Source organism: Saccoglossus kowalevskii, chromosome 17 (assembly GCF_978046115.1).
Source record: "Saccoglossus kowalevskii chromosome 17, keSacKowa6.1, whole genome shotgun sequence".
In the NCBI taxonomy this organism is placed as follows: Eukaryota; Metazoa; Hemichordata; class Enteropneusta; family Harrimaniidae; genus Saccoglossus; species Saccoglossus kowalevskii.
In genome coordinates, this window is record NC_140657.1 from 1,029,924 (window position 1) to 1,171,571 (window position 141,648).

General features: G+C 36.0%; 2 protein-coding genes and 1 pseudogene across 3 annotated transcripts; all 3 read right to left on the minus strand.

Moving 5' to 3' along the window:
- Positions 1-973: 973 nt before the first annotated feature.
- LOC102807411 (glomulin-like) lies at positions 974-38,632 on the minus strand. The gene is made up of 15 exons (XM_085492066.1): positions 38,525-38,632; positions 31,069-31,194; positions 30,723-30,833; positions 20,577-20,676; positions 18,918-19,159; positions 18,616-18,662; positions 17,961-18,078; positions 14,270-14,493; positions 13,423-13,507; positions 4,441-4,572; positions 3,558-3,716; positions 3,081-3,190; positions 2,734-2,921; positions 2,228-2,310; positions 974-1,129 (listed from the first exon to the last, which is right to left on the minus strand). Exons 1-15 carry the CDS (start codon positions 38,558-38,560, stop codon positions 1,025-1,027), a joined length of 1,866 nt encoding a protein of 621 aa, XP_085348192.1. The 5' UTR covers positions 38,561-38,632; the 3' UTR covers positions 974-1,024.
- Positions 38,633-41,378: 2,746 nt separating this feature from the next.
- On the minus strand, positions 41,379-112,601 carry LOC102807501 (syntaxin-binding protein 1-like). Of its 2 annotated transcripts, XM_085492210.1 has the most exons (17): positions 112,546-112,601; positions 97,741-97,790; positions 97,460-97,541; positions 91,950-92,026; positions 91,575-91,653; positions 88,628-88,731; positions 87,875-88,117; positions 84,726-84,856; positions 71,896-72,003; positions 69,723-69,852; positions 69,190-69,270; positions 61,620-61,758; positions 60,841-60,950; positions 58,570-58,671; positions 58,325-58,416; positions 45,760-45,920; positions 41,379-45,179 (listed from the first exon to the last, which is right to left on the minus strand). In XM_085492210.1, exons 1-17 carry the CDS (start codon positions 112,571-112,573, stop codon positions 45,115-45,117), a joined length of 1,782 nt encoding a protein of 593 aa, XP_085348336.1. In that variant the 5' UTR covers positions 112,574-112,601; the 3' UTR covers positions 41,379-45,114. The 2 variants fall into 2 exon arrangements, with proteins under 2 accessions (XP_085348336.1, XP_085348335.1); XM_085492209.1 differs by lacking the exon at positions 41,379-45,179 and having other exon boundaries at positions 45,679-45,920.
- On the minus strand, positions 109,486-110,528 carry LOC144360352 (uncharacterized; annotated as a pseudogene).
- Positions 112,602-141,648: the final 29,047 nt, after the last annotated feature.

Genomic DNA, 141,648 nt, shown 5'->3' on the forward strand with positions numbered 1-141,648 from the left:
TAGCTGAAACAAATTCCTGTGAATTTTCATTTGTCGAATGAAATGTTTGTCAAAGACAAAATACCTATTTTTGAGTACAATATTTTTTCAAAATGTGGATGCAATGTTTTGCTTTTTATGTATTTCTTATGTAATGTTTTTGATTTGATAACTAAACAGATTTTTTTTTTTTTATCAAAGTTTGGCACCCAGTTCTTAGGAGTGCTTATATTGATTTTCTGACATCTTGTTTTCTGTAAAGATTTTATTGGTTTGCAAATGTGTATCAGACTGTGCAAAAACTTGTCCATGAGTTGGTTTTGAAAGCCAGTCTGGTATTCCCATGGGATTTGGGTGATACATTACTAAATATATTATTACAAGATAAATGATTTGCTTCATTGAACACATACAACAATGCATATTTCCACTGAGATCAGTGACCTTTGATGTGTATCACCAGTGATCAGTCAAGTAGAAACAGTCAAAATATTTTATCAGATCTTCACAATTTTTGCATCATATTTTCATACAGGACATCTGTCGTTTATACTAAGAGAAGACTTTATATTGCTGAATTTGATGAAGTTTGGAATAGAATTAGTAAAGCTATTGTGTACACAATAACAATTATTAACAACGACAACAACGCCGGACAGAAATTTTTCCCTTAATATACCTTTCCCTTCCATCTTTGATAAATAAGCCTCTTGAGTATGAGTGTTTATTGTAAACAAATCTAGCCTAATCTAGGAGGATCACTTAAATTAATATTCTGCAGATAATTATTCATCACAATCTCAATCTTTGATGGTTTATGTCAGGGAATGGTGTCTCACAGATTTGATTTGCAAAGTGTGATTTCAAATTTAACTAAATTAAATACAGAGAGATCAAATAAAAGAATTGCATAATCCGATATTTCATGTTTACAAACCAGATATGGATTTCTCAATTTACTTAGAGTGTAATAACTGCACATAGAAACATATGGTCTGTTAGAAAAGTATGTTTTAACTGTCACAACATCATACATGTACAAAAATTAAATTGATGATCCAGTTTTCTTTCTTTCTAACGTCATGACTTCAAATACTCTTGTTAATACATCTGACATCATATCCAGTGTACATATAGCTGACCTCACAACCTGTAACACAACACAATGATTAAAGTTACCATGACAATCTAAAGAGGAATAAGATGTGCATTTTGTATAAAATTCAAAATACCTAGTCTTTAATTGAGTTGAAACATCCTCAAATTCAAACCAAGCAGCCTCTCTTGCATTATCAACAATCTGATCTGTGTTCCATCTAAGCCGAGATGACATGTCACTGATTCAATCATGTGGTGACACATTCAATCATGTGGTGACACATTCAATCATGTGGTGTCACATTCGATCATGTGGTGACACATTCAATCATGTGGTGACACATGAACACATGCTGCAATACACAAAACATTTAATGAGACACCCACACATGTAGTTACACATTCAAAAATTTGGTGATGCATTCACACATGACAAATTTAATGACACACACAAATGTTTAATGACACATTCACCCATCTAGTGACACATTCATTAAAAGTAGTGACATGTTTAAACATTTAAAGACACCATCACACATTCATTGGCTCATTGAATCAAATAAAGCTTAGAAAGAATTCCCACACGTTGACAGAATTTGAGGCATGTCGAGTTAAATGTGGAATATTTAAAAACCAGGAGACTAGTGTAAGGTTGTTATTTGAGATGTTACCCAAAGCATTGAAGTTTATAATGACAATTGTTATTACAAAATAAATACATTTGATTGTACAGTCAGTTTGCAGTTTATACAGTTTGCGGATTTATAATAGAATACTTGTGCAGCATGTGTAGGTACAAACTATGTTTCATTGATATGTGATGATAAGTCCTTGAGATAAGTAAAAAATTTATAATTCTCATGCAAATTAGATAATTAATATGCATGTATTTTAACTCGAAACTCATCAGGCCAGCACACATTATTGCAATGATTGGTTCTTGACATAATGGTGGAACAGACATAGATAAATGTACATACATACATACATACTTACGGACAGGGTAACCACAAAGACTCCCACTGTGTGCTTTACTCACACAGAAATCAAAAATACAGCAAACACTAAGTCAAGACAATTTCTAGTCATAAACAGTAATTGTTTGGATTTTGTATATTTTCTTATATCATGGAAACATGCATTACATTACCTGTAACTGCTGTTCTGGCAGTAAGCCTGGAAGCTGTTCACCAGAAACTGTCACTGAAATTTTGCTGTCTTGGGATTTTTTACCTTAAACAAAGAAAGACAGAAAGATGAACTCAATTGATTCATCACAACAGTGTTTAAACACATTGGTAATGAGGTAAACATTACATGTATCTTGAGATCTGACATGTCATACATAATACTTTCACCAGTCACATGATGTACCGGTAATAGTTTTTTGTAACAATGTAACTTTTTTTTATTGAGCTATACCTTAAAGCTATGACCACAATAACACTGACAACTGACAGCATTGCAATGCAAAGGTCACTCACCTCTGCTGACAATAGGTACCTGACTTTTCAGTATCAAAATACACAAATGTTAGTTAATTAAAAAAAAGATGGATTCTAATTTTCGTGCAAAACAACCTTCTGTGAAAATAAAATTCATGTAAAAATAATGAATTTGACAGTAACATTGTACAGTATATACAAGTTAACTTACTCCTTATCTGTTTATTAACATCTTGTAATTCCTGTGCAAAGTGATTTCTGGATAGTCCTATACCCTTCAATAACACGTTTAAAAAGTCTTCTTCAATGTTTTCATATTCACTCCATATTCCAGTTCTGTTATCTCTCACAGAATCTCTCAAAAATAAGTACCTCAAAAGATTTAAAGCTGCCATTATTCTGAAACATGAATATAATTATAGTATATTCCATATCAATATTTAATGTGCTTTCCCCAATACTATAGAACAGTCCATCAATCTTATACTTCTGTTCTGTAAACCTATACTCATCAATTCTTACAAAACAATGAAACAACAAAAAATGCAATTACCATACCTGTCAGACTCATGTAAGAAATCACTAAACGGACCTTTTTCTAATTTCATTGGTATTTTTAATAAATCCATTAACTGTTTTCCAGCGAACCACTCCAAACCTTCATTTATCTGTGAATACAAAACACAATAAAAAGCAATAAGTGACATTCATACCAAGTTTGAATAACAGCAGCATGTACATTCACAATCTATAAAACCACCCAGCAACAGACATGGGTCAGTCTGAAAACCCATCCAGCCAGACACAGTTAAAACTATAGACACACTTTGCTACAGACACTGAAAAACCCATCCAGTAACATACATCAGAATTGATTTATAAGCCCTCACATAGACTGGACAAGTAAAAATGATGGATGATGGGTAAAAATGATGGATGATGGGTAAAAATGATGGATGATGGGTAACAATTTGTGTTTGAAGAGACTCACTCATGCTAGCTAAGAGAATGCTTTCAACATAGAATGGTATATACCTGTAATGCATTGTTAATTTCATCTTTCACAATACCAGTCAATAATCCAGATACGCCGGCATGTTTAGTGTTAGAAATAAGATGCCGTATTAACTTGTATCTTCCTTGACAATCAAACTTTGTGATGTAAACTTTTATGAACTCTACTGCTCTTTGTCTCTGCAAATATTGATAGATACACAAACAAATTCATTGAATTGATAATAATATCACATAATCATATAATATAGCATTCCCAATGACACATCAACATTATATGTCAAATTATTGTATAACATTGACCATCAATTTGCATAATGTCAAAACAATCAGACTTGCAGTTTTCAACAAGAAGTCTAAAATACCACTTTTTACCAAAAATGACAAAAATATTCATCTAAATTAGAGAATTGAAGATATAATCACGAAATGAACAAAGAGAGGCCCACCAGAGGGACCTACAGGTATATATATATATAATATCAAAGGAATCAGACTTTCCAATGAAATGAACAAATCTAAGAGAGGTCTACCCAAGGTACATATACACCAAGTATCAACTTAGCAATTAGACTTTTAAGGTTTTTAAGAAGAAGTCGAAAAAGTAAAATGTTGACACACAATCAGTAAAATGACATGCTATGCTAAATATTAAAGTTAATATTAAATCTAATTATGTAATTAGAGAAATATGAACAATGGACATTTATGGCAGTCAACTATATAAATTCATTATGTAGCATGTATGCTAATCCAGACACGTCAATAATATTGGCCCAGGAACAGAATTTTTTAAAAACAAATCTGCCACCAGACATCCATTTTGAAACTTATTCAAAACATAATACTGTTTCCATTATTTCCATTACATTAATAGTAAGAATATCACATGTCAGAAACTCACCAATATCTTTGATGGGTGCATGACCATAATTCTTTCCATACAGGCTGCAATTTCTATATATCCAGACTGATCCAATGTAGCATGAGGGACATTGCCTTTATCCAAACTATTCACCAGTGTAAACATCAACTCCTGTTAACAGTAAATACATAGTTACTGCTGGTTATTCAATAACAACTATTCACAGTGTAATGATTGAACCAGGCAATTTCCTCAGCTAATCACAGAGCGTCTAACAAAGCAGTTAAACTCATGTTTTGTGCAAGCGTAGAACTCCAGATGAAAAAATGGCTGACCACACATGTACTGCTGCAGAGGTGAAGTTCGAGGTAGGTTTATGCGTGTTTCGATGAATTTCGTAATTGTTACTGACAAACAATCGTTGTTTCTTTGCATACTTCGCATATTGTCTTGTTTGTAGCTGTTGTCCTGTTGCGTAACTTTGCGTTCGATGGCCGACTGGTTATTTAGCTTCTCGGACTTGAAACTTGAAGATTACGCCCCTAGGATGCGTGCCTTGGCATAACTTGCTGTGAGTTTGTTGACACACGTTAACCCGAAGATTTCAGAATGCACTCGCATTTATCTGTTTCATGTGTTTTCGTAGTATCATTCAAGTCGGCCAATTTTCGCCTGAGTTACAGCATTTTTAGTATCTCCTACTTTGGTCTATGATATCTATGTCTATGAATACATAGTGAGCAAATTTATAGCAGTATTTGTCATTATTTTGATTTTTCGCATATAAAAATCAAATGGCGTCGACAGTGTTGTGTGGACATTTCGTAGTTTTTGTGGACATAGCGTTTGAAAACTTGATATACTGAACTCACGCAATTAACGATTGAAGTCATTTAATATTCAGCAGGAAGCTCCAATAACTTGCATATGTTTTGTCTCAATTGTGGAGATTATTTAAAGATAGACCACAGGGAGTTGGACAAACTTATGTATTTTAATAAATTATTAAATAATAAAATGTTATATAACTTTTCTTTTACCCCCCCCCCCCTTCCTGGTATCGATATCAAGTAATCACTGATCTTTGTTTATACCACTCTTTCCTTCATCACAACTTTGTTACCGTGCGATGTAGACACACCCTATTATAGTAAAATATCCCAAGGGTTGAAACGCGCCAGGACTATGGCATAAAATCATGCATTCGAACCTTTCAAAGTTCGTTTTCTTTACATACATAGCATCTGTAATGAAATGGATGGAATTAGAAAGTGACACAACTGCATTTGCACTTGAATATTTGTCAAATTAAAACTCATTGTGATCGAGCGACATGGCAGGAGCACAACTGTAAAGCCGGAAACATTAGCATACCTATAACCAAAATGGTATTTTCATAGATATTTAAAAGGGAAAAATTAGGTAAATTTGATTATCTACCCTGAATAACAAGACAAAAACTAAAATTTTGCAAAGCTTGATGGGTAAAATCCAGGTTCGACTAAACCCTGGTTTGTTTGATTACAAGCTACATTAGATCAAACATAAACAAACTCAGGGTCTTACACCTCTCCACCCAGTTTTTGATGTTTTTCTTCTTTTTTATTCACACAAGTCACAAATTACTAGTATTTTGTATTGCATGGCTAGTGTTTACCAGTACTGTCAATCTTTAACCTAGAAAAAAAGAAAATAAATTAGGATCTAACTAATACTACTCCCTGTCACAATCCCTCTATCCTCATTTCCAGATCAGAGATAGAGGGACTATGTGTACATCTCGCACTACCCAGTATCTTGCATTATTTGATAAAATAATAAACATCCCCTTATGCTATATGCTACGTTCACATGACAGCATTTTATCGGAGCCCTACGGCTCGAGCCAGCAAAAATGGTCGTGTGAACGCGTTCAACTCGAGCTATGTTCGGCTCCACTAAACTCTTGGGGTTGAACTCCGATCGTTTAAACGCATCAGGGCCAACTATCGGAGCCAAAATCACGCCCTCAATCGTCTTCTTCAAGTAACCTATCATTTCAATTATGGCAGAGACAACATATTTTGTAATTTCACGCAATTTCCGGCTTGAAGAAGAGGTACGCGCCCTAATATACACTTGTCAGAGCAAAGAATTACTGCCACTGCTATAGATTGATAGCTCAATGGAAAACGGGAAAAATGGCGTACGACATTATGCAACAAAACTTGAAAGAACGACTGAACAGGAACTTTTTAAAGACATGAAAGAAAAAATCGTAGAAGCAATCTAGTAGGTTTAGATTCTTCCGCAGTCCGTCTATGATATATAGAGAGGATAAAGGGGCTGTGATTCTTCATAGTACTACATTGTAGTAGATATCACTAACGGTTGAATCATTACAAAATGGTAATTTTGCATGACAATAAATAATAGGCTGTAACACATTTTAGCTGCCGTGTTTCCTGTTTATTCAAGGTACTAGTACATGTACCTAAATAATAACACTAGTGCATTGTCTTTTCTACCTCCATGCTCAGACTTACGACTTTTTTTTCTCCTAGCCCATCAGCATCGTACCATGTAAAGAAACAACACAAACACGACACCAAAATCGATTTCACTCCAGTTTTTTCATACTTATTATTTTAGGGCACTGTTCCGTTTGGCTCTGATTGAACTGAATCGAACTGTGTCAGATCAGATCTCGGCTCTCATTCGGCTCCTGACCGTATGAACGCATTGGAGATAAGCTCCTGTTAATCAGTGGGAGGAGCAGTAGTTCGGCTCCGATAGAATGCTGCCGTGTGAACATAGCAAGAGTCACATCAGTTTATTTGATTAAAAAGTTAAGTCCCCCCCCCCCCCAAACAAACGCATCTGACCAATGCTCATCTGTTCTATAGTAGTCAGAGTTATCTTTCGATTCGTGTTATTGTCTTATTAAAAACCTGGTAATACACCACTCAAGTGGTACTACTTAAACATGACTGTGACCTATGTTATTTTTTTACTATTTAATTTTAAGGTCTGTGAGAAGTTTGGTGTCGATCCCACACAGTTGAAAGAAGAACAAAAATTGGCTATTAAGTATCTTTTTAGGTAAAAATGATGTACTTGCAATTCCGCCAACTGGATATGGGAAATGTTTTCAATGATATAATCACAACTGATGGAGCAATCATAATTGTATCACATTTAAGGTGATACAATTATGATTGCTCCATCAGTTGGTTTTTTGGTGTCCCTGATAAAAGACCAGGTATGTACCTAATAAAATGATTTTAGTAGAATTCTACTTTACTTCCCCCTAAAAAAAAATAATTCAATTGATTAATAATGTTTGTATTGTAATTAATCAAGTTTTAATCAAATGATGAAAACAAATTAATGTTAATGTGCTCCTTTTTTTCTTTAGATATTTTTTCATCAGAAATTGTGGTTTGTCAGCAGCAACAATAACAGAATTAAATCATGATGCTGACCTGCCAAAATATATTTTTGGTCGCCAAAGGCTTACTTAAAGAATATACAAAATATTGAAATATTAAAGGGAAAACATGGTAACATGATCATTTTATTAGTGGTTGATGAAGTTCATACAGTTCCAAAGTGGTAAGTATATCGCTCATTACCAACACATTGTACCACAGCGTTTTAGAATTTGTTGTTTAAAGCCATAAGCATCGAATATGAGATCAAATATGCTACAAATTAAAGCGGGAGCATTGTCACCTGTGCACATGCAGGAATTGAGGCTCAAGTGATGATAAACAACACGTTAAAAATTGTGAAGGCTCATGGGTAGATGCTTATTTGTAAACAATGACACGCTATGGCAACCTGCCATGCGCAGGTGAAGACTCTCCACTTTAAACAACATGTATAACAATTTGATTTGCCAAAACTGCCCAATTTGTGACAGTGATGGTAAAAATTAGTTAAATAATGCTTTACAAAAATTTGTTCACACTCCTTCCAAGTTTCAAGTCCTCAAGCCCCTAAGACAGAGGAAAAATGAATTATCTATACTAAAATAATTTACACATGTTGAGTATCTTCATTTTTGCTCTTTACAGGAGAAAGCCGACTATTGCTCAAAGTAACAAAGGCAGACGCAAAGAGCAGGAATGAGCACTTAGAGAGTATTTTTTCTATTTAGGAGAACTACGATCATATTTTCCTGATGTGCAAGTACTGGCATTGACCTCAACAGCATCCACATTGTTACAACCCGCATTGTCACAGATCAAGGACAGTCGCTCCATTTCAGACTGTAAAAATATAAATGTGTGTACGAATAAGGCTAATGTTAGATATGGTGTTTTGAAAATTGTATGTGATATCCCCTCAACTTTTTACTGGATGGTTGATAAGTTGGGAGAGGAAACTGACCAGTTTCCACGTACACTTGTCTACTGTTCATCACTTGATTATACATCTAGATTATATGATTACTTTGAAGGGGAATATCCTGCCTCAATTTCTTACATTGGGATGTACCACAGCGAAACTGATTCCGTGGTATAAGAGTCTCACATAAAAGAAATGACGAAAGTGTTCACATTCACATTCAGAGTTGCATATTATTTTTTGTTCAACAGCTCTTAGAATGGGTATTAATTGATATGAACAATTTTCATCATGTTATTCACTATGGTCCTTCATTTGATATAGAGTCTTATGTACAGGAATCTGGGAGAGATGACAAACCATCTCATTCAGTTATTTTGTATCATACTTAAGAAACACAAATGTTTGCAGACGGGTGAAACTTTATGAAGATTTTGCTTCAAGTCTGGAAATAAATCAATTGAAAGACAAAATATTATACTGTGGAATACTTTATTTTCGCTGGAATTAATTTTCTCTGAAAAAGGCTTTTTGGGCGTTTTGTATGGAATTTATTTTCACTGTTTTTTGATGACTTTAATGTGAAATATAGGAAAAAAAGTATATTTGCTGGATTTTATTTTCATGGAATCATCCCGTCAGCGAAAATAACGAAAAAGTATTCCACAGTAGCACAGTTGTGATATTTGTGCATCTAAGTGTTCATGTGAACATGGCAAAGATGAGAGTAGTTATATTGAAATACATCTTATTCATTACTGTGCAGATACAAATAGTGTTAGCAGTGACAGTATAGAGTCTGATGCAATAATTGAGAATAGCTCATCAAGCACTGGTACAGAGGACTGAATGTGCCATTGATAATAGCAGTGTGAAGTTGGTATAATCAGACTGGCATTGTATTTGTATTTTATTGTCATCGGATTAAAAACATTTGAAGAATAAGCATTTTCATAATGTTATTCAATGGTAAACGAGAATTTATCATATTGTCATAATTTACAAGTGTGACATGAGATTATTTGTTATCCAACAGATTCAAACAAATATCTCTGAATATATGAAAATTCTTATTTTGGGGATATTTTAATCCAATGTTGATACGATGCCAAGTAGATTAACAAACTTCAATAATAAATAACTAATTAAATTTGTAAAACCTTTTTTTTACCCATTTTATCCTCAGTATGACTACCAGTGTCATATTTTTGTTAAAGTTGTACAGAAATTGTAGTTAAAAGCTCTATCTTGCATATGAATTATTACCTGTAGTACCAAATTTCCTTTATTGGATCTGTCCCCATGCTGGGAAAACATGTACAGAGACATCAGTAATATTTTTTTAATAAATTATTAACAATTGCCAATGTGTCTTAATTGCTGTGAAAACAGTTTTATACTTTTATGACTATAAAACCATGTACCTAGGGTGATCCTTGTAGACAATACAACTGCATTTTATTTTTTGACCAAAAAATTGATTCTAACAGGTTAAAAACAATCATATCAGCTATGCTGGGCACAGCATACCATTTTTCAATCCAATAATTTCATAACAATATTTTCATCTGTATTCCGGACAATCTTCTTTCTGGTGTATCCACTGGCAAGGTTTCCAGCCTCATTCAAAAACCCCTTTTTAAAATCAAAACTACATACGACATACATGTAGTAGCTAACAAACAGAAACAATCTGAAACTAAAAGAAACAAAATTAATAATTAGTTCACTTGTATTTACAGCTCCTATTCATGTCACGATAACTTATTCAAGATGGTGGCAAACACAGGGATTTCACTGTAGTTTCTCTATTTTCCGCGGTTTTCGTCGTGAAATCGACCAATTTTGGACCATCGTCCTCAAAATAATTGATGAAAAAGTTTCGGAACCCATCCACAGCAGAAACTTGAGGCGAAAATAATGAAAAAAACGGCTGTTACGACCTGACCGGATTTCAGGTTGGTAAAATAGGGCAATTAGCTCCATGAATAGGGTAACTCGCATAGGATAGAACTGTAGCTCTCTGGTTTCATGTTAATACCACGGCGAACGAAATACCCGACAGCGAAACCAAGCGAGCTACAGAACTAACAGCTAACCTTCGACGCAAAATAACAATCAAAGAAAGCTTAGAAAGAACTCCCGTGTGCTGAGAGCATTGAAGACACATTAAAAATTAATTCAAAATTACTTGTACATGAGATATTGATGGAAAAGCTGAAAACTAATTATGTAAATCAGGTAACTAATATGAACAGAACAGAAAAAAAAATTAATTATTATGAATTATTATGCTAGTTAGAGAATTAATATTAATCAAAATTAATCAGGCATGTCTATTGTCTTAGAGCATTTATGTACTAAATTTTATTCAAATGTGATGATCAGTAATTGAGATATCAGTGTTAATTAATTATGTTAATTAGGTGATTAATAAGCATAAATATTTACCAAAAACTAATTGGGTTTCTGCATAGTTCTCTTTAAAAGTTTCATTAAAATCCAATTTGTGGTTCTTTATATATCAGTGGAACATTATGCGAATTAGGTAATTAATATCCAATTAAAACTAATCAGGTGTCTGCATAATCCTAGAAGATCTATGTAGCAAGTCTCATTGAAATATGATGTTTACTACTTGATATATCAAAAGCTGAAAATGAATTAATTATGCAAATTAGATAATTAATATGTACTCATATTACCCTAAAAACTATCAGGTCTGTGCAGTGTCCTATGACATCTATGTACCAAGTGTCATTGAAATGTGATGATAACTACTTGAAATATCAAAAACTGAAAATTAATTAATTATGCTAATTAGGTAATTAATATGTACTCGTATTACCCTAAAAACTATCAGGTCTGTGCAGTGTCCTATGACATGTATGTACCAAGTGTCATTGAAATGTGATGATTACTACTTGAAATATCAAAAGCTGAAAATTAACTAATTATGCAAATTAGGTAATTAATATGTACTCATATTACCCTAAAAACTATCAGGTCTGTGCAGTGTCCTATGACATCGATGTACCAAGTGTCATTGAAATGTGTTGATTACTACTTGAAATATCAAAAGCTGAAAATTAATTAATTATGCAAATTAGCTAATTAATATATGCTGATATTACCCTAAAAACTATCAGGTTTGTGCAGTGTCCTATGACATCTATGTACCAAGTTTTATTGAAATGTGATGATTAGTACTTGAGATATCAGTGGAAAAGCCGAAAATTGATTAATCATTATGCAAATTAGGTAATTAATATTGCATATATTTTTACCCAAAACTAATCAAATCTGCGCATTAGTTTGGTGCATCTGTGTGCCAAGTTTCATCAAAATCCAATGAGTGGTTCTTTAGATATCAGTGGAACAGTCATGAAACAGCTAAAAATCAGCTAATTATCATGCAAATTAGGTAATTAATATGCATGGATTTTTATCAAAACCTAATCAAATCTGCGTATTGGCCCAGAGCATCTATGCACCAAGTTTCATCAAAAACTGATGTATGGTTCTTGAGATATCAGTGGAACAGACGGACAACATACACACACACACACACACACACACACACACACACACACACACACACACACACATACTTGTATTGCAATATGTTCCGAGGACTCCATTGGATTAACTTTTAATATAGTTGAATTAACTTTTAATATAGTTGCGATATGAACTCGATTAAAACGCGTTCCTATATAGGGTTGCGTTTTAATTGGAGTTTAATTAAACTCAATTACAATGCAATACAATGGAGAATTGCATTTTAATTAAGTTTAATTAAACAAGAGTTGAATATCCCGTGACTGAACATAGAAATGTTTGCGAAGCTTAGGTTTAGTATCGGGGTAAGGTATGGTATAATTATATTAATATTAATATAACGTGAACCATACCTTCCCCCGATACTAAACCTAAGCTACGCAAAACGTATTAATAATCGAATTAACTATTAATATAAATTATGTTTTCCGAGGACTATGAAAAAGGTCCTCGGAAGGTGTGTATGTCCTCGGAAGTAGCTATATATCTGTATTTTTGTCCTCGCAACATATAGCAATCCAAGTACACACACACACACACACACACACACATACAGACACACTAACTGCAAAGACTCCCTTTCTGTGCTTCGCACACGGGAGTCAACAACTGATTGATTGATCCGATCCATCATTGTGAATGAATACAAACAAAATTGCTTCAACTTTCACAATATCATATCATACATACACTGTCAGTTGACTAAAGTTGTCTGTCGTTTTTTTTTTACCAAGAAACGAATCTATAAATACATAATATACTTACCAATAACAACTCAGAAATCTTCACGCTGACGAAAAACAAAATGGCGACCATAACAAAAACAATTGCACTCGCGTAATCTTGCACATGTTACAACGAATTTGATTGGCTGCTGTTTTTCTCGTAAATTGTGACACTGGAACGAGAGTTCCTATGTTCAGATCCCGGTGGCTTTCACGAACAAAACCATTCTTGCAGCAAAATAATTGTAACGTCAAAAAATAATTAAAATAAATAATAATTATAATAGTAATTATATAAAAAAAAAAAAAATAAAAATAAAAAAATAAGCCAACCAAGATCTTATTTTAATGAGATTGGTGCTGGTTACTCCATAACAACTATTCACTAATGTAAGATACTTACAATGCCTTTTCTTATAACATTTTCTTCTTGTCTTCTCAGCATGCAGATAATATACAATAAATTAACATCTAGAAGATACAGTGAGCTGCAAATAAAAGCATTATATGTCAGTATGGCAATATATGTTGTCACTAGTGAGTTGGTAATACAACACTAGAAATAATTTGTTGATAAAACTAGCCAATGTCACAGTTCTCTATATTATTTCAATATTATACTAGAAATGGATCATATCAAACTATTGTACATTAAACTAAAAACTGAAAATGTTTCAATATCTATATGTATTTATGAAAGATGTCATTTTCAATATATGTCTGATGGAGTACCCACAGAATACAGGTGACATGACAGATGTCATTTTCAATATATGTCTGATGGAGTACCCACAGAATACAGGTGACATGACAGATGTCATTTTCAATATATGTCTGATGGAGTACCCACAGAATACAGGTGACATGACAGATGTCATTTTCAATATATGTCTGATGGAGTACCCACAGAATACAGGTGACATGACAGATGTCATTTTCAATATATGTTTGATGGAGTACCCACAGAATACAGGTGACATGACAGATGTCATTTTCAATATATGTCTGATGGAGTACTCACAGAATACAGGTGACATGACAGATGTCATTTTCAATATATGTTTGATGGAGTACCCACAGAATACAGGTGACATGACAGATGTCATTTTCAATATATGTCTGATGGAGTACCCACAGAATACAGGTGACATGACAGATGTCATTTTCAATATATGTCTGATGGAGTACCCACAGAATACAGGTGACATGCCAGATGTCATTTTCAATATATGTCTGTTTGGAGTAAATACCTGTAAACACTTGGCATGTACTCCTCTTCAACACCTTCTACTATTACAAGATATGCAAAACAGCTAAGTCCAAATATGGGCAATAATTCTTGACATTGTTCTTTGATATTGTCGTCGTCTTCATTCTCTTCTTGCTTGTGAAATTCTTTCTCATAACCGAATGCATTTAGTTGGCCATACGTTATAAGATTATTATAACTGCAGTGCATACACCTAAGATAATGCTGAAATTAAGCAATATTTAGTAGTGGGTATTGAGTAGTGCTGTACCTGACTAGACCAGACATTATTAGGTACCAGGTCTAAGTGGATGTGTTCTAAAACAGAATATGACTAGACCAGACATTATTAAATACCAGGTCTAAGTGGATGTGTTCTAAACCAGAATATGACTAGACCAGACATTATTAGGTACCAGGTCTAAGTGGATGTGTTCGAAACCAGAATATGACTAGACCAGACATTATTAGGTACCAGGCCTAAGTAGATGTGTTCTAAACCAGAATATGACTAGACCAGACATTATTAAGTACCAGGTCAAAGTGGATGTGTTCGAAACCAGAATATGACTAGACCAGACATTATTAGGTACCAGGTCTAAGTGGATGTGTTCTAAACCAGAATATGACTAGACCAGACATTATTAGGTACCAGGTCAAAGTGGATGTGTTCTAAACCAGATTATGACTAGACCAGACATTATTAGGTACCAGGTCTAAGTGGATGTGTTCTAAACCAGAATAGGAGTAGACCAGACATTATTAGGTACCAGGTCAAAGTGGATGTGTTCGAAACCAGAATATGACTAGACCAGAGCAGACATTATTAGGTACCAGGTCTAAGTGGATGTGTTCTAAACCAGAATATGACTAGACCAGACATTATTAAGTACCAGGTCAAAGTGGATGTGTTCGAAACCAGAATATGACTAGACCAGACATTATTAGGTACCAGGTCTAAGTGGATGTGTTCTAAACCAGAATATGACTAGACCAGACATTATTAGGTACCAGGTCAAAGTGGATGTGTTCTAAACCAGAATATGACTGGACCAGACATTATTAGGTACCAAGTCTAAGTGGATGTGTTCTAAACCAGAATATGACTAGACCATACATTATTAGGTACCAGGTCTAAGTGGATGTGTTCTAAACCAGAATATGACTAGACCAGACATTATTAGGTACCAGGTCTAAGTGGATGTGTTCTAAACCAGAATATGACTAGACCAGACATTATTAGGTACCAGGTCTAAGTGGATGTGTTCTAAACCAGAATATGACTAGACCAGAGCAGACATTATTAGGTACCAGGTCAAAGTGGATGTGTTCTAAACCAGAATATGACTAGACCAGACATTATTGGGTACCAGGTCTAAGTGGATGTGTTCTAAACCAGAATATGACTAGACCATACATTATTGGGTACCAGGTCTAAGTGGATGTGTTCTAAACCAGAATATGACTAGATCAGACATTATTAGGTACCAGGTCTAAGTGGATGTGTTCTAAACCAGAATATGACTAGACCATACATTATTGGGTACCAGGTCTAAGTGGATGTGTTCTAAACCAGAATATGACAAGACCTTACATTATTGGGTACCAGGTTTAAGTGGATGTGTTCTAAACCAGAATATGACTAGACCTTACATTATTGGGTACCAGGTCTAAGTGGATGTGTTCTAAACCAGAATATGACTAGACCTTACATTATTGGGTACCTGGTCTAAGTGGATGTGTTCTAAACCAGAATATGACTGGACCAGACATTATTAGGTACCAGGTCTAAGTGGATGTGTTCTAAACCAGAATATGACTAGACAATACATTATTAGGTACCAGGTCTAAGTGGATGTGTTCTAAACCAGAATATGACTAGACCATACATTATTGGGTACCAGGTCTAAGTGGATGTGTTCTAAACCAGAATATGACTAGACCAGACATTATTAGGTACCAGGTCAAAGTGGATGTGTTCGAAACCAGAATATGACTAGACCATACATTATTGGGTACCAGGTCTAAGTGGATGTGTTCTAAACCAGAATATGACTAGATCAGACATTATTAGGTACCAGGTCTAAGTGGATGTGTTCTAAACCAGAATATGACTAGACCAGACATTATTAGGTACCAGGTCAAAGTGGATGTGTTCTAAACCAGAATATGACTAGATCAGACATTATTAGGTACCAGGTCTAAGTGGATGTGTTGTAAACCAGAATATGACTAGACCATACATTATTGGGTACCAGGTCTAAGTGGATGTGTTCTAAACCAGAATATGACTAGACCTTACATTATTGGGTACCAGGTCTAAGTGGATGTGTTCTAAACCAGAATATGACTAGACCTTACATTATTGGGTACCAGGTCTAAGTGGATGTGTTCTAAACCAGAATATGACTAGACCTTACATTATTGGGTACCTGGTCTAAGTGGATGTGTTCTAAACCAGAATATGACTGGACCAGACATTATTAGGTACCAGGTCTAAGTGGATGTGTTCGAAACCAGAATATGACTAGACGATACATTATTAGGTACCAGGTCTAAGTGGATGTGTTCTAAACCAGAATATGACTAGACCATACATTATTGGGTACCAGGTCTAAGTGGATGTGTTCAAAACCAGAATATGACTAGACCAGACATTATTAGGTACCAGGTCAAAGTGGATGTGTTCTAAACCAGAATATGACTAGATCAGACATTAGGTACCAGGTCTAAGTGGATGTGTTCTAAACCAGAATATGACTAGACCATACATTATTGGGTACCAGGTGTAAGTGGATGTGTTCTAAACCAGAATATGACTAGATCAGACATTATTAGGTACCAGGTCTAAGTGGATGTGTTCTAAACCAGAATATGACTAGACCATACATTATTGGGTACCAGGTCTAAGTGGATGTGTTCTAAACCAGAATATGACTAGACCTTACATTATTGGGTACCAGGTCTAAGTGGATGTGTTCTAAACCAGAATATGACTAGACCTTACATTATTGGGTACCAGGTTTAAGTGGATGTGTTCTAAACCAGAATATGACTAGACCTTACATTATTGGGTACCTGGTCTAAGTGGATGTGTTCTAAACCAGAATATGACTGGACCAGACATTATTAGGTACCAGGTCTAAGTGGATGTGTTCGAAACCAGAATATGACTAGACGATACATTATTAGGTACCAGGTCTAAGTGGATGTGTTCTAAACCAGAATATGACTAGACCATACATTATTGGGTACCAGGTCTAAGTGGATGTGTTCTAAACCAGAATATGACTAGACCAGACATTATTAGGTACCAGGTCTAAGTGGATGTGTTCTAAACCAGAATATGACTAGACCAGACATTATTAGGTACCAGGTCAAAGTGGATGTGTTCTAAACCAGAATATGAGTAGACCAGACATTATTAGGTACCAGGTCTAAGTGGATGTGTTCTAAACCAGAATATGACTAGACCAGACATTATTAGGTACCAGGTCAAAGTGGATGTGTTCTAAACCAGAATATGACTAGATCAGACATTATTAGGTACCAGGTCTAAGTGGATGTGTTCTAAACCAGAATATGACTAGACCTTACATTATTGGGTACCAGGTCTAAGTGGATGTGTTCTAAACCAGAATATGACTAGACCAGACATTATTAGGTACCAGGTCCAGTACATTCATACTTACCATAATTTGTTCTGCACAGCATCTGAACATACTCTTCTCACTGTCCCTGTCACTAGGGCCCTCTTTGTTCCAAGTCAAATCCATATGTGACAATGGATAAAACAGTAATTTCAATAAGCTATCAACAAAATCATTATAGTATGAAAGATGTAGATTATTATTTATAGGAATTAATAAAACATTTCCATCAATACCATATTTTTATACCAATAGTATCAATATTACAATACAGTACAAAAAATTCAACCTCAAAGCACCTTTATTGACAGCCAGCAGATGGAAAATACCATCATGTTAGTTCAACCTCACTCAAAATTTGTGCAATTCTTTATTAAAAGAATAACAGTAAATGCACAAAACCAGAATTATAATCTGTATTTTCAGATGTGACATATCAGTATTAAGGCAATACCAAGTTTGAATAAAATCTGCACAGGCATGTCAGAGAAATGATTGATAGCATTGTAAGAAAGACAAAAAATTGCTACTAGTTAGTCGAAAATAAGTTAAATAAAAGACAGTGTATATATAGGTGTATATGATGACATCTCATCCCGGTCAAAGAATGTGTGAGAAATGATCTTGAATAGACAGATAGAAAAAAAGGAGACATAAGTCTCAATTTAAGAAAATATATACTCAAAATAATACTTACAATCTTTCAATTTCAACTTTCATTTTCAGATTCTCTATTTGGTTTTCCTTAAATAAAGCACATACATGGTTTATCCGTTGAAAGATTTCATAGATGTCTGATGAGTTTAGGTGAGGGTAAAAGTCTATAGTAAAAGCTGCAGTCTCTATTAAAATGGTACAATGCAACAGAGGTGATGGGGCTTCTTTTAGAGCATCTACACATATGAGAAATTGTGAATTTTTGGTTCTCAATTGTTCAAAAAGAACGGTGCAGCTTGTATAAGAGATGTGGCTTTTTAAATTTGACGATACTGACCATACCTTAGTTAGTGTCTTCTGCATAGCTTTACCAATTTCGAATACAAAGGGTGTTATGAAGTCTAATAATGCTGTTAATGTTTTCTCAGCTCTGTCAAAACTGTCGTCTTCTAGCATCAGTAGTTTTTTTTCTCTCTCATTCATATTCGTTGTGTCAGGAAGCTGTATAGTTTGTAGGTGTGCATGAAATGTGCACAGAACCAGATTCATGGAAAGACTACGATGACTTGGAAGCCTTTTAAGAGCTGAAAAAAACATAGTGTAAAAACTTATTAACTTTCCCTTTTTCATAGCTACAATGTACAGTTTGAGGATGTAGGAGGTGTTGAAGATTTAACATAGTTACAAAATGAATATGTGTGTGTCGTGTGTGTTTTTTTCCCCAAAATCATTGGCTTCTAAAATTTTAACTGACCACATAATTGGATGAGATCCCAAACGTTTTCTTGGTAACAAATTGACCTACCAGTGTCCTTTGACCTGACAGGTCACAAATTGACCTACCACAGTGTACTTTGACTTGATAGGTCACAAATTGACCTACCAGTGTTCTTTGACTTGATAGGTCACATGTTGACCTACCAGTTTCCTTTGACCTGATAGGTCACAAATTGATCTACCACGGTGTCCTTTGACTTGATAGGTTACAAAATAACCTACCACAGTGTCTTTTGACCTGATAGGTCACAAGTTGACCTACCAGTTTCCTTTGACCTGATAGGTCACAATTGATCTACCACGGTGTCCTTTGACCTGATAGGTTACAAAATAACCTACCACGGTGTCCTTTGACCTGATAGGTCACAAATTGACCTACCACAGTGTCATTTGACCTGATATGTCACAAGTTGACCTACCAGTTTCCTTTGACCTGATAGGTCACAAATTGACCTACCACGGTGTCATTTGACCTGATAGGTCACAAGTTGACCTACCAGTTTCCTTTGACCTGATAGATCACAAATTGACCTACCACGGTGTCATTTGACCTGATATGTCACAAGTTGACCTACCAGTTTCCTTTGACCTGATAGGTCACAAATTGACCTACCACGGTGTCATTTGACCTGATAGGTCACAAGTTGACCTACCAGTTTCCTTTGACCTGATAGATCACAAATTGACCTACCACGGTGTCATTTGACCTGATAGGTCACAAATTGACCTACCACGGTGTCATTTGACCTGATAGGTCACAAGTTGACCTACCACTGTGTCATTTGACCTGATAGGTCACAAATTGACCTACCACGGTGTCATTTGACCTGATAGGTCACAAGTTGACCTACCACGGTGTCATTTGACCTGATAGGTGAAGAACATCATTAATTAATCATAATACCAATGAGCACTTTACGAAATGTAGAACAAGTATTCAAAGAGTTGCAATAAACTGTAAGTCTTCTCAGAGTCAGTAACTCAGTCTGTTATCTGCTATTTCTGACCATTTAATTTTCATGAATATTCAAAGAGTAAATACTCAAGTTATTTTATTTTTAGTAAATGCTGAACTCATTACATATACATTTTTATCGACTGCACTTACTGATACACTACTGACATTTTAGTTGACATGTATTTACGTTACAGACAATGAAGTGCTAAAGTAAAACTACTCAAATAATTATATTTATTGAAACTATTCATTGCTAGAAAACTTACCTGTTTGGATAGGATCAAGAAAACTTCTAAAATGAGCATTATTTAAAAACCTATCAACTTGTTCTAAAAGTGCTAGAAGGACTTCTTTGGGATTACAAACCTACAACACAAAACACATAAATATAAACATACATTGATCATTAGAATTTATATATTTACATTACAATACACTTACTTAGTATGGTTCATATCACACAGCAATGTTATTCAGTATTTATAATGAATCTAGTAAATACTGTCAATGTTTAGTGAATACTAGACTTACCACAGCAATGTTATTCAGTATTTATAATAAATCTAGTAAATACTGTCAATGTTTAGTGAATACTAGACTTACCACAGCAATGTTATTTAGTATTTATAATAAATCTAGTAAATACTGTCAATGTTTAGTGAATACTAGACTTACCACAGCAATGTTATTCAGTATTTATAATAAATCTAGTAAATACTGTCAATGTTTAGTGAATACTAGACTTACCACAGCAATGTTATTCAGTATTTATAATAAATCTAGTAAATACTGTCAATGTTTAGTGAACACTAGACTTACCACAGCAATGTTATTCAGTATTTATAATAAATCTAGTAAATACTGTCAATGTTTAGTGAATACTAGACTTACCACAGCAATGTTATTCAGTATTTATAATAAATCTAGTAAATACTGTCAATGTTTAGTGCATACTAGACTTACCACAGCAATGTTATTCAGTATTTATAATAAATCTAGTAAATACTGTCAATGTTTAGTGAATACTAGACTTACCACAGCAATGTTATTCAGAATTTATAATAAATCTAGTAAATGCTGTCAATGTTTAGTGAATACTAGACTTACCACAGCAATGTTATTCAGAATTTATAATAAATCTAGTAAATACTGTCAATGTTTAGTGAGTACTAGACTTACCACAGCAATGTTATTCAGTATTTATAATAAGTCTAGTAAATACTGTCAATGTTTAGTGAATACTAGACTTACCACAGCAATGTTATTCAGAATTTATAATAAATCTAGTAAATGCTGTTAATGTTTAGTGAATACTAGACTTACCACAGCAATGTTATTCAGAATTTATAATAAATCTAGTAAATACTGTCAATGTTTAGTGAATAATAGACTTACATCAGCAATGTTATTCAGAATTTATAATAAATCTAGTAAATACTGTCAATGTTTAGTGAATACTAGACTTACCACAGCAATGTTATTCAGTATTTATAATAAATCTAGTAAATACTGTCAATGTTTAGTGAATACTAGACTTACCACAGCAATGTTATTCAGTATTTATAATAAATCTAGTAAATACTGTCAATGTTTAGTGAATACTAGACTTACCACAGCAATGTTATTCAGTATTTATAATAAATCTAGTAAATACTGTCAATGTTTAGTGAATACTAGACTTACCACAGCAATGTTATTCAGAATTTATAATAAATCTAGTAAATGCTGTCAATGTTTAGTGAATACTAGACTTACCACAGCAATGTTATTCAGAATTTATAATAAATCTAGTAAATACTGTCAATGTTTAGTGAATACTAGACTTACCACAGCAATGTTATTCAGTATTTATAATAAGTCTAGTAAATACTGTCAATGTTTAGTGAATACTAGACTTACCACAGCAATGTTATTCAGAATTTATAATAAATCTAGTAAATGTTGTCAATGTTTAGTGAATACTAGACTTACCACAGCAATGTTATTCAGAATTTATAATAAATCTAGTAAATACTGTCAATGTTTAGTGAATACTAGACTTACAACAGCAATGTTATTCAGAATTTATAATAAATCTAGTAAATACTGTCAATGTTTAGTGAACACTAGACTTACCACAGCAATGTCATTCAGTATTTATAGTAAGTCTAGTAAATACTGTCAATGTTTAGTGAACACTAGACTTACCACAGCAATGTTATTCAGTATTTATAATAAATCTAGTAAATGCTGTCAATGTTTAGTGAATACTAGACTTACCACAGCAATGTTATTCAGTATTTATAATAAATCTAGTAAATACTGTCAATGTTTAGTGAATACTAGACTTACCACAGCAATGTTATTCAGTATTTATAATAAATCTAGTAAATGCTGTCAATGTTTAGTGAATACTAGACTTACAACAGCAATGTTATTCAGTATTTATAATAAATCTAGTAAATACTGTCAATGTTTAGTGAATACTAGACTTACCACAGCAATGTTATTCAGTATTTATAATAAATCTAGTAAATGCTGTCAATGTATAGTGACTTACCACAGCAATGTTATTCAGTATTTATAATAAATCTAGTAAATACTGTCAATGTTTAGTGAATACTAGACTTACCACAGCAATGTTATTCAGTATTTATAATAAGTCTAGTAAATACTGTCAATGTTTAGTGAACACTAGACTTACCACAGCAATGTTATTCAGTATTTATAATAAATCTAGTAAATACTGTCAAGGTTTAGTGAATACTAGACTTACCACAGCAATGTTATTCAGTATGTATAATAAATCTAGTAAATGCTGTCAATGTTTAGTGAATACTAGACTTACCACAGCAATGTTATTCAGTATTTATAATAAATCTTTAATTTTTAGTAAATACTGTCAATGTTTAGTGAATACTAGACTTACCACAGCAATGTTATTCAGAATTTATAATAAATCTAGTAAATGCTGTCAATGTTTAGTGAATACTAGACTTACCACAGCAATGTTATTCAGAATTTATAATAAATCTAGTAAATACTGTCAATGTTTAGTGAATACTAGACTTACAACAGCAATGTTATTCAGAATTTATAATAAATCTAGTAAATACTGTCAATGTTTAGTGAACACTAGACTTACCACAGCAATGTTATTCAGTATTTATAGTAAGTCTAGTAAATACTGTCAATGTTTAGTGAACACTAGACTTACCACAGCAATGTTATTCAGTATTTATAATAAATCTAGTAAATGCTGTCAATGTTTAGTGAACACTAGACTTACCACAGCAATGTTATTCAGTATTTATAGTAAGTCTAGTAAATACTGTCAATGTTTAGTGAACACTAGACTTACCACAGCAATGTTATTCAGTATTTATAAAAAATCTAGTAAATACTGTCAATGTTTAGTGAATACTAGACTTACCACAGCAATGTTATTCAGTATTTATAATAAATCTAGTAAATGCTGTCAATGTTTAGTGAATACTAGACTTACAACAGCAATGTTATTCAGTATTTATAATAAATCTAGTAAATACTGTCAATGTTTAGTGAATACTAGACTTACCACAGCAATGTTATTCAGTATTTATAATAAATCTAGTAAATGCTGTCAATGTATAGTGAATACTAGACTTACCACAGCAATGTTATTCAGTATTTATAATAAATCTAGTAAATACTGTCAATGTTTAGTGAACACTAGACTTACCACAGCAATGTTATTCAGTATTTATAATAAATCTAGTAAATACTGTCAATGTATAGTGAATACTAGACTTACCACAGCAATGTTATTCAGTATTTATAATAAATCTAGTAAATGCTGTCAATGTTTAGTGAATACTAGACTTACAACAGCAATGTTATTCAGTATTTATAATAAATCTAGTAAATACTGTCAATGTTTAGTGAATACTAGACTTACCACAGCAATGTTATTCAGTATTTATAATAAATCTAGTAAATGCTGTCAATGTATAGTGAATACTAGACTTACCACAGCAATGTTATTCAGTATTTATAATAAATCTAGTAAATACTGTCAATGTTTAGTGAACACTAGACTTACCACAGCAATGTTATTCAGTATTTATAATAAATCTAGTAAATACTGTCAATGTTTAGTGAACACTAGACTTACCACAGCAATGTTATTCAGTATTTATAATAAATCTAGTAAATACTGTCAATGTTTAGTGAATACTAGACTTACCACAGCAATGTTATTCAGTATTTATAATAAATCTAGTAAATACTGTCAATGTTTAGTGAACACTAGACTTACCACAGCAATGTTATTCAGTATTTATAATAAATCTAGTAAATACTGTCAAGGTTTAGTGAATACTAGACTTACCACAGCAATGTTATTCAGTATGTATAATAAATCTAGTAAATGCTGTCAATGTTTAGTGAATACTAGACTTACCACAGCAATGTTATTCAGTATTTATAATAAATCTAGTAAATACTGTCAATGTTTAGTGAACACTAGACTTACCACAGCAATGTTATTCAGTATTTATAATAAATCTAGTAAATACTGTCAATGTTTAGTGAATACTAGACTTACCACAGCAATGTTATTCAGTATTTATAATAAATCTAGTAAATACTGTCAATGTTTAGTGAATAATAGACTTACATCAGCAATGTTATTCAGAATTTATAATAAATCTAGTAAATACTGTCAATGTTTAGTGAATACTAGACTTACCACAGCAATGTTATTCAGTATTTATAATAAATCTAGTAAATACTGTCAATGTTTAGTGAATACTAGACTTACCACAGCAATGTTATTCAGTATTTATAATAAATCTAGTAAATACTGTCAATGTTTAGTGAATACTAGACTTACCACAGCAATGTTATTCAGTATTTATAATAAATCTAGTAAATACTGTCAATGTTTAGTGAATACTAGACTTACCACAGCAATGTTATTCAGAATTTATAATAAATCTAGTAAATGCTGTCAATGTTTAGTGAATACTAGACTTACCACAGCAATGTTATTCAGAATTTATAATAAATCTAGTAAATACTGTCAATGTTTAGTGAATACTAGACTTACCACAGCAATGTTATTCAGTATTTATAATAAGTCTAGTAAATACTGTCAATGTTTAGTGAATACTAGACTTACCACAGCAATGTTATTCAGAATTTATAATAAATCTAGTAAATGTTGTCAATGTTTAGTGAATACTAGACTTACCACAGCAATGTTATTCAGTATTTATAATAAATCTAGTAAATGCTGTCAATGTTTAGTGAATACTAGACTTACAACAGCAATGTTATTCAGTATTTATAATAAATCTAGTAAATACTGTCAATGTTTAGTGAATACTAGACTTACCACAGCAATGTTATTCAGTATTTATAATAAATCTAGTAAATGCTGTCAATGTATAGTGAATACTAGACTTACCACAGCAATGTTATTCAGTATTTATAATAAATCTAGTAAATACTGTCAATGTTTAGTGAACACTAGACTTACCACAGCAATGTTATTCAGTATTTATAATAAATCTAGTAAATACTGTCAATGTTTAGTGAACACTAGACTTACCACAGCAATGTTATTCAGTATTTATAATAAATCTAGTAAATACTGTCAATGTTTAGTGAATACTAGACTTACCACAGCAATGTTATTCAGTATTTATAATAAATCTAGTAAATACTGTCAATGTTTAGTGAACACTAGACTTACCACAGCAATGTTATTCAGTATTTATAATAAATCTAGTAAATACTGTCAAGGTTTAGTGAATACTAGACTTACCACAGCAATGTTATTCAGTATGTATAATAAATCTAGTAAATGCTGTCAATGTTTAGTGAATACTAGACTTACCACAGCAATGTTATTCAGTATTTATAATAAATCTAGTAAATACTGTCAATGTTTAGTGAACACTAGACTTACCACAGCAATGTTATTCAGTATTTATAATAAATCTAGTAAATACTGTCAATGTTTAGTGAATACTAGACTTACCACAGCAATGTTATTCAGAATTTATAATAAATCTAGTAAATACTGTCAATGTTTAGTGAATAATAGACTTACATCAGCAATGTTATTCAGAATTTATAATAAATCTAGTAAATACTGTCAATGTTTAGTGAATACTAGACTTACCACAGCAATGTTATTCAGTATTTATAATAAATCTAGTAAATACTGTCAATGTTTAGTGAATACTAGACTTACCACAGCAATGTTATTCAGTATTTATAATAAATCTAGTAAATACTGTCAATGTTTAGTGAATACTAGACTTACCACAGCAATGTTATTCAGAATTTATAATAAATCTAGTAAATGCTGTCAATGTTTAGTGAATACTAGACTTACCACAGCAATGTTATTCAGAATTTATAATAAATCTAGTAAATACTGTCAATGTTTAGTGAATACTAGACTTACCACAGCAATGTTATTCAGTATTTATAATAAGTCTAGTAAATACTGTCAATGTTTAGTGAATACTAGACTTACCACAGCAATGTTATTCAGAATTTATAATAAATCTAGTAAATGTTGTCAATGTTTAGTGAATACTAGACTTACCACAGCAATGTTATTCAGAATTTATAATAAATCTAGTAAATACTGTCAATGTTTAGTGAATACTAGACTTACAACAGCAATGTTATTCAGAATTTATAATAAATCTAGTAAATACTGTCAATGTTTAGTGAATACTAGACTTACCACAGCAATGTTATTCAGTATTTATAATAAATCTAGTAAATACTGTCAATGTTTAGTGAATACTAGACTTACCACAGCAATGTTATTCAGAATTTATAATAAATCTAGTAAATGCTGTCAATGTTTAGTGAATACTAGACTTACCACAGCAATGTTATTCAGAATTTATAATAAATCTAGTAAATACTGTCAATGTTTAGTGAATACTAGACTTACCACAGCAATGTTATTCAGTATTTATAATAAGTCTAGTAAATACTGTCAATGTTTAGTGAATACTAGACTTACCACAGCAATGTTATTCAGAATTTATAATAAATCTAGTAAATGTTGTCAATGTTTAGTGAATACTAGACTTACCACAGCAATGTTATTCAGAATTTATAATAAATCTAGTAAATACTGTCAATGTTTAGTGAATACTAGACTTACAACAGCAATGTTATTCAGAATTTATAATAAATCTAGTAAATACTGTCAATGTTTAGTGAACACTAGACTTACCACAGCAATGTCATTCAGTATTTATAGTAAGTCTAGTAAATACTGTCAATGTTTAGTGAACACTAGACTTACCACAGCAATGTTATTCAGTATTTATAATAAATCTAGTAAATGCTGTCAATGTTTAGTGAATACTAGACTTACCACAGCAATGTTATTCAGTATTTATAATAAATCTAGTAAATGCTGTCAATGTTTAGTGAATACTAGACTTACCACAGCAATGTTATTCAGTATTTATAATAAGTCTAGTAAATACTGTCAATGTTTAGTGAATACTAGACTTACCACAGCAATGTTATTCAGTATTTATAATAAATCTAGTAAATGCTGTCAATGTATAGTGACTTACCACAGCAATGTTATTCAGTATTTATAATAAATCTAGTAAATGCTGTCAATGTATAGTGACTTACCACAGCAATGTTATTCAGTATTTATAATAAATCTAGTAAATACTGTCAAGGTTTAGTGAATACTAGACTTACCACAGCAATGTTATTCAGTATGTATAATAAATCTAGTAAATGCTGTCAATGTTTAGTGAATACTAGACTTACCACAGCAATGTTATTCAGTATTTATAATAAATCTTTAATTTTTAGTAAATACTGTCAATGTTTAGTGAATACTAGACTTACCACAGCAATGTTATTCAGAATTTATAATAAATCTAGTAAATGCTGTCAATGTTTAGTGAATACTAGACTTACCACAGCAATGTTATTCAGAATTTATAATAAATCTAGTAAATACTGTCAATGTTTAGTGAATACTAGACTTACAACAGCAATGTTATTCAGAATTTATAATAAATCTAGTAAATACTGTCAATGTTTAGTGAACACAAGACTTACCACAGCAATGTTATTCAGTATTTATAGTAAGTCTAGTAAATACTGTCAATGTTTAGTGAACACTAGACTTACCACAGCAATGTTATTCAGTATTTATAATAAATCTAGTAAATGCTGTCAATGTTTAGTGAACACTAGACTTACCACAGCAATGTTATTCAGTATTTATAGTAAGTCTAGTAAATACTGTCAATGTTTAGTGAACACTAGACTTACCACAGCAATGTTATTCAGTATTTATAAAAAATCTAGTAAATACTGTCAATGTTTAGTGAATACTAGACTTACCACAGCAATGTTATTCAGTATTTATAATAAATCTAGTAAATGCTGTCAATGTTTAGTGAATACTAGACTTACAACAGCAATGTTATTCAGTATTTATAATAAATCTAGTAAATACTGTCAATGTTTAGTGAATACTAGACTTACCACAGCAATGTTATTCAGTATTTATAATAAATCTAGTAAATGCTGTCAATGTATAGTGAATACTAGACTTACCACAGCAATGTTATTCAGTATTTATAATAAATCTAGTAAATACTGTCAATGTTTAGTGAACACTAGACTTACCACAGCAATGTTATTCAGTATTTATAATAAATCTAGTAAATACTGTCAAGGTTTAGTGAATACTAGACTTACCACAGCAATGTTATTCAGTATGTATAATAAATCTAGTAAATGCTGTCAATGTTTAGTGAATACTAGACTTACCACAGCAATGTTATTCAGTATTTATAATAAATCTAGTAAATACTGTCAATGTTTAGTGAACACTAGACTTACCACAGCAATGTTATTCAGTATTTATAATAAATCTAGTAAATACTGTCAATGTTTAGTGAACACTAGACTTACCACAGCAATGTTATTCAGTATTTATAATAAATCTAGTAAATACTGTTAATGTTTAGTGAACACTAGACTTACCACAGCAATGTTATTCAGTATTTATAATAAATCTAGTAAATACTGTCAATGTTTAGTGAATACTAGACTTACCACAGCAATGTTATTCAGTATTTATAACAAGTCTAGTAAATACTGTCAATGTTTAGTGAATACTAGACTTACCACAGCAATGTTATTCAGAATTTATAATAAGTCTAGTAAATACTGTCAATGTTTAGTGAATACTAGACTTATCACAGCAATGTTATTCAGTATTTATAATAAATCTTAGTAAATACTGTCAATGTTTAGTGAATACTAGACTTACCACAGCAATGTCATTCAGTATTTATAATAAATCTAGTAAATACTAGTTGCGTTCACGCACAGCTCCTTAGCACGGGCTAAGAGGTCAAATTCCTTAGCCCGTGCTAAGAAAACGTGCGTGAATGCTTAGCACGGGCTAAGGAATGCTAAGTACGGGTTAAATCTGATCCGAATTTAAGACGCGGTCTAGACCTTAGCACGGGCTAACAAAGTATGCGCGAACGCTTAGCCCAGGGCTAAGCGCCCTCTGCGGCGACCTTTGGGTGTGAAAATTGTCCCATGTTCGTATCCTCGGGGCGGACATCCGGGCATTTTCACCGCCTGGCAACCGGAGGCGGTGAAAACAAAGGCCCAAAACTCGCAGAAAACGGTATTTTGGGATGATTGTTGAGACTCCTCTGAACAGTGTAACAAGATTAGCCTTACGTGTGTAACATATATAAATTTGGTTGTTCGGGATTACTTCAAAGTTGAGTTTGTGTTGTTTTCTCGAATTTTCACCGGCTCGGCCGGCGTTCCACAGCAGCGCGCACAGAGCCCATAGAAATGCATGTACAGTGGTGCGCGTCGTAGCAACGTGGAACGTCTTGTGACGTAGCTCCGCCCCCAAGGATAACGACACTATTCCACCGGTCATTACTCCGCGCTCACTTCCACACTAATCGGGTCACTGTAGTAGAGCGTACAGCAGCTCCAATCGTAGACAAAATAAATTTGGTTCGCTGTCTACGACATGCATTAATAAAACGCTGTATTCTGTTACGCCCGTTGTATACTGTTTATGTGCATCCAAATGAGTGGTCCGACTTCTCTCGCGTTCCTGTGCACGTCGCTTCAAAATTAGAATGAAACATGCCAGCAGCAGAAATAGAACCTCGCGCATATCATCCATTTTTCGTTCGTAAATAGCGGCTTACCAAAGGTCACCGACTAATGGCACCCCTTAGCCCGTGCTAACGACTGGCCCTCCCTGTGCGTGGACGCAATTGGGTCTAGCCGAAATGCAAATATGCTAGATAAGCCTAAATCAGCTTAAACCTTAGCCCGTACTTCGTGTAACGTGAACACAACTACTGTCAATGTTTAGTGAATACTAGACTTACCACAGCAATGTTATTCAGTAGTTGTAATGCATTTTCATCTCCTGAATTTTTATTCGCGAGATAAGTACAAACACATGGCAGAAGATCCCATCCAACAGATTTCAGTAAGACCTGGAAATAAATTGAAATATCACTCTAGTCAAAGATTGAGTCTACAATTGTGTTTATATGGTAGGGTGATGGCAATGGTTATATAAAATATTTTGATAGAAAACAAATTTGGGAATTCAAACCACCAGTAAATGACGGTTTACAACACAACCCACAACATCACATTATAATTTATATGTCCTGTTTACATAGAATTAACACATAACATCATTTCTAACAATATTCAAAAAATTACCTCATAATCCTTATTACTGAATACTTTGTATACTTCGTTTAATTTTCCTTCTTCTATATATGTTTTAGCTGTAACAATGAAAACACTTTTTTGACCATCTTCCAAATCTTTGAAAGTAACACATTTCTGAAAGACATAATGTTGTACATGTTGTACTTTTGTAAATGTGGGTACAAGTCACTGACATGACAGTTTTCTGATGTGAAAATGTATGTATGGAAGGTATGTCACAATCAAAGTGTAACAACAAGACAATCATAAACATTTAAATGAAAAAAAAAGGATGGACAGAAGAAAAAAATATATTATATGAGAGCAAGTCTAAATAATGGAACTCTAAAGCATATAAACTTGGTTTAATAATCTGATACCGTAAGTGATTGAACTAAAGATGCATTGTGAAATTATGTTTTACCAGATGCCTTAATGTCAGTAGCAAACACATACACCATCTCACCGGCCAGCAAGCTAGCCACAATTAAACCATTCAGTCTTCATAACTCATTGCAATGACTTATTATTTGATACCAATGTTTATATTTTTTAAATCTAAATTGTCTTGAGATACCTGAGATGTTATATGTACACTGTGAAGTATTGACAATAAACAAATCTAACAGGTTATTACTATAGTCATTCCGAAAGTTTATATATACATGTACAACTAATCAAAATTCAATATGCACGTTTATTACACAATATGAAAACTATTATTTTTTTACAACTTTTATAATAATAAATTTATTTAATATTTATTTTACTTTGCTCATTTTATTATTTTGATACATTTCATTTTGTAATTAAACTAGCATTTGACTATGTTAATAAATTATGATATGATTTTGAAAACATTACAGTTAGGTATGCCATGTTTCCTGAATTAAGACCGCATCCTTGCCTTATCAGAGAATCACAAGTAACAGCAAATAAAATTGCCAATATATATCAAGCAGAACAAATTGTGGGAGGAATTTGTCTGGTAAATCTTTCAAAATAAAGTCATGATTTTATTAATAGTATCGATAGTGGTCAATTAAACGTTATGACATCATTGCATACTCACAAACAATATTTGCCTGTGAAAATGGTAGACACACGTCCTAGGAAATTATAATAGACCAGGTTGTTTACAAGTGTAAATAATTTATTGGAAAAATACTGAATGGCATAAAAGTAACAGATGAAATTTAATTGTAGTCACTGAAGACTTTTAGCATTCTCCACAATCCCAAACAGACAAATGCAACCTGATTTACATACTAGTACATCTGCATATTAATTTGCATGTCACTTACAAAATACATCCCTATTTACCAACATTCCTGTACATTCTAGGAAATCCAAACTGCCAAAATATGCTTTCTGAATCTTTTATTCACATTGAATATCTCTGTATTACATCACGGTTACAAACTGGTTCATTGTTTGGCGCCTCAGAGGAAGGGATGGATGCAGATATTTCCTGAAGGAGTCGCTCTGCCAGTCCCCCAGGAGTTTGATTAACTCAGTGGGTATACCTGAGTACAACGCCCATGAAGCACCACCCCGGCGAAAACTGTGGGTTGAATACTGATCAGCATTATGCACCAATGGAGCCAAAAGAGAGGCCAGATGTTTGGTAAACATAGGAGGGAGGACTGGCTGGGGGGGAAGGAGTATAAAGGCTGGTCCTTCAGGAGGAGAGGGGGTATTCCTGAAGGCAGCAATAACAGCTGAAACGGGACAAAGAGGGTGATTGGGGAGGATTAACTCAGTGGGTATACCTGAGTACAACGCCCATGAAGCACCACCCCGGCGAAAACTGTGGGTTGAATACTGATCAGCATTATGCACCAATGGAGCCAAAAGAGAGGCCAGACGTTTGGTAAACATAGGAGGGAGGACTGGCTGGGAGGGAAGGAGTATAAAGAGACATACTAATCAACCTGTGTTGATTATTAATAAAAGGCTAAAAGACAGCAATCAACCTGTGTTGATTATCGGATCCATATAGGGGGTAGTTTATTACTAAAGCACTATGAACTAAGAAACCAGTGTTTTCACAAGGAATATGCAAATATATGCAAATGCTATGTAAATGTGAACATGCTGACTTTGAAAACACTTGTAACGTACATATCTAATCAAAGAAAGCTTAGAAAGAACTCCCATGTGCTGAGAGTATTGGAGACACATTAAATATAATTCGAAATTACTTAGCTGAAAACTAATTATGCAAATCAGAAAATTAATATGACCAGATTTGAGTGTAAAACTAATGAGGTCTGCGCAATGTAACAGAAAATCTATGTCTCTAAGTTTAATTGAAATGTGATTAGAACCAAAAAATTATGAATTATTATGCTTATTAGGGAATTAATATGAACAGATTTTTACCCCAAACTAATTAGGTTTGTACATTGTCCTAGAGCATCTTTATACTAAGTTTCATTGAAATGGAATAATTAGTACCGTGAAAACTCCAAAATTTCGACCCCTCTAAAAATTCGGCCGCCTATTTATTTGCCGGTTTCTGTGTTTTATTTACCTACAAATTTTCGACTCCACTAAAAATTGCCGACTCATTCTTATTCGAAAATTGCGACCAGTTTTAGTTTTCCCCCAAACGAAAAAAACACACGATGTGAGCGTTCAAACGGGACCTTCCTCGAAGGCATGAATCCGGGTTTCTGATTGACTGAGAGATTTTTATTTTATTGGTAACGAAAATATATTCTAAATAAACGAAGTTTGAAATAAAAACGAACACAAAAATCTCGGCATGCTGCGTTTCTGAATTGTTGATTATTACTGTACTCAGTAGTGATTATAATAATGTACACAAAATAAATTTGTTGAATGGTTATGAAATACAAATAAAAGTCAACTTAGTTTCATCGTAAGCGAATGATTCCGGTCTCGTATAAACGTTTGATGCTGTAGGATATCCGCCATGTTCTCTTAGGTCAAATAGGTCAAATCGCTAATTAACCAATCAAAAAGCTGGATGATGCCAACGTGTTCAAATTACCATAGCTTATTTAAATATGTTAATGTTATTGAACGCAATGCGGAAGAGATTGGTGTTGTAGTACGATATTTTGGCTTGGATTTTGATGCGAAAACGGCATGATTTTTTTTAAATAAAAAAATTAGTTGTTTTTAAAAAATAAACTGGTCATCTGAAGAATAATTTAACATTGTTCACAGTGATAACAGCTCATTCTCGAAAGGAAGCTTACCCGCTCACGCTAGTCATGATAAAAATCATACACGTGTACTCTTGAATAGACAAACGTCAATGACTACGGTAAAACTTAGACTCTATTTTAGCCGGCAGGATTGATTGAAATGTCCGAAAAATGACGCCAAAATACACCTTAAAAGTCCCATTTTATTTTCTTAAATCCCATTTTATTTTTTAATCCAAGGGCGAATTTACGGCAGAATTTGGTCCCTCAAATAAGGGACACGTGAGCTTTGATTCTAACCGGATACATTGCACTGGGTCGGGGAGATAGTTTGCTAAACTTCCATGCATCTTTTGTCTAATGGGTACCTGTACTTCGAACATTCGCAAGTTTTTCTAGATAGTGCGAGACAGCTTTGTCTTTTGACCTATTAGTTTTGTGCTGACCTCTTCTCCGCGTCTTGATGTTTTGTTTTGCTTGTCATAATACTCACTGATTGATGACTTTGTTTAGATTTTGAGTTACAACTCGGCCACGACCTTTGCTTTTACCGTGAAACATGAGGAAGTTTACGTCAATTGACGGACATTGCATTTTTTAAAAACTAATGAAGCACAATGTATATCATCCCCATTTTTTCATTTGCTGATTTCTATTCTGAAAAATTCGACCGTCCGAAAATGCACCTTAATTTTGACTATAAAAACACGTCACATATCGAACACCAATTATTTAAAACCGGTCGAAATTTTGGAGTTTTTACGGTACTTTAGATATCAGTGTGAAAGCTTAAAATTGGTTAATTATGCAAATTAGGTAATTAATATGTACAGATTTTAACCCACAATTATTCAGGTCTGTCTATTGTCCTACAGCATCCATGTACATTCATTGATATGTGATGTATAGTACCTGAGATATCAGTGTGAAAGTTGGTTAATTATGCAAATTAGGTGATTAATATGCACAAATATTTACCGGAAACTAATTGGGTCTGCATAATTCTAGATTCATTGAAATGTGATGATTAGTACTTTAGATATCAGTAGAAAAGCTGAAAATTAATTATGCAAATTAGGTAATTAATATGCACAATTATTTACCCTAAAACTAATCAGGTCTCTGCATAGTCCTAAAGGATCTATGTACCAAGTTTCATTGAAATGCGATGATTAGTACTTGAGATACCTGTGGAAAAGCTGAAAATTAACTAATTATGCAAATTAGGTGATTAATATGCACAAATATTTATCGAAAACAATCAATCTCTGCATAGTCCTTGAGTATGTAAGTACCAAGTTTCATTGAAATGTAATGCTAACTACTTATATCAAATGCTGAAAATTAATTAATTATGCAAATTAGGTAATTAATATGTACTGATATTACCATAAAAACTATCAGGTCTGTGCAGTGTCGTATGACATCTATGTACCAAGTTTCATTGAAATGTGATGATTAGTACTTGAGATATCAGTGGAAAAACCAAAAATTGACTAATCATTATGCAAATTAGGTAATTAGTATCCACGGATTATTACCAAAAACTAATCAAAACCTAGCATTAGTTCAGAGCATCTATGTACCAAGTTTCATCAAAATCCAATGAGTGGTTGTTTAGATATCAGTGGAACAGTCATGGAACCACTAAAAAATAGCTAATTATCATGCAAATTAGGTAATTAATATGCACGGATTTTTACCAAAAATTAATCAAATCTGCGCATATGTTCAGAGCATCTATGTACCAAGTTTCATCAAAATCCAATGAGTGGTTCTTTAGATATCAGTGGAACAGTCATAGAACAGCTAAAAATTAACTAATTATCACGCAAATTAGGTAATTAACGAGCATGGATTTTTACCAAAACCTAATCAAATCTGCGCATTGGCCCAGAGCATCTATGCACCAAGTTTCATCAAAAACCGATGTATGGTTCTTGAGATAGCAGTGGAACAGTCGGACACACATACACACACACACACATACACACACACACACACACATACAGACACACTAACTGCAAAGACTCCCATTTTGTGCTTCGCACATGGGAGTCAAAAACTACAAACTAAACTAATGGACTAAAGTCCCCCTTGGAGTTTAAAAGAGACACACTAATCAACCTGTGTTGATTATTAATAAAAGGCTAAAAGACAGCAATCAACCTGTGTCGATTATTGGAAATTTTTTTTAAAAGAAAACATAGCTCAACCTGTGTTGGTTCTTAATAAAGCTAATACAGCAATCAACTTATGTTGATCATTGGTAAAGTAAGAAAAAGCAATCAACTGGCTTTAACATTGCAAGACTTAGAAATAAAAGGAATCGCACACCCATGGTAAATATCATGACCTACCCATGTGAAAGAGGGTGGGGTGGGTGGAAGAGAAAAACACTACGTCTGTGGCTGGCTTGGAAATGCGAACTGAGTACTAAATTAAAAATTGCCAGCAAACAGATAGTTTATTTATTTATGCTAATAGGGCAGCATAGTCCATATGATTGATCACAATTGAAATATGCAGATGTGCCCTTTAAATCACTAACCTCCCAAAGAGCCCACTAGCTCCCCTGTATTTAAAACAAGGAATATGCAAATTTATGCAAATGCTATGTAAATCACTGACCTCCCAAAGGGCCCACTAGCTCCCCTGTATTTAAAACTCGTTAACATATTAACTTTGCCGATTTTCTGTAAACGGAAAGATCGAAAGTGTTGTTCTATAACTATCCCTTCATTTCTACACCCCAGGTCACCCACACCAGCTAACTGCACTGACAAGACTTAGGCTATTGGTTATATCGTACTGAAATAATACTAAAACTAATTATTGCGATATCCAATCACCTATGATACCATGGAGGTAGAAAAGAGAAGGAGTGAGGACGCTATTTAAGCCCATGTTAATCTTATAAACATCCTTTGTCTTCGCTCTGGTTAAGCCACTTATTGTTTTTGTTTAGAAGTCGTTTTATCTACATGATGATAGCCGCTTATTTACACAAGAAAACGAGAGTAGAACTGAAAAAAAATAAATTCCGTTTAAACATCGTCTATAAAATTGAATGCGCAAACCATAAATAAAAGAATTGTGCATGCGCAATGACCTTTATCGGATCACAAAGGTCATTTCACACTTGTAGGTACCGGAAATTCTGCATACGGACGCCACCAAGATGTGTGATTACTTCTTTTCTGATATTTTACATCGCAATAGTCGTCCAAATTTGGACATTGATTAAAAAAATCCCGCAAATTTCCGCAGTGAAATTTAAATATACATGATAAGATTATAACAAGATGTTTTGACTCGTCATTTTTCATTGGTGTGCAGAACTGTGCAGATGTTTAAAATCGCGCATTTTGTTGTAATAGATTTCGGGCGTTGAGTACACTCAGCGTACGTCTTTCACTGCATTCTGTATTATTGTTATCTGTTTGGGCATGCGCAGTGCGTTGAGAATGTTCGTGAAGCTTCCGAATACAGCCGAAACACGTAAGCCGATTAACTGTGACATTGTACAGCGTGTTTGCAAACTAATTACATTGTGTATGTGAGTAAACAAATCCAAAGCATCATGAAACCAGCGGAAACAATAGCGTCATCACTCCTTCTCTTTTCTACCTCCATGATGATACCAAGAGACTTACACGTGTGGATCACAGAGCCTGACGATGTAATGCTCCAGTCAATGTCAACCCCGACCCCTCCCACCTCGGGCGATACGGGACAAATGTGGGGCATTAGACAGGGTTTACCGCCAAACTGTGCCCATGGAGGGGGGGTAATAGCCGTGTTTCGTGTCCCGTCATCGCTAGCATCGCTAGTACTCTGCTGATAGCAAGCATGGCGGACAGTGGCGATTTGTGGAAGAAATGTGGGGGTTTGTTTTGGTTGGGGATTTGCCTATCCATCTTGCCCCAGGAGGTGGGGCATTTCGCAAATTTTACAACAATAATTTCCAAATCCCCCACTAAACCCCGAGGTGGGGAGAGTGGGGGTTGACATTGACTGGAGCATAAGTATGATAGGATCTAGCAGCCATACTTAGATCGTCAGACCACTGTGGTGTGGGCAGTCCAACGCCATGTGTACATTCTTGTCATACCAAACGTGAAGTACACAATACTAGTATGTCACAGACATGACAACACTGTGTGCTGAAAATCTCGATTTTGAAAGATAAAGGGCTTTTAAAAAAACAATTTTGGTTTGTGTCGATCGACATAATAGAAAGAGGCTTAAGTTATTAGTAAGCAGCGAATTAAAAAGAAACTCACCAGCTCTTCCGCAAGCCTATCGAGTTCGTCTGCCATGTTTGCCGCAAATGGGTGACTCCTCAACAGAGACTGTCGCAAAGCGATGTCAGGGATGAACGATTAGAAACTGCGGAGGGGTAAATTTGAGGGAGTCATCTGCACAATGACTAACCAGAAACAAAATTCTTCAGGAATCAATGACAAACTGTCAAAAGTATTTTAAACACATTTCAAAAATACAGCAACATCGTCAATCATACTTGCACAGTTATTTATTGGTACACTACATCACCAACTCGCCTTTCTTTTTTACTTTATAGTAGTAGTTACCACAACTAATTTTAATTGCCCTTTAACTGATAGAAACATTGTATTTCTAAGGAATTCTAAGTGCAATAAGTTATTATTATTATTATTATTGGGTAAATAATTATCTGCTAATTGTCTTCGCCACCCATTTAGAAAATGGAATGTTCCACTTATCAATGACCTTCATAAATAATATTTACTTGATAAACATCACTGTACATTGTCAATTTATTGAGTTTTACCTACATGGTTTTACACAACCCCTCTGGAGGGGGGGGGTGTCACAAGGTACAAACAAAAAATAGAAAATATGCTAAATAACAAAATACAATCACTAAATTACTGAATAATACAAAATCGCAGAAATACTAAATAATATAAGATTACTAAAATAATGAATTAACGAAAGCTTAGAAAGAACTCCCGTGTGCTGAGAGTATTGAAGACACATTAAAAATTAATTCAAAATTACTTGTACTTGAGATATTGATGGAATAGCTGAAAACTAATTATGTAAATCAGGTAACTGATATGAACAGATTTGAGTGTAAAATTAATAAGGCCTGCGTAATGTAATATCTATGTACCAAGTTTCATTGAAATGTGATTAGAACAAAAAAACTACGAATTATTATTAGAGAATTAATATGAACAAATTTCAACCCAAAATTAATTGGGCCTGTCTATTGTTCTAGAGCATTTATGTACCAAATTTTATTCAAATGTGATGATCAGTAATTGAGATATCAGTGTTAATTATTTTAATTAGGTGATTAATAAGCATAAATATTTACCAAAAACTAATTGGGTCTCTGCATAGTCCTAGGTTCATTGAAATGTGATGAATACTCTATGAAAGTTTCAATAAAATCCAATTAGTGGTTCTTTATATATCAGTGGAACATTCATGGAAAAAATTAACTAATTATGCGAATTAGGTAATTAATATCCACAATTATTTACCCTAAAACTAACCAGTCTCTGCATAGTCCTAGAGGATCTATGTAGCAAGTCTCATTGAAATATGATGATCAGTACTTGAGTTATCAGGCAAAAAGCTGAAAATTAACTAATTATGCTAATATGGTGATCAATATGCACAAATATTTACCCAAAAACTAATCAGGTCTCTGCACAATCTTTAAGTAACTATGTACCAAGTTTCATTGAAATGTAATGATTACTACTTGAAATATCAAAAGCTGAAAATTAATTAATTATGCAAATTAGGTAATTAATATGTACTGATATTACACTAAAAACTATCAGGTCTGTGCAGCCTACCAAGTTTTATTGAAATGTGATGATTAGTACTTGAGATATCAGTGGAAAACCAAAAATTGATTATTATGCAAATTAGGTAATTAATATTGCACAGATTTTTATCCAAAACTAATCAAATCTGCGCATTAATTCAGAGCATCTATGTGCCAAGTTTCATTAAAATCCAATGAGTGGTTCTTTAGATATCAGTGGAACAATCATGAAACAGCTAAAAATCAGCTAATTCTCATGCAAATTAGGTAATTAATATGCATGGATTTTTACCAAAACCTAATCAAATCTGCACATTGGCCCAGAGCATATATGCACCAAGTTTCATCAAAAATTGATATATGGTACTTGAGATATCAGGGGACCAGTCATACACACACACACACACAGACACACTAACTGCAAAGACTCCCTTTTTGTGCTTCGCACACAGGAGTCAAAAAGGGGAAATTTATCATAACAGAAAAAAAAGCAGACATTAAAATGTCAAGTAAGATCCTGCTTCCTGACTTCAAAGCTTTTTTACAAACTGTGCTACTGGTATATTTTTATTCTGTAACAATTCCATGATTTTTTTTTCTGTAGGATTGTTTTCAAATGCTGGGATCATTATACACAATGTATTTGTTGCATTCCATCCTCAATTAGACCTTTGTTACACATGTCATTGTTTAGGGAGATTTTTTTTAGGACGACCCATTTCAATTTCGAGACTATGGTTACTAAGACGAAATTTGGTAAGCACACTACGCAGTTCAAAGTTGTTTATCTTGACTAAATATGGCTCAAGGTTTAAATCTGATTTGATTAGCCGATATGTTCTCAGTTTGTTTTTCTCGATGACAATGTTGTACAATCTAAATATAAAATGAACCTCTTGAATCATAGCACTTGAAAAATTGTTAGATTAACATAAAACTATTTCTTGAAATCTTCTATATTTTCATGTTATGTCTACGTAAAATTATTAACACAAAAGTCTTTATGGAAGTTGTCTGACATGATTTTGGGTTGTGAAAATTGTTATCCAAAGTTATGCCTTTGTAATTATAATATGAATATGGCGACTCCACCTGAAAGTGCGACCCTTCGAATATCCCCATTACCTTCATTTGAAATCAAACAATAACCAAACCAACTGAAAAAACTTTTGTGTATTTTAAATAATATATTCCAATGATTTGAACTTTGAAGATTTTCCACTCTGAGAAAAATTGGATTTTTATTGCAAAGTTATTGTGTTTGTCTGAGATTGGACGAACACTTGTAAACAGAAAGTGCTACAAGACTGTTAACTGTGTAACTACATTTTTATTTATAACCATCAATATACACATAAATAACTGGCCATCTCTATACAATCATCACAACACTTTGACACAATCAAATTAAAAACTCAGTCAAGTGCAAAGTTTTAAATTTGATAGACAGTTATAAAGGTACCAGGTCTTTCAGTCTGCACATCAAATCACTTGCAATAGCATGGGGAAACACAACTCAACACTGGATGGAACAATTCTGTTTGCAATGAATCCCTTCAGAAATGCGAGTGGCCTTAGTACATGAATAGTGTGCTTGCTGTTCAGAAGTACATGTGACAAGTACATCTATAAATAGAATGATCAGAATGATTGTTCACTTGATCAACTCTACAAATATTAAATATTGCACCAAGAATGGAAAATATCACTTGTTTGCCCTAATACATGCTATCCATTGACTAATTACATAACTGTAGTATTTCCATAAATAGCATATGTTTAAGTACATATAATTTGCAATAAAAAGATGAAAAAACTGAAATTTGTAAACTGTTACTACGACAACCTAAATGTCTTTAGTCTTATAAATATTTATACATATCAACGACAGTTGAATCCAGGTCTAACATGCATGAGCTGAGCCAATTGCATCAAAGATTTCAGGTCATGTGATGTCAATGAACAGTTAATCAATTTGGCACCATGGCTTCTAATGCTAGAAGGTGGGTCCCTATTACATAGACCAGTCATCTCCTAGGAGAGAGACTGGGTGCAAGGAAGACCCAAACCTTTGTCATGGCATCAAATACAAATATGTCAGTCTGCTGAAATTTGGTAAAATTTGTCACATTGATTGGTGCATCAATATCATATCGGCAATTTTACATTGCACCCCATATCCAGTACGTGTGCACATGCAAAACGCTGTATCATCAACTTCCGGGGAAATTGGGCAATTCAAGACATTGGTGCACTCTGTTGAAGAGGAACCAATCAAATTAGAGTACTGTTACATTGCATGTTGGAATATCGTTAAAGGTCACAAGTTGCAAGTTTAGTTACCACCTACTCAACACAGCCAGGAAACTTCAACATACAACTGCTACATTATTGCTGACTTTGACAAAAAGAAATTCACTGCAAATATTATATTACTGACACATAATACTGAAGTGTTTCTTGACAAGTTATATTCAGAAATCAGATTCATTGCTTTTCACAAAGAAAAAAAAAATGGCAGCTTTCAATTGAATAACGAAAGTTCACATCAATTCAACAATTTAATTAGTACAAACTGAGACAAATTATTATCTGTCATTCAAATCAGAGCCAACTCACTTCAATGATATATTCAAATCAGGATCAAATCACAACAATAATACATTCAAAACAAAATCAATTCACATCAATGATATATTCAATTAAGGTGTAATTCATACACCAAGGACATGGAATCGGGGGGCAATTCACCTCACTGACATGTTCAAATCGGGGATCAATTAACCTCACTGACAGGTTCGAATCAGGGATCAATTCACCTCACTGAAATGTTTGAATCAGGGATCAATTCACCTCACTGACATGTTCGAATCAGGGATCAATTCACCTCACTGACATGTTCGAATCAGGGATCAATTCACCTCACTGACATGTTCGAATCAGGGATCAATTCACCTCACTGAAATGTTTGAATCAGGGATCAATTCACCTCACTGACATGTTCAAATCGGGGGTCAATTCACCTCACTGACATGTTCAAATCGGGGATCAATTAACCTCACTGACAGGTTCGAATCAGGGATCAATTCACCTCACTGAAATGTTTGAATCAGGGATCAATTCACCTCACTGACATGTTCGAATCAGGGATCAATTCACCTCACTGACATGTTCGAATCAGGGATCAATTCACCTCACTGACATGTTCAAATCGGGGATCAATTTACCTCACTGACAGGTTCAAATCGGGGATCAATTAACCTCACTGACAGGTTCGAATCAGGGATCAATTCACCTCACTGAAATGTTTGAATCAGGGATCAATTCACCTCACTGACATGTTCGAATCAGGGATCAATTCACCTCACTGAAATGTTTGAATCAGGGATCAATTCACCTCACTGACATGTTCAAATCGGGGATCAATTAACCTCACTGAAATGTTTGAATCAGGGATCAATTCACCTCACTGACAGGTTCGAATTGAGGGTCAATTCACCTCACTGACAGGTTTGAATCAGGGATCAATTCACCTCACTGACATGTTTTAATCGGAGGTCAATTCACCTCACTGACATGTTCAAATCGGGGATCAATTCACCTCACTGAAATGATTGAATCAGGGATCAATTCACCTCACTGACAGGTTCAAATCCGAGGTCAATTCACCTCACTGACATGTTCAAATCGGGGATCAATTCACCTCACTGAAATGATTGAATCAGGGATCAATTCACCTCACTGACAGGTTCAAATCCGAGGTCAATTCACCTCACTGACATGTTCAAATCGGGGATCAATTCACCTCACTGACATGTTCAAATCGGGAGTCAATTCACCTCACTGACATGTTTAAATCGGAGGTCAATTCACCTCACTGACAGGTTTAAATCAGGGATCAATTCACCTCACTGAAATGTTTGAATCAGGGATCAATTCATCTCACTGACATGTTTGAATCTGGATCAATTCACCTCACTGACAGGTTCAAATCAGGGATCAATTCACCTCACTGACAGGTTCAAATCAGGGATCAATTCACCTCACTGAAATGTTTCAATCAGGGATCAATTCACCTCACTGAAATGTTTCAATCAGGGATCAATTCACCTCACTGACAGGTTCAAATCAGGGATCAATTCACCTCACTGAAATGTTTGAATCAGAGATCAATTAACCTCACTGACAGGCTCAAATCAGGGATCAATTCACCTCACTGACAGGTTCAAATCAGAGATCAATTCACCTCACTGAATTACCCACACTGTAATAAAAACACTTAACATAGATAGAAAAAGAAAAAACAAGTCTATAAACATCAATAAAGTTAAACAAAGCTAGAATAATATGAATGTATAATAAAATAAGAACCTTTAAATATGCATGAAACACAATGGTTATCACAGCTTTCTAAAAGTACAACTACAAATTCCTGAAAATATTTTTACAACACAAGTCACATACTACTTAAAAAGTATGTTAATTTAGCATAGTAATTTACATTATTTAAATTTTTAAATGTAATACATGAAAGAATAGGAAACGCGGTTGCTTAATTTAGAAGACTCCCCTCTAGTGGCTACATATGATACACTGAAAACATAGGTGTTCATTGGCTTGTAGTATACAACATATTTATTGGACTTCAGTGTATGCAACTTTCTATATCAGTTATATATATAGAATGGAATTATTAGCATGAATATGGTGAATAGCATGACATTTATCCTAATCATGATGAAATGATGTAATAATCATTACAATTATTCCACAATTAAGGAGATAAATTATTGCACTGTTCTGTTTTAACTAAAAGTAGTAGATAAACTATTAGAAAATAAGATGAGACATGCTGACTACATATGGAATAGATTACTACTGTATCAAATAGTTACAATTCAAATATACACAATATACACTTGACAAAAAGAAAAAAAATGAGCAAATTTGAGAATGAATAAAATATTAAGTATATATGCTATAGATAATTTGGGTTTTGAAATCAACCAGACGGTTTCACGTCAAGCAGTATTATTGAGAAGGTATTCAGCTGTTACTGATATCTCGTAGATCACTGAGGAATCCCTCAGGTGTCATTATGTGTGTTGATCCTACAAAAAAAACATACAACTTACATTAGAATTACAAAATATACACATCAACAAAGCTATTGCACAATAAAAGTCCACACAAACTTAACTGCATAGAACCATTTCGATACCCGGTTCATATTCTTCTACAATGTTAATTGTGTTGTGAATTGATTTATGAATGAATACCTGTCACAACTAACTATTCTAATTTCAACATTCAAGTAATTAAATAGTCCTTGTGAGTTGGTGGGACATTTTGATTAAATAGTCTTTGTGACTTCGTGGGACATTTTGAATCATCAAGATCCCATACTGTCTAGTGTATTATTAAATCAACCCATACATGATATGGAATGGAAGAATTGCTTGACTTTGAAGAATTTGTCCCCAAAAAATTGCCAAAGATTTTCTAAAATACATAATGAACTGCAGAAGCAGGTGCCTGGCAATATGAAGTATTCTAATTTTCCCTTCTTGCAAACATGCTTTCAATTGAACCCACAAGTGCAGCTTGCACTTTAATTTTTTTTTTGTTTCAATAAAAAAATATATTTATTCATGGCATTCCCATAACACACAAAGGGCATGATGTACGTACCAACTACCACTTCCCACTTCTTCTGTGCTTTCTGTTCATTTGTAACTTCATATGCAGCTCTCATTTCAGAGAATGCCACACCTCCAATGATGAAAACAATCAAACGAGGCCCACTCTTGTGTTCCTGGTGCCCTCTATTGTGCCACTGACCATATCTTGCACTGAAAACATTAAGATTATACGTTACACTGAATACATGTACATGTATATATCAGGGTAGATTAGACATTTAGAGACTGTATAGATATCAGGGTAGATTAGACATGTAGAGACTGAATAGATATCAGGGTAGATTAGACATGTAGAGACTGAATAGATATCAGTAGATTAGTCATGTAGAGACTGAATAGATATCAGTAGATTAGACATGTAGAGACTGAATAGATATCAGGGTAGATTAGACATGTAGAGACTGAATAGATATCAGTAGATTAGATATGTAGAGACTGAATAGATATCAGTAGATTAGACATTTAGAGACTGAATAGATATCAGGGTAGATTAGACATGTAGAGACTGAATAGATATCAGTAGATTAGTCATATGGAGACTGAATAGATATCAGGGTAGATTAGATATGTAGAGACTGAATAGATATCAGTAGATTAGATATGTAGAGACTGAATAGATATCAGGGTAGATTAGATATGTAGAGACTGAATAGATATCAGTAGATTAGTCATGTAGAGGCTGAATAGATATCAGGGTAGATTAGACATGTAGAGACTGAATAGATATCAGGGTAGATTGGACATGTAGAGACTGAATAGATATCAGTAGATTAGTCATATAGAGACTGAATAGATATCAGTAGAATAGACATGTAGAGACTGAATAGATATCAGGGTTGATTAGACATGTAGAGACTGAATAGATATCAGTAGATTAGACATGTAGAGACTGAATAGATATCAGTAGATTAGACATGTAGAGACTGAATAGATATCAGTAGATTAGACATGTAGAGACTGAATAGATATCAGGGTTGATTAGACATGTAGAGACTGAATAGATATCAGGGTTGATCAGACATGTAGAGACTGAATAGATATCAGGGTAGATTAGACATGTAGAGACTGAATAGATATCAGGGTAGATTAGACATGTAGAGACTGAATAGATATCAGTAGATTAGACATGTAGAGACTGAATAGATATCAGTAGATTAGACATGTAGAGACTGAATAGATATCAGGGTTGATTAGACATGTAGAGATTGAATAGATATCAGGGTTGATCAGACATGTAGAGACTGAATAGATATCAGTAGATTAGACATGTAGAGACTGAATAGATATCAGTAGATTAGACATGTAGAGACTGAATAGATATCAGGGTTGATCAGACATGTAGAGACTGAATAGATATCAGTAGATTAGACATGTAGAGACTGAATAGATATCAGTTGATTAGACATGTAGAGACTGATTAGATATCAGGGTAGATTAGACATGTAGAGACTGAAGAGATATCAGTAGATTAGACATGTAGAGACTGAATAGATATCAGTAGATTAGACATGTAGAGACTGAATAGATATCAGTAGATTAGACATGTAGAGACTGAATAGATATCAGGGTAGATTAGACATGTAGAGACTGAATAGATATCAGTAGATTAGTCATGTAGAGACTAGATAGATATCAGTAGATTAGATATGTAGAGACTGAATAAATATCAGTAGATTAGACATGTAGAGACTGAATAGATATCAGTAGATTAGACATATAGAGACTGAATAGATATCAGTAGATTAGACATATAGAGACTGAATAGATATCAGTAGATTAGATATGTAGAGACTGAATAGATATCAGTAGATTAGACATATAGAGACTGAATAGATATCAGGGTAGATTAGACATGTAGAGACTGAATAGATATCAGTAGATTAGTCATGTAGAGACTGAATAGATATCAGTAGATTAGACATATAGAGACTGAATAGATATCAGGGTAGATTAGACATGTAGAGACTGAATAGATATCAGTAGATTAGACATGTAGAGACTGAATAAATATCAGTAGATTAGACATGTAGAGACTGAATAGATATCAGTAGATTAGACATGTAGAGACTGAATAAATATCAGTAGATTAGACATGTAGAGACTGAATAGATATCAGTAGATTAGATATATAGAGACTGAATAGATATCAGTAGATTAGACATGTAGAGAGTGAATAAATATCAGTAGATTAGACATGTAGAGACTGAATAGATATCAGGGTAGATTAGATATGTAGAGACTGAATAGATATCAGTAGATTAGACATCTAGAGACTGAATAGATATCAGTTGATTAGATATGTAGAGTCTGAATAGATATCGGGGTTGATTAGACATGTAGAGACTGAATAGATATCAGTAGATTAGACATATAGAGACTGAATAGATATCAGTAGATTAGATATGTAGAGACTGAATAGATATCAGTAGATTAGACATATAGAGACTGAATAGATATCAGGGTAGATTAGACATGTAGAGACTGAATAGATATCAGTAGATTAGACATGTAGAGACTGAATAGATATCAGTAGATTAGACATGTAGAGACTGAATAGATATCAGTAGATTAGACATGTAGAGACTGAATAGATATCAGTAGATTAAACATGTAGAGACTGAATAGATATCAGTAGATTAGACATGTAGAGACTGAATAAATATCAGTAGATTAGACATGTAGAGACTGAATAGATATCAGTAGATTAGACATGTAGAGACTGAATAAATATCAGTAGATTAGACATGTAGAGACTGAATAGATATCAGTAGATTAGATATATAGAGACTGAATAGATATCAGTAGATTAGACATGTAGAGACTGAATAAATATCAGTAGATTAGACATGTAGAGACTGAATAGATATCAGTAGATTAGATATATAGAGACTGAATAGATATCAGTAGATTAGACATGTAGAGAGTGAATAAATATCAGTAGATTAGACATGTAGAGACTGAATAGATATCAGGGTAGATTAGATATGTAGAGACTGAATAGATATCAGTAGATTAGACATCTAGAGACTGAATAGATATCAGTTGATTAGATATGTAGAGTCTGAATAGATATCGGGGTTGATTAGACATGTAGAGACTGAATAGATATCAGTAGATTAGACATATAGAGACTGAATAGATATCAGTAGATTAGATATGTAGAGACTGAATAGATATCAGTAGATTAGACATATAGAGACTGAATAGATATCAGGGTAGATTAGACATGTAGAGACTGAATAGATATCAGTAGATTAGACATGTAGAGACTGAATAGATATCAGTAGATTAGACATGTAGAGACTGAATAGATATCAGTAGATTAGACATGTAGAGACTGAATAGATATCAGTAGATTAAACATGTAGAGACTGAATAGATATCAGTAGATTAGACATGTAGAGACTGAATAAATATCAGTAGATTAGACATGTAGAGACTGAATAGATATCAGTAGATTAGACATGTAGAGACTGAATAAATATCAGTAGATTAGACATGTAGAGACTGAATAGATATCAGTAGATTAGATATATAGAGACTGAATAGATATCAGTAGATTAGACATGTAGAGAGTGAATAAATATCAGTAGATTAGACATGTAGAGACTGAATAGATATCAGGGTAGATTAGATATGTAGAGACTGAATAGATATCAGTAGATTAGACATCTAGAGACTGAATAGATATCAGTTGATTAGATATGTAGAGTCTGAATAGATATCGGGGTTGATTAGACATGTAGAGACTGAATAGATATCAGGGTAGATTAGATATGTAGAGACTGATTAGATATCAGTTGATTAGACATGTAGAGACTGATTAGATATCAGGGTAGATTAGACATGTAGAGACTGAATAGATATCAGTAGATTAGTCATATAGTATACTTTTATTTTTTTAATTTAATTTATTTATTAACACACAACATCCCCGGAGGGGATGAAAAGGGTTACAAATCAGATATTAGTAAAAGAAAAATAACCACATAAAAAATAAGGGAACAAAAAGGCATTAAAAAAAAAAAAGATAATAATTTGAATACAAGGAATGTATTACTGGCTTAGTTTATGTAGGTGCTGCTGTCTTGTATTAAAACAGTTTTTTAAATATTGCGCTAAAAGAATAGACATTTTCTCGTCACTTAGTAATGATATGAAATATTTTCATTACTAAATTTGTCAAAATTTGGTATACGTTTATTAGCTACAATGTAAAGTTTTAATCTTATTTCATTGTAATGAGGACAATTTGTGACAAAATGTTGTTCATCTTCAACATGGTCATTGTCGCACATATTGCAGACTCTGTCTTTAAAATCCAATCCTGTATGCCGGCCTGTTTCAATTTTCAGACAGTGGTTGCCAAGTCTAAATTTTGTTAAGGATTTGCGAAGTTCACTGTTTTTCATAATTGTTAAGTAGTTTTCTTGTTCTATTTTGGTTTTAAAAAGTTTGTAGGTTCTTAGTTTATTTTTAGAATTTGATTTTTTCCTATTGTCATTATTTATTTCATTTTTCCACTTAAACTCTTCTTTTAATTTCTCATCAATTGTTTTTAATTTTGATAATGAGATAATATTTGTTTCATTTAAAAGATAAGAATGGTTAATATTTTTTAATATCAGATCAAGTTTTTTAAACCATTTACTTTCAATAATTTTATTGACATAGTATGCTTCTTGAAGTAGAGTATTTGTGGAATTTGCAATACGATTGGCATATTTTATCATTTGTTTCTTAATAAAAGAGTCAAGAGGTAATTTTCCCAATTCACTATATATTGCCATGATTGTTGTATTTTTTGAGATACCAAGAATGTACCAATAGTATGTAAGCTGGACATCCTCTACAATTGATTTTGTAGAGCTTTCTTCTCCCCAAATGTCACTCCCATACACAATAACTGGTCTGATAAGTTTATCAAATAGTGACAGTAGTATGGACATGTCCAGATTACCAGATCCAATTTTGGTCTTTAATGAGAATAAGGCTTTTATTCCTTTTCTTTTTAGGTTTTTCATGGCATCTTTAAATTTACCATTTGGACTCATAGTTAAGCCAAGATAATTGAAATCTTTAACTATATTGATTTCTTTTCCTTCATAAAAGAATATTTCCTTGTTAAGGAGTCTGTTACACTTATTGAATATAATTATTTTTGTTTTATCTGTGTTGACAGACAACTGCCATTTTGATGTGTAGGCTGATAGTTTATCCAAACAGTTTTGTAATCCCCTTTTGGATTTTGAAAGAATCACAATATCATCTGCATAAAGAAGGCAATTAATGGGTGTGTTGTGTAACAGTGTAGGGTCACAATGATCATTATCAAAAATATCAGGCAGGTCACATCAGGTTTCACATCACCATACATATCTTTTATAATTTTGTACATATTACCGTTTACACCATTTTTCAACAATTTATAAAAAAGACCTTCATGCCAAACACTATCAAAGGCTTTTTTGAGGTCTACAAAGCAGGCATAAATTTTATTTGATGTTTTAGATTTATTTTTATCATTTGCCTGATGGATGATCTCCTTGTCCTGATGGAGGTATTTATTAATAATAGTTTTCAGGATAAACAGATTGTCTGTTGTCCGACAGTCTTTCCTGAATCCAAATTGTTTATTAGAGAGGATATTATTTTTTTCTAGATATGAAACTAGTCTTGTGTTTAAAATACTATTAAATAATTTACCTAAACAACTTGAAATTGCTATTCCCCTGTAATTAGAAGGATTCAATTTTGATCCAGATTTGTGCAAGGGTACAATAAGACTAGTATTCCAAGAATCGGGGAATTTGCCAGACATGAACACTATGTTAAAAAGTTTTTGTAGTGCGTCTGACAGGTAATAACCACCACATTTAAAAACCTCATTACTGATTTTGTCTTCTGCTGATGACTTATTATTTTTTAATTGGCTAATTGCTTTTTTAATTTCATTTTTTTGAATAGGACCATTCAAAGATTCTGTATTGACTGCGTCCACATTTTTCTCTAAAGTTTCTAGATGTGTTTTCATATTAGAGTGAACAGTGTTGTTTTTATTTAACAGTTTTTTAAAGTAAATTAACCAGTTTCCCAGGTGAAATAGGTTCATTATCTGAATGTGTTATACTGTCATTGTTTAAATCATTCAGTATTTTCCAAAATTTAGATGTATCACTTTTTGATTTTTCAAGCTCATTCAGTTTTAACTGTTTTAGGGCATGTTTCTTTTTCCTGACTAAATTTTTGAATTGCTTTTTTGTTTTGAAGTATCTACCACGAATAATCGGGTCTAGTGGATGTTTCTGCAGTAATTTTGAAATATTTTTTAATTCTACGCGAAGCAACCAGCAATCATTATCAAACCATTTTTTTCTTTTTTAGTACTGTTTTGTTTTTCTTTTTAAAACACTGAGACTGAATAGATATCAGTAGATTAGACATCTAGAGACTGAATAGATATCAGGGTTGATTAGACATGTAGAGACTGAAGAGATATCAGGGTTGATTAGACATGTAGAGACTGAATAGATATCAGGGTTGATTAGACATGTAGAGACTGAATAGATATCAGGGTTGTTCAGACATGTAGAGACTGAATAGATATCAGGGTTGTTCAGACATGTAGTGACTGAATAGATATCAGGGTAGATTAGACATGTAGAGACTAAAGAGATATCAGGGTAGATTAGTCATATAGAGACTGAATAGATATCAGGGTTGATTAGACATGTAGAGACTGAATAGATATCATGGTTGATTAGACATGTAGAGACTGAATAGATATCAGGGTTGATTAGACATGTAGAGACTGAATAGATATCATGGTTGATTAGACATGTAGAGACTGAATAGATATCAGGGTAGATTAGACATGTAGAGACTGAATAGATATCATGGTTGATTAGACATGTAGTGACTGAATAGATGTCGGGGTTGATTAGACATGTAGAGACTGAATAGATATCATGGTTGATTAGACATGTAGAGACTGAATAGATATCAGTAGATTAGACATGTAGAGACTGAATAGATATCAGGGTAGATTAGACATGTAGAGACTGAATAGATATCAGGGTAGATTAGACATGTAGAGACTGAATAGATATCAGGGTTGTTCAGACATGTAGTGACTGAATAGATATCAGGGTAGATTAGACATGTAGAGACTGAATAGATATCATGGTTGATTAGACATGTAGTGACTGAATAGATATCGGGGTTGATTAGACATGTAGAGACTGAATAGATATCATGGTTGATTAGACATGTAGAGACTGAATAGATATCAGTAGATTAGACATGTAGAGACTGAATAGATATCAGGGTAGATTAGACATGTAGAGACTGAATAGATATCAGGGTAGATTAGACATGTAGAGACTGAATAGATATCAGGGTTGTTCAGACATGTAGTGACTGAATAGATATCAGGGTAGATTAGACATGTAGAGACTGAAGAGATATCAGGGTAGATTAGTCATATAGACACTGAATAGATATCAGTAGATTAGATATGTAGAGACTGAATAGATATCAGGGTAGATTAGACATGCAGAGACTGAAGAGATATCAGGGTAGATTAGACATGTAGAGACTGAATAGAATCAGTAGATTAGATATGTAGAGACTGAATAGATATCGGTTGATTAGACATGTAGAGACTGAATAGATATCAGTAGATTAGACATGTAGAGACTGAATAGATATCAGGGTAGATTAGACATGTAGAGACTGAATAGATATCAGGGTAGATTAGACATGTAGAGACTGAATAGATATCAGGGTAGATTAGACATGTAGACTGAATAGATATCAGGGTAGATTAGATATGTAGAGACTGAATAGATATCAGTAGATTAGATATGTAGAGACTGAATAGATATCGGGGTTGATTAGACATGTAGAGACTGAATAGATATCAGGGTAGATTAGACATGTAGAGACTGAATATATATCAGGGTAGATTAGACATGTAGAGACTGAATAGATATCGGTTGATTAGACATGTAGAGACTGAATATATATCACTGTGCTCTCGCTGTCGCTCGCAAATGTCGTAAATTACGAAATTTTGACAAAATTTACGAACAAAATAAATATCTATTAGTAGGATTTACGAACACATTTTGTACAAAATACCCTCGCAAATCGCGCTCATTTAATTGTCAAGACTCGACTGTGATCATCACGCGTGTTACGGTTTGAGTGATTGCCATTTTAAAGTTAAACAACGTCCCGTTACTTCTAAGATTGCAACAATTGTTACATGGTGATCGCGAGCAACACGGAACTGCCACTGAATGTATTTTTCCACTCTAAAGTTATTTTGGTGTCATCGCACATGCGTAGTTTAGTCGACATGTGTTTCAAGATACCCCGCGACATTACTCTGAGTATGGAACGGTTTCATGTCGCCCTTATCAAACACGTGATTTATTTATTTATTGAAAATGGAGACTACGTCAAAAAGGAGCAGACAACTGCTCGACGACTATTTTTCACGACGAGATGGAGAAACCGCTAAATCGTGTTCAGAACCAGAAACAAATGGGTGTCCTAACCCTGACAGCACCAAGAAACTGAAAGTTGATCGTACTGCAGCACAATTTCAGAAATAATGGAAGGTTAGCTGCGGTTCCGTAGCTCTTTGGTGCGACATACAATCTAATTTTGCCCTACCAATTTCATTCGGACGTCTTGTTTTTATTTTTGTTGTTGTATGTCGAACATGGGCCGGCCAGTCTCTGTCACGTAAATAATGCGGTCGGCAACATAGGGCTATGATTCCACAGCTAATGGAAGGTGAGACAATGTTAGCGAATCGATCGAAAAATATTATAATTTGTGTAACATTCTTACCGGGCATTCTTAGCATTGAGATCGAGTTACAAGACCGAAAGTTACTTTAGTTACTTTTTCACTTTAATTCAGAAATTTCGATGAAAATAAATAGTCATTTTGTGTCGTCATAAACGTCAACATGCAGGTTTGCACGATGAGCACGGGAGATTACTTCATAATAATATTGATTGGCATAGAGTTTTTTTCTGAGAAATTTCCCGTGAAAATTTATTCACAGACTTATGTTCTTGGCAGTGAACATAGTGAACTTTTGAATGATGACTATTTTCCCCACTGTTAACAATGTGAGCTTATCATGAATATGTTTAATTAATACTGAGTTATTCAAATAAAGGTTCTGGTGTCTACATTTTATATTTTGTTGTGATGTTTTGTTGTACCATCATAAATGGTACATTTTGTGGAGCAGACTGCCTAATTTGATGTCATGAAATTACACACAAAATTAGAGCTCAGGTTGCACCAGCAAGCACCATTTTCAGCATGCTGTTCTTGTTTTCGGCGGACGACAGAGGGGACACCTCCCTCTCCTTCTCTCTTCCCCGTTGTGCTCGGTCGCGGGAAAATGCTCCGCAGTTTCCAGACAAAGTTTACTAATACTTTTTTTTCTTGATTAGTAAATTTACTATTACCTAGCAAATTCCAGAGAGAGCCCAGTATCAGGGTTGATTAGACATGTAGAGACTGAATAGATATCAGTAGATTAGACATGTAGAGACTGAATAGATATCAGTAGATTAGACATGTAGAGACTGAATAGATATCAGGGTTGATTAGACATGTAGAGACTGAAAAGATATCAGTAGATTAGACATGTAGAGACTGAATAGATATCAGGGTTGATTAGACATGTAGAGACTGAAAAGATATCAGTAGATTAGATATGTAAAGACTGAATAGATATCAGTAGATTAGACATGTAGAGACTGAATAGATATCAGTAGATTATACATGTAGAGACTGAATAGATATCAGTAGATTAGATATGTAGAGACTGAATAGATATCAGGGTAGATTAGACATGTAGAGACTGAATAGATATCAGGGTAGATTAGACATGTAGAGACTGAATAGATATCAGGGTAGATTAGACATGTAGACTGAATAGATATCAGGGTAGATTAGATATGTAGAGACTGAATAGATATCGGGGTTGATTAGACATGTAGAGACTGAATAGATATCAGTAGATTAGATATGTAGAGACTGAATAGATATCGGGGTTGATTAGACATGTAGAGACTGAATAGATATCAGGGTAGATTAGACATGTAGAGACTGAAAAGATATCAGTAGATTAGATATGTAAAGACTGAATAGATATCAGTAGATTAGACATGTAGAGACTGAATAGATATCAGTAGATTAGACATGTAGAGACTGAATAGATATCAGTAGATTAGATATGTAGAGACTGAATAGATATCGGGGTTGATTAGACATGCAGAGACTGAATAGATATCAGTAGATTAGACATGTAGAGACTGAATAGATATCAGGGTAGATTAGACATGTAGAGACTGAATAGATATCAGGCTAGATTAGACATATAGAGACTGAATAGATATCAGTAGATTAGACATGTAGAGACTGAATAGATATCAGGGTAGATTAGACATGTAGAGACTGAATAGATATCAGTAGATTAGACATGTAGAGACTGAATAGATATCAGGGTAGATTAGACATGTAGAGACTGAATAGATATCAGGGTAGATTAGACATGTAGAGACTGAATAGATATCAGGGTAGATTAGACATGTAGAGACTGAATAGATATCAGGGTAGATTAGACATGTAGAGACTGAATAGATATCAGGGTAGATTAGACATGTAGAGACTGAATAGATATCAGGGTTGATTAGACATGTAGAGACTGAATAGATATCAGGGTAGATTAGACATGTAGAGACTGAATAGATATCAGGGTAGATTAGACATGTAGACTGAATAGATATCAGGGTAGATTAGATATGTAGAGACTGAATAGATATCGGGGTTGATTAGACATGTAGAGACTGAATAGATATCAGTAGATTAGATATGTAGAGACTGAATAGATATCGGGGTTGATTAGACATGTAGAGACTGAATAGATATCAGGGTAGATTAGACATGTAGAGACTGAAAAGATATCAGTAGATTAGATATGTAAAGACTGAATAGATATCAGTAGATTAGACATGTAGAGACTGAATAGATATCAGTAGATTAGACATGTAGAGACTGAATAGATATCAGTAGATTAGATATGTAGAGACTGAATAGATATCGGGGTTGATTAGACATGCAGAGACTGAATAGATATCAGTAGATTAGACATGTAGAGACTGAATAGATATCAGGGTAGATTAGACATGTAGAGACTGAATAGATATCAGGCTAGATTAGACATGTAGAGACTGAATAGATATCAGTAGATTAGACATGTAGAGACTGAATAGATATCAGGGTAGATTAGACATGTAGAGACTGAATAGATATCAGTAGATTAGACATGTAGAGACTGAATAGATATCAGGGTAGATTAGACATGTAGAGACTGAATAGATATCAGGGTAGATTAGACATGTAGAGACTGAATAGATATCAGGGTAGATTAGACATGTAGAGACTGAATAGATATCAGGGTAGATTAGACATGTAGAGACTGAATAGATATCAGGGTAGATTAGACATGTAGAGACTGAATAGATATCAGTAGATTAGACATGTAGAGACTGAATAGATATCAGGGTTGTTCAGACATGTAGTGACTGAATAGATATCAGGGTAGATTAGACATGACTGAATAGATATCAGGGTAGATTAGACATGTAGAGACTGAATAGATATCAGTAGATTAGACATGTAGAGACTGAATAGATATCAGGGTAGATTAGACATGTAGAGACTGAATAGATATCAGGGTAGATTAGACATGTAGAGACTGAATAGATATCAGGGTAGATTAGACATGTAGAGACTGAATAGATATCAGTAGATTAGACATGTAGAGACTGAATATGTATCAGTAGATTAGACATGTAGAGACTGAATAGATATCAGGGTTGTTCAGACATGTAGTGACTGAATAGATATCAGGGTAGATTAGACATGTAGAGACTGAATAGATATCAGGGTTGGTTAGACATGTAGAGACTGAAGAGATATCAGGGTAGATTAGTCATGTAGAGACTGAATAGATATCGGTAGATTAGATATGTAGAGACTGAATAGATATCGGGGTAGATTAGACATGTAGAGACTGAATAGATATCAGGGTAGATTAGACATGTCGAGACTGAATAGATATCAGTAGATTAGACATGTAGAGACTGAATAGATATCGGGGTTGATTAGACATGTAGAGACTGATTAGATATCAGGGTAGATTAGACATGTAGAGACTGAATAGATATCAGGGTAGATTAGACATGTAGAGACTGAATAGATATCAGGGTAGATTAGACATGTAGAGACTGAATAGATATCAGTAGATTAGACATGTAGAGACTTAATAGATATCAGGGTAGATTAGACATGTAGAAACTGAATAGATATCAGGGTAGATTAGATATGTAGATTGAATTGGTATAGACTGAATAGATATACAGATAGATTAAAAATGAAGTATGGAGAAAATAGAATACTAGGCATGTGTAGATAGACATGATATCAATTTGATACATCTAGGAACAAAAACATACCTTCTTGCTGCGGATGATGTATATGTTGGTCCTGCAGCTCTTCCTGACAAATAAGGAAATATTTTCGTATCCAACTTTTCTGTGATTGCATCCTGTGAAACAAATGTATAATATATAAGTTAGTGAAGTCTTTTGTGGCATACTGATTGTAGCCCATGCATTGTAGCTTATACCAAATTTTTTAAATGACATTTAATTTGCTGTTATTACAATACAGTGTCACAGCTAGAAACAGACATATTTACCTCCATTATATCTTTAATAACAGGACACCACCTGGACATCTGGTAGGTATGCTCAGTGATTCTTTCTTTTCTTTCCAATTGTTTATGCTTACGTTTACCACTCTGTAAATTAATAATAATTTGATAATACATTTCATTTCTGAATCAAAATAATGGTTTTAAGATCAAGTGAAAAGATTTATGAGAGATAACGACAGTTAGTTATCTATCTTATCTTATCTTATCTTATCTTATCTTATATGTGTTTATTTCAGGTACTATGGCCTGGCCTTCAGTACAAAATAATAATACAAAAACATAATAGGGATACAATGTTATTTAGGTTGAAATAGTCTGTCTATATAATAAAGCATACCGTTATATACAAACTTTGTCATTACTCTGCAGTATTGTCACATATTGTCATTACTCTGCAGTATTGTCACATATTGTCATTACTCTGCAGTATTGTCACATATTGTCATTACTCTGCAGTATTGTCACATATTGTCATTACTCTGCAGTATTGTCACATATTGTCATTACTCTGCAGTATTGTCACATATTGTCATTACTCTGCAGTATTGTCACATATTGTCATTACTCTGCAGTATTGTCACATATTGTCATTACTCTGCAGTATTGTCACATATTGTCAGACTCCGCAGTATTGTCACATATTGTCATTACTCTGCAGTATTGTCACATATTGTCAGACTCCGCAGTATTGTCACATATTGTAAGACTCCGCAGTATTGTCACATATTGTCAGACTCCGCAGTATTGTCACATATTGTCAGACTCCGCAGTATTGTCACATATTGTCAGACTCCGCAGTATTGTCACATATTGTCATTACTCCGCAGTATTGTCACATATTGTCATTACTCCGCAGTATTGTCACATATTGTCAGACTCCGCAGTATTGTCACATATTGTAAGACTCCGCAGTATTGTCACATATTGTCAGACTCTGCAGTATTGTCACATATTGTCAGACTCCGCAGTATTGTCAGATATTGTCAGACTCCGCATTATTGTCAGATATTGTCAGACTCTGCAGTATTGTCACATATTGTCAGACTCTGCAGTATTGTCACATATTGTCAGACTCCGCAGTATTGTCACATATTGTCAGACTCCGCATTATTGTCAGATATTGTCAGACTCCGCAGTATTGTCACATATTGTCAGACTCCGCAGTATTGTCACATATTGTCAGACTCCGCAGTATTGTCAGATATTGTCAGACTCCGCAGTATTGTCACATATTGTCAGACTCCACAGTATTGTCACATATTGTCAGACTCCGCAGTATTGTCACATATTGTAAGACTCCGCAGTATTGTCACATATTGTAAGACTCCGCAGTATTGTCACATATTGTCAGACTGCAGTATTGTCACATATTGTCAGACTCCGCAGTATTGTCACATATTGTCAGACTCCGCAGTATTGTCACATATTGTCAGACTCCGCAGTATTGTCACATATTGTCAGACTCTACAGTATTGTCACATATTGTCAGACTCTGCAGTATTGTCACATATTGTCAGACTCCGCAGTATTGTCACATATTGTCAGACTCCGCAGTATTGTCACATATTGTCAGACTCCGCAGTATTGTCACATATTGTCAAACTCTGCAGTATTGTCACATATTGTCAGACTCTGCAGTATTGTCACATATTGTCAGACTCTGCAGTATTGTCACATATTGTCAGACTCCGCAGTATTGTCACATATTGTCAGACTCCGCATTATTGTCAGATATTGTCAGACTCCGCAGTATTGTCACATATTGTCTGACTCCGCAGTGTTGTCACATATTGTCAGACTCCGCAGTATTGTCACATATTGTCAGTACTCGTTAGTTGATAACATTTTCATTGGCAGTTGATGAGTAAAAAAAGGAATTTTTTAAAATAAAATAAAAAAATTTAAAAATAAATTGGGCACAATTAAAATTCATCTTATATTGCATAAATAATGATGTTATAACAAAATTCTGACTCCCTATCACTCTTTGAACTAATTCAATTGCCACTGATGCTCTACCACACAAGAGAAATCACAAATGAACCATAATTGTTTGTATTTCATAAGACAAGACAGGCTTAAACACTTTATATGAATCTAGCTTAAGATTTTCATCTACACCCAATGACTAGTAATGTTTATGTTTGTTTGAATTCATTTCAGTTCCTATATACTTACCACATACACACAATAGATTTGAAAGCTGTATAACAACAGTGTTTAAGCACTGAATAGTTCAGTGCTTCTACTTACATCCTGTATAATCTGTACTCCTAAATGTGTCATATTGGGAATGATACACTTCTCTTGATCTGGTATCTGGGCATGCTGAATTAACTTTGCCAGGTTTTCTTCACTGATACCTGAACCAAACAGAATATTTATTTATTTGTTGCAGTGCTTGTGAAACAGAGGCTAAGAAAATAAACAAGCAGCCTCATGGCTGAGATAGCTCTGCAGATATATCATTAGAAATGAACAAATCTCAAAGAGGTCTATCTGATGTACCTATATGTATGACATCAAAGCACTTGGACTTGTGTTTTTTAACAAGAAGTAGAAAATATCACCTTTTACCAAAAAAGACAAACATATTCATTAAAATTAGAGAATTGAAGATATTATCATGAAATGAACAAATCTGAGAGAGGTCTACCTGTAGTACCTATATATATAGTATCAAAGCAATTGGACTTGCGGTTTTCAAAAAGAAGTTGAAAATATCACTTTTTACCAAAAATTACAAAAATAATCTTCAAAATTAGAGAATAAACAAATCTAAGAGAAGTCTACCCAAGGTACATATATACCAAGTATCAGAGCATTCAGGCGTGTAGTTTTCAAGAAGAAGTCGAAAAAGTAAAACATTGACACGGACGACGACGGACAATCACTCATATGATAAGCTCCGCTTGACTAAGTCAACAGCGGAGCTAAAAAGAATATATAGTCTTAAATTTGACTTAAACCTTCTTAAAGTAACAATAAAGAGTCTTGTATAAATGGCCATTAAAAGTGGAAACTATACTTACCATTCTTGCCGATAATGTAGAGTAAAATAATTCTAATCTTATCATATGCTGTGACGTTAGAATCCAGCAATATAGGGACAATATTTCTCATCTGATCACGTATCTTTTCTCCATCTACATCAGTTCCCATTGCTAAGTCCTATAAGGAAAATAGAGTGTTTCATTACAGCTACACCAATGGTACAATGACTTCTAGGAAGGTCTATTAAGTAAACCATATAGCATTTTGTATTTTAAATTGAAACAGCTTTCAATCATTTCAAAAACAACAAGCCATGCATGGCACAGTCCCCTTTCGTTATCGAATTTAAGATATATAGTTTTGTTTATTGTAATATAGCTGGAATATAACCATGTCAGGAATATGATTATGATGATTGTTTAACATTAAAATGATTGACATTTGTATCTGATCGTCAAACAAGTACTTGTCCACATTGAGAGATATTGCTCTGGAACAGCATTAATTAAAACAAAATCAGCTATTTTGAATACATGTATATATCTATAAGATGATGTATAATGAATATATAAAATTTGAAGATAATTGATCAGTCAAAGCATGTCAGAGATATGGCTCTAGAAGCCCATTCATTAAAACAAAATGGCCACCAGTCAGCCATTTTTAATCCAATCTGAAAAATAAAATAGCATGCATTAGGAATCCATAAAGTCTAACGCATGTACTAAGTTTGAACAAAATCCATCCATAAATGCTTGATATTTGATGATTTTTTAGCACAAAAATGGCCACCATTTGGCCATTTTTAATAGGATCGTTGAACCAATATATCCGTCCATCTATGACATGATGTATAATGAATATTTAAAATTTGAACATAATCAGTCAAAGCAAGTCAGAGATATGGCACTAGAACCACATTCATTAAAGCAAAATGGCCGCCAATTGGCCATTTTGAATCTCATCTGAAAAACAAAATGATGTGCATCAAGCTCCTATAATGTCCAATGTATATACCGAGTTGAACAAAATCCATCTGTAAACAGCCGAGAAATGCTTAATTTTGATGATTTTTCAGTACAAAAATGGCTGCCATTCAGCCATCTTGAATTAGATCGTGAAACAAATTGATGTGCATATGTATAATGTCAAGTATGATGTATGTGTGCAATCTGATTAAAATCTGATGTAGTGTACGGGCTTTAATTATTTTGACTATAAACTTATTTTAATTTTATTTTTTATTATATTTGTTATTAATGCCCTTTTATTTTATTATTTTACTTTGATTTTGAGATTTTATTTTTTTATAATTCCGCCCTACCTACATCTGATCCGACGCCTATGTAAGTCCCGTTCAAATCTCGCGTAAGTAACAGCCAATCACAGCCCCCCTTTTATACAGGCTGTCGGTTGCTTACTTTTCAGTGTATACGGGCAATCTTTCTGTACATTATATTTTGCCCACTTGAATAAACCATTAATAGAAAATTGCTAGTATATTTTTATTTGCAAAAGAAATTCCACAGGATTTTACAATTTTTGTCATTACATTGAATATTTTTTTCACTTCCAACAAATGTGTACACTTCCAGATACATCTTCGCCAGCCAAGGTTCGTTCATTCAGTCATGCTTCAATTTTACATCACTGAGCATAATTATCTAGAATGAAAGCAAAAAAAAAAAAAATAAGTAAATCGTAATGATTAGAACATAGTAAACAATGCAAACTGATTTTAAATTGTACAACGGTCACCGGCCCACGGCATCGACGCAGAAAATTGGAGCAAACAAATATTTCCTGATCAATTGCGATGTGTTCCAAATAAAAAATATTTTATTCCAGTCAAAATCAGCTCAATTACTTTAATAAAGAGTTATTGTATAATGTACAAAATGTTGATACAATTTGATGAATATTTACAGCTTCAATACCGTAGACGATTTTGGCCCGATCGTCAACAAAACATCACCAGTCTCCAGGGCAGGCGACTGGAAAAAGACACTGGTGTTCGGTCGAACCGGTGGAAACAAAATCAACACTCCCAGAATAACTATACGGAATAACGATCTAAAGTCGAACCATTCGAGTCACAATATTAACATAAAAATGACTTTCGTTGCATTTGACAATGATAAACTTACCGAAAAGCTGTGTTATTCACGGTCGCTAACGTTGGTATAATCCGCCATTTTATTTGAGTGTGTTTGCCACCCGGTGACGTCATCATGTGCCCAATAGAAGGAGGTATGTGATTCGTTGACTAAAATCGTCGATAGTGGGTCTCGTTGAAATCTCGTTACATAGGCGTCGGATCAGATGTAGGTAGGGCGGAATTAAAAAAAATCACAAAATCAAAATCAAAGTAAAATAATGAGATAAAAGGGCATTAATAACAAAAGTAATAAAAAATAAAATTAAAATAAGTTTATAGCCAAAATAATTAAAGCCCGTACACTACATCAGATTTTAATCAGATTGGTATGTGTGAAGTTTGATTGTTATTGGTCCAGGCATTTCTAAGATACAGAAAGCACGAAGGTCAAAACATAAGTCCCCGTTTTCAGGCTGCATTTGAACGGGGACTAAAAAACTCCAAATGACAAGTCATTGAAAATGACACAGTCCCCGTTAAATTTTTAAAAGTTCTCTTTGTGCTCGTCATATTAAAGTGGAGGGGTTGTCGCGAGCATGTCCTTGAAACTTGAGTCCAAAGTGGCAAATACAACAGATTGTTTAGTCACACCAAATTTGAACACATGTTGCATGACAACCCCTCCGGTTTAAAACATAGCAAAGAAAAACATAGATCACAAGTGAAAGCATGTCCAAGTTATCACATTTTAAACAAACAAGATGGCCGCCAGTCGGCCATATTTGATCAAATTGCAAATTGAATTGACATGTACATGTATCCATTTATGACATGCTAAATATCAATGAAAATGATACATGGGTGACAGAGATATAAATCTTTGATCTGATTATGAAACAAAGTGACATGTATGATGTATGTGCCAAATACGAATGAAAATGGTACATAAATCCTGGAAATATAGTAGTAAGACCAAAAAGTCAGATGGCTGTCAATCGGCCATCCTTGATCCGATTTTGAAACAAATTGTCATGGACATGTATCCTAAGATATATAAAGCATATGCCAAATTTGAATGAAAACTAACAAAGCATGTCCAAGATACCACATTTAAAAAAAAAAACAAGCTGCCTGCCAGTCGACCATCTTTAATTCAATTGCGATAGAAACTGTCATGGACATGTATACTAACATGTATAATCTATATACCAAGTTTGAATGAAAATTGACAAAGCATGTCCAAAATACAACATTTTCAAAAAACAAGTTGGCTGCCAGTCGGCCATTTTGAATCGAATCACTAAACCACTGCATGTGCATATGTCCCACATAAAGTACTAGGCACATGCAAAGAATGAACAGAATTGGTCCAAAGGATTCTAAAATATGACTCCAGGCGGACGAATGCACCGACGGACGCAGGCACAGACAGACAGACAGACAGATGGACAGATGCACGAACGGTCGGAGGACATGTATCCTAACATGTATAATCTATGTACTAAATACTAAATATATACTCTGCAAAAAATGCAACTCTCCACTTTCTAATCTCTTGTGAATAAAAAGAAGAAATGGAGAAACTATATTTTGAATTCAGCAATAATCTTCTTGATTTGAATAGTACTGACAGTACAAACACATTTGTTACCTTCATGAATAATACTTCATTTGTTAGAAGTATTCCTCTAATATTTTTATGTTAACATGATTGTTATGGTGTAATAACGATTATTATTATACATCTGTCACCGTAACGCCATAAGTTACAGCGTGTTGTAATTTTGTGGTATTTTACAGGGTATTTTCATCCTATCATATTGGGAAATGCAAATTCCAAATATGGAATGATTACGCGCTTATTAAGCGTCCTCTAATAATAAAAACAAATATGGCTGCCACCAGGGTTTGAACGGACTCCACACAAAGAAGTTTGCTGATTTTGGATTTCGACATTCCCATGATGTAACCTTGCAAGGAAAAGATGCATAATAATAAGGTTATTACAAGAAGGGATTTTTTTAAACAAGGGAACAGGGGCGCAGCGCCCTCCTGCCATGGCCATGCGCCCCTTACCCTGGGGAGCAGATCCTCTGGCAACCATAAAATTCTGATTGACCAGTCTGATAGTAATTTTGGCCCCAAGGAAGCCATAGAATGCTCCATTTTAATTTAGAATTATCAAAAACTCCACACCCTGGTAGGGAGAACCCTATCTCCCCAACTGAATTGCAGTGCTCCCTCTTGTAGTTTTTTTCTAGAAAAAACCCTGAATGAGGATACCTCAAAGTATGCACTCAGACAGCGCTCAGACGTTGTATCGACCTCCATTGCGTGATACTCCCACTGTACGGTCTTCATGCATACTTTGAGGTATCCTCGTAATAACCTCATATTATTATAATCATCTGAAGAATCAAACTAATTATTATGAAAATTACTTATGAATATGCAAGTAAATTTCAACCAAATTCTAATCAGGTCTACAGATTGTCCAAAAACATCTACTAGAGGTAACACCTCAGCAAAATTAAATGACCACTCGACAAATTCGCAAATGGTGGTTACATAAATTTTAAAATAATAATATTATTAAGATTGTTTGCTAAGCACTGCACAATAGTGCAACAATGTGCAGCAAAACGATAAACGGAGAGGCTAAAGAAGCTCTTTGAAAATAAAACATGCTGTACTATATGAACACGCTTTATGCTACAATATTAGGTAGGTAATTAGGAAGTAATAAAAATAAACTAATCTACAAAAACAGAATATCAATAGAAAAAACATTAAAACAACTCCTTGTAAAAGAAAGATGTATAATTTTATTAATTCTGTATTTGTTGTCTAATTTCAAAGCACTTGTTGATATACTGTGCTACCTGGATGAACATCATTATTTAACAGTGCAGTGAACTGTTCTTCAGGAGGCAGGTTGTGAAAGGAGTCAATCACATCAGTCGTGGTATCAAACACAACACTGTCTGTCACTGTATTTGGGACACTCCACCATAAAATGAAATTCATTTTCAATGGTACCTTGATTACACATGTCACAAACCCTGTTATTGAGTGGAGTACAATTGTGAGGGCATGGTCACTCAGATAGAACTTAGCCAGACCAGTTCTCAAATCAATGTTTTTGATATTGATGAGATATGGTTCCATACTGATATTGAATTTAAATGTTCTGTAAGTTCAGACTTTTCACGAATATCACTGTAAATTGTTTATTTCCAATGAGATGTAAATTTATGTTTGAGGGTGGACTTGATATTTATTTCTGCTGAAGTTAATTTATCGCTTTTTATAAATTAAACATTCCTGTTTGATATTCTTCAGCAAGTCTGTAATTTCAAAATAACACTTAGTTTTTAGGCTTTTATTAACTGAAAAAGCTTCTTTAAGAAAAACATTTTTGGTATTTTGAATGCGGTTGTAATATTTTATTAATTGATTTTTAATAAATATATCCAAAGGGTATCTCCCTAACTCGCTGTAAATTCCCATAATTGGGGTTTTTTGGGAAACTTGAAGGAGATATCGACAGTATTGAATATTGATGTCCTCAACTGGTGATTTGGATGAGAACTCGTCACCCCACACATCGCAAGTAGACATAAACAAGTAGCAGTCGTATTAATTTGTCAAAAAGGGATTGTGACAAGGTGATGGACAAATTGTGTATTGCGCCTTAATAGTTTTGAGAGAAAACAGTGGTTTTTGAGCCTTCTTTTAAGGTGCTTTAGAACTTCATTTGCACTGATTATTGAGCCCAGATAATTAAATGTTTTGACTGTCACAATTTCACTGCCACCTAGAAAGAAAGTGTCACTGTTTAGACATCTGTTTGATTTGTTAAAAACTAATACTTTAGCTTTTTCTGGGTTTACAGTTAATTGCTATTTATTAACATACTCTGACAAGTTATCCAGACATTGATAATCACTTTTGTGATCTTTGGTGATATTTAGGAATTTCTTGATACTTTTTGGCTGCACCACACAGCATTCTGATTGATTCATAACTGGCTTGACCTATCAGGTCATGATATGCAGTTTCAGGTCAACTAGTACATGAAAAAAACACATTGCAAACTTTGTTTTTTACAGTAAGTGTTTGCATGAGACCAAAACATTCACTTACAATTAAACTAAGTTTAATTGACTATGATTGATCAGCCGGATTGACAGAAGAGGTAAAGAGGAAACCATGCGGGAGAGGGAGAATTCACTGACGATGAGACATGGAGACGCCAACTTTCAGTTTTTCCAACCGTGTCCCCTCGTCAGTGAGTTATCCCTCTCCCACATGGTTTCCTCTTTACCTCTTCTGTCAATCCGCGAGCGCACAACCAGTTATCTCAAATTGACTAATAACGTGAATGAATCATGCATGGCACAGTCCCCGTTAGTTATCAAATTTAAGATATATAGTTTTGTTTATAGTAATATAGCTGGAATATAACCATGTCAGGAATATGATTTTTTAACATTAAAATGATTGACATTTGTATCTGATCGTAAAACAAGTACTTGTCCATATTGAGAGATATTGCTCTGGAACAGTATTCAAAATCAGCCATTTTGAATACATGTATATATATAAAATGATGTATAACGAATATATAAAATTTAAATATAATAAGTCAAAGCATTTAAGAGATATGGCTCTAGAAGCCCATTCATTAAAACAAAATGGCCGCCAGACAGCCATTTTGAATCCGATCTGAAAAATAAATGATGTACATCAGGAACCCGTAATGTCTAATGTATGTACCAAGTTTGGACTGCGTCCGAACGGGGACTAATAAGCAGAAAATACAGATTAATCATAACAAATAATAGGTCACTCATCAATGTGACAAATAAACACTGGGTATGGTACAATACAATCAGAACTATTTTCTAAGCTGCATCACATGCGCTCCTTGATAGCTAAGTGTAGAACTATTTCACAACTCAACAACTTGTACATGTATGATCAGTCATAAAACAACGTATCCTCCATGTTTTGCTAGCATAGAAATTACACATGGTTACACTCACATGCAAATTTTTGCCAGTAAAACAACATGACCACATTGCATAACTATTCATTCAATGCAACTAAGCAATCTATTAAAAAAACTTTTCTATACTTTTCATTATCAAAAAAATTATAACCAATGCATATTTAAAATCACTGAATAATGTTTTTTTTATCACAAAGGCTCGGAACATATGAAAATTACTACACTCGTTTAATAAATCCGATATTACACGGTCACTCATTGGAGATCCTCTATTTATCACATGGAAATAAACACATTTTTTTGTTTGGACTGTAAATTCTTTGTTCTATTTTTGAACCAAATGGATGCCTCTCTGTTGCCTGACGTCTAAATTAGAATACCTATGATAGGTTATATACCTACAGTACTGTGTGTAATAATCCTTGGCAGTGACGATATTACCAGCAAGTTAAATATTATGGGAAATATATAACATATAAATAAGGTGTTAACATACCTGTTCCACTTTGCACAGTTTATCAACATATCCTTGATAATGTTTCATGCAGTCTTCAGCCAAGTGCAGATGAGTTGCATACTGAAAAAACAAAACAATCACAGATTTCAATTCAATGTTTATGATCAGTACTCAAAAATAGACTGCCATTCTCTGGTTAATAAATAATTTCAAAACATCAGTCTTGGTCAAAATTAATAAACAATATTCAGTGACACAGCACAGTACAATATAAGCATAATAGAATTCTAACTGGTTTAGAAGTAGTTTTAAAAAAAAATGAAAAAAAAACCAAACAAATATTCGATAAGATGAAAAGCAGGAATACATTTTCATTAAACAGATATCAAAGCAATCAGGCTTAAAAACAAACATTGGGAACAAAAATGGTTACCGGTACAGGTCGACTATATTTCAGCAAAACCCAAAACTAAATTGATTTCCATGTGTAATCATTATGTCTCTTACTCAATCTGTCAAAGCATGTCAGATGTAGAATGAGATGAATAACTCATGAGGGATTCTATATCTACCTTGCTCAGTTCTTTCTGATATTGTGGCATCTTTTTTAACATCACAGAAAGATCTCGTACTGAGGTTTTATCCCCACTTGAAGACAGTTTCTTGTTCTCAGCAAACTTCTTTAACATTTTAGTAACTTGCCTAAATTATAAGTAATAAAGATAAGTAGAATACAAAAGAATATTGAAAGATAAGGAGGGATTACATTTGGGTTGCATTGGGAAAATACGGACGAAATGGTTATATTGGTGGTTACATGCCAAACAGAAAGGTTAAATCAGACAGAATTGTTATATTAAGGTTGCTAGTATGTTAAGAAAGAGAGACATAGAAAACAGGGAAAGAAGGGTGATTTCATATTCAAACACCTGGGTCAAACCTGGGTTAACCTGGGTTTACCCGACCTGCCCTATTCAGACCTACTAGACCTAAAATATGCAAATTAGTAGTAGGTTTGAACCTAACCTCCGGATTAACTGCCCATTAACGCCCCCACTGAAAACAAACAACAGAGAACAAAGAAGACAGACCTAGGGAAACCTAGGTTTTTCTTACAATACTGTTTCAGCCTGGTTTCAGTCGGAAAAAAAATAAGATGTATACTATGGTGAAGTGTTAAGAATGAGCAGCTTCTTAGGATAAATTACTTGCGTTATATATATATTTGGCATAGTCAGTAAAATATGTTTATCCATGGAGCGAACTTGTACATTTTGTCCGCAACAAGTACGGTCAGTTTTGTGTCCATGTCAGTTCACAAATTCATAGAACACATTTTTTGGTTAAGTTTGTAAAGTCTGTGAGACTGCGAGTTATCAAAATATGATGAAAGTATTAAATCGATAATGGCAACATTGTTTTCTACGAAGGCATCTGAAAACCACAGTCCCTCTATCACTGTGTCAAAACTAAAGTTGGGGCTAATGCTACGACTCCGGCGCTACGACCACCGTAACATGGGTATTTATCGCTGCCGATATCTTACTTTTTTGTGACAAAATGCACACATTTCGAACCCCCGGTTAATTAAAAATAAACGATTATTTTAGAAAATACATCGAAGCACAGTGCCTTGAGGGACTGTGGGCGAAGTAGGCAGCGAGATATTGTTTTAAACACCGCAGAAAATCATGCACTCAACGCAGCCATCTTGGTTACCTCAATCAGAATTCCCCCTTGTCACCCAGCATGCATCGATTGCGATATCGCAACGTGCACTGTGTCGCCTTGGGCGACGGTCTTAGGTACAAGGCACTCTATGAATGAGGTATTTTCAGAGGTCGGGGTTCGTTTTTTATAAGCAGTCTCGTCTGCAGATGAATAGGCGTAAATAATCAGCGCGAGTCCATTTAATTTATTATTAAATTTTCTGTTTTGATACTTCGTGTCACTGGAAATTGAATAAGAAAAACTGCAAATAACCGATGTGCAGCAAATCGAAATAAATTTTCATGGCGTACGCTGCATTTGTTTTTCCGGATTTTGCGATGCCGCACTCCTGAAAGAACTGTTTGAAAATTGAACGCGCAACAGTAGTAAAGGCTTGAACACAGTAGCGTAAGTCTCAAGTGCAACTTTGTATCAACAAATGTTCGTCTTTTGATACTTATTAGCTGTCAGAGACACATATCAATTGTCTAGCCCAATGAAAAGTCTGAATCACGTCCTCTGCTCAACTTGCGACTCGAGCATAACAGTTTATCAAAACAAAACAATTTATTCAGCACGCTGTTTACCGATATACAAGAGTGTTTTTTTAGGCAAGGCACACGGTAAAATGACTACTGTACACCAATAAATCAACACATTTTAGAGACAACTATCTAGTCTTCAAAAAGCAATGTAAACTCTGTCAATCCTAAAAATAAACAACAGCTTGAATGAGGTGTGAATGAGATCGGTTCGAACCGCAGTTTTTATGCAAATTCGTGCGGTCGTCCTGAACCGCACTGTCTATTGTTTAAACTTACGAACCGCAAAACTGGGTTTTGTTTGGGCGGTTTAGGGCGGTTTGGGTTTTCGTAGGTTTGACCCGCATGTTTGAATATGAGATCACCCCTAAGAACACAAAGGCTCATGGGTAGACGCTCGTTTGTAAAAAATAACATGCTATGGCCACACAGGTGATGCTTTAAATACAAAAAATATTGTGAATAGCTTTGTGGGTGAGAGTTAATAACTTACTGTGACACTACAGCAATATGTTGATGTCTTAATTCAAGCCAAACTTCATCTGATTCATCCAACAACACTTCTTTATCATTCATGTCTCTTCCACTGGCTGGTTCATATCTACAAAATAAAATGGTTACAAACAATTATACTAATTCATACAAGCCAAAGGAAAACATGTACAGTGTTCAATATAATATTGAGGGGACTTGCATCATGCAAACCATAGATGTCAAGTCTACAGTAAAACAGTTCTTTAGGTCTTGTGTCACTAATCAACCAATCACCATTCATAGCCCTCAATTTAAATGCCTACCAATGAAATTTTTTAAATATTTTTTTCAAAGGTGCACCCTGTTTGAGGGCATGCATCACCTGGGTCAAAGGTGAGACTAACATTAGGTCTTTTGTTTATGACTTAGTGGCTATGTACCTGTGGGTTTATTCTGTGTGTATTTGGATGTTCTTATCTAATTTTTCCAGTAATTTCTCTAGCTGCAATCCAAATACAGTAGGTGTGTCTTGTTTACCTGGGATTTGCAAGAGTTTGAGCTGGCCAATATGTCAGCTTTTTTCATGTGGTTGATTACTGACATGTTGATTTCCCTTTTAAGAGCCATGTTTTCTACTTTGTTTATCATTTTCATATAGCAATCTCGTCATATGTTAACATTGTCGTCTATGGAGTTTCAATTAGTGGTATGAGTCCTGAAGGAACAGTTTGCCTAGGACCACCTGAGGTTGTTGTTTTAACCATAATTATGGCTCTATTCACTGGAATTTAGTCATTTTTGGCAGATCTCATTTAACATAATCAAAGTTTACTTTGACCTAATTATTATATGTTTTGACTTCTCTTGACCTTGTGTCACACCTTGTTTTCACGCCCAATTTAATTAGCTGATGTTTTACAGATTAGGAGATTTGTTCCTTTTGTTTTATCCTGGAACATGTATTTTGTCCCATGTTTACAGGGTTTTAGTACAGAGTTTATTAGGTCACTCGATACGTATGCGAGGTTTGGATGATTGCGTATTTTATTTCATATTTCATAATCACATAGTTGTACCCAACGCGTCATCATGATAAACCGCAGGATTTCAAATTGTTGAGACTTTGTACTGCACACGTGCAGTTGGAAGCCACGAGACCACCATTGGTAGAAACTTTCTTACCCGGGCATTCAAGAAACATCCCAATTTCAGCCTGAATTAACTATCAAATCAGTGCCAGACCGTATTGCAGGAAGCGCCGAACACCAGAGCGACTGCAAGTAACCTGATTGAACAGCTGAAGCACACCCGGAGGTGAGAGTCGCTGATGAACTTTCTACCGCCTTCCATGGAAATCGTCGCCCAGCTTCAAGTTTCACCGACATTTGTCGAGACGAACTGCTAACCATCGCTAACAACAGCACCGACCAGCGTTTCGAAAAATTGTGGCGAGTGTATTCCTGGAACTGTGGCCAACGTAGAAGATTCGCTGGAGGTTTGTACAAACTAACTGTAACTACGATCGTGTGCTCCCGCTCCATGTAGTTTGAATTCAACGATAACTGTAAACAATCGCAACCGAAGAGCGTGGGTTATTTAGCATATTACAGTACAGTTCTCGCGGAAGCTTTGGCTTTTGTGGCATCATTGTCGCCTACGCATCGCATCATTGTGGCATCAGCTTCGCGTCATTGAAAATTGAAGCTGTGTTCGCCTCGCTATTTTGTGGCATCATCGTGGCCTCAGCTTCGCAGTCTCATGGCATCAACATGGCATCAGCTTCAACTTATTGTGGCATGAGTATGACCACATTATTTGCACGCAGAAGGGCAGTAGACAAAAACATGTACAGAAGTTCGATATGTAATTGAATTGATTTGAAATTCAAGACGAATAAAATAATATGATCAAGAGTAAAATGACATTTTAAAAAGATATCTTGTTTAATTATTTTAGTGTTGCAAGTATTGGGCACCAAAAACTTTGCGAAGTACATTACAATCGGCAAGGTGACGAGTTTCATATTGACTGGAAGGAAAATCGTGATAAATTCAAATCACACGATGCAATCGTCATTCTGATACAACACAATTTGCTGTATACGAAGTGAAACTGTTCTTGTTATAAAATTTACCTTTTTTCGCTCATTTTATTTGCTGCTAGAAGAGCAGATTCAGATTCCTCATTTCGGTGGTATTTTTCTGTGTTTCTTTTAGTTTTTGCCGAGTCCGACCCCATGCCCGGACTACTAAAACAAAGCAATACACACGTACGCCGCCTGGTGCGTCGGCGCCAGTCATCTTGATACAAAGTTCCAAAACAAGTGCGTACATTTCCAACATATGATTGGATGGTTGTGGTGGCGTCGGTCTGGTAAAATTTGACAACCAATTCTCAAAATTAAGTCACGATCAGTGATCTGAGCTCGATCTATACGTACTTTAAAAGTATTCTCACAAACATATTTTCGAATGAAAACGAGCCACATGCCCTGTAAAAAATCGAATTAGCACTTGACATGCAGAAATAATTTATTGGGCTTCAGAAGAAAAAACGTGTCCATTTAGTGTGGCCGTAAATATTTGGTCACCAGCCGATGAACAATTTGAAAATCATGATTCACACGGAAGTCCTTTGATACTGAAAATCATCGACCCCAGTCTGGTTTACCTTATTTCCCAACTTGCAAAACTGATTTGTATCTCAGCCCTGTTTTTTTTCTTTCTTTTTTTTGAACTGAGGTAAAATCCCATCCGTTTGTCAAAATATACGGATGTTTTTCAGTGAATAATTGCGAAGCCTATCACAGCACAAAAAAAACTTTGTGAATCGACGATGGAGATTGGATGGTACGACGACCCTTCAATTTGCGTTAAATATGTTTTGTTACAACATCATTGATTGGCTGAGAGTCACCTGATCGGAGCACGACCTGGGTCACAGAACCATATTAGTCCGTATTATCAACAGGACTTTGCGAGAAAACCACACCCACATTTTCAACCATTTTAGCGCGGAAGTTGCAAACAAATGTCGAAAACTCGTGAATTTTATGAATTCGAATAAAATAAAGCTAGCGATTCGTAAGACTGGTTAATAATATATCCCCCGATACTCTTCGATCTTTTTATTTCAAGGTGAGAAATGGATACTAGTAGTTGAAGTTCCATCGATTTCAAGGCGACTATTTAACTGCGACAACTCTACGCTCTGTTGTAGTTTCGCGAGGTAAAACAAAAATACAATAAATAGTACTTGTTTAATTATTTGGTTGTACAGCCCGCAAATTACGGGACATGATCCCCATGAATTGCGATAAATAAATGCTGATTGTGTTGAATGAAGGACGTCGGGACCGTTTGGAGAAACAAATTACGGTCGGTAGACATTTCAAACAAATGAAATTATTAACGAAAGACGTGATTTTTCTAGATATTTACGATCATATGGTCATACCAAATATATACAAAATTGACAAATACACAAAGAGATGTAATAGTAGGTCATTTTTATTTTAGCCTTAGAAATATTTTCTTTCACTCAGTCCACGTCCATGCGTGGGAATTTTATTTAGCTTCATGGTCCTTCGGCTTGTCTTCTGCTTGGGGGGAAACAACAACAATAAGGAAAAGAAACCCAGACAACCATGTTGTACTTCAGTTGAATACATTTTGTAGCAGTGCGTCACGTCGGAATATTGTCTAAAATAAAATATTCAATCCCAGCCAAATCTAGGTCAAAGGGTCAGATTGCGTGCGAGGAAGTCCTTCGATACTGAATATCATTGACCCCAATCTGGTTTACCTTATTTCCCAACTTGCAAAACTGATTAATTATCTCAGCCCAGTTTTTTTTTTTCTTTTTTTGAACTGAGGTCAAATCCCAGCCGTTTGTCAAAATATACCGATGTTTTTCAGTGAATGATTGTGAAGCCTGTCACAGCACAGTGAATCGACGCCGGAGATTGGATTGGTAAGACTGGTTAATAATATTTCCCCCGATGCTCTTCGAATTTTTAATATTTTATTTCAAGGCGAGAAATGGATAATTGAAGTTTCATCGATTTCAAGGCGACTGTTTCACTGCGACAACTCTACGCTGTGTTGTAGTTTCACGAGGTAAAAAAATATATATAATAAATAGTACATGTTTAATTATTTGGTTTTACAGCCCGCAAATTACGGAACATGATCCCCATGACATACGATAAATAAATGCTGATTGTGTTGAATAATGGACGTCGGGACCGTTTGGAGAAACCAACGGGGATCGATATTCCAAACAAATTATTGGGTCAGGGTCGGTAGACATTTCAAACAAATGAAATTATTAACGAAAGACGAGATTTTTCCAGATATTTACGAAAATACTGTCACAACAAATATATGCAAAATTGACAAATACACAAAGGGATATTAGGTTTTATTTTAGCCTTAGAAATATTTTCTTTCACTCAGTCCATGCGTGGGACTTCTATTTAGCTTCATTGTCCTTCGGCTTGTGTTCTCTTTGGGGGAAATAACAATAATTATACAAATCGTAAACTCAACACAGTCAGGAAAAGAAACCCGGACAATCATGTCGTACTTCTGTTGAAATACATTTTGTAGCAGTGCGTCACGTCAGAATATTGTTTAAAATAAAATAGTCAATCCCAGCCAAATCTAGGTCAAAGGGTCAGATTGCGTGCATATAATTATAGATAGTTAAAACAAAAAGTATTTGAACTTTTGACGGTTGTTTAATATCTATGCACGGTTACTAAACTAGGAACCGTGATCTATGAAAACCAGAAAATTGTTAGTAGTCCGAATTTTTGCACAGTCGAAAATAAAGCGGAAATTCAACAAGCGGTCGCAAAAGCGAGCGATTGAAAAGCGGAAGCGGGCGAGAGGTTGGGCGAAATGAGTTCTGTACTTCTTTGTTTGATGAAGCGATGCTGATGCCACATTGTCGCCATAATGAGGCCACAATGAAGCGAAGCGATAACCGCCTAACTTTTTAATGTCACGACATTGAAGCGATGCTGAAGCCATAACAATGCCATAATGATGTGATGCTGAAGCGAAGGTGAAGCTGAAGTGAAGCCAAAGCTTCCGCGAGAACTGTACTGTAGTATACTGATAAATAGTTATTCTTTCAGTTATACATTTTACCCAGATTTATTCAGTATTTTGCTTTTATACGATTTACATGAATACTGTTGAACTGTGTTGTATTTTTATGCAGTAGATCATTTAGTCCTGGAGAGGTCAGTGACACTGAGTGACCTTGGATACGGTAACTAAACAAACTAGGTGAAGTCAGTTTTACCATGTGTCCACGTTATTACAAGTTGTTAGTGATGGAACTAGTCCTGAACTATTTCATTTCATGTTCTCCGTTGTTCCTATATTGTTCAGTGGATATATACTCCATTTGACTGTTGCTATAGAGACGAATAGCATTGAATATCTGAGACATATCAGCTGCTATAGGAATTATTATTGCATTGTGTGATTTACTATGCGCTCATTGATGACAGTGTCAAATAACGAATAAACGACACGTCCTGACTTCTCGGGTCTTTTGGTCAATGTATTTGATGTGTCTTTGCATATTATATTTTTATAATTATTATCATTAGGATTACAGCGCCCTCTATGGTCGCAACTGTTCTCAAGTCCAGACAACAGAATTATACCGAATCAAGGAAGTACGACATTAAAGCTTATTGTTTATTTAAATTTTTTTTGTGTGCACAGTCTGGAGTGTAACACTTGCATAGATCTGATAATTATGAGGTTGTGTGTTCAAGCACACATTTCGAGAGATCAGCTCCATTTATATGGCAGGTGAAGTGCAAAGTAACTGAGATTATTACATATGTACTACAGTTTATTATGATTCTTCCTTGAAATCAAAATCGGTATTTCCACACCTCATATGCAAATGAGGTCTGAGAGCAAACAAAGTATTCCCTTCACGAGTACTGTTTATTCACTACGTTCAATTACCCACCATAGACTCCGGTCAGTCAAAATGACTATTTTGAACTGTAGGCATTAATCAGCGATTCTGCCGGTGACGGAGAGATAGAATCCAGGTCAGGGGAAGCCCCATGACCTCAAGATTCTTTTACCCCTTATGTCACGAACCCACGTGACCGAGGCCACCTGGCAGCGCCACAGGTAGCCGTCCTTCACTCTTAATTTCTCTCCGCCTCGAGTGGAGATGAAATCTAGCGAGCTCTGCTGGATCGCCTGCTTTTTTTCCTGTCCGGATTTATAGCTCGGGTTGTTGCCGCTGCTCGGCATCCGACATGGTAGCTGGTAGGATAAGTTTTCCTTGTCTTTTTTTACCCTTGTGTCGTTTTCCCCTTTGTGTGTAGTATTTTTCACAGCAAAGAAATCAAAATCTGGCGCCACTACGTAGTCACATGTTGATTTCATGGCGGCACCTTTTACAACTGTAATTCGTCTCCCTCATGCATGTCGTCTTTTATTTTTAATGTATTTAGCAATATATCGATGTAATGACAGCTCCAAGGCTCGCTGCCTTTTTCTTCCGGTCTTCTCGTCTTCCGAGCCGACCGTACAGTGGTTTATTCAGAATCTACCAGCATAGAACCCGCATCCAAGATGCTTTGTCGTGGCTACGTGTGGGTTTCGGGGGGTTTTTTTTGCGTGAAAGCGTGTTTTTTTCACTGGAGTTCTGAGGCCTGAGATTTTCTTTCAGAGCCATCAAAATCGCTGACACTGACCGCGTCACAGCAAGGTCGCGTGTCCAGTAAACAAATCGGTTAAAGTGAGTTGCGTGTTTTGCATGAGTGGAAAGTCCTCACGCTCGGCTACCGGTACTTCATGTACCGGGACGTCGAGTAAGAGACCCGACGGCGGAGGTACCGATATTTTCTCGGTCTCCCCCGCTGATCGGAGGGCATCCTCACAGTCTGTTTTTTCAGGCGGTGTTTTTTACCTGATTTTACCGGCTGCAGCGAGGCTGTGCCCCTGGAGGCTTTCCTCCTATGGGGCCCGTTGCGGGTCTCTTCGTGGACCCTTCCTCGCACGGCGCCGAGTTTGCCTCCGAGTTGAGGGCTTTGGTCGAAGGACTGTCGGGGCAATTGCATCCCTGGCAGGCCGGGTAGATCAGACGCAGTCGGAGCAAGCTGTCTCCACTGTGTCCCCTCGGTGGGCAAGCAGGAAGAGACACGAAAGCATGTTTGCATTCAAACACGTCTCTTCCGGGGAACCCCCGTTCCCAGTCACGGCTCTCCCACTATTTTGGGGGGTGGCCGAGGCTCAGGCTAATTGCACCGGTCCTTCTCTGGATCCGCGGGCACTGAATGCCAACGGGGTGCTGGCAGCCAAGTCTCCGATCTTGGGGCAGGGCTTTCAGGGCAGGGCACCCCCCCCCCCACTTTCAGCCAGCTAGGCTTCGTCACGCGGTCACGGTACAACGGTAACGAATTTATCCTTGTGTCCGGTCCCCGCTGTGGGTTTTGACTCCTTTCTTACCGACCCACGGGCGTCCCCAGACGGAACCGACCCTGTCATGAGACGCACAGTCGAACACGCTCCCTCTCACATATTTTAAGTTAAAGGAGACGCATTCGCTCGCGTTGGATACAGCCGGTACTCCGGGCGGTCCCTCAGAGTCTTCCATCTGTATGACTCGGTGAGCCACGCTTTTGGGGTGAGGCGGAGTATCATCGATCCCAGTGATACGATGTATATACCACCTAAGGTTGCTTCAACGCTTATGGGATCACGGGCGTCGGGATCCAAAGCACATCTCTCCCCTGTCCGTCTGAGTGCGGAGTGGGGCGCAGAGCACGCAAACGGTGTTGATGGGCGGCATTGGTCAGCCGCCGAGGATGTAATGCTTAAGGCCCCCAGGTGGGGATAACGTTAGGCAACACTTCCCACTGGACCAAACGCTACCCAGTCGGTGTGTTTCGGGATCAGACCCCATAGCGTGGGATGAGACCAAAACGCCCCCAACCGGATTCCAAGGCTCCTTCCCCAGACCCCGGTACCACGAATTTGGCAAACCGGGCAAAGGGGGATAGCCGCGTTCCATGGGTGTCTTTGCCAATTGAGGACGACCCATCTAGCCCTGAGGGCAGAGTTACTTGAGCGTATTATTATGCGTGCCCAGCACTCTGGTGACCTTGGAGGCAGAACGCACCAGCCTCCTAGACCAGGCGACATTTTTACTGGTGGGCCACCGCACATCTACGTGCGACATCCCCTAGTGTTGCCTGGCTCGCTTGGCCAGGGCCACTACTGTGCTACGAGACGCGGCCTTAGACGCACGTGTTTTGGCCGACAAGCTGAGCTGGGGTACGTCCCCCACCTCAGTGACGCAGACTGGACACCCTCCACCCTCTTTGTTCAGGGAATGGTGGGTACAGTCTCGGAGCTTCGGAGTGCAATGAATCAGAGGGTTCAGATTGAATCCGCTAGCCAGTTGGTCCTGCCATGGGCAAGCGGAGGGCACCCCAAGCACAGAAAACACAATGCCCTAGGGCGTTGCCCGCTAGCCAGAGTCAGCCAGGAGGCAAGCGCTTATACCCTTCCATGGGAGGGAAGGGTAGTGGCGTGCCCCCAGGGAGGTAAGAGCCAGGTGGTGGCTCCTCACCCTCTCTGGGCGGACGTCTACCCGGCAGCAGGGGAAGCATGTTTGACGCTCACCTCTGCAACCAGGGGAGACAGGCAAGTGCTTGGTGAATGGCCAGGTCACAACTTAGTGACTACTTCAGGCCTTGGGGAACTCGCCTCATGGGGGAAGGGAGCACCCTCCCCCCTTGCAACTGCCAAACACATGGCCACACATCCCTGTCGTACACAGATTGCGCCGGTGTAGTCCGGTTTGGAGACGGCGGGTGACCGATACCTGGATCTTTCCAGGTGGTGACATCCGTTTACGGCATACCGCTGAAATCTCCACTTCCCCCCGTCAGTGTCTCCCCTGTTGGGCACTGCCAGGGGACTCTTGCAAGGTGGAAGCAATCAGACAGGAAGTAGCAGTTTGCTGGGGAAGACGCCATACACAGGGTACATCAGCCGGAACTAAGTCCAGGCTTCTACCCAAATGTGTTCGTAGTACCAAATCTACAAGTGGCAGGCGTCCAGTTTTGGACCTAGACAGACTGAATCAGTACGTGCCCCTCGATCGGTTCCACATGGAGACATCATTCAGGGTTCTTCTCTCCATCCACCGTTTTGACTGGCTAGCCCCGCTAGATTTAAGCGGGGCCTACCTGCACGTACCGATGCACCTAGCGAGTTGCCATCTCCTTCGAATCGCCCAGCTGGGCCAAGTATTCGAAGTTCGGTTACCAACAACCCGGGCAAGGGGTAATAGCCAAACGCATCAGGCTAACACAGGATTTACTTCACCAGTTGGGCTCGTTAGTAAATCGACAAGTCCCACCTCGAGCCAACGCGCAGTTGGTGTCCCTGGGCATGGAGTTTTGACACAGAGGTAAGCTTGGCTTAGCTCTTTCAAGCATATTGCTTAGCGCTAAGCAGCCTAGCCGAATGCCTAGTCAGCGTTCCCTCGGTGTCCCTCCGTGAACTAATGCGGATCATCGGAATGATGACCTCGGTTCGAAGGGTTGTTCCCCAGGCCGCACTACGCAGCCGCCCGGTATAACGCTTGTTATAACGCCGAGCTCTCCTATGGGAACTAGATAGGCGGGTTTTGATCTCGGACCAAGTGAAGGAAGCCCTGCCCTGGTGGTCGTCACTGACCCCCTTGGACCCGCTCGCCGCAGGTATGACTCTGGTAACAAATGCCTCCCCCCAGGGTTGGGGAGCGCATCTATTGGACGAACAAGCCCAAGGATATGGCTCCCGCATAGTTTTGGGACCACCATATCAACCGGCTCGAACTGTGAGCAGTGTACTTAGCACTACCACGCTTTCTACCCGTAGTTCGAGACCACAGAGTCCTGCTCCGCACAGACAACGCAGCGGTGGTCTCCTTCAAGAAGGAGGGGGGGACGCATTCCCCATCGTTGTCAGTCCTAGCAGAGCAAAATCCTCCTTTGGTGCCTGGAATACAATGTGGAGCTAACCGCACACCACCTTCCAGGGGTGAGGAACAGTCTGGCGATGCCCGTTCAGGGCGACTCCGTCTCCAGAACATGGAGTGGCTGATACCCCAGTGGGTAGCCTCCAGGCTGTTTCGGCTGTGGACGGTCCAAGGTTAGACCGTTTGCCGCACCCCGGAACACCAAGCTCCCGACATACGTAACACTCCTGCTGACTCCAGGAGCCTGGGCCAGGGTCGCTTTGCTGCCCCGCGGATCCACTTAGTTGTGTACGCTTTTCCTCCCTTCCCGCTAGTCCACCGGGCACCGGAGAAGACTTCGACAGGTGCACACCTGCATACATGTATTATCATTGGTCGCACCCAATTGGCCAAACAGGGCCTAGTTTCCACTTCTGTCGGAAACGATAGTCGAAACACCAGCAGTGCTTCCGGACTTACCGGACATGCCGTTCCAACCAACTACCACGAGCCCAGCGGGTATCACTTACCCGCATAGAGGCTCTCATTAGACCCGCACATACGAAAGCTTTATCTGAGCGGGCTGCCAACGTCCTGGCCAGGGCGAACTGGGATTCCACCAATGCAGCCTACACTTCTAGGCTGCGAGCATACACTGGTTAGTGTAGCGGAAGGGAGATTGATCGATACCATCTCTCTATTGGCCAGGTAGCAGGCTCCTTCGTCCACCTGTTTGACGAAGTGGGTTTGTCCTACGCAGCGATCGTTGGCTACAGGTCGGCCTTGTGCCCCACGGTTGTCCTACTATTAGAAGACTATTTATTGCTTTCCAGACGCTGAGACCCCATGCAAGGGAACTGCCCAACTGGGACTTGTCGGCTGTGTTGTCCGCTCTAAGCAGACCACCTTTTGAGCCTCTCCAATCAGCACCACTCAATTTTTTTTTTTTTTTTTTTTTGATGTGGAAAATAGTCTTCCTACTGGCCCTCGCCTCAGGTAGGCGCCGGTCAAAGCTAGGCGCGCACTATCATTTGCGGACGGTTGTGCCGCTTTTATGGGCGATCAAGTTGTACTAAGACACGAATCGGGTTCTCGCCAAGAACCAAATCCCAGGACACGATCCTCAACCGATCGTCATCCCCCGGCTGGCAAATATTGTCAGTCCGGAAGATCAGGAGGAATTGCTTCTCTGCCCGGTCCGAGCGCTGAGTTGCTACGAGAACCGTACCAGGTTTTCTAGACGGGGAACCAAACACATGTTTTTGTGTTACGGCCCTGACAAGCGGGATAAGCCGGTTTCCCCGACTTCCATCCCCAGGTGGATTACTGCGACTGTACTGGAGGTCTATAATACACTATCCTCCTCAACACAGACCTTGCAGAGACACAAAGTACAAGAACATGAGGTCCGTGCGATTGCTAACTCACTAGCGCTAGCGTCAGGTGCCCCCCTCAAACACATTCTGAGGGCAGGCTTCTGGAGAATGCAGAACGTCTTCATCAACTACTACCTAGGAGACACCCAATCTATTGAGCAGGGTCTCTTCAGGTTAGGCCCCGTCGTAGCGGGTCAGGCCTTGTTTGCTGACCCAGCCCGAACGACTGCAGGGGCCTCTGCGCATAGGCGATAAGTCAGTCTCTGCATTTTTGCGGGCAGATTGTCTGTTCCACTAGCACTTCCTGGAAGCTCCCAGGTTTCGCTTCTGTCGACCTACGCCCTCATGCGAACTGTTTCGGTCCTACTTCAAGCTTATCACCCCCGAGTTCGGCTTGGGTCTAGCTTTCTCGGGCACACCGAACCCTGTCACCACAGCAGCATTGGCTTCATGCTTCTGGGACAGCACAGGCAAGGTAAGACACCACCCTTCTTGGGTCTTAACTAAGGTTTTTGGGTTTGTTTTTTATCCCGGACTGGGGGAAAGTATTTCATCATTCTCCTTTTTTTTCTGTTTGCTCGGAAAAACCCGCCACCTATCGGTGTCTGACTCTGCCTACAGTTCAAAATAGTCATTTTGACTGACCGGAGTCTATGGTGGGTAATTGAACGTAGTGAATTTAGGCGAGGGTTCTCTGAACCCGCCTATTCACATAGTTCATACCCACCATAGACTCCGGGTCCCCCCCAACCTCCCCACTCTTTCCGTCGCGTTGGTCTAAGTCCTCGAGGCGGAGAGAAAGGAACCAGAGTGAAGGACGGCTACCTGTGGCGCTGCCAGGTGGCCTCGGTCACGTGGGTTCGTGACGTAAGGGGTAAAAGAATCTTGAGGTCATGGGGCTTCCCCTGACCTGGATTCTATCTCTCCGTCACCGGCAGAATCGCTGATTAATGCCTACAGTTCAAAATAGTCATTTTGACTGACCGGAGTCTATGGTGGGTATGAACTATGTGAATAGGCGGGTTCGGAGAACCCTCGCCTAATTTCGAAACATAGCAGTGACTTCTCTAGCTGCAATCCAAATACAGAAGGTGTGTCTTGTTTACCTGATATCTGCGAAAGTTTGAGCTGGCCAACATGTTAGCTTCTTTCATGTGGTTGATTACTGGCATGTTGATTTCCCATTTTAGAGCCATTGTTTTCAACTTTGTTTATTATTTTAATATAGCAATCTCCTTATATGTTAACATTGTAGTCTATGGAGTTTCAATTAGTGTTATGAGCACTGAACTTTCACAGTGGCATTAAAACCAATTGCCTCAATGTTCAGGAAGTTTGATTTGAAGCGAAAACTACAAGTTTTTCATATAATAATCATATAGGATAAAACAATTTTATCAAATTTTGCAAAAAAAGATACGCTCTCAGCTGTGAAATTCAATCATTGATTGTATATATTGTGTAAGAGACTAACTTGTATACGTCATTTTCAATAGGCAGTAGATCATAGGCCATAGCTTGGAAAGTCAATTCATGAAGCAAGGGAGATACTGGATCAATACCACGATCCAGAATCAGAAGTTGTGAACGATGTTTCTCTGGTCCCTATAAGAAAAAAAGACAAATACTTGTTACCAGAAAATTAAAATAATTGTCAATATTTTGTCTCTGTGTTTCTGTCTCAGTGTCTTTCCCTGGTTTCGGTTATGTTTAGTCTCTTTTCCTGTCCCTGTTTATGTCTCAGTCTTATCAAGTGTTGCATTTAACTCTTTTTATGTATATATTTCGAAGATCTTGAGATGTGTTATACCTCATAGAAGCCAAATTATTTGTGATGGAAAATTTGTAATGGCTTGAAAGTATTGTTTATATGAACAGAAATACTCATGCAGTCAAATTTGAATTTTGTAATATATATGTAATACATCATGGAAGCGAGCTTTGATTTTGATAAAACAACTAGAGTTATTGGCTTGTTAGTAAGCAACTAATGTACCGTATTACCCCGGGCACGCACCCCTTCCTGGGCAAGCGCCCACCCCCCTGTTTTCACAAAAGTTACATGTTGGGGACATCCTCGGTTAAACCAGGGTGATTTTTAGCCAAGAACAGGATCAACAATAAAGTTTTATTTGTCAAAAACGAACGTGTTTGATTTATTTAAATAGTGTGTTTGTTACGGTAGTTCTCTTTTTGAAGTGTGTGATGGCCCTGGAAAGGGACGTATTGTTTGTGTTTTTACGTAAAATCTCATTGGAACTTAACGACGTAAGATGAACCACGCAGCATGTGGCGCACACATTCTGCTTTCTCTTCATTCACGATGAATCCAATATTGCAATAATCCATACCTTGGTGAGTGGTTTGAAGCACTTAGCTTTGGTTTCAAAACGTAGCATTTCGCTGACTGTGAATCCATAACGGGAGCTAGCACTTTTGAGACATCACGTCATAAACTTGCTACTTTCTTTCCATCCTTCATCACAGCTATGGCATTACGATCATGTGGATTATTTTTCTGTCGTTGAAGGAAAAAGATTTTGCCAACCTCAAGTCCATTACGATAACCATAATGAGGCATGCCGACGATGGGAACTTGTTGCATCATCGTTATTTTTGTAATTTTGTCATGTGTGTGGGTGCGTGAATAAATCATGTTAATTAGGTCGACCACAGTTTATTTTCAGTCTGTTTTTTATGTATCGCCATTTGGATATGTTTATGTATTGACAATAGTTCGTAAACATTTCACATCAGTAATAAAAGGTGTATTTGTTTCATAACCCTGTCTGCTATTCTTCAGTAATTACGATGCAATGTATCAATACGTGCGTGAACAAAATTATGCTAATGAGGTCATCGCCATCTTGGTTTACAAGCGGTAGTTTTTCCCAGCCGTATCAACTTGCACTGATCACGGTTACTAAAAAAGTAACCGTGCATTGATTACAATACTTACCATACTTTGTAGCCAATTTCAGTGAGTAATACAACTTCATTCGCTGACATAAAACAAGTTTTATTCTTGAAATTCGACCCTGTGTCTTAGTGTTCCCACAGTTCTTGACCGAGTGGTCACGTTTATTGAAACCTCGCATAAATCAAGAAATAAGTACGTGTACAAAGTGTACGAAAGCATTCCACTTTATTTGACCTTATCATACGATCAAAAAAACAACTTTTTAAAATCTTTTTGGGGGTGGTCCTCGGGTAAGCGCCCACCCCCAATTTTTCCCGATTCTGTATGTTCAGGCCCCTGGGCGCGTGCCCGCGAGAATACGGTATATTGGCTTGTTATTAAGCAACCAGTGTATATTGGATTGTTAGTAAGCAACCAGTGCATACTGGCTTATTATTAAGCAACTAGTGTATATTGGCTTGTTATTAAGCAACCAGTGTATATTGGATTGTTAGTAAGTAATCAGTGTATATTGGCTTGTTAGTAAGCAACTAGTGTATATTGGCTTGTTAGTAAGCAACCAGTGCATACTAGCTTGTTATTAAGCAACCAGTGTATATTGGCTCGTTAGTAAGCAACCAGTGTATAGTGGCTTGTTAGTAAGCAACCAGTGTATATTGGCTTGTTAGTAAGCAACCAGTGCATACTAGCTTGTTATTAAGCAACCAGTGTATATTGGCTTGTTAGTAAGCAACCAGTGTATAGTGGCTTGTTAGTAAGCAACCAGTGTATAGTGGCTTGTTATTAAGCAACCAGTGTATATTGGCTTGTTAGTAAGCAACCAGTGTATAGTGACTTGTTAGTAAGCAACCAGTGTATAGTGGCTTGTTAGTAAGCAACCAGTGTATAGTGACTTGTTAGTAAGCAACCAGTGCATATTGGCTTGTTAGTAAGCAGCCAGTGTATATTGGTTTGTTAGTAAGCAACCAGTGTATATTGGCTTATTAGTAAACAACTAGTGTATATTGGATTGTTAGTAAGCAACCAGTGTATATTGGCTTGTTAGTAAGCAACCAGTGTATATTGGCTTGTTAGTAAGCAGCCAGTGTATATTGGATTGTTAGTAAGCAACCAGTGTATATTGGCTTGTTAGTAAGCAGCCAGTGTATATTGGATTGTTAGTAAGCAACCAGTGTATATTGGCTTGTTAGTAAGCAACCAGTGTATATTGGCTCGTTAGTAAGCAACCAGTGTATAGTGGCTTGTTAGTAAGCAACCAGTGTATATTGGCTTGTTAGTAAGCAACCAGTGTATAGTGGCTTGTTAGTAAGCAACCAGTGTATAGTGGCTTGTTAGTAAGCAACCAGTGTATAGTGGCTTGTTATTAAGCAACCAGTGTATATTGGCTTGTTAGTAAGCAACCAGTGTATAGTGACTTGTTAGTAAGCAACCAGTGTATATTGGCTTGTTAGTAAGCAACCAGTGTATATTGGCTTGATGTTAAACTACCAGTATATTGGCTTGTTTGCAAAACACCAATGTCTATATGTGAAAATAACATTTGTTAGCGAATTATCCCCTGTTATGTAGCAATGCGATGCGATGTGATGACAACTGATAGACACCAGAAATCAGACACCATCACAATTCTTATAAGTTAATCTAATCATGCAAAACAGGGCTAGCTATTTGAATACTGTAAATGCAGTGTTACTATTGCCTACCTCTCCCATAGTTGGTTCATCTGCTTTGTATGCATCCAATTTACTCTGCACCATCTGAGCTAGTTCAGCAGTCTTCTCACATTCACCACGGTATCTGATAGAGGGATATTCACCCAGGGTTGCACACAGTGTAGCCAACTGTTCAGCTAATTTTTCCATTTGAGTGTTACGACCTCCCATTCTTAGACTGGACTGTGGACTGTAGAAAGTATTGAAAGATTCTGGCATATCCAGTGAGAACACCTAAAATGAAACATTGGCAGAGGCCTCAGAAAGCAAGTCTCATCATCATAGAATCAACCATTGACAACAGTCTTATAATAGAACATGATTTATAACATATTTGTGAAGATTGAATATGGATTGGTTAAGACATGTTAGAGCTATATATATATATATATATATATACATATATAACAGCTTTCATTGAAAGTAAATGGCCGCCAGTCAGCCATTTTGTATCTCGTTTGCAAAGCAAACTAACAGTCATAAAAATCCCTTTATCGTCAATGCATGTTCCATGGGTTTATAAATTGTTAATACTATCATAATAATGTCTACACTTAAGCAATCTTAAATCAGATTTTCAAATTAATACAATCTTACACGACATGATGCATGTTTGTTTGAGGTTTGAATTTGATCAACCAAAGCATGTCCCAAAATTGGCATTGAAACAGCGTACTTCTTGCTACTATTTAATTCACACAAAAAAACTTGGGGAGACTAAGCCATAAAATCATCATATCTCACCTGTTCTTCATACGGCAGGAATGCAATATTGATTTCTTTCAATGTTTTGATTACCTTACCAGCTGGTGATTTACTTATTTCATTGAACAACTCATCAGGACAAACTGCAGAATAATCATATCAAAGTAACGTTATTTGAGTAAGCAGGCATTATAAGTCATAAAAGTATATCCCTGAATATACTATAATGTAACTGAGACTGTGAAGAACTGTTCAGTGATAATTATTTCTGTTTACACAGTGTATCTAAGCTTTAAGGTTATGTACAAGTTATTATAGTAGCTTGCTTAGTAACTGTTAAAAAATGCACTCTGTTTTAATTCACAGTCAATTCATCCTAATACGTTCATCCCACAAGTTGATTTGTCAAAATTCATTGAAATGAAGATATCATCACAAAATGAACAAATCTGAGGTCTACCTGAGGTACCTACATGTATATGTATAATATCAAAGCAATCGGATTTGCGGTTTTTAACGAGAAGTCGAAAATAACACTTTTCACAATAGATGACAAAAATATACATCAAAATTAGAGATTTGAAGATATCATAACAAAATGAACAAATCTGAGAGAGGTCTGCCCAAGTTACATATACACCAAGTATCAAAGCAATAACAATTGTAGTTTTCAAGAAGAAGTCGAAAAAGTATAATGTTGACACGAGCGCCTACAGCGGAGCTAAAAATGTCTCGTCAAAATAAGTCATATTTTAATGATCCAGCATACAATAAATACAATAAATGAGATATGATTTTAACATAGCACATTTGTCTTCAATTAGGTGACACTTTGTTACACTTTCATTTCATGGTGGCACTTATTTGTGGTTAAATTTGGGCAACTTTGTTTCCAATGGCACTTATTTCAAACCATTGTTTCTTGCTTCATTTTGGTAATACATTGTATCAATTTATTGGTAATATTTTACATTACAGCTCAACACTTTGTCACTGTAGCCTATATTTTAAATACTAAGTAAATGACTTGTTTTCTGACAATCTAGAAAGTTGTACAAAAAGTGTTATCCCTTAGAAAACATTCACAGCTTGCAGCAACAGAAAAATACATAGACAAATACATTGCTTAGTAGCAAATGATCAGAGTAGCGAAATCTGGTCATGCTGCCAGGGTTCTCCACCGTTTGAAAATTAACAGGGCGCGCCAATGAAAAGTGGGCGTGCATCATTCATTGGCATGGACGTTGAAAAAGTATATATATTATTACAAAATGAATGAAAATTTTGAAGAGCTATTATTAAGTAAACGTCAGCACGTACAATCAGCTGATTTTAGCTCCACGATTCATCACGCGGCAACATCAGTAATGATCGCGTCCAGAAAAAGACGTAACAAGTTTGTTAATTTATTTTACCAAACAGATACATACATGCTTTATTTAATTTTTAGCAAAAATTGTGATTTATATTTATTTGGACGAAGCAAAATAAAATTGATGATGTCGCACAAACGCTTGTAATTGGTTCATTAAAAAACTTGCATGAATGTGCGTCATCGTTATCAAAACCAATCAGAATATTTGTTCCAAGAAGAACACTAGAAAATTTATTTCCTCCACTTATGATGCGAGTAAAAAGCATGGCCGTTTTACCGGGGTTTTTAAATAGTGATTTAAAAAAAATTCAACTTTAAATAGCAACATTCGTCAAAATATAAACATTTTCATGTTTAAGCAAGCATTCGTGTGGACTTCTTGGTGATCAGCAATGTCTGTGATGGTACATCGGCTGCGCTGGTCGTTTACCGATCATGCAAGTGCATGGCTGCCTTTGTTTTGCTCAGCGGTGACGATGTTGTCGCTACAAGTCACAACGTGAACTTGGTTTTAACCTTAGATCTTATGTTGTAACAAATGGTTTTACCGATAACGATTTCATATATTTAATGTCACCCTGGCAGTTAAAATATGGGTACGGTAATACACTTTTCTAGACCACATGTTCATTTTTAATCGTGTTGAAAAAACTTGCAACTTTTTGTTCGGTGGTGTTTTCAACTCACGGTGAACTGCTATGATAACAAGCCGGAATTTTCAGTTTTCACACCTTAAAACAATGAACCAGTTACCCTGAGCATGATGAATCATTTTTGGAAGACAATGAGTGATGGCTTGTTTTGTAAACAATTCTTTTTCTGGGACCAGGGCGCACAGGAAATATAACAGGGCGTTGACAATTTAAACAGGGCGCCAATTTCAGATAACAGGGCTCGGCACCCTGTTAAAACCCCTCGTGGAGAACCCTGGCTACGTTTCACTGTTATTATTACTCAGTAATGATTATAATAACGTACAAAAAATAAAATGCAAGTAAAATTCAACTTAATTTCATAGTAAGCGAATGATTCTGGTCGCATGTAAATGCTTGATGCAATACGATATCCGCCATGTTATCTGTGTAGGAGTTGTCCTGGAACGCCTAATTAACCATCAAAATGCTGGATGATGACGTGTTCAAATTACGATAGCTCATTTAAAATAATGTATGTTAATGTATGAACGCAACACGGAAGAGATTTATCAATGTTTGCGATCTTTTGGCTTTGATTTTTATGGGAAAATGGCATGATTTTTTTTTTTAATCAAGAAATTAGTTATTTCAAAAGTTAAACTGAGCATTTGAAGAATAATTTAACATTGTTTACTGTGAAACAGAACATTTTCGTGTAGTTTTAATTTAATGTGCGAAATTCGCGAAATAAAAAACCATGCCAATTTTTTCTACTTCTACAGTAGACAAAGAGAATATAGGCCGATTTCTTAAAATTTGTTAGAAACAAAACTAAATTTGTTGTATAAATGCTAATCGTACAATAGAAGTGAGGGACTTCCGTGATCACGTCTATCACTACTAACCAGGCCAGTAGTCGATATGTAGCCACCTATATAACAAATAGGATTACATGAAACAATGCATGGTAACTCACCTTCAGTAAAGAAGACATGTGCTTTCTTATACATAATTTTATGATAGTCTTTAAAGTCACTAATCAACAATCGAACAGACTGTAAACAAACAAGAAAATAAACTATAAACTATACTATCTGACTGTTTCTGCTAAATTTTGATGAAATCTAATCATGACCTTGAAAAGTCACACATCCTGGTAATTATGGCAGTACAATACAAGATATCATGGAAGTTTGAAAACTGTTATAAAGGGCAAAAATCAACATACACTATTGGTAATCATATAACAATGAATTGTCCCCAGAATGGACCAGAATATGTCCCCAGAATGGACCAGAATATGTCACAAGGTGCATTTTACTAAAAATAAATATACTGTTATAAGATTTACCTTTTCTGATGGAGTCAATAGGTACACAGCTTCCATTGATGGTAATGGTTCACGACGCTTACAGATATCTTCCACAACTGTATAAAAACACAACATGGAGTTAGGAACCATGCATATCGTATTATACACTGTCCTATAACATAGTAATACCGTACTCAGCCGCGTTAGTGCCCATGCTCAGGCAAGCACCCACCCCCCACTTTTGCGCAATTTTTATATTTGGGGTCACATTCTGCAAAGCGCCCACCCCTTCAAAATGCAACTGATTTAAAACTTGGTCTTGCGTAATGAATCTTGGTAATCGTTTTTATATGATACAGCGTGGATATCGACCGCTTTGAACATGTTGTGAATGCGTAGACCACAGTAACCAAGCATAAACTACGCTTTGACAATGACTCGTTAATACAAGTAAAATTCTGTAAATATTTCATGCCATATTCAGTTTACCTCTCAAAAACGGCTAGTTACTAGTTTTTTGGAAAAACCATGTCGTTTATTCGCTGAAATCAATTCTAACAGATCGTACTTCAACATCGATAATTCATTGCGTTACCGGAAAGTCTTCGAGAATTTCTGAAGAATTGCATCGGTACAACAAAGCATTCTGATTGGTTAATAACCAACTTGACCCATTAGGTCAAAGGACGCTGCTGCAGGTCAAATCTGCAAATGCATCATGGCGGAAAGTGATTTTCATCTAGAGTTTGCATTGCGTACGATCCAACACCTTCGTCAGTGGAGATAATATGAGAATTTTGACTTCGACTGTGTTCCAACAGACTCTAATGTTTTTAATTTTGTAAATTCTGGTGGTACATAATTAATAATATTGTAATAAAATATGCATATTTTTTGTGATCATTTCTGTTTCTTCATTGTGAAAATCAATGATGACGCAAGTAATTTCGTAATTTGATTTTCCCTCAAAGACGTAATCTGTCCCATGATGAATCATAATTTTCATTTGCACTCTTTATCGAGGGGGGTGCTCAGGTAAAAGCCCACCCCTTAAAAATCAGGATTTTCTGAGTTGAGGCCCCTGGGCGCTTTACGCGGTCGAGTACGGTACATATACTATATCCCTAAACTTAAATCACTGTATATGGTATCCCAAGAATGGTGTTAAATCACTGTATATGGTATACATAGAATGGTGTTAAATCACTGTATATGGTATACAGTACTCATTCCGCCCAACCTCCCGCTTTTATCGCTTTTTTTCGGACCGCTTATCGCTTAATTTCCGACCACTCGCTGCTTTCCGACCGGAAACCGACCGCTTTTTTTTCGCTCGCTCGCGTTCGCTTTTGTTCGCTCGCTCGCTTTTTTTCGCTCCCTCGCTCCTGCTATGGCTGGCTTCAGAAACATCGTTCGCTTGCCAACCGACCGCTGGAGTAACAATGATCGTACATTGTATGTATAAACTTAAGTTTTTATTCGTAATAAATTTAGGTTTTAATGACGATTCAAAACACAACGCCTATTGCTTCTCTGTTTTGGAACAAAGACGCCTTCAAATCACTTGACACATTGTAAAGTTTGCTACGCAAGTCGAACTGTGACCTGTATTTACATATTTACGTCCTTGTGTGTGTAGTTCAAGCAGCTATATAACTAGTCAATCGCGATATGTATTGAGTACTAGTATTTGTGTGTTGTGTGTGTTTCTGTGTGTGATTTTGACTAAATTTATTCCGAACGGCGCTCAAAATAATTTGACACTTTGTTATTTGCGAACGCAACTTGCACTATGACCCTTACTCAATTTGCATAAGTAATACAAATACTGTAGTTCAGAAAATATATTGGTTAACTTTTGCTCGTGTCTGGGTGCGCAAAACAAAACTGAATTTCTACAAATCAATTGGTCTTAAACTACTAGTATAATGAATGTGATGATTAATCGCTTGTCTGAGTACATGCGGCGACGAATTATTGGATTGGCAGCAGCCGGACGAAAAATGAAAGAGATCTTGGAACAGTTAATTTGTTGAGGAAAACAAAACAAACGCAGCCAGTGATACATTTTGAAAACAAAAATACAAAATAAACGCAATCAGAGGCGCCGACCACGCGCGTTAGAAATAAATAAAACGTGTTGTGACAGTCTCACCAAACTCTTTCACTCGTGCAATAAAATTATGTTATTTCCCAAAGCACTTATATTTTAATACATTGACGAAAAACACCGCAAGAAAAATGTAAATCAGGCTTGTAATTACTAGTAACTCTACTCGAACGCAATGTTGATCACTGTAAAAGTGGATAAATTCGAACCGTCATCAAATTCAAAATTCAAGCGATCTCGATGTTAAAAATAAACTTGATGTTTAGAAAGACAAAAACAACAACATATTAGAGTGCAAAAAAAGTTAGCAGCAAAGAACGAGAAGTACATGTGGGAAAGCGATGAGTGAACTCGAGGAAAATTATGCTGATGTGAGAACAAGCCATATACCCGTGGAGTACTCGCTAAAACATCGAGAAAATGTGCCATTTCAAAGGGCACCCTTACAAATAATGTCTGCGATTGTGTGAACATGATAACGTGCAAACAAGGAACAGAGCTCGTGGTCCACAAGGAAACTTGATGACACAGTTAGATGTATACGGCTGTTGAAAACAGAGACTCCTTCGATCTCATATAAGCAGGTTCACGTGGATGTATCATTTTCAACTATTACCAACAACGCTATGATAATAAAGACATTGTGAAATTCTTTTGTTTTTATGTAGAAATATACAGTAATTTTACCAAGTAAAATCATATTTATTAAAATTGTTGTTCATACATGAGTTGTCGAACACACTACATAGTTTGTAATTTCATCCAGCTCCTTTCAGTCACGATTCAAGACAAATAAAAGGCACAAATATAGATAATATAGCAAATTATTTTTTTCTGTAATATTCGTGTGTAATCAGTAATTATGAAAAAAAATTATGGGTACATATGGAATACATTTCGTTATGAATTATTCTTAATATCAATTTCTAAATTATTTTGTCAAAATCAGTTTTTTTTCCAGGTTTTTTCCCCCAAAACGAAAGAATTTCATAATGTGGGGAACGAGAAGTTTTTTTTTATTATTATTTATTGGGAACGGAAAGTCTTTATTGTAGTGCTTCGCCTCGGTTGACAATGAGCTCTTCTGGTCGCTAAAACTGTATGTCCACCTCTGTTGGGGTGAACATTTGTATTATTATACTGAATAAATCTTAGAACAGAAATGGTGGCACTCAATCATGGCAATCTTCCAGGTCATCGTTAGAAAGATTTTCGGAGGCAAATTTAATCTTGAAGGATTGCAGGAAATTGACCCTTACCGATTCATATTTATGAATTAATCGGGATTCAGGTACCATAGTGTTTGTAACAGGAAAAAAAAACGCTTTCGCGTGGTATTTTTCATGCAAACATTGTGAATGGTTCCCCGACACTGATTCCTTTTTAACTTTCAATTGTTCTAAGACGCGGCAAACCCTGCTCATGACCGGAGACGTCGTCGAGATGCAGGTGCGATTCCTTTTAACAACGAGTTCTATTTATTTCCAAAGCGTGTGGTCGGCGCCTTTGATTGCGTTTATTTTGTTCTTTTATTCACGTAATCTATTACTGGCAGCGTTTGTTTTGTCACGTCTCACAATGTCCAAGCTGACTTTGTTTTGGCTGTAAGTGAACTACGTACAGCTCATGAAAGTGTTTCGCCCAGAGTTCGCAAAAACCGGAATACCCTGCAAAATTTGAATCCTTTATTTTATAACGAGACATTGGGCGCAAAAATAAAAACCATAATTGTAATTCAACAAGTTTATGTAACGTGTTAGTCCGCTTGCCAGCCGCCTTGTTAAAAAATGCGATCTCCATTGATGTCGGCTTCGACAACTTCGGACAATAAGATGGGCGCTGGCCGACATTACATTTGCAAGTATTGTATTTGTTTGACAAATTGTACACTACGGTCATTCTATAACAATCGATTGGTCGTTTTTTTCACAGTCTTACTATTCCTGCAGATATTCTTCAATTGTTATAGGTGCCATAGATTTACATAACTACAACTTGACCCGTGTTAAACCCAAACCTAGCTCTATGTACAGGTCTGTGAATGTGGAGGCGCTCCTATTCATCGGGACCTTCTCTGTGTTGGGGTGGTGTAAGAAGCCCAATGTAAATATCACCCCTACACAGCCATGTACGCAGGGATAACCCAAACCATGCGTGCATGACAACAGTCACCCTACACACGGTTACTCAATGAATACCGTACTCTACAGTAGACATTTTTCGCCCTCCACCAAAAATAGAATGGTTTTATTTCATATTAGTTGTGTCTGTGTCAGTGTCGTATTTGATTTCACATATTTGGTTTGCTCTTGTTTATGGTGGACATTATTGCTACGCGTATGTATTATTACCAATTTTATATGGCCGTGTGATCCGGTCGTTCTATAAATTTCTGATTGTATTTATTCTTATTTTAACATCATAAAAACAAAAATGATACACTTGTACATGAAACAGTAGGTAATAAACTGTAAATGCGGGCGGTTGCGCTGTCAGGCGAGCAAGCGAGCGATTGCGCGAGCGGATACTTCCGGATTTGTGTGGTCGAAAAAAAAGCGGAAATTGCGCGGTCGAATTGAACAAAGCGAGCGAAAAAAAAGAGATCGAAATCCGGAAGCGGGCGGGAGGTTGGGCGAAATGAGTACTGTACATAGAATGGTGTTAAATCACTGTATATGGTATCCCTAGACTGGTGTTAAATCACTGTATATGGTATTCCTAGAATGGTGTTCAATCACTGTATATGGTATTCCTAGAATAGTGTTAAATCACTGTATATTGTATCCCTAGACTGGTGTTAAATCACTGTATATGGTATTCCTAGAATAGTGTTAAATCACTGTATATTGTATCCCTAGACTGGTGTTAAATCACTGTATATGGTATTCCTAGAATAGTGTTAAATCACTGTATATTGTATCCCTAGAATGGTGTTAAAACACTGTATATGGTATTCCTAGAATAGTGTTAAATCACTGTATATTGTATCCCTAGAATGGTGTTAAATCACTGTATATGGTATCCCTAGAATGGTGTTAAATCACTGTATATAGTATCCCTAGACTGGTGTTAAATCACTGTATATTGTATACATAGAATGGTGTTAAATCACTGTATATTGTATACATAGACTGGTGTTAAATCACTGTATATGGTATACATAGACTGGTGTTAAATCACTGTATATGGTATACATAGACTGGTGTTAAATCACTGTATATGGTATACATAGACTGGTGTTAAATCACTGTATATGGTATCCCTAGAATGGTGTTAAATCACTGTATATGGTATCCCTAGAATGGTGTTAAATCACTTTATATAGTATCTCTAGAGTGGTGTTAAATCACTGTATATGGTATATATAGAATTGTCAAATTGCAAACCAATTCGCTGATGATATATCTTATCAGTAAATCATTAGACAGTGATTACTTACTTGTAATTCCTTCACCCATTATTTCGTGCATTTTGCAGCATGCTGACACCATACGCATACTGAGTTGATCCACAACCAGTACCTAGCAGATAAACAAAACATTTATTCATACACTGTCAGCTAAAATTTATTCAGTCCAGGAATCATATTGGATGTCAATTTTACTTGTGTTTATATTTGCATCAAATGAAGGAGGATGCAGTATCATCAGGGTTGCCACTGAACAATGTATCAGATAGCTCATGTAAAGTAATTTAAAATATATTAATGAATTGTATTACCTTCCATTCACCCGGTTTATAAACAGACCTGATGACATCTTGCATAATTCCTGTCAAATATACAATAATATTTCAGATAGTAGAGACATACAGCTGGTTATACTGGGTTAACATAACATTGACATGTATGACACCTAGAGTCTTGCCAAGGACTCAGAATTAAGTCACTATAATCTGGCCTAGGACTCTGAATACAGTCACTGTATAATCTAGCCTAGGACTCTGATTACATTATTTCTACTATCATTACATAAGAATTTTTTTTATATTTTATGTATTCAAATACAGATGTTGAATGATGAAACTTGATACCTGTAACCTATGACCTGTAATTGTTACCCATTCTAAATTTGTAGAACAATGTCATTATTGTTATTACAATAAAAAACTTTATGCTCAATATTTTGGATTCATAATAATGTAAAGTCAATTCCTAATTTCCAAGTTACTATTTTTCTCACGAAATCCGATAGAGGGCGTTCCCAAAGTACCCAGATAACAGCCTGTTCAACGTTCGTGGTGGGGGTTGAAATTTGAGCGGCGTCTGCTGTAAGCAATACCTGAAGCAATAGAGTTCCTGTTGATGCCGAAGTCTTATTTTTTACAATTGTTTTGCAAAAAATTGATGTCAAAATGGTTAACTGGTATTGTAATGCCCCAGGCTGTTCCTCGAGTGCTATTAAAAAGAAAAAAACAGCAAAATATCCCGAGATGAAAGACGTAACTTTTCTGCATTTCCTTCGTCCAAGAAATCAACTCTTCGACGCCAGTGGTTTCGAATGGATGCCAAATAAATATTCCCGGGTTTGTTCACGGCATTTTCCAGGTAGCAAAGGGCTAACTGAAAACCATCCTGTGCCAGCACTTTTTGAGTACAATAACTGGAGACAACCATCTTTCAACCGCAGTTATACATCGATTGAAAAACGAAGACTCCGTCAGATTCGATAATTTTACTGAAAATGGGGAGAATTGAAATTGGTCTGTAGTTGCTGGGTTCAGTGGTGGCCCCCTTTTTATAAATTGGGATTATTTTGGCTATTTTAAGTGCATCTGGAAATATTCCTTGGCTCAGTGAACAATTGATAATGTGGGTTAACGGGTGAGAGATAACATTTGCAGCTTGTATGACTAATTTGGGGTGGATTTAATTAATTTAATTTAATTTAATTTAATTAATTTCATTTGACACATCTTGCTCACAGACTGGGTGGAAAAAGAAAGAATTAGGGTAACTTGTTAAATTTTTCCGCAATATCAGAATTATTTGTTAAAGGGGGCTTGTTAGGATTACTTGAATGTAAGATACGGGGTATTAATTTGCTTGGTGTTTTGTTAAGTAGATCATTGATCACTCACCATGTTTTGTTTGTGTTACCTTGGGCCAATCGTACTCTATTTGAATAATGATGTTTTTTTGCTGACTTTGTGAGTTTTAACAGAATATTTCTATAGGTTTTGTATTTAGTTTTATAATAATCACTGCGTGGATTATTTTTCATTTTTGAAAACAACTTATGTTTTGTGCGGACTGACTTGGCAAGTCCATAAGACATCCAGGGTTTGCGTACATTTTTAGACTGACGAAATGTTTTTGTACAAAGATGATTAGACGAAATGTTATAAAATATCTCATAGAAAGTTGTGTACGCATCATTCGACTCCAAACAGTCGTAGACCGGCTGCCATGTTACCATATCCAAGTCAGATTTCGACAGTGGTGCCTTTCTTGGTATACAGCACAAAATCCATGTCAGGTGACAGATCGTGAGTTGCATTTGGAGTTGTGTGTAACAGGACGATGTCTTTTTCAGGCAAACATTGCCGTCTTCATCGACCGCAACATGGTAATTTGGGTTATGCGTTGAAATATCAGACGGATACATATTTTGGTACTTGCTGCTGCATTTGATTTCACATAGACCTTCACCGCAATAAACTCATGTCACACGTCCATCGGGACTGGCACCAAGATGTGGAACATCCTTACAAATTACTAAACCAGTATCTTCAGTATCAATCAATTTTTGAACTTTCCAAAATACAGCTGTCGTGCAATGGGCTTGTGGCGGATTCCAAATTCAAGGTGGGGGTGATTTAATGGATTGATGATCTGTACTTAATATTTTTCTAACGATATAATTGTCAGCATTATATGTACTCTGCATATGTAATACAGTCAAACCTGTGTTAACGACCACCTGTGCAGAGCGGCCACCTGCTCATAGCGACCACCTTAGTACAGTCCCTTCGCAATTTACACGTTAAAGACACTGGATATAGCGACCACCTGTCGAACGCGACCAGCGACCACCCTATTGTAGACCTATTCACACTTTAACCTTTGTATAACGACCACCAACTGTCTCAGCAAAAAGACAATAGCTACTTGCAAATCGCTAACAGGAAAGTGGCCATATGTTATGTTCAGATTACCGAGTACGCAATCTTTAGGGCTAATAGACAGGGGTACCATCGCAACTTGGTTTGTGAAGTTGCGAAAAAGTAAAAAAAAAAAAAGTTGAATATCATCTGAATGTAACGTCTAGAGACTGGAAAGATTTTAACAACAAATTAAAACAGTTTCATTCAAAGTTTGAAATGAAAAACTAGCTTGTTTCGGATCGGTACTACCCCCGGTATACTATCGATGCCCAGCCGGCCAGCGGCACTTCTGTGGACTGTCTCGCACATGAAGAGCAAATTCCCCCTGTCTCGAAAACAAAAAAAATGAACCAGTTTTATTAAATGAGAGATGTTTTATTTACCTTGTCGACATGAAATATCCAAACAAAATAATAAAACATTCGGTTATTCTCAACGAAAGATGTTTTCTATTTTGATCCTCTTTTTTTATAAACGGTAATATCAATATTTCGCAATCGAGAAAATTCGTTTGGGCAGTTTCGACACGTCGATGCTTGCAACAAATAACTGTAAAATTGCGTGTACGATCACCGTGTTTCATTTCCGGTTCGTTTGACTTTCTGATTCAACACCGAGAGTTGGAGCAATCGTTACGAGTTTGGTCAATCTTGTTTATTACCAATGCTTCTTCATTTTTAATGCTTGTTTGTTTTTTCAATCACGGCAACTTTGCCTGTGCATTTTGTCACAGTGTACAATCGACAATACTAACGATGGGACTGATTACCGCCTGTGATGGAATATGTGTAAGAGACTGGGGAATAAGACTGCTTGGCGAGAGTGTGAAAGTCCGAGCTGAAACGCCAATGCGACCGATCGTTGACAATTGTTCTTATGCATTAAATACACCAATGAATCCATGGGCAAAATCACTTGGCTTCAGTGAATTTACATGATATAATTTGTAGTAAACAAGCAGCCTGTCGGCTGAGATAACTCCGCTGTTAGCAATGCACATGGCAATTAAAGAACAGAAGATATCATTAGAAAATGAACAAATCTGAGAGAGGTCCACATGTAGTACCTATATGTATAATATATCAAAGCAATTGGACTTGCGGTTTTCAACAAGAAGTCGAAAATATCACTTTTTACCAAAAATTACAAAAATATTCATCAAAATTAGAGAATTAAAGATATCATTATGAAATGAACAAATCTGAGAGAGGTCCACATGTAGTACCTATATATGTAATATCAAAGCAATTGGACTTGCGGTTTTCAACAAGAAGTCGAAAATATCACTTTTTACCAAAAATTACAAAAATATTCACCGAAATTAGAGAATTAAAGATATCATTACAAAATGAACAAATCTGAGAGAGGTCCACATGTAGTACCTATATATGTAATATCAAAGCAATTGGACTTGCGGCTTTCAACAAGAAGTCGAAAATATCACTTTTTACCAAAAATGACAAAAATATTCACCAAAATTAGAGAATTAAAGATATCATCACAAAATGAACAAATCTGAGAGAGGTCCACATGTAGTACCTACATGTATATATGTAATATCAAAGCAATTGCACTTGCGGTTTTTAACAAGAAGTCAAAAATATCACTTTTTACCAAAAATGACAAAAATATTCACCAAAATTAGAGAATTAGATATCATTACAAAATGAACAAATCTGAGAGAGGTCCACATGTAGTACCTATATATGTAATATCAAAGCAATTGCACTTGCGGTTTTTAACAAGAAGTCGAAAATATCACTTTTTACCAAAAATGACAAAAATATTCACCAAAATTAGAGAATTGAAGACATCAACATGAAATGAACAAACCTAAGAGAGGTCTACCCAAGGTACATATACACCAAGTATCAAAGCATTCAGGCTTGTAGTTTTCAAGAAGAAGTCGAAAAAGTAAAACATTGACACGGACGACGACGACGCACGACACCGGACAATCACTCATATGATAAGCTCCGCTCGACAAAGTCGACAGCGGAGCTAAAAAGTAAAACATTGACACGGACGACAACGGAGACGGACAATCACTCATATGATAAGCTCCGCTCGACAAAGTCGACAGCGGAGCTAAAAAGACATATTCATTGTAGGTTTGTTTTTATGTTTTGCTTATGATCTCCCTTAAAATTCCGGTTCTAATTAATATTCATGATTAAATGAATAAATTAGGCCATCTCCATATAAAGACCACCTGTCTATAAAGGACAGTTTGGCTCAGTCCACTGACTGTCCTTTATAGACAGGTTTGACTGTACTGCATGCGCGATACTGGCCGCAGTGATGCGACCATGACGATAATTGAACCAATACGAACTATTCGTTGTTCTTGGGAAAGTACGGATATCAGCCGATTTGAAAAATTTTGTATAAAGTTTGTATTTGAGTTTGTGGCAGGTTCCTGCTGGAATGTAGACTGGCGCAGTCGGGGCGATTAATTTATTTTTGTAGTTCAAATAAAATACAAAAATTCGCGAAATGGAGGTGTTAGCGCGAAATCCCCTGTAACTATGAAATCATCCCGACTGGTTTATTCTGCATGGCCCTCTATCGACACTGCAGGAACCCGTCGATTTTTCAACGGGTAATTATGTTAATGATGTTCTAATCGACAATCATCTAAGCCAATCACAACGTCTCTTCAACTGATCTCTGACCGAGAAGACGTCGACTGGTTGTAGCAGCGTTTTTTTTTTTTCAATTCTACTAGTACGAGTTACTTTTTTACAAATTGTGATGAATTAGAAACGACGACTACGGCAAACTCAAATTTCAACGTGCCGCCATGTTATGTCTGCAGTGTGATCTTTACCATGTTCACCTCACTTTGCATGTGTTTCCGCGCTCACCTGTGGGTATTCATGAATATTTAATAGCAATGAATTTCCTGCAAAATAAACCAGTCGGGGTGATTTCGCACTAAAATTAGGCGAGGGTTCTCCGAACCCGCCTATTCACATAGTTCATACCCACCATAGACTCCGGTCAGTCAAAATGACTATTTTGAACTGTAGGCAGAGTCAGACACCGATAGGTGGCAGGTTTTTCGGAGCAAACAGAAAAAAAAGGAGAATGATGAAAGACTTTCCCCCAGTCCGGGATGAAAAACAAACCCAAAAACCTAAGTTAAGACCCAAGCAGGGTGGTGTCTTACCTTGCCTGTGCTGTCCCAGAAGCAAGAAGCCAATGCTGCTGTGGTGACAGGGTTCGGTGTGCCCGAGAAAGCTAGACCCAAGCCGAACTCGGGGGTGATAAGCTTGAAGTAGGACCGAAACAGTTCGCATGAGGGCGTAGGTCGACAGAAGCGAAACCTGGGAGCTTCCAGGAAGTGCTAGTGGAACAGACAATCTGCCCGCAAAAATGCAGAGACTGACTTATCGCCTATGCGCAGAGGCCCCTGCAGTCGTTCGGGCTGGGTCAGCAAACAAGGCCTGACCCGCTACGACGGGGCCTAACCTGAAGAGACCCTGCTCAATAGATTGGGTGTCTCCTAGGTAGTAGTTGATGAAGACGTTCTGCGTTCTCCAGAAGCCTGCCCTCAGAATGTGTTTGAGGGGGGCACCTGACGCTAGCGCTAGTGAGTTAGCAATCGCACAGACCTCATGTTCTTGTACTTTGTGTCTCTGCAAGGTCTGTGTTGAGGAGGATAGTGTATTATAGACCTCCAGTACAGTCGCAGTAATCCACCTGGGGATGGAAGTCGGGGAAACCGGCTTATCCCGCTTGTCAGGGCCGTAACACAAAAACATGTGTTTGGTTCCCCGTCTAGAAAACCTGGTACGGTTCTCGTAGCAATTCAGCGCTCGGACCGGGCAGAGAAGCAATTCCTCCTGATCTTCCAGACTAACAATATTTGCCAGCCGGGGGATGACGATCGGTTGAGGATCGTGTCCTGGGATTTGGTTCTTGGCGAGAACCCGATTCATGTCTTAGTACAACTTGATCGCCCATAAAAGCGGCACAACCGTCCGCAAAGGATAGTGCACGCCTAGCTTTGACCGGCGCCTACCTGAGGCGAGGGCCAGTAGGAAGACTATTTTCCACATCAAAAAATTGAGTGGTGCTGATTGGAGAGGCTCAAAAGGCGGTCTGCTTAGAGCGGACAACACAGCCGACAAGTCCCAGTTTGGCAGTTCCCTTGCATGGGGTCTCAGCGTCTGGAAAGCAGTAAATAGTCTCCTAATAGTAGGACAATCGGTTAGTCTTGTTCCCGTACGTTTGAATGGTGGGGCACAAGGCCGACCTGTAGCCAACGATCGCTGCGTTGGACAAACCCACTTCGTCAAACAGGTGGGCGAAGGAGCCTGCTACCTGGCCAATAGAGGGATGGTATCGATCAATCTCCCTTCCGCTACACTAACCAGTGTATGCTCGCAGCCTAGAAATGTAGGATGCATTGGTGGAATCCCAGTTCGCCCTGGCCAGGACGTTGGCAGCCCGCTCAGATAAAGCTTTCGTATGTGCGGGTCTAATGAGAGCCTCTATGCGGGTAAGTGATACCCGCTGGGCTCGTGGTAGTGCGCCGTCTGGTTGGGACGGCATGTCCGGTAAGTCCGGAAGCACTGCTGGTGTTTCGACTATCGTTTCCGACAGAAGTGGAAACTAGGCCCTGTTCGGCCAATTGGGTGCGACCAATGATAATATGCAGGTGTGCACCTGTCGAAGTCTTCTCCGGTGCCCGGTGGACTAGCGGGAAGGGAGGAAAAGCGTACACAACTAAGTGGATCCGCGGGGTAGCAAAGCGACCCTGGCCCAGGCTCCTGGAGTCAGCAGGAGTGTTACGTACGTCGGGAGCTTGGTGTTCCGGGGTGCGGCAAACGGTCTAACCTTGGACCGTCCACAGCCGAAACAGCCTGGAGGCTACCCACTGGGGTATCAGCCACTCCGTGTTCTGGAGACGGAGTCGCCCTGAAAGGGCGTCGCCAGACTGTTCCTCACCCCTGGAAGGTGGTGTGCGGTTAGCTCCACATTGTATTCCAGGCACCAAAGGAGGATTTTGCTCTGCTAGGACTGACAACGATGGGGAATGCGTCCCCCCCTCCTTCTTGAAGGAGACCACCGCTGCGTTGTCTGTGCGGAGCAGGACTCTGTGGTCTTGAACTACGGGTAGAAAGCGTGGTAGTGCTAAGTACACTGCTCACAGTTCGAGCCGGTTGATATGGTGGTCCCAAAACTATGCGGGAGCCATATCCTTGGGCTTGTTCGTCCAATAGATGCGCTCCCCAACCCTGGGGGGGGAGGCATTTGTTACCAGAGTCATACCTGCGGCGAGCGGGTCCAAGGGGGCCCCTCTGCCCGAGGTTGGTCAGTGACGACCACCAGGGCAGGGCTTCCTTCACTTGGTCCGAGATCGAAACCCGCCTATCTAGTTCCCATAGGAGAGCTCGGTGTTATAACAAGCGTTATACCGGGCGGCTGCGTAGTGCAGCCTGGGGAACAACCCTTCGAACCGAGGTCATCATTCCGATGATCCGCATTAGTTCACGGAGGGACACCGAGGGAACGCTGACTGGCATTCGGCTAGGCTGCTTAGCGCTAAGCAATATGCTTGAAATAGCTAAGCCAAGCTTACCTCTGTGTCAAAACTCCATGCCCAGGGACACCAACTGCGCGTTGGCTCGAGGTGGGACTTGTCGATTTACTAACGAGCCCAACTGGTGAAGTAAATCCTGTGTTAGCCTGATGCGTTTGGCTATTACCCCTTGCCTGGGTTGTTGGTAACCAGTAGTCTGGGTACGGATTGAGGTGTACTGACATCTGGTGAAGCTGCAGCACTACCTGTTTCATCCCTCTGGTGAACACGTAGGGCGCTGTGCCTAACCCGAACGGGGGGGGGAAGTTCGAATACTTGGCCCAGCTGGGCGATTCGAAGGAGATGGCAACTCGCTAGGTGCATCGGTGCGTGCAGGTAGGCCCCGCTTAAATCTAGCGGGGCTAGCCAGTCAAAACGGTGGATGGAGAGAAGAACCCTGAATGGTGTCTCCATGTGGAACTGATAGAGGGGCACGTACTGATTCAGTCTGTCTAGGTCCAAAACTGGACGCCTGCCACTTGTAGATTTGGTACTACGAACACATTTGGGTAGAAGCCTGGACTTAGTTCCGGCTGATGTACCCTGTGTATGGCGTCTTTCCCCAGCAAACTGCTATTTCCTGTCTGATTGCTTCCGCCTTGCGGGAGTCCCCTGGCAGTGCCCAACAGGGGAGACACTGACGGGGGGAAGTGGAGATTTCAGCGGTATGCCGTAAACGGATGTCACCACCTGGAAAGGTCCAGGTATCGGTCACCCGCCGTCTCCAAACCGGACTACACCGGCGCAATCTGTGTACGACAGGGATGTGTGGCCATGTGTTCGGCAGTTGCAAGGGGGGAGGGTGCTCCCTTCCCCCATGAGGCGAGTTCCCCAAGGCCTGAAGTAGTCACTAAGTTGTGACCTGGCCACTCACCGGTTGCAGAGGTGAGCGTCAAACATGCTTCCCCTGCTGCCGGGTAGACGTCTGCCCAGAGAGGGTGAGGAGCCACCACCTGGCTCTTACCTCCCTGGGGGCACGCCACTACCCTTCCCTCCCATGGAAGGGTATAAGCGCTTGCCTCCTGGCTGACTCTGGCTAGCGGGCAACGCCCTAGGGCGTTGTGTTTTCTGTGCTTGGGGTGCCCTCCGCTTGCCCATGGCAGGATCAACTGGCTAGCGGATTCAATCTGAACCCTCTGATTCATTGCACTCCGAAGCTCCGAGACTGTACCCACCATTCCCTGAACAAAGAGGGTGGAGGGTGTCCGGTCTGCGTCACTGAGGTGGGGGACGTACCCCAGCTCAGCTTGTCGGCGAAAACACGTGCGTCTAAGGCCGCGTCTCGTAGCACAGTAGTGGCCCTGGCCAAGCGAGCCAGGCAACACTAGGGGGTGTCGCACGTAGATGTGCGGTGGCCCACCAGTAAAAATGTCGCCTGGTCTAGGAGGCTGGTGCGTTCTGCCTCCAAGGTCACCAGAGTGCTGGGCACGCATAATAATACGCTCAAGCAACTCTGCCCTCAGGGCTAGATGGGTCGTCCTCAATTGGCAAAGACACCCATGGAACGCGGCTATCCCCCTTTGCCCGGTTTGCCAAATTCGTGGTACCGGGGTCTGCGGAAGGAGCCTTGGAATCCGGTTGGGAGCGTTTTGGTCTCATCCCACGCTATGGGGTCTGATCCCGAAACACACCGACTGGGTAGCGTTTGGTCCAGTGGGAAGTGTTGCCTAACGTTATCCCCACCCGGGGGCCTTAAGCATTACATCCTCCGCTGCTGACCAATGCCGCCCATCAACACCGTTTGCGTGCTCTGCGCCCCCACTTCGCACTCAGACGGACAGGGGAGAGATGTGCCGACGGGGTTGCTTTGGATCCCGACGCCCATGATCCCATAAGCGTTGAAGCAACCTTAGGTGGTCGCTTTAGGATCAAGGGTGGGGGTATATACATCGTATCACTGGGATCGATGATACTCCGCCTCACCCCAAAAGCGTGGCTCACCGAGTCATACAGATGGAAGACTCTGAGGGACCGCCCGGAGTACCGGCTGTATCCAACGCGAGTGAACGCGTCTCCTTTAACTTAAAATATGTGAGAGGGAGCATGTTCGACTGTGCGTCTCATGACAGGGTCGGTTCCCTCTGGGGACGCCCGTGGGTCGGTAAGAAAGGAGTCAAAACCCACAGCGGGGACCGGACACAAGGATAAATTTGTTACCGTTGTACCGTTACCGCGTGACAAACCCTAGCTGGCTGAAAGTGGGGGGGGGGTCAACGCGTGCCCTGCCCTGAAAGCCCTGCCCCGAGATCGGAGACTTGGCTGCCAGCACCCCGTTGGCATTCAGTGCCCGCGGATCCAGAGAAGGACCGGTGCAATTAGTCTGAGCCTCGGCCACCCCCCAAAATAGTGGGAGAGCCGTGACTGGGAACGGGGGTTCCCTGGAAGAGACGTGTTTGAATGCAAACATGCTTTCGTGTCTCTTCCTGCTTGCCCACCGAGGGGACACAGTGGAGACAGCTCGCTCCGACTGCGTCTGATCTACCCGGCCTGCCAGGGACGCAATTGACCCTACAGTCCTTCGACCAAAGCCCTCAACTCGGAGGCAAACTCGGCGCCGTGCGAGGAAGGGTCCACGAAGAGACTCGCAACGGGCCCCATAGGAGGAAAGCCTCCAGGGGCACAGCCTCGCTGCAGCCGGTAAAATCGGGTAAAAAACACCGCCTGAAAAAACAGACTGTGAGGATGCCCTCCGATCAGCGGGGGAGACCGAGAAAATATCGGTACCTCCGCCGTCGGGCCTCTTACTCGACGTCCCGGTACATGAAGTACCGGTAGCCGAGCGTGAGGACTTTCCACTCATGCAAAACACGCAACTCACTTTAACCGATTTGTTTACTGGACGCGCGACCTTGCTGTGACGTGGTCAGTGTCAGCGATTTTGATGGCTCTGAAAGAAAATCTCAGGCCTCAGAACTCCAGTGAAAAAAACACGCTTTCACGCAAAAAAAACCCGAAACCCACACGTAGCCACGACAAAGCATCTCGGATGCGGGTTCTATGCTGGTAGATTCTGAATAAACCACTGTACGGTCAGCTCGGAAGACGAGGAGACCGGAAGAAAAAGGCAGCGAGCCTTGGAGCTGTCATTACATCGATATATTGCTAAATACATTAAAAATAAAAGACGACATGCATGAGGGAGACGAATTACAGTTGTAAAAGGTGCCGCCATGAAATCAACATGTGACTACGTAGTGGCACCAGATTTTGATTTCTTTGCTGTGAAAAATACTACACACAAAGGGGATGCCGAGCAGCGGCAACAACCCAAGCTATAAATCTGGACAGGAAAAAAAGCAGGCGATCCAGCAGAGCTCGCTAGATTTCATCTCCACTCGAGGCGGAGAGAAATTAAGAGTGAAGGACGGCTACCTGTGGCGCTGCCAGGTGGCCTCGGTCACGTGGGTTCGTGACGTAAGGGGTAAAAGAATCTTGAGGTCATGGGGCTTCCCCTGACCTGGATTCTATCTCTCCGTCACCGGCAGAATCGCTGATTAATGCCTACAGTTCAAAATAGTCATTTTGACTGACCGGAGTCTATGGTGGGTAATTGAACGTGGTGAATAACTCCATTTGGCGAATTTTTTCATTTAAACTACAAAAACAAATTAATTGCCCCGACTGCGCCAGTCTAGCTGGAATGTAGTACCCATTTCAAAAATAGATTGAGGTTCTGTTGGTCCTATATGTGGATTTGGATCCAACATGTGGTTAACGCATGAGTTTTGTCCGCAATATTGTAAATAGCTTTTATCAGTTCCCTATTATCTTCATTTCAAGTTTTTGTTCCAGGATTGTAGGACAATAACGTTAGCAGTGTCTGGTTGTGATTTATTTCGTCTGATGTCAATATCGTCAACCTCCATTGGGTTTGACTCTTTTCTTGGTTTTTCCCACCTGCACATAACATCATTTCAGACTTCAGTTGCCCGATCTTTATGACGAGAATCAAATTCGTGCAAACTGAATAATAACGCTGTGCATTGCTTGCATGTTCTATGTTCCCTAAAAATAAAATTTTAATGACATTGTATGAAAAAAAAAGAAAAAGACTTCCCTCAGTTTTACTAGCGATAATAATGCAACTGTTAATCATTATACTTCAAAATACTGTTTTTTGCCCTAATAAAAAATAATAATGAAACATTCACACTTTATTATCCAACATGAATAGAACTGACTAACAAATTGCTACAAATTATTTAACTACGGAAGGGAAAAACGTGTGTCCATTTATATAACTACTGCGTCTGCTGATCACCTGGTGAATAAAATAGAAAACGAAATCGAACTTATGCTACACAGTTACTATTTCAGAGTTTGATTTAATAATAAACTATGGCTTGTAAGGCTTTTCCTTCGTGGATGTTTGCCGAATACACTCTGCCATAACAACAATAAATTCTGTATGCTGCACATGATGAAGCTTTACGGAAATGATGTGTCCATCTTTATGGAGTAAATAACCATTGTCACGTCGATAGTCTTTCAGTCTGGCTGTTGTCCAGTCACTTCGATGCAACAAATATGCGAATATATCAGCTATTTCAAATGAAGGCAAAGTATGAAGGTTTTCTTGCCAAGTTTTTACATTATACGGATCTACCAAAGTTATCGTCGACTAGCCGTGTTTTACAGTACGACAACAATTGTTTGACTCTTCGGGAACGTCTGGCTCCGAAGGATGAACATTTAACTCGTTTGCCAACTCAACAAGTTCAATAAGTTTAGCTTTACGAACATTGCTGCAAGTTATACCAGGATCCTGCAGAAATTTGCAGAGTTCTGGAACTTTTTTGCTTTTCAAATCCATTGCATTATATACGCATGTAAGAAAACAGAACATCAATCAAAACAACCCCACTCAGGCTTGTCATCTGGGTATTTTGGATGTGGCCTCTAGCGGAATTCTGAGGAAAACTTAACAACTCGAAAATTAGGAATTTATTCAGCGAAAACAGTAAACGTGTCATTCACACTATGCAATAAAACTATAAATTAGTCAAATATTCTACCTATGTTTTTGTACTTTCATAGAAACATTCACAGCATTCAACTAGGATTAAGATTTTTTTTTATTCACCTATGAGAACCATACAGAGTTGAGTTTAGCAGATACTAGGTTGAATACAACATGTATTTAATCTTCATTTCAAGTTTACTGCTTTGGAATATTTTGGAATATTTTATTAATCAGTATTAGAAATCAACCTTACCACAAGTCATTCACTGAATGAGTGTTCATTTTGGCGTGTATACATGTAGCATAGGTCAACCCGTACTGCCTAAGTGCAGTATTCCCATAATAACCTTATTATTATACATGTTTTCTGATTGTAGAAATAATTTTATCAGAGATTATAGCCCAAAATGAGAACGTTTGTGTTCAGTGACAAGATTATTTTGCATCGTCCTATAGCGCATCTGCATCAAATGTAAAGATAGAAAAATGTTTAAATGTGACGTCAATAACCTGGAATGTGTCAATGTTGGTGATGTACTTAAAGGAAAAATTTTGAACGTCATCTTGACTAATATCTGATTTGTAACCCTTTTCATCCCCTCCGGAGGATGTTGTGTGTTAATAAATAAATTTACGGTGCTAAATGTATAAAAATGTCCCTTCATTTGAAATCATAGATTATATACAGTGATAAAGACAGAAGAATAGAATTATTGTGAGAACTGACAACTTGTTTGATGCATTGTGCTTCTAAAGCCAATGAGAGTTTGTTCTTTTGATTTGAATGAAATGCTAAAGACTGATATAGAAATATTTTAACAAATTTAGATGAAAAAAAAATTCATGCCTTCTGAATGTATGAATTTTATTCCATTTCTAAAATATAGAAATCACTTCTGCTTATTCAATATTCAAAGTGCTAGGTTAGATTACACAGTGACTTCCCTGCATGTCGCACATGACAACAAATAAATGAATTCAATATTTTATAGGTGAACATGTATAGAATATCTAATGAGTGACCTATGGTATCAGAATTATTAAACAATTGTAGTAAGAGAAATATGTATGGGTCAAGCAGGTCGGTAAGTTGAATCACTGACTAAAAGAAATGTATCATCCTTTAGTGTGAATTTTGCAGTGATTAGAAGCTTATGATGAGCTATATTTTGGAATTTTATGAGTGTGCAAATTGTTAGCAAAGTCTAATGAGATGTTTTAGAAAGTGTAATAAAGTAAAAATAATCCATGGCTTTATGTCACTGATACCACATAACACATGTGTTAAAACATGAATATTATTTTATAGTGACCAATACAGAGTATACATGCAATAATTTCAAAATCAATGTTTTCATTGAAATGTTACCAATCATCTTGATCGCAATAACAAATCTATAAATCAAAAATCATTTGCGAAACCTAGAGTAATCAATTCACGGATCATAACAATGCGAATACAATAAATGACTGCATTGCGTGAGGCCAGGTAAAGGTTGCAATGATTCATATGTACATAGGAGGGGCGTAACATCCCACTCTGCTTACGCCTAGAAACCCACTAAGTTGGTCAAATTTCCTTCAAGTGTTACATGCGTAGGTATACAGAACTTGTCATACAAATAATTTCGAGGTAACCATAAACTATTATTGTAATAATATTAATAAACAAATTGATGAAGTCAGGGAGGCTGAAAATGAACATATTGCGCTGAGATTTCATAAGCAAAAAACTGACTGTTATCGATACATCTGCAGTACAAAAATGCATGCATCTTCCTTTCCATTCATGAACTAGTTCAACTATCAAAACAACTAAAAAAATATCAATGAACATATGAAATAAATATTAGTATCGTGTACTTACTCTTTCCGACCACATCTTTTAGCGCCATCTTGGATTCTATTTTTCAGACAGGAGTGGTGAATTGTGGGTAAACGGGTCATACCATTATATTTAAGGGTGTACAGCACAGCACAAGTTTCTCCCTGACTGCAATGTACGCGACTGTTGACCCGGGCCAAATAAAGTTGACTTCTATTAGTTATCTATTACGTGTTATATTCATTCATTTATAATTATTCTATTCTATTACCAGTGTGAAATTGGCATGCAATAAGAGCACACAATAGAAGCTGACACGATATAAGAGTACTAAAAAATGCCGTAAACCGGCGTTTTTGTCGTGTACAGTGTTGGTGTGACTAAAATAATGTGACTAAAATAATCAAAATTGGGGTAATAACTGCCTCGTTCGTTTTCAATCTCAACTGCTCATTCAATCAGAAAAAAGGCCATTTTTGGCTACAGCCCAGTTGTCCGAAGGTTCACGAGACCGAACATAAATAATAATTATTTCAATCAATGAATTGAAGAAGAAATCTATTGCACAAGGGTTTAATTTTATGATATTGTATTAATAATAAACAAATTAAAAACGATAAACCATGAAATTTGGATGTCATGTGACAAAACCGAGAAAGGACTTTGCACGTCGTGTGGGGAAAGCTCCACTCAGCATAGAGGCATATTCAATATTTCTATAAGCAACTGTATGACGACATCACTTAATATACGATATATTAAATATTTCTATAAATAACTGTATGACGACATCACTTAATAGACTATATATTAAATATTTCTATAAACACCTGTATGACGACATCACTTAATAGACTATATATTAAATATTTCTATAAACAATTGTATGACGACATCACTTAATAGACTATATATTTAATATTTCTATAAACATCTGCATGACGACATCACTTAATAGACTATATATTTAATATTTCTATAAACACCTGTGTGACGACATCACTTAATATACTATATATTAAATATTTCTATAAACAACTGTATGACGACATCACTTAATAGACTATATATTAAATATTTCTATAAACACCTGTGTGGCGACATCACCTAATATACTATATATTAAATATTTCTATAAACAACTGTATGACGACATCACCTAATAGACTATATATTAAATATTTCTATAAACAACTGTATGACGACATCACTTAATAGACTATATATTAAATATTTCTATAAACAACTGCATGACGACATCACCTAATAGACTATATATTAAATATTTCTATAAACACCTGTGTGACGACATCACGTAATATACTATATATTAAATATTTCTATAAACAACTGTATGACGACATCACTTAATAGACTATATATTAAATATTTCTATAAACAACTGCATGACGACATCACCTAATAGACTATATATTAAATATTTCTATAAACAACTGTATGACGACATCACTTAATAGACTATATATTAAATATTTCTATAAACAACTGCATGACGACATCACCTAATAGACTATATATTAAATATTTCTATAAACAACTGCATGACGACATCACTTAATAAACTATATATTAAATATTTCTATAAACAACTGTATGACGACATCACTTAATAGACTATATATTAAATATTCAATAAACAACTGTATGACGACATCACTTAATAAACTATATATTAAATATTTCTATAAACAACTGTATGACGACATCACTTAATATACTATATATTAAATATTTCTATAAACAACTGTATGACGACATCACTTAATAGACTATATATTAAATATTTCTATAAACAACTGCATGACGACATCACCTAATAAACTATATATTAAATATTTCTATAAACAACTGTATGACGACATCACTTAATAGACTATATATTAAATATTTCTATAAACAACTGCATGACGACATCACCTAATAGACTATATATTAAATATTTCTATAAACAACTGCATGACGACATCACTTAATAAACTATATATTAAATATTTCTATAAACAACTGTATGACGACATCACTTAATAGACTATATATTAAATATTTCAATAAACAACTGTATGACGACATCACTTAATAAACTATATATTAAATATTTCTATAAACAATTGTATGACGACATCACTTAATATACTATATATTAAATATTTCTATAAACAACTGTATGACGACATCACTTAATAGACTATATATTAAATATTTCTATAAACAACTGTATGACGACATCACTTAATAGACTATATATTAAATATTTCTATAAACAACTGTATGACGACATCACTTAATAAACTATATATTAAATATTTCTATAAACAACTGTATGACGACATCACTTAATAAACTATATATTAAATATTTCTATAAACAACTGTATGACGACATCACTTAATAGACTATATATTAAATATTTCTATAAACAACTGTATGACGACATCACTTAATAAACTATATATTAAATATTTCTATATTCTATAAACAACTGTATGACGACATCACTTAATAGACTATATATTAAATATTTCTATAAACAACTGTATGATGACATCACTTAATAAACTACATATTAAATATTTCTATAAACAACTGTATGACGACATCACTTTATAGACTATATATTAAATATTTCTATAAACAACTGTATGACGACATCACTTAATAGACTATATATTAAATATTATAAACAACTGTATGACGACATCACTTAATAAACTAAATATTAAATATTTCTATAAACAACTGTATGACGACATCACCTAATAGACTATATATTAAATATTTCTATAAACAACTGTATGACGACATCACTTAATAAACTACATATTAAATATTTCTATAAACAACTGTATGACGACATCACTTAATAGACTATATATTAAATATTTCTATAAACAACTGTATGACGACATCACTTAATAGACTATATATTAAATATTTCTATAAACAACTGTATGACGACATCACCTAATAGACTATATATTAAATATTTCTATAAACAACTGTATGACGACATCACTTAATAAACAACATATTAAATATTTCTCTGAACAACTGTATGACGACATCACTTAATAGACTATATATTAAATATTTCTATAAACAACTATATGACGACATCACTTAATAGACTATATATTAAATATTTCTATAAACAACTGTATGACGACATCACCTAATAGACTATATATTAAATATTTCTATAAACAACTGTATGACGACATCACTTAATAGACTATATATTAAATATTTCTATAAACAACTGTATGACGACATCACCTAATAGACTATATATTAAATATTTCTATAAACAACTGTATGACGACATCACTTAATAAACTATATATTAAATATGTCTATAAACAACTGTATGACGACATCACTTAATAAACTATATATTAAATATGTCTATAAACAACTGTATGACGACATCACTTAATAAACTATATATTAAATATTTTTATAAACAACTGTATGACGACATCACCTAATAGACTATATATTAAATATTTCTAGTAGAACTTTTGAACAGTTTTATTAAATAGTTTAATTACTTTCTAGTATAAATAATGACCGGAGGATAAATATTTTAATTCTCTTTAAATATATATATATATGTATATTGCTACCAACTATGTTGCTCCTTTCGATAGTCGAAACTTAATGCCTGTTGTATATTTTATAACAACTTATTTCGCCGATTTTTTAATTGACCTCGAGACCATCATGTAAAACATATAAGACATTTAAATACATGTACTCAAATTAAAAGCAAGTAAATATATACAATTAAAAAAACAATGGATATCTAAATATTCTCCAAATATATTGACAAAATCGATGGAAGCAAGGTTGATGGAAGCGGAACATCAAACCCCCCCCCCCCCACAAGGGAGTCAGACCAGTTGCACATGAAGGGTAAGCATCTGTTGCTGGCATGCCACACCCGTCGTGATGTTCCAAAGTCGAGAGGGGGGGGGCAAGGGTTATTTTCGTTCAACGTAATTGCATTTTTTTTGTTCGTACAACGTAAATTGAAAAAATAAATTCCGTAATTCTGTAATCACAGGCTAGACGTACAACGCAATCAATTAAATATTTTTTCGTACAGTGTAAAAATGTATCATTTTTTTCGGTACGTACAAGAATTTTCTAAGTTTTCTTTTTTAATTTTCCGTAAAATGTAATTAACCGTTATTTTCTCTGTAAACTGTAAACATTCAATTTTCACTGTAAACTGTAAAAACGTCCTTTTTTCCTTGTAAATTGTAAAAGCCCTTTTTATTTCCCGTAAAACAGTACCAGCTACCCCCTTGCCCCTCCTCAAAGTAATGTCAGGGGAAAATGTCAAACCAAGTTTACTGGACAAAAAAACACACCAAGTACAAACACGACCACACACATCAATCAACAAACAAATCTGCAATCATTTTACAGACAGAAATCCAATAGGAAGCTGTCAAATCATGATGCAAGTTTAAGTCGAGGAATCGGGAAACCCTTGGCTTACCAACTTGGCAGTCAATAGCTGAGATCTGATCAGGAAATATATGTTACCACCACCGTCGGTTTACTTGATCTGATTGGGAGATTTTTTTTTGTATGGCTTCACTAATGTCGGCAACAATACTTGTAAAGCTAATTTCAAATACTGAAGATCGTTTATTTTACAGAAGAGAATCATGGGCCGAAACGTCCACCCTGGTCGAAACTCTTGGCCGAGTAAAACATGAGTAAAACATGATTGTTTGACTGGACGCTTACACGTTGCAATAGTTGAACCTATCTAAAACCCTGGTCCGTTGTTTTGATTAACTGTCTCGTAGGCGTGTATGTAACTTTATTGCGTCTACAACGGTCACTGGGGCGTCTAGGAAAGTGTCTGGGGATGTTGCAAAGTCCCTCGGTAATTACCTACCATGTACGGGAGTTAGGTGTATGTGCATATCTTGCGCCCACTGTAATAACTGTAAGTATAAGTTGTTGGAGTATGGATTAGCAATATGAAAATCCGCAAATGTAGGAGAATACAATTTACAATTTTTTGATTCTCCAATTGTGGGCAAAATGTGATATCATATCCACTGTTGTGAAAAATTGAAAAAATGCTTTCATCTATAACTTCGAAAGTTGAACTGCACATTTGCTGACAGTTTAGAACATGGTAGCATACATGTACCGGTGCCAAACAAGTTATAGATGTAATCTTTTTCTTAATTTCTGACAACAGTGGATATGAAGTCATACTTTACCCACAATCCTTTGCTGAAGAACCAAGAATCAACTACATAATACTGGTGAAAAGTTGAATATATAGAGTATGAAAAGTGATATAAATAAACTGTAAATGTCCTTACATTTGCTGAGCTCTTTCATCTAGGAGTATTAAGTTGTTAGCCTTAACTTTTTCTTTAACAGTGGAAACAAATTTTTCTAAAAAAAAATATTTTAAAATTCTCTTTCCTTTGCAAAGCTGATTTTTTTAATCCTCACAGTTAGTGATGAAAATACCATTATTGGTGATCCGCTCTGCTAGGATTGCTCTTAAAATCACTTTTGTGTTTTCACGTATTAATTTTTCTGTGATTTTTTGGCTTGGCCAAATTTGGCTCAAACTTGGCAGGCAGGTCACACCATTCTCTAGTTATTAGGTAAAATCTGAAGAAAAAAAAATTTGGCTCACCGCTGCATAGCAACAGCCAAAAAACAGATTTTCGGATAGCTTTGCACCAAATGTATCTCCTCCTACAAACTTAGGATAAAACATCTCAGACATAGCTCATTCTACTCAGCTTGAGTGTGGGCACAAAGTTACTATTTGAATTTATGATATTTTTTTTCATTACCAAGAAATTTGACCCCAAAGTTAGGGTAATTGTTCACCAGGAATGGCTTTTTAACTCTTCTGGGATTTTTTTGGCTGGGCCAATTTGGTTCAAACTTGGCAGACAAGTCACATCTTCAATCTAGGTAGGTTGTAAAATCTGAAAACAAATTGTGGCCCATCATTTCATGGCAACAGCCAAAAAACAATTTTTTTGAATACCTTTGTGCCAAATGTATCTCACCCTACATTTCTACGATTAAAAAGTATGGACAGCTTGAATGTGGGCATAAATTTATTGTTTTTTTTTTCATGTCTATTTTCATTAGCAAAAAAATTTACCTCAAACTTGGGGTAACTTTTCACCAGCAACAGCTTTTAACACCTCTGTGATTTTTTTGGCTTGGCTAATTTTGTTCATACTTGACAGGCAGGTCGCGCCGTCACTAATTGGAATACTATCGCCCCAAATTTATCACCTTCTACCAGTCTTGTAATAGCAGTGTTCAAATGGTCATGCTTTTTTATTTTGGCTACATTGCACACCGTTTTTTTGCGAACTTTGTATACAGTGCCGGGTTTGTGTTAGCTTCACGTTCATGTCCTACCAATGCAGCAACCGAAAACATGTTGCTTGTTTTTTTAGTAGAGCGGATCACCAACCAGCCTACCGGCTTGTACTGTAATTAGTTAATTTCTACAGTGCGTCACATACTGTCAAAGGCTGCAAAACAGCTGTAAAGTTAATTATATACTCTGTTTATGCTCTAGTACAGTTATATGCAGATGAGCCTTTTCTCATCTCAAAACTGCTCCAATTTTGTAATAAATGTAAGCTATAAGTTAATATTAAAACACAAAAATTATTGTTTTTCACTCGCTCTTTTTATTTTGCTCCTGAAATTGCTTTTGGTGTCAGTGACAACGAACCACTCTGTCCATTGAATTGTTGAAAATGATGAAATATTAATTATATGCTAATATGATAATACTCTGCTTTTGCTGATTTGTTGTGTTTTCTGGTGGATTTGCCATCAGCCCTCCTGGAATGACACAACTGCATAACTGACCAGATGTACACTTTTCACCAGTATTCCACTGTTTTATGCAGCAGTTTCACATTTTCACCACTGTTCCACTACTTTGCTCTCTAGTTTAAAATCTGCACCACTATTCCACTATCTGGCACTCTAGTTTCACAGTTCAGTCTTGAGTGGAATTTTGATTGGCAGTTTTGAGCTTGCATTTTTTATTGAACATTTTGCCATCTTGAAAATTACATTACTATACTATACTATTCCACTACTTTACACTCATAGTTTAACACTTTTCACCACTATTCCACTACTTTAGGCTTTAGTTTCATACTTTGTACCAGTATTCAACTACTTTAGGCTCTTGTTTAACACTTTTCACCACTATTCCACTACTTTAGGCTTTAGTTTCATACTTTGTACCAGTATTCAACTACTTTAGGCTCTTGTTTAACACTTTTCACCACTATTCCACTACTTTAGGCTTTAGTTTCATACTTTGTACCAGTATTCAACTACTTTAGGCTCTTGTTTAACACTTTTCACCACTATTCCACTACTTTAGGCTTTAGTTTCATACTTAGTACCAGTATTCAACTACTTTAGGCTCTTGTTTAACACTTTTCACCACTATTCCACTACTTTACACTCATAGTTTAACACTTTTCACCACTATTCCACTACTTTAGACTTTAGTTTCATACTTTGTACCAGTATTCAACTACTTTAGGCTCTTGTTTAACACTTTTCACCACTATTCCACTACTTTAGGCTTTAGTTTCATACTTTGTACCAGTATTCAACTACTTTAGGCGCCAGTTTCACATTTTGCATCACCATTCCACTGCTTTACACTCTACTTTCAAATTTGCATTCTTGTTTAACATTTTGCACAATGTTTCCACTGCTTTGCACAAGTTTCACACTTTGCACCACTATTCCAAAACTTTATGCTCTAGTTTAACATTTTGCACCACTGTTCACTACTTTGCTCTCTATTTTCTCACTTTGCACATCTATTCCATTATTTTGTACTCTAGTTTTACACTTTACACCAACTATTACACCACTTTGCACTCTATTTTCTCACTTTGCACATCTATTCCATTATTTTGTACTCTAGTTTCACACTTTGCACCAACCATTACACCACTTTGCACATCTATTCCATTATTTTGTACTCTAGATTCACATTTTGCACCACTATTACACCACTTTGCACTCTACTTTCACACTTTGCACATCTATTCCATTATTTTGTACTCTAGTTTCACACTTTGCACCAACCATTACACCACTTTGCACTCTTTTCTGACTTTGCACATCTATTCCATTATTATGTACTCTAGTTTCACACTTTGCACAACTATTACACCACTTTGCACTCTAATTTCTCACTTTGCACATCTATTCCATTATTTTGTACTCTAGTTTCATACTTTGCACCAACTATTACATCACTTTGCACTCTATTTTCTCACTTTGCACATCTATTCCATTATTTTGTACTCTAGTTTTACACTTTGCACCAACTATTACATCACTTTGCACTCTATTTTCTCACTTTGCACATCTATTCCATTATTTTGTACTCTAGTTTCACACTTCGCACATCTATTCCATTATTTTGTACTCTAGTTTTACACTTTGCACCAACTATTACATCACTTTGCACTCTATTTTCTCACTTTGCACATCTATTCCATTATTTTGTACTCTAGTTTTACACTTTGCACCAACTATTACATCACTTTGCACTCTATTTTCTCACTTTGCACATCTATTCTATTATTTTGTACTCTAGTTTCACACTTTACACCACTATTACACCACTTTGCACTCTAATTTCTCACTTTGCACATCTATTCCATTATTTTGCACTCTAACATGTATATGGGTTATCATATCTAAGCATGTATTACATGTGTATTTACCAAGTTTTATTGAATCTGATAAGTGGTTGAGGTATTGGTGGAAAAGTTAAATATTGGCTAATTTATATGTAAATTAGGTCATTAATATGAATGAACTACATCCAAAAACTAATAAGAGCTGTGCATTATCCCAGAGCATGTATGTTTAAGGTTTTATTGAAATCTGTTTAATGGTTCTTCAGAAAAAGTGAAAATGCTTAAAACTGGCTAATTTATATGCTAATTAGGTAATTAATATAGACAGGGTTTCAACCAAAACTAAACAGTACTGTGCATTATCCCAAAACATCTACGTGCTAAGTTTCATTGAAATCTGTTTAATAGTGCATGAGTTACAAGTAAAAAATTAATATCCAAATTAGGTAATTATTATGCACAGTTTCAACTAAAAATATAATCTGGTCTGTGTATTATCATAGAGTATGTACCAAGTTTCATTGGCATCTGTTTAATAGTACATGAGAAGTGAATATGCCTAAATTTGATTAATTAATATGCTAATTAGGTAATTAATATGCACAGAGTTTCAACTAAAAATATAATCTGGTCTGTGCATTATCGTAGAGTATGTACCAAGTTTCATTGGAATCTGTTTAATAGTACATGAGAAGTGAATATGCCTAGATTTGGTTAATTAATATGCTAATTAAATAATTAATATGCACAGAGTTTCAACTAAAATTATAATCTGGTCTGTGCATTATTGTAGAGTATGTACCAAGTTTCATTGGAATCTGTTTAGTAGTACATGAGAAGTAAATATGCCTAAATTTGGTTAATTAATATGCAAATTTTGTAATTTTAATATGCACATATTTTATAAAAAAACTAATCAGGTTGAGCATTATCCCAAAGCATCTATGTACCAAGTTTCATATAAATCTGATAATTGGTTCTTGAGATAGCAGTGTAACAGACACACACACATATATACAAACACGTCTTACCATCGTTGTGACGACACACATTGGATTAACTTTTATTATAGTTGCGATATGAACTCAATTAAAACGTGTTTCTATATAAGGTTGTATTACAATGCAATACAACATAGAATTGCGTTTTAATTAAGTTTAATTAAGTTTAATTAAATAAAAGTTGAATATCCCGTGACTGAACATAGAAATGTTTAAGAAGCTTAGGTTTAGTAACGGGGGAAGGTATGGTACAATTTGGTACAATTATACTACTATATTACTAAACCTAAGGTTTGCAAACTTGACTTAAATTCGATTAAAGATTAATATAAATTATAAGAATAGTCTGGGTCTTCACAATGTAGGTCCTGTTGTCACAAGTCGGTGTAAAGTTAAATTGAAGTCGTCACAACGTTGTTACCATGCACGCACACCCCCCCCCCCTCCCCACACACACACATCCGCAGATGCCAATTTGAATGAAATCGATCAAGGCATATCCATGAAACGGTTGATGACTTGTTTGAATTTTGTGATTTCCTTCGTTTTTGACGAAAATGGTCGCCATTCGACTAAATTTCAATGAAAACGAAAAAATAACTGAAAACAACATTAACCCATAATATCTTGCCTTTGTACAAAATTTAACCCAAGTCTGTACAATCATCTCTGTAAAATAAGTAGAATACTTGTAAAAAACAAAATGGCCACCAGTTGTCATTTTGAATTGAATTACGAAAAACAATGACATGCATAAGTTTAGTAACCCACTATGACTGATGTCAATGCCAAGTTTGTATGAAATCGATCAAGGCATTAGTTATTATTTTCTTTACTTTCTTAAGATGAAAGTTCCAAAGAGAGTAAAGAAGATGAGCACAATTAAACTGATGATAATAGTTTAGTGTCGGCTGAATTGGGTAACTCAATGAATGAAGCACAGAGTGAGGAAAGTAGTGTGAACAGCGAGCCTATTCAACCAATTCTGCTCTCCAGACTTAGGCGGCAAACCATCACATACTGACCAAGGCAGTTTATTTGGAGACTGAAGAATGAACCTGCTAAAATTGCACATTTTTTTCAGGGCACTTTAAATGATTGTACTTTAGATAAATAAAATGTGGACTTTTCTTTCTCGTCTTGACTGAATCACACAAGACATATTTGTTCAGTGTATTATTGATTCTAAAACCAGTTTTTAGAAGAGTGACAACAAGTATGTTAAAACACGGTCAGTGGATGTACATCCCTGTTTTATTTGATGATGAAAATATTTTTAATGATAACATGTTTAAAGGGGAATATTTCAATCATAATGACTTGATGTTTATTTGCATGGGAGTTGCAGTCTTTTTGTTTTCTATTGTAATTGTAATCTGTTACGCATATTTACATCAAGATAAATCTGAGTAAAACTTTCTCCGTTTTCCAAAACAATGTCTATGTGTACAGGGAGGGTTACTATTTATAAACACACAGTAGGGGGAGGGCATCTTTTTTCGAGTGTACACATTTTTTAAAAACACCCCCCACCCCCACCCACCCAAACACCCACCCAACCCCACCGTAATTTCTGTGCAGTCCCTAACGGCATCTTGGTCCGATTATGATGATAATTCGCAGCGTCGTCATGGCGTGGGGACGCAAAACTAAATTATAGTACTTATTCTTATCCCGAAAATATGACCGTCTTTATTCGTTCTAACGGGTATTCATGATTATTTTTTCTCGCTGCCTACTACGGCATGAAAGGTCTAATCACACACACACACACACACACACACACACACACACACACACACACACACACACACACACACACACACGGCTGTAAGTATTGCAAAGTCTTGATAAGTATGAATCTTATTGATTTCCTTACCCACCCTGAACGATCGATGCAATTATTCAAAACTAATCGAAGTTCAGGGAGCGTTTGTTGTTCACCTGATTGCACTGTGACTGCTCGGGCCTTGGGTTTACATCTCTGAGTGCTTGATTGTTCTGTTTCCTTAAAATTAATTGCTGCCCGTCTTCATTTTGGGGTCTTGCGCTCTTTCGCCATCTTATGTAATCCGTAATGTTACGATGTGTTTTCAGTAGGTATCTGACAGCTATGAGTGTTTACAAATACTTGAGTGGTTAGTATCTCCCCCTGTTTGTTTCACAGATTGGTCATTTGCACATCAATGTGTCAGACACAGGGTCACGCAGCCACTCGATTTTGGTGTTTTCATTTGCCGATTTTACTAAATTATAGCTATACCATTCCTTTATTTTTGTTGGTTCTCAATAGCCCCATATACTTGTTAAGGTAGAGATGCAGTTAATTTGGCTTGCTTTTTAATTGAGTAATTAGACAATGAAGCTAGTATTATATATCCAACATGTTATATATTTTCTGAAAGCTTATTATACAAACTTTGTAAAACTTGTCTTTATTTTAAATATCCAGAATACGTTTTTGATTTTTGGTCAAAAATATGCTTTTTTGGGCAAAAGTGGTTTTAAAAAAATTAGCTTAAAAACTTCAAGTCCGTTGGTGGGTAAAATTACCTCACTGGATACCTTGGTATACTACTAATTCAAATGTGTCCACTCATCTCTCTAATGGCTTTCAAAGTCGCACAACATGCCCTCAAAGTTCACTTTTTTTATTTTTGCATAATTTATATATCCATGTTAATTGCGGACTTGTTATTTTTGTACCACTTGCCGTAATAAACTGTCAGGACGTATTATGAATGGGGAACACCTTGTCAATAATGTGTGAAAATTTCGAGGCAAATGGCCAAAGCGTCTATCAGCTATTTTAATTTAAAGCCCAAGAATTCACCAAAAATAGAAGACGAGAAAAAGGCTAATTTGCATATTTGCGCATTAAACCGGGAATTACTGCTTTGTCATACTTCGTCAGACTTTCTAGACTATTGAAATTGAAAGTTAACATATAGACAGACATTTGATGTAAAATCGTTGAACCAGAACAACTGCTCTTGAATATATAAATCAGAAACACGTCATTCGTACCAGTGTTTTGAGGGGGGTCGGTAAAAACATGTGGCAATGCCCAGTAAATATGACGTCATCTCATGAATTATTAAACAGGGTCCTAAGAAGGTGACTTTTTATCATGACCAAAACATCATGGCTTCTCTTCAACAAAAAATCTACGAGTATTTCAGAGCCTATGGTTTACCATGAAAAGTACAAAGTGTGATATTAAATTATTTATCCTCGATGATTTTTATGTATTGAGAACCAACTCCAGAAAGCGAACGCACAATAATGACTAATCGCATAACCCTATAATCGAAACGCGAGGTACAGAAGTTTGCATATTGTCAATCAAAGGTCCTGTTATTTGCTTACTCATGCAAATTGGCAATTGGACATAAACATTGCCAAGTGTGAGTGTTTTTTATTTTTAACCAGAAAATAACGATCAATTTTAACGGTGTTTCAATAAGAATTCATTGGTCAAATTTTCACAGAATGTTCTTTAGATAAAAATCTATAAAAAAAACGAAAAAAAATATTTTTGATGAAATTCACAAATAAAATGCATTTCTACCTTAAAACAGATCGGTTGCACTAATAAAAAAAAATTGAAAATCGTTACCGTGGCTCCATCAACCATTTCTAGAAGTTCGTGTTTTTCAGAATACGAGGTCTTTAGCAAAAATAACGTATACTTATTGCCGTCAGATTAACACCAAATTTTCACAGCTTTAAGTTGACAGCGAGAGGAACTTGGATATGTCCAGACAAACTAATTCGTGGATTATTTACCAGCGTGTTGTGGTTAGAGTTTGGGCAATGCGACCACAGGGAGTTGGACAAACTTATGTATTTTAATAAATTATTAAATAATAAAATGTTATGTAACTTTTCTTTTACCACTCCCTCCTGGTCTTTTACCCCCCCCCTTGTTTATACCACTCTTTCCTTTATCACAACTTTGTTACGCGCTAATGTTATATGCAAATTTTAACGCGCGATGTAGACACACCTTATTATAGTATAAAAATATCCCAAGGGTTGAAACGCGCCAGGACTGCGGCATGAGCACAACCGTAAAGCGGGTGAGCATTTAATTTATTCATGAGATGCATTAATAAACAAGAAATGCTGCGCGTGAAATTTAAAAGTGTAATCTCCGACGCGACGCAACTTCAATGAATCAGTGACTCTTCTGTAAAATGGTTTCTACTTCAAATGTCGCTCGCGTTGCTCTTCGAGATGTTTCTAATGAAAATAATCAAAATAGCAGCAGCACAATTCATGGGAAAATTGTTTACTTCTGATCATGTGACACAACAATATGAGTCATTCTTTGCGATAGAGGTCAAAATTTGCAACATCCGGTTTCCGGCTTTACGGTTGTGCTTCTGCCATGTCGCTCGATCGCAATGTGTTTTAATTTGACAAATATTCAAGTGCAAATGCAATTGTGTCACTTTCTAATGCCATCCATGTCATTACCGATGCCATATATGTAAAGAAAACGAACTTTGAAAGGTTCGAATGCGTGATTTTATGCTACAGTCCTGGCGCGTTTCAAACCTTGGGATATTTTTCTATAATAGGGTGTGTCTACAACGCGCGTTAAAATTTGCATATAACATTAGCGCGTAACAAAGATGTGATGAAGGAAAGAGTGGTATAAACAAAGATCAGTGATTACTTGAAATCGATACCAGGAAGGGGGGTAAAAGAAAAGTTATATAACATTTTATTATTTAATAATTTATTAAAATACATAAGTTTGTCCAACTCCCTGTGATGCGACTAAAACTAATGCGACTAAAATTCAGCACGCTACAGCTTCCTATCATCAGCATAAATGCGTAATTATTTTTTTTTACAGAAAAAGTTTTTTTTACTTTTGAGTGAATGAGTAACGTTTCGTGGAATGCAGATATGCGCATAAAAAACACACTTTTAAAAAGCTTGAAGTCGTGCGTTTCCAAGAATATATACTTTCCTGGCTCTTTGCGTAGCCATTTGGTCACAATTAGAAGATGAATACAAGAATGCAAATAATAAAATAATAGTCTCGCTACATATTGAACTCCAACCCAAACAAGCTGGAGATATAACTTCATTAAAGCATTTGCCCTATGTTAACTAGAATCATATTTATCCCCAGACTTGGGTTTTCAACTATTCAAAAAATGAAATTTGAAAATTTACCGCAATATGCAATTATATTAACGGACCTACAACAAGACATTTAATTAATTAACAATTCGTTATTTGTTCTGAACATGTCATCGTAGTTTTTTTTCTAATTGTTTGTGGCATCTTCTTATATTTTTATGACTATTCTTTAGATTCAGAGAGCAATCCAGTATTCGTCTTTCTTGGTCTCACCTATTTGTTCATCAAATTCATTTTGTTTGTATTTTAATAGTTGTGTAATATTTTAATCCCCGGCAGTTTGTTTATTATTGATATCTTTCGTTCTATGGTTGAGCTTTTACAAGTTTCATTACATGGCTCATTGTCACAACGTAGTAAAAGAACATGCGAAAACAAGCAAAACACGAGAAAGAAGAATGTACGAAGTTGACTCTGGTGTGAAATTGGAAAATTAAAATATACATGCAGTCGTTATCTGTTTAACAAGTTTGCCATAACAATGAAGCAAAATAAACTTAACGAGAACCAAGTTTCAAAATTCTGCATACAATCTTCATGGATCGCAACTTCGCTGTCGATTTCGACCATTGCTGACACTCGGTTGTCATAGTGACAACGCCCCCCCCCATGCGGTAATTTTTTAGAGTAGTTTTAAATTGTTAGGTATAACGGAATAGCTTCCATGATTTTACCGATTTTACAGTGTTCACTTGGTTCTCAGACTAGTAATACAAGAGGTTTAGTCTAGTATCAATAGAAACACATTGCTCATTTTCATCTGTTCCAATACAACTTCTAAAAATCTTGAAATACATAACAAGTGGTTATTCCCCGCCTAGTTGTCGAACTCTCCTCCCCTGCCCTGCCACTCCGGTGAGGTTTTACCCACCCAATAGCCATTATTGTACACGCCCCCCGTCCTCTTGCTTTTCCTGCGTTTACCCCCCCCCCCCGCCCACTCCCTTGGACATCTGTTTTGCACGAACACCTTCGTCGACTGCTTCTGAGTGGTACTGGCCCATGAACTAGTTAAATTATAGCGGTATTTTACCTTTGTGTACAAATTGTCGTTTGTTGGGACATTTTCATACCATATATAACTGTCTTCAATACACCATGCCATTCCTCTGCTCATATATTCAAAGAAAGTTTTGAGCATCATTTTTGGAGGGGGGGGGGCTACTTGCCCGGTGTCATTTCACTATATTTGGTTTAGAAGTGGTGGTCATTTATCAATGGTTTGGTTTAGAAGTGTGTAGCATTTATTTACTTTTTCATTGGTCCTTATATTCAAAGCCAAATACCGGAAAAGACTGAATAAAATGCATCGCCCGGATGAGTTCACTGGTTGCGAAAGTTGTGAGCTGGTTGTTGTTTTTTTTCGCTGAAAACACTTGTGTTTTGAAGTGGGTATATAAATAGAAAAAAAAAATGTTTAGAAGTGAGTATGGTTTACGAGAGGTGGGCTTCACAACCTTACCTTCTTGATGTGGAAGTACCCACCGGGGGGGGGGGGTCCTCAATGTCAGTCAACACTACCAAGTAATGTATATTGCCATCTATTATAACTAAATATCTACTCAATTAAAAAATGTGCGGACAAGCGATAAAGAACAACACGTGCTTGGAATTTGTAGCAAATGTGCGCGTGTTTGTTTATGTTTTGCTCTAAAGCACGTGAAACCTGAAAGCGGGACGTAATACTTAATATTTAATTTGTCTGGTCGATTGACAAAGATGGCGGAAGAGGTCAGACAGTGAACTATAACTTCGATATGTTTTGTTGTGTTTTATGGGTATTTGTGTCGGTAGTCTTTCGACGTTTGTTACTGTAATCACAGTAAGTATACATGTAATTAACATTCATATAAACTAGATGGTCTTCCAGAATACGATGTCGATAAACTTCGACCCAAGTTAACGACGTAAAATCAAATCACGGAATGTACTATATTAAACACTGTTGATGATTGGATATTGGTAATTAAACACTGTTGATGATTGGATATTGGTAATTATCCCAAACAACCTCCCATCCCATTTAACCTCTGATCAGATGGGCGGGCACGAGGGGTGGGTACAATTAAAAGGTGGTATGTGTATATTTTATTTTTTTTATTAGACGCATAAAATCCTTAGGAAAGGATAAAAAGGGTCTTACAGAAAGAAATTAAAAAAAAAAACAATCTAAAAAATAAAACAAAAAATAAAAACTTTTCTAAAATAAATAAATAAAACAAATCAAAAACAATAAAGACAATTTGCAGCCAATGGTGAATACAGAATATGGAATGAACACAAAATGTAGCCTAATACACTGATAGTTGTTGCTGTTGTGTTCCATAGCTGTTTTTTAAGAAGACAGCTAAGGCTGGTGCTAGAGTATGGTTTGCAATAATCAAAATGAATTTATTCTGACTATTTTCTTTATCAAAATTTGGAACTTTATTTTGTGCAGTCAGGAATAATTTGTCCCTATGGTGACTGTAAGCTGGACATTTCATTACAAAATGTTGCTCATCCTCAACTATATTTTGGCTGCACATATCACATGTTCTTTTATCCAGCGGCACATTATTATGTCTGCCTTTCTCAATTATAAGGTCATGGTTGCTTGTCCTGAATTTTGCAATTAACCTTCTAAGACCATGGTTCTGCATATAATTAGGTAATTTTCAATTTTTAAATCTTGTTTGAAAAGTCTGTATGTTCTTAATTTGTTTTTAGCCAAGGTTTGTTTTCTATTATCATTATGCATGTCTAAGATCCATTGGTTCTCAAATGATTTGTTTATTTTTTTATGAATAAAGTCTAAATTTGTCTTAATTATTTTTTCACTTGAGTTTACAATGGTGACAACATCTATATCTTGCATGAGGGTTTCTGAACTAGTAAACCATTTACTTTTTACATTCTTATTTACTAAGTAGGTTTCTCTTAGTAATGTGTTATCAGAGTTTGTTACCCGGTTGAAATATTTAAGTCGTTGTTTCTTGATAAAACAGTCAATGGGGTACCTTCCTAGCTCACCATAAACAGCCATTTTTGGTGTGAATTTTGAGAGACCAAGAATGAACCGACAAAATGAAAGATGGACATCCTCAATTGCAGACTTAGTTGTGCTTTCATCTCCCCAAACATCACTACCATACTCAATAATTGGTCTTATCAGTTTGTCAAATAAAGATAGTTGGAGGGGTATGTTTAGTGAGTTGTCATAACCGAGTTTGCATTTCAAAGCAAAGAGAGCTTTCATCCCTTTATTTTGTGAAATCTCATCATTGTGGAAGCCAAACATCTCCATGTACATTGTGACGCATATATAGGTTTATAAGGGGCTGACCATTAACAACTCCGGGGGGTAAAAAAATGTGCAAGCAACATTCTGAAAAAAATATCTAAGGGATTGGTCAGTTACTTCAGCCTAGAGGGGTCGGCAGATTCCATTTTGCCAGCTGTAAATCTCAGTTGACCCACCCCCTATCAAATAAAAAAAAGTGTGTAACCCCCCCCCCAACATTATATTTTAAAACATGCTGGGGAACCTCCCCCCCAAAAAATATATATAAAAAAACAAAGAAACATTAACAGTTTTGGCTCTGACATGATTCCAAAATGTATTATATGTGCATTGAAAATATCATGGTTTGCCATAATTTTGACATAATTTTTAGTGTTTGCATTTAATAGACTGACTTTAGGAGGGGAGGGGAAGCATAAAGCCAAAAAATGACTACAGAAAAGGCTGCAGGAAGGAGGGAAATCTATGCTGCTAAAGATAGTAAATAAAAGCAAAGCTGTGGAGTACTTACTCGATAAACGCCCTTATAAGATAGGAAAAGAGGATTTGAATCTAGGCGGTTTGAACTCTTTGAAAACCAAGTTAGATTTAAAATATCTTATAGACCAGGAATTTATATATCAGCATTTTCACAAATTTAACTAATTTGATTTGCTGAACAAAAGCTGTCACTGCTCTTTGTACTAATTGCTGTGTTGTCTTTCCGTCTCCTGTTATAATTGGATAAATCCAGTAAATATCTTATACAATGGTGGTACTCACTAAAACGAAGGACCGCGAAGGACCGAAGGACCTAATCGAAGGACCGAAGGACTTGTAATGACTATAAAACGCTGATACGAATTACGTTGTTATACGTTGCATTTATTCACAAATTATGCAGCAGCGATTAAATTTACAAAGATACCTTGATAAATACATTGCATGATAAATATAAAAGCGAAGGACCACAATTATATTATAAATATGAGCGAAGGACTTCGTTTTTATTGTAAATATGAGTGAATGACCGTAATTACGTGGCTAATATGAGCGAAAGACCACGATTATATTATAAATTTGAGCGAAGGACTACGATTACGTGATAAATATGAGCGAAGGACCATGAGTATGTTATAAATATGAGCGAAGGACCATGATTATATTATAAATATGAGCGAAGGACCACATTTATATTATAAATATGAGCGAAGGACCACGTTTATATAATAGATATGAGCAAAGAACCATGAGTACGTTATAAATATGAGCGAAGGACCATGAGTACGTTATAAATATGAGCGAAGGACCATGAGTACGTTATAAATATGAGCGAAGGACAGTGATTGTATTATAAATATGAGCGAAGGACCATGAGTACGTGATAAATATGAGCGAAGGACAGTGATTATATTACAAATATGAGCGAATGACCACGATTATATTACAAATATGAGCGAAGGACCACGTTTATATTATAAATATGAGCGAAGGACCACGATTACGTGATAAATATGAGCGAAGGATCACGTTTATATTATAAATATGAGCGAAGGACCACGTTTATATTATAAATATGAGCGAAGGACCACGTTTATATTATAAATATGAGCGAAGGACCACGATTACGTGATAAATATGAGCGAAGGACCACGTTTATATTATAAATATGAGCGAAGGACCACGTTTATATTATAAATATGAGCGAAGGACCACGTTTATATTATAAATATGAGCGAAGGACCACGTTTATATTATAAATATGAGCGAAGGACCACGATTACGTGATAAATATGAGCGAAGGACCACGTTTATATTATAAATATGAGCGAAGGACCACGTTTATATTATAAATATGAGCGAAGGACCACGTTTATATTATAAATATGAGCGAAGGACCACGATTACGTGATAAATATGAGCGAAGGACCATGATTACGTGACAAATACTAGCGAAGGACCACGTTTATATTATAAATATATGAGCGAAGGACCATGATTACGTTATAAATATGAGCGAAGGACCACGTTTATATTATAAATATGAGCAAAGGACCATGATTACGTAACAAATACTAGGGAAGGACCACGTTTATATCATAAATATGAACGATGTACCACGATTATATTATAAATATGAGCGAAGGACCACGTTTAAAAGAACGTAGATTCGCTTAATAAATTTAAAATAACAACAATCACTGTAATGTATGCTATTCAATATCACGTATTGTCGGCTCCGCTCCGCTGTTAGCAATGCACATTTCAATTAAAGAACTGAATATTTCATTAGAAAATGAATAAACAATATCTATAATTTCAAAGTAATCGGACTTTGGTTTTCAACAAGAAGTTGAAAATATCAATTTTACCAAATATTAGAAAAATATTCATCAAAATTTGAGAATTAAAGATATCGTCACAAAATGTATTAATCTGAGAGAGGTATACATGTAGTACCTATATATATATATAATATCAAATCAATCAGACCTGCGGTTTTCAACAAGTCAAAAATATAACTTTTACCAAAAATGACAAAAATATTCATCAAAATTGGAGAATTAAAGATGTCAACACGAAATGAAAAAATCTAAGAGAGGTCTGCTCAATGTACACGACACCAAGAATCAAAGCAATAAGAATTGTAGTTTTCAAGAATAAGTTGAAAATGAAAAAGTTGACACGTACGACGAACGATGACGGACAATCACTTATATGATAAGTTCCGATCGACAAAGTCGTAAGCGGAGCTAAAAAAAGAGAAATTATTATACAACAATTATCAAATTAATCATTTATTTTTGTCTATGCTAAACTGTCACGTGACTCTATTCGAATGACCGAGGCACTGACGAGTACATAACACTAAACGCGTAACAAGATTAATAAATGTACTGGCGTTTCCTTCAAACCACATGTATTGTAATATTGTAATATTTCGAAGAGTTGAAACCAGTACAGATACTGCTTCTTTATAAAGTACATCCATCGGGAAACTTCCAACAAAAATGAAAATACAACAGTATCACGTTATTTAAAGCGATGACAAGGAAGATAGAGTTTCAATATTGAAAATTACACATCACATGGCAACATGGCAAGTAAAACAATTATCTGATTATCAGTCACTATATATATAATATAGAAGAACTGATATATTTATTTGATAAGCAAAAACTAAAAACTAAAGAGAAACTAAAGGTCATTGGTACAAAAAACACAAAATACTTACAAAATACTGTGCCTGTATTTTTTACACTATCGTTCACTGGTGCACAGCGACTGTGTGCTGCATTCAAACATTCCGCAAAACAAACATAAGAGGAATAATTAAAGTAGAAATTTTCAATTAAATCTCTGTGTTTGAAATAATTGTGTACATACATATTGGGCTAAACAAGTTAAAATTCAATACACTATTAAATATGGTGTGTATAGTTTACCATGTGATGGACTCACTCACAACTCAGAGATGTCAGTCTGCGCTAGATTTCAATATTCAACAGTCAGAGCTACAATTTAGACCTTATATACATACATATATTTCGAACACAGATTAGTTTAATTATTTTCAGCGTTTGAATAAAGCATCAGTTTCCGAGACAGTGGGCTCTGAAATTCCCACTCATGATAATACACGACAAGATTATATTGATACTGTACAACTTGATATGGACATTAGTACGGACGAAGTGATAGCTGCAATAAAGAAATTAAAAATGAAAAAAAACACCCGGATTTGATGCCTTTAGAAATGAGTTATTCAAAATAGTAAACAAGATTTGATTACTGATTTGTCCGATTTTTAAGAAAGGTAGCATACACGACCCCGCCAATTACCGTGGCATTTCCCTATTGAGTTGTTTTGGTAAGTTTTTTACAATTATTATTAACGAAAGAATAGTAAAATGGTTTGATACAAATAATATTCTCAGTGATAATCAGGCAGGCTTCCGGGCAAATCACAGCACTGAGGATAATATTTGTATCCTGTCAACGCTAATTTAGAAATATAGAGTCGATAGAAAAAGATTGTACGTTTGTTTTGTAGACTTTAAAAAGGCGTTTGACTATGTTGACCGAGCTAGTTTATTTTTAAAGCTTGTTAGAGTAAGCTTTAGTTGTAAAATAGTCAATCTTTTAATGAGTGTGTACAGTGTGGTTAAATCTTGTGTAAAATTACCGCATGGTTATACAAAAACTTATACATCTGAGATTGGGGTACAGCAAGGGGCATATTAAGCCCAATTTTTGTTTTTTTCTAAACGATTTAGAAAAGGCTTTGAATTGGATGATTATCCACTAACATGTTTTATGTATGCCGACGACACCGTTATTGTATCTGATAGTGCTGATAGTTACTTGCCAGATTCCAATTTTATTGTTATACGTGGAAAATGTTTGTAAACACCACTAAAACTGAAATTATTATCTTCAATAAGGATATTGTTGACTGTGATGACGATAACTTGGATTTGAAAATATTTAGAAATCAAATTGATATTGTTGTAAATTATACATATCTAGGTGTTGTCTTTGCCGAAAATGGTTCATTTAAGTTGGAATGTGGAATTTTGACCGGAAAAGCTTCAAAGGCAGCGTACGTGGCCAGGAAAGGAATTGGTAACGAGATTTCTCAAAAATTACTTCAAAAAATATTTAACTCTAAAATTGAACGAATTTTAAACTAAGGAGCCGCTGTTTCAGGAAATTGGTATTGTAAACCAATAGAAGATGTTCAGTTAAAGTGGTGTAAATATATATTAGGTGTGGGACAAAATACAACCAACAATGCAGTTATGGGGCAATTCGTACGATCTCCACAGAAATATAATCCGTGTTTAATTTTGAAAACTTAATCTAAAAATGTCTTCTAATCCACTCGTTATAAAGCCTATGGAGAGTTCGAACAATTGGCACTGATAGGAAAGCCATCTTTTGCTTTAGCTATTATGAAATTATTAAGTAAACACAATATGCACACTATTTGGGAGAATAGATTTACCGATGAGATGAAATAACGTTGTTAATTGGAAAGAAAGAAATAGAGAGAGATTGTTATTTAAAACGTTGGAAAGTGCTTTATTTGACGATGTTCGTAGATCCCCAAACAGTAGAAATAAGTTATATTTTTATTATTAATATTTTTATTATTTGGATATCGTTCGTGTTCCCCTGTACAGACAAGCTTTAACTAACTTTCAGTGCTCTTAAGTTATACATTGAGAGCGGTAGATATTATGGAACTCCAGTGGAAAAGAAAACCTGCCAAATATGTACAGATGCTGTTAAGACTCATTTTCTGGTAGTTTGTCCAGCATATAAGTTACCATATTCGAAATCCAATTTTTGATTAAATTAACCACAATATATATATTTTCTCAAGATAACATCATCCAAATTCTTGCAAGATTTGTATACACAGCTTTTCAGATTGGATATAATTTGTTAGTGTTCTCCAATAGATGAGTTATAATATTATATTTTATTGAGAAGATTAAAGTCACGCTTGTAACTTTCTTTTTTATATGCATTGTAACCTGTTCCCCCAGGTTAATGGGGTATATTTCTTTAGAGAAATGGAAATAAAATAATGATAATATATAGTGTTTCCTTGACCTTTGACAGTTAAAATGTATTGCAGACAACAACAAAAACAAGTATGTCAAGTGTTAACGACACTGGTGATCTTTCCCTGGTATTTATATCGTTAAAATTCATACAAATATAAGCTGTAATAGCAAACACATACAATGTGTAACAGTGTGACATCGTATCTACACTTTGCGCCTAATGAAAATTTTGATGAATGACATATAGTGTTGAATTATAAACACACTCTCAGCGTACTCGGTTGTGGTAAACTTCTCCCCAAGAGACGTAGAAGCTGGTCATGGGCCTGAAATTAAAAAATATAACAAATAACACTGGTATATGCGCACTAAATAACAGCAGTATATATTCGCATGCAATCAATACAATTTTGCGATATTATTTAGTTTTGCTATTATCTATTATTTTTGCACACTTACACTTTATGCAAAAATGCTGGTAATATTAAATTAGAGACAAATAATTACTTTATTTGAGACATACTTCACTCCATACATTACTGTGATGTTGTTTCTTAACGGTTATAGTTCTGAATGTGTTCTTCTAGATACTTGATATGCCTAGTTAAATGTGTATCACAATTCGCTGTCCTCGTACATTCCAATACTTTGTCTATGTGGGGTATTAAGTCATCAAACTGGAATATACCGTGAAATAATAGGTATATGTGAATATATTATTATAACAAATAATGATGGATTTTAAAATGTTGTGAATAAGGATATATATAAACTAATGACTTCCATTTAACAATTTCCTTACCACAATCACAGCTCCATTTTGACTATATAGACGCAAAATTTGATATGTTTACTTGTTCTTAGAAATACGTTAATCATTTCTAGTTATAAAATACAGGTTGCAAAATATTCGACTTAAGACACTACGCCAACATTTAGCATCAACTCGTGAATATAAGTTGACTGGAGTTATCAAATACTACGAATTGTATTCACCAATCGAAGTGAAAATAGAAATTCTAAAGCTCGAAGCTCAGTGAAAGTTTTTAATACCTGAAATGTATTCTGTCTCGCATTTTTCGCCAACCAGTAACTTATCCCTGCAAAGAAGATACTCATATTATTTTTCCAGGAAAAACATATCATAAACACTATACTATGAAGCAAGTAGCCCTCCAGATAAAATAACTTATGCTCTTAGATCAGTAACAATGACATAATGACCGAGAAACTATCGAAAGATAGAACACATATGTAAGAGCACATACCAAGTATAAATTTTGCGAATTTGGGTGTCCTTATTTATTCATTTGAATTCAAAGATATATCCAAGAATATAACGTAATTACGAGAAGATCAAACGGCGCGGTATAACAGGGCATTGTATGTACGCCATGAGAAGTATTTAAATAACAGCAAAACTGAGCGCACAGTTACAAATAAATGAGTGATTGCACATCATATTATGAATGTGTTTCAGAAACTACTTTAAGTCACAGGCACAGAACAACATATACAAACAATGGATAAGCTGAGAGAAATTGACATCTTGTGGCTTACGATTTGAGTGGGAAATAATAATAAATAATGAAATATATCTATGTTCAAACTACTCATAGGAGCTACGTATCACGTTCATGTAGCATGCTAATTTCACTGAACGAAAAACCGAACCGAAATTGGACACCCCCCCCCCCACACACACATACAAAGAAACAAATATGTCAATTGATGTGCATCATTCAGTAACATGTAATATTGACGATTTTTGAATATGTTGAATTAACCATCTTGTCTTAAAAACAAAATCTTTGATAAACTTTTAACAAAGATACAAAATAAATATGGATTTATTAATAATATATTTAACTCAACATTTTTTTCATATCAATCATTATTTCAGAGCGCAGATATTTAGAGTCACACTAATAAGCAATGCCAACAAAATTTAATATACGGTACATTCTTAACTGAGTTCATTTTGTATACATTAAATAATATAATGCACTATGAATGCAATAGGACCAAAGTAATAATTTATGTGTTAATATCGCCATTTTGACATGTTGATAATATACCAGTAGCTCACATATCATAATCAAGAATCATGAATGGAATGCCCTTATATATCACCACTATAAAACACGCACGTGCATGTCTACTCTATGTACATTATTTGATTTTGTCAAAATCACATTTGTATGTTACCTAACTTTATATACCTGTTTAAGTATTTGCACAATTATTTAACATGATTGGATTAATTATTTAACTGTTTTAACTGTTGATAACCTACACTAAAGCGAAGAGTTTCCTGTAAAATGCAGTTCTTGAGATACTGAAATAAATAACAATTAATAATTAGTTTATGTATGTAATCTTCCCGTTTGCTATAATATGGTAATACATTATTGTCCTCATTAAGAATACCCATAATGCAACAATTATTAGAAATTTGTCACAGTGCACAAGTTTGATCCATCCGAAATCCTTTTAACCGAATATGCCTGACTTAATTAAATTTCACGGGACTGGCTGTAATTACGCATTGACGCGATGTATGTTCAACATGAAGGAAAAGCAAATTGAAATCCAGTGAACAATTAAGGGTCGGATGGAACTCATATATTTCACTTATATGATGCGAGCCCACTATCCACTAAACAACGACAATTCATCCCGGCCTGCATGGTTAGAAAAATGTGTCAAAATGCCCAATCATTGCAAATGTTGGTAATCAAAATAAAAACAAAAACAAGCGACATCGTAACTTGGTGAACATTAAATACAAAACTTTAACACGCCACAGTCGGTGTCATTATTTTGACGAGTTATACCCTGCTTGTAAGAATAGCAAATATAAACTATCAATAATTAAACAAATAACATTAATTATCATATAATGTGTCAATGGGAAATGAACTGGAGTCATTTCATTTGGTTTTCTTTAGGCAATTGACATTATAATTAAACTTGATTATATAATAGACTACTAAATCGTTCTGGGCGTGAGCGGACCTTATTTACGACTCGGTCAGCGCATGAGAGTTTTCATGAGAATGAACTGAGGTCATGGAGACAGACAATCAGTGACGACACAGAATCCTGTGCCGTCTATGTATTAACGTTGCAATTCAGCAGATCACTCTCGGATGCACTGAGAAGGGCAACTAAATGACTGGAGTCAAGGCTACATTATAATGGGTTAAAAACAAAAAAACAAGGACTTCTTCTGCGTGATAACATAGTTTGAAATAATTGCTAAAATAACCACATTAACCACACCCCAATCTTGGTACTTATATCATGTAATAATAGTCGTACTCCAGTGGCCCCCGGCTTTACTCGGGACATGTATGGGTATGAACAACTTCTGGAGATCGAACAATTTCGACTTCTGTGAAATAAATACAATGTAAATTAATGAATTGTAAAGCTAAGTATAAACAAATTTATAGAAGAGCTGAAAAATGTATTCTTTCCGATTATGCAAAGTTACATTTAACAACATTAACTGTAAGAAATCATAGACTACACCACGAATGTAACCCTATCGAAAAACATTGTCAATGACATGATTTAAAATACGTTACAACCCACAAATAACAAACGATGTTACGTAATGTCCCTCACCTGTGTTATATAGCTATCATAGGCCATTTTGGATATACAATTGTTGCTGTCCAATAAAGGAATATAACTAAAATAGCGATGCAAAGTAATCGATACCAAACTATATTGTGAACTCTGAACTAGAGGTGTTTAATGTGTTCCACTTTGCCTCATCCGGTAATGATTTCCTTAACAATTTTGTATACGCATTAATAATCTGCAGGACAACAAACTATGTATCTACTGGACATATATATGAGTGTTATTAAATAAATGATTACATTCATAAGTCTAACAGATTGACTATATATGGGTTATACCATACCTCATTATTTAATTCACCCAGTTGTCGGCCGACATACAGAAGGTGTCTGAAATTTAAATGTACATGCAATTATTACTATAATATTATCAAAATAAATAAATAAAAGTTAGTATGTTTGGCTGATCATAATTTTGGAATGTATTCTTTTATTTTATCATAACAATAACATACCATTTAATTATCACAGAATTGCTTCGCATTATTACTTCCCATGACTCGAACGTGTACAAATGCTAGGAGGAACGTTTGTCCTCAGTGATGTCACATTCATTACATATGAGTGTATTACAAACATACATACTGCAAATCACCAAACGTTTGATATTGTAGAACCTGCATTCTTATTGACATCATCTTCAATGACGATAACATTTTCAGGGACACTGAAAATAATATGATTGAAAATAATGTTAGAGACACCACGTAATTCATTCAATCAGTTATGTTTTATTGAAATAAGTGTCCCGAAGTAATATTGACGTACTTTGATAACATAAAGCTCTCATTACCATTGGCAATATATAATTTTAAAAATATCTTTCTTTTTGTCGCTTTCCCGTTTTACCAGTGTTTGTCGACCATCTTAAAGAAAATCGTTTCTATTACGAAAGTAAAGTACAACACGGGGTGATTATATTTTATTAGGAGCATAGTAAATATATAATGTATGAAATTTTAAAAACATGATATTTTCACTATTGGTGGATCCTGTCTTAGATTGTATCTAAAGTAGTGAATTTATCTACTGAAAAAATACAAAATATGAATCAACACAAATACGTTTTGAAAAATATTGGAATATACTATAAATAGTTAAGCTAATTGAGTAATTACTTACTCACCACCAACAGGGATGACTGACATGTAAATGGGGAATATATCCCATATACATAGTTATTCATCATCTATGATTTCTGGTGAAGATATCATTCGGGTAAAGTTTGGTCACGGTGCAACGATCTTAAACTTTCTTTTCAACATTACTACAGTGAGCATTATATGGTCACCCATGCACCGGGCTTTCGCATTCCGTTAATATATTGTTAACAATTCATTCACATATTCTGTAAATCTGCATTCACGATTTCCTGCATATACATTTAAAAGTGCATATTGTCTAGTGTTCTATGCAACAAGATAATTGTTAACATTTGCATGACAGGGCCAATAAACACAGTTAAGACGAATACAACGCCTCTCGCACATGCACATTTGTGGACATTTTCGAGAAATAAGTTGTTACATATAATAAATCTTTGACCATCGAGTTGATTGTATCCCAACCTACCCTGAAGATTATCTTTCGAACTGACCATAAAGTCAATAGTTGTTTGGCATAGAGTAGCTCATATTTATCACGTAACCATGGTCAATCGCTCATATTTATAATATAATCGAGGTCCTTCGCTCATATTATTCACGTAATCGAGGTCCTTCGCTCATATTCGCCACGTAATCATGGTCCTTCGCTCTTATTTATAATATA

Coding starts and splice junctions, on each gene's coding strand:
- LOC102807411 (XM_085492066.1), bottom strand. CDS start 38,560: ATGGCAGACGAACTCGATAGGCTTGCGGAAGAGCTG. Junction 14,494..17,960: donor GCTGTGCAGAACAAATTATG/GTAAGTATGAAT, acceptor GCTTAATTTCAG/CATTATCTTAGGTGTATGCA. Junction 3,191..3,557: donor AAATTAACAATGCATTACAG/GTATATACCATT, acceptor TTGTATTCACAG/ATAAATGAAGGTTTGGAGTG.
- LOC102807501 (XM_085492209.1), bottom strand. CDS start 112,573: ATGGCGCTAAAAGATGTGGTCGGAAAGA. Junction 88,118..88,627: donor TCCTGCCGTATGAAGAACAG/GTGAGATATGAT, acceptor GTTTCATTTTAG/GTGTTCTCACTGGATATGCC. Junction 58,417..58,569: donor TTATTAAAGATATAATGGAG/GTAAATATGTCT, acceptor TTTGTTTCACAG/GATGCAATCACAGAAAAGTT.